This window comes from Amblyomma americanum, chromosome 8 (genome assembly GCF_052857255.1).
Source record: "Amblyomma americanum isolate KBUSLIRL-KWMA chromosome 8, ASM5285725v1, whole genome shotgun sequence".
Lineage (NCBI taxonomy): Eukaryota > Metazoa > Arthropoda > Arachnida > Ixodida > Ixodidae > Amblyomma > Amblyomma americanum.
Window position 1 is genome coordinate 93892450 of NC_135504.1, and position 144179 is coordinate 94036628.

General features: G+C 45.1%; 2 protein-coding genes across 2 annotated transcripts; both read left to right on the top strand.

Annotated features, from left to right (window-relative positions):
* The first annotated feature begins 14068 nt into the window (after window positions 1-14068).
* LOC144100551 (uncharacterized) lies at window positions 14069-43537 on the top strand. The gene is made up of 6 exons (XM_077633465.1): window positions 14069-14118; window positions 16667-16822; window positions 22507-22538; window positions 25887-25963; window positions 27962-28066; window positions 43275-43537. The coding sequence occupies exons 2-6, from the start codon at window positions 16700-16702 to the stop codon at window positions 43451-43453; spliced, it is 516 nt and encodes a 171-aa protein (XP_077489591.1). The 5' UTR covers window positions 14069-14118; window positions 16667-16699; the 3' UTR covers window positions 43454-43537.
* Window positions 43538-57422: 13885 nt separating this feature from the next.
* Window positions 57423-101800, top strand: LOC144100552 (uncharacterized). Its single transcript, XM_077633466.1, has 7 exons — window positions 57423-57523; window positions 60520-60614; window positions 66474-66529; window positions 69390-69536; window positions 83386-83453; window positions 89858-89947; window positions 101615-101800. Coding segments are annotated over exons 2-6 (327 nt in total). The 5' UTR covers window positions 57423-57523; window positions 60520-60559; the 3' UTR covers window positions 89859-89947; window positions 101615-101800.
* The last annotated feature ends 42379 nt before the right edge of the window (window positions 101801-144179 follow it).

Below are 144179 nucleotides of genomic sequence, written 5' to 3' on the forward strand. Positions count from 1 at the left end.
GGCTGCATGTGACATCCAATATCAGCCAATCGTAAGGTCCGCTATCCAAACACATAACGGCAGTGTCGCTTGCCACAGGCGCCTGAAAGCAGCGGGTACATATGAGTTACCATTGGAAGATCCCGACTGGATACGGAATATGCAACGGAAAATACACAGCTTATAGAATAGGGCCGTAGACTTCTAGGCTCCTTTCAGAGTACATATCTAGCAAAATACAATCAAATTGCACCCTCCTTCTACATCCCTTACGCAAGGTCTTCCCCGCTCTGACGAGTCGAGAGTTGCAATGCGAGACAGTATTTGCATTGAAGGTCAGTTGTATAATCTCGAGCCCTGAATAACTTGAAATGCAATGTTAACCTTCCGCATTCCTTTCAACAACACCAAGTAGTGAAGGAAGAGGACTAGACCAGAAGCTCCTAGAATTTTAAATCGGCTAATGCAATCCAGTCTAAGACAATACCAGGGCTCTAATTGCAGATCTTAGTATCATTTGAGTACGCAAATTCCTCTTTCCATAGATGAACCGAGCGCAGTCTCTGGCTCACCACTGCCTGCTTTTTTTATATACAATTCTTTAACACCTTTTAGCTTGTGATTTCAGAGTGGTTCTGCCTGAGATCGATATGCTTGTTTCCTTCATTAAATTCGTTTTTTGTACAAGCTGCGCTCACACGGCGTTCATTAAATGAAAATGCACTGTTCACAGCAGCTGTAGCGCATTTCGATTGAATTATTAAAAGGTCTCTTTAAAGTTCTTAAAGGACTCAGGACTGAGTGAAAGGTCGTGAACTATCAGTGTGTGCCCTGCGTACCCTGCAAGTAATGGCCAACTAAAATGGGGAAAAGTGATCATCTCCCTTTGTTCTCTGCCCCTTCTATCTCTCCCTCCGTTCCCCTTCCCACGTGTAGGGTAGCATACTGGGCGCTGCCTAGTTAACCTCCCTGCCTTTCTGTTTGTCTTTCTCTCTCTTTCTTAAAGTGCCTCCGGTTGGATAGTACAGAACAGAACAAGGACCAGATAGTATGCGGAGAAGCAGAAAGAACACATTCATCAGAGGCGCATTCATTTTCAGATAAGTGCAGAAAAAGGGATAGCATACATCGACTAATTTTTGCTTCCAATATTTGGGCCCCTTCTTAAGTGGCTGCTTTATAGAGTTCTCTAGAAATGTATAAACGATTCCGATACAGATGTCCTTTCTTTTTCCGAAGATCTAGGCTAGCTTCTTCACGCGAACCTATGATTGCTTTTACTAAAAGAATTATTGCTAGTTGTTTAGAGTTTTAAACCCCTGGGATTCCCTTTCTATGGTGCTTTCAGACCGAAGTGGAAGCGCTAGTGCATGCTTTGCAGGCTGCCAGGGAAGGCGCGATCGTTCTCGGTGCTCCCTTTAATATTTTCAGCCGGCTTTGACGTAGAAGGCTCTCAATTTGCCCGGGATCTAGTATTCCGTGGCAATATGCGCTGGAAGCAGCGATGACACTAAAACATAAAAGAATTTCACATAGTTTTCTGCAGTTCCGAATCTTCGAATGCTTGCACAGCTGTTATACTTGTCATTTTTGTAACACTAAAATTGTGCCTCCGATTTTCCAGTGATCTCTTGGTAATCGCTGTATTTCAGTGTGCCCTTTTAAATGTATATGGGGCGCTAAGGTAGATTTGATTCAAAATTTTGCCAGTATGACTTTGTCAAGTAATGTTTCCCTGTCGATTAGAATACTTGTTAAAGTGCGTTCTAATTGTGCGCATAAATGTGCAACTTAATTTTCAGACTAATTCATGCAATCCGAATATAATCATTGTATTATAAAGCGCCTGAATCTGTATAGCAGTCACTGTCAGAGCAAGTAATCTGAAAAAACAGCATCAAATGTTCAGCTCTTTGTGGGTATCATTAACAATAAAATAGACATCATAAGCGTCCTTCCCATGTCCCAACTTTGAAGTCATCGAGTGGCGATTTTCAATCAATAACCTAATTCCCAGATAAGAATTTCGTACCGCACACATTGCCCACTGTAACTTCTAGTCATTGGGTTTGCTCTTATTTCATTTTGCCGAAAATGGTTATTGGAAGCAGATTAATTTCTATTTGATGCATACCGTAGCTCCTTAATGGGGCTGTTGCAGGAGTTAAACAAATCGATAGGAAGCTTGATACCAGGCAATAAATAAAGAAAACAAAAATTAACATGAAATAGGCCAGAGCACTAGAACAGTAACAAAGAATAACATAATGGCAACACAATGATGCCGTGTTAAAAATAAATGCAGGAATACACTAGCAACAACACGGAAAACATATATATAGATACAAATAATTTATAACAGAAAAGCTTTTCATGGCAGTGATCTATTTGTTCCAGGAATTAAGTTCGTATGAAAATTCAACTAATTGTGGTAAGGTGCTGACAACTTTTCTAAAACCATGCTGAAAGTTAGAAAGCCTGTTATTAGACACCAGAAATTCCATTATATTTTTGGGAATTATGTCATCCAGCATCTTACAAGAAATGCATGAAATAGGTCAGTAATTAGAAAAAAGTCGTTTTTTACCGGACTTGAATCATAGAAGTACTTTGGCCAGCTGCCATCAGGATTGCACCATGCCAGCGTTGAGCGAGGTCTGAAAGATGACTTTTGAATATGAGAAGTCCACAGTAAACAAAAAAAAACAAGAAAAAAATTAGTATGCCATCAGGGGGCTTGTCGATTGTTTTGTGTGTCCAACTGTAGTATTAGGTTAAGTACACCGTGCTCATTATTTTAATATCGAAAATTGAAGCTTCCACTTTAGCAATGCCAGAAGTTGGAACTTCGAGGGCGTCAGGTGAGAAAACTCATTTAAATTAGTCATTCAAAGCGTTAACTATTTTTAGTGCATCGTTAGTTGTTTCATAACTGACGATTATAGACGAAGATGCAGACTCTGTTAGCAAGACAGAGTGCCAGAATTTACGAGGATTCGTTTTGAGATTTCCTAGTTGTTCGTCGAAAAACGATCTTTTGTTTAATTTGTTAACACTCGAAGTTCTGGCTTTTCTCTGTTAAACTTGATAACAGTTCCTGGATGAGATAAGCGCTTCATGCGTCTGGCGTCGAACACAGCGTGATACACGTAGGATGTCACGAGACATCCGAGGCATTTTGAGATTTTTTTCTTAGTTTTTAGTGGAACAAAGCGTTGCATAGAGTTACAGACAACATAATAAAAGTAGCTGACTAGTTCTTTATGCCACCCCTCTGGCAAAGAATGTGAAATGTTTCAAAAGAAGCAGCAAGACAATCGATGATTGCAACATCGTCAGTACGAGCGAAATCGGGAAACACGGTTAAAGTCGATAGCGGTGTAAAAATGGCAGAACTGAAAGAAACAACTACCGCCTTGTGGTCCAAAATTCCGTCCACAATTTCGCTTTCAAAGCCCTACTGATAAACATTTCTTCCCACAAAAATCAAGTCAAGCAGGGAGTACCTTTTGTGTTGCCGTCAACTATTTGTTTAAGATTGAAGAGCAAGGAAGGTTCCACAATTCCCGACAGATGCAAGCATTCCGACCAGAGAACGAAAATGACAGCTAATGGATGTTCAGAGCGTTGAAGTCACCGATCAATATAAGAATAGACAGCTTGGATAATTGTCTGTCAAAATAACCATTAGCGATGAACTAGGTGGGCAATAAAGAACGTTGACTACAATGGACTGTTCATTAAGAAAAAGTTTACACCAGATAGATTCAGTTTCTGCTTGGGCCTCCAATACAGTAAACTTTATATCAGATCGAAAGAGAACCGCGATGCCTTCACCTTTGCCTTTCTGTCGATTCGCACGTACAGCCACGTAGCCTGGAGGAGTGACTTCTGAAACATGGATGCCATTCTGAAGCCACGTCTACGTGGTGTCCACAACGTGTGGGGAGTGAGAATTTGTAATGGACAGGTATTCTGAAAACTGTCTAGTAATACTGCTAGCATTAAAGTTCAATATGAATAGCTTTTCACGCTTGTGTTTGGGAAGTCAAACCTAAGAAGTTGCGGTAGACTGTCGGGCGGTGCGTTTAGGGGAGCGCCTGCGGTCCTTACAAGGGCATACGTACCAGCGTTCCAAAAGTAACAATATTTATGGATAAAAGCGAAGTTCAAGCCCAACTTCACCTCGGAGCCATTTTCGTGCAATACCAGGGACGCCTTCCAAATTTTCTTTCCAGAGTGCGCGAACTTTTGTAGAGAACTCTTCGGTTCGTGGTAATCAGTTCCTTAAAACTTGTGTACGTTGTTTAGTAACTAATACACACAATTTGGTTGAATAGAGAAGGTTTGAGTTATCTTTTTGGTTTGTAATTGCTTTATTCAGGCAATATTTTGGTTTGTTACATTTCATTATGTTTTTTTCATTCTGTTTTTGTATTTAAATTCTGCAAATTGATTGCCCAATGTTGTTGCGACGTTCATGGAATGTGTTTTTGACGTATGAAGTTTCACTTACGTTGTTTACCTGCTATAACTTACGTGCTCAGAATCTTGGATAAAACTTGTGTTTACTGTTGCAAATGAGAGGTAACTTGTCTGTTTTAAATTTGTTATGATCTTACTGATACTGCGACGAAACGGTATTTTTGGCCTTATTAAAGCTGCATGAGCAGCTTTTAGCCAAGGAGACCCTCCAGGAACTTTCTGGAAAGTAAACATTGAATTGAATTGAATTTTCTCGGAGTAGTCTAAAATTCTGATGATAACGAAACGCGAACCGTCCTCGCGTTCTCTATCAATCCTATGTCAGCGCTCGATTTTCGGACACTTGATACTCAAATTCTCGATAATGATGCCAGACACCTTGTTAAACTAGTCCTCCCCATTCTTATTTGAGTCTTCTGGGATGCCATATAACATGAAGTTATTGCAACGAGATCTATTTTCGAGGTCATCATTTTTGTTATTTAGCTGGGCTACAGCAACAGTGAAAGAATCAACTTTAGTACGCAGCTTCTCGTACATTTCTGGTGGTGAGGACTCTAACGCAGTCACACGAGAATCAAAAGTGTCATATTGCTCGTTGACAGATTACTGGAATGCCTTAATATCGGCTACGTCACGGGCTCAAAGGTTCTGCCCGCCTAGCAATTCAGATAGCATTTGAGCAATGCTACCATCAACAACCCTAGTGCCTGCCTGTGACGTGGAAGCATTCACCGCTTCGGATACCGTAAGACAACTGGAGCCCATTTAAATTTTAGGAAAAGGTTTATGAGAAGGATTTTTTTAAGAGAAGTAAGAAAGGGTGATACGTCAATAAATATGACTATGCTGTACTACGCCTCGCCCCAGAGCAGGTGGCCAGAAAAGAATTATATGCTTGGTCGCCTTTCCCTTCCTGTAACAAAGGGCCTTCTACATGCTGCTCGGCGTCATTGCGCGGTTTGCTGTCGCTTTTGGAGGATCTGCTCAGAGAGACGCTGAGCCCAAGTACTTGCTTCAGCTCTCTCAAGGTCGGTGACGATGCACGATTTGCCCCCAAATCGACGTCGTGACAATACTGTGGGGATGTTGTTGGCGTTCGTTTAAGTCTTGCACCTTAAAGCTGTCACACTCAAGATATGTAGTTGCGCACGCTCTCGTCGCATAATGGTTGATTCATAATTTTAATTTTTTCCTGATAAAATCGCTTCAGGTCACGGCGCTCGCTCCAAGTGTTGTTCTGCCTCAGCCTAGGCTACTCGGATGCCCCTCCTTGCAACACATCTGAGGTGAAACGTCGCCGTTTGCGCCTTCAGTATACTTAAGCGGCCACTACTGTTTGCCGAGAAAAAATCGTGGCGTGGTCACAGCGAACGGTGTTCTCCGCAATGGCAAATGCTCAAAATTGGAAGGGGCACTTGCGCTCTGCCATAAGGGTATGACGCGATAGCGTATTGCATTGATTCTCATATATAAAGAAGTGGCGACAGCCAACAGTCGTCGAACTGAAGCAGTGAAGGGGATGACTTTTTTGTATAATTTTGTAGTTTTATCAACAGGATTTGAACAAAAGCAGAAAAAAAACAACTACATTCAGCCGGTGGGATCCGAGCCCACGACCTCCGATATCGGACGCCGTGGGTTTGGATACACTGACGGCAGGTAGTTGATTCAATTTGCTTTCATTAATCTCCCATTGATAAAAACTGCAAAATTAAAAAAAAATCACCCCTTTGCTTCCTCATATCGATTAATTTTTACATGCGTATACCCCTGCGAGTACTCATAACACTTCTGGCGCCGTGGTGGAGCGGTTAAACGATGCGCCACTGCCCTGTGATAGAAGGAGCTCCCAGTGGTGGGCCTTGTGCGACGCAGGTTGCTTTTCCCGAGAGACCAGTCTATATTATAACTGCGACTTGCCACGGTGCGGCGTTGGTTAACAATCCGGTGGGCCGGTTGTGGTGGCCCCGCCAGGTCATGTGACATAGGTGGCCCAGCTGCCTCCTAGGTTGCCCTCTGGAGACCACCTGCTAAATCTATGTCCGCGAATTTCAGCTTATAAAGTTGACGTCGACAACGGCGACGCCGTAATTGTATATAACTCTGCTTTTAACGCTGTTTCGCTAAAAGGCTCATCCTTGCGGGCACCTGGCTTTCTCGCCACGTCTACCTACCCTGGTCCTTCCGTTCTCTCTGCAGACGCACTCCTACAACCATTAAAAAGAAGTAGAACTTCATTACGCGGCACTAGTACGCGCACAGCGACACCTCCGGCTCTCTTCCTGCTGACGGTCAAACTGCAACATCCGATGACCTTGGCGAAACAAGGCGTAGTGGAGCTCTCGCTCTTAAGTTGACATTTTCAGCGTTCAAAACGTGAACACGACATGACTTCTTCCACGTCTTATTGTAGGAAAAAATATAATTATTCAGCAACATTTTTAAACGACCATTAAACATTTCCTCCGCTTTCATGTTCATGATTTTTGTTTGAAAGGAAGCACCGCATTTCCTCGGCTTTTGCCCTCAAGGAAACGGATGTTTTCCGTCCACAGCCACGCGCCTGGCTGCATTTCTCAGTCAAGAACATCTATGGCATTTAATCGTGCGCACTTAGGTACGGCGCAAAACGTTCCCTCACAGCCTTTTGCATAGCGGGGAGCGTTTTCACCGCAGTGCAACCAGGCGTCCTTGGTTTCATATTGGTGAGCGTTAACAACACACGTGTTTGAGGTAGGTGAGCGAGGCTGGATATCACGAACCATGAGCCCACGGAGCAATTGCTGATAAACAGAATGTAGGCCTAACCCCGCCGCCTCCTTCAAACCAGCCAAAGGAAACGCTGAGGTTCGCCACTGGACATTCATTCTCGCGTTCTAAAGATTGATACGGTACTCTCACTGAAAACAGCTTTTATAACGAAGAAAAAACGCACAATTGAAATACAGGTGTCGCCATCATCGTTTGGTTTCGCAAGTTATCGGCGGTACGTCGGAATAAGCTTTTTGCTCCATAAGTCAATCGGAACAGTTGTAACGGATTCCTTTCTTTTGCGGCCGACAAGATTTTGAGCCGAGTGGCGCAAAGACTTTTTGTCCAATTTTCTAAGCTATACATGCGTCTTTCATTCGCCACTAAACACAAATAGCCAGACAGAGAAAAGAATTGCACGATTACTATATTGCAAAACGCTGGATAGAATTTCTCTCAGTGTCCTTTTAAAGGTTTACCAGCATCTGGACACTGAAAAAGAAAAAATGACGATGACAAGAGTCTAAGAACACCATGGAATTCTAGGGTTAAAATGGCCATTGATTCGTCCTAATTCTCTGGTCATATGATGCGAACTTCGATGAGCCCATTGTTACAGAACAAGTACGTGCTTTCATAATTCTACTGAAAATAACGTGAATGCTCATTCGGGCATACGCCAAAAGTGAACTGAAATTTCAATATGAAGGTAAGAAACGCTATTTGACGAGATAAAATAAATATCCGCTCAGAAAATGGCTTCACATTTCTCATCCCACAGGAGACCCTGCAGTCGACGTCTGATTAAAGATTACTCACCACGGCATTAAGCCATTACAAATATAGGACAATGAAAATTCTATACTTCTCACTTTGGCTGAGTATAATGTGGTGGATGCAGTGCTTTGGCCAAACTAGTAAGTGTTTATATTTTATTGAAAGTCCGAAGTTGTTTCAGTGAGCGTTTTAGTGTATACATAAGTACAGTGCAGCAAGATTGAATGCTAGTTTTAGTATTTTAAGAAGTACAAGTAGTGAAAAAAGATACACTTCTTGCTATTCACTCCTAGGAACAGCTGTGGAATATAATTTTAAAGTTACCAAAAAATAGTAATACTGTTAAGGTAAGTTGCGAAAAGGCTTACGTTTATACATTGCTAAACCTTTCTGCTTCTGTGCAATGCGAATCTGCGCAGAAAATATTTAATAAAAAACCTTCTTAGTGGACATTTTTGTATATAATGTAATAAACGCTTTGAATTATTTGATTCGCCGACAATAACCGCAAAAAAATCTGATCTTTACCTGAAGGTTTGTCGTGTTTGTGAAGGTGAAGAAGTGAGAGTACACACATTAGTAGGCTGCGTCCGTAAAATGTCGTTTCTTCCTGTTTTATATTTGGGTGAGGCCTGAAAAAGCGCAGGCTAAAAGCTTTCATGCTTTCTTATAAATTTTACTCCAACTTCAAACTTTTTCATCTGTACGCAAAGCATATATTAGTCTGCTGTCGAGAAAGAATCTGTGCTTACTTCACAAGATAGGAGGAGAGACGACATATTCGGTAACTTCAGGTGTAATCAACACAAAATCTGACGCATATCCTCATTAAGCGTGAATGTAATGTATGTATTATGGCATCGAAGTCCACCTTGTACTGACTGCGTCTATTTTTCAGTATTTGGCCTCTAGAGATTCCAAATATAACAGCGCATAGTAGGATGATTGTGAGGAATCTTGCATTGAGTCAGAAGGTGGGAAAGTTGCTAAGATCTCCTGACTGCGCTGCCGCTTCTTCGTATCACGCACTGCACGACTCTCTACTAGCCGTTCATATTAAGAGCACTCCTCATGTAGTTGTATACGTCCGCGTGTCTCTGCTGTGCGCATCATAACCCGTTTCCACACTGTTTTACCTGTTCTTCCCTTTCCCTAAAGCAGAGTGGCTGGCCAGATTACAATCCTTTAGGCACACCTATTTGTTTCTCTTTCAAACGAAAATGAAAGTTGTGTGGCGCAATAGCGAAGATTTGTTGTTTGCAGTTCCGATATGGTACAATTTCGGCCCCCTTCCACTCAGGCATTAGTAATTAGCTTCGAAGAGCGACGACAGGAAATGAATGCAGAAATTCTTGCGCGCCCTTTAGTTAATAGTCTTTGAGGTGTTATTTTCGAGGTGTTATTTTGAGGTGTTTGAGGTATTATTAATATGCACAATGAGGAGTAACAGAAGAATGCGGTTCAATATCATAAATGATACACAAGAAATATTATACTGGCCTTGAAAATAATATTAAGTGCTAGATAACGCATTTATGGCTTTCTGAGTATTCAGTGTAATAATACTGCCATGTTCATAATATACCACGCGTGTAGCGTGTCCCGTACCCGTAATCTGCTTGCTTTATTTACAAGCCTAGAGCAATGTGTTATGACGCAACTGCTAACAGCCTACTTGAATATAGCAGAAGACTGGGAAATCAGAAGAAGTGTCGTTGTAACATAATTGACGGAATCCTACAGCAAAGAGAATAGGGGATGTTTCTTTATATTTGTAGCTTTCATTAATGGGCTATTAACGAAAGCTTCAGAAAAACAACCACATGCCGGCGGTAGGATCCCAACCCACGACTTCGCAATTTCGCCTCTAGTGCTCGACCAACTGAACTACGGCGATAGCTGTTCAACCTTCTGCTTTCAGGGTATTTATGTGTAATGTAAGGAACCTTGAGAGTTTCAAACACCGTCCCCTTCGCTCGGCGTATAAGACATGTCTTTGCACGATGAAGTAGCCGCGTGGTCATGTGGAGGGTTTTTAATGTGAAAGTTACGGTTTAAGGCAGGTAAAAAGCTACTTTACGTACACGATAGCTTGGTGCAAAGATTTCAGCCAGCCTTTTTTCAAAGCGATCTACAACAATTCGATTGCCACAATGTTCCTGAAGTCAATAATTTAAAGGTTAGCTTATCAGGCATAACTAATTAAACAATTATCATTACGGCTAACATTAAAGAGTGCGCTGGTACTGGTACTAGAAAACCATCTCAGGAGAGAAAAATCTGTTTAAAAAACCCCACAGCATGAAAGCGTCCAACTCTATAGAAAAAGTAAAATTCGTTGGAGCTATCGAAGCTAGTAAATAAGCGCAGTAGTATGTAACCCAAGTAAGGAAATTTAATATGGAGAGAACCGAGCATGCTCTAAAGAATGGAGGTTGCTTAAAAGCAGTGAAGAATAAACTAGGCACAAGTAAACACCAGATATATATGTTAAAACACAAAGACGGCATTAGAAATATGGATAAGATAGTTGAACTAGCCGAAGTGTTCTGCACAAACCTATACACTAACCAATATAATCAGAACGTTATTGAGAGAGGAAGAAGAGCACTGCTATGAGACATCCCTTCATTAAAGAAAGAACAAGTAAAGAAAGCCTTAGGAGCAACGCAAAGCGGAAAAGTAGCTGTTGAGCATCATTTAAAATCAGATCTCTTGAAGGACTCAGGCGAGATGGTGCTATAAAAGCAAGCCACACAGCATACGCAATGCCTCATGATCTGGACAGCAGCAGAAGCTTGGAAGAATGCAAGGATTATCTTAATTCATAAATAAGAAGATGTTTAGGATTTGAAAAATACAAACCGCGCAGCTTACTCTCTGTTGCCTCCAAGATAGGCAACTGTTAGCGAAGACCGAGGTAACTGCTAATAATAATTTAGGTAAGAGCTAATAGAATCAGGACAACATTACACTTTATTGAACCAAATGTTCAGGAAGGGTTTTGTAAACGATACCCGACCATACACCATATCCCACTAACAATCAGGTGATACAGAAATGCGCAGAATATAACCAGCCTCTATGAATAGCGTTCACTGATTACGAGAAAGCATTTCACTCAGTGGAAACCTCAGCAGTCATGAAGGCATTGCGGAATCAGGGCTTAGAAGTGCCTCGTGTGAAAATTGTGGAAGATATCTATAACAACTGCACAGCTACTATAGTGCTCCATAAAGTCAGCAATAAAATTCCAATTAGGAGCAGCGTCGCGCGGAGACACGATATCGCCAATGCTATTCACCTGTTGTTTACAGGAAGTATACCGTGGCCTAAATTGCGAACAGTTGTGTGTGAGGATTTGTATAGAATACCTAAGTAATTTTCGATTTGCTGAGATACGTCTTTGCTAAATCACTCAGGTGATTAACTGCAGAGCATGGTCAGTCAGTTACACAGGCTAAGCCAAACGGTGAATCTAAAAATTAACATGAAGAAGACCAAAGTTATGTTCTACAGTCTCGCAAAGGAAAAGCAGTTCAGAATTTGTAGTGATTGCTGGTAGTGGTAAGGAAATACGTCTAGTTCGGGCAGGTAGTTACCTTGGATCACAATGGTGAGTAGGAAATAACTATAAAAATTATAATGGGGTGGAGCATATACGGCGGGCTCTCTCAGATCACGCATGGCAGCTTACCAATACCCCTGAATAGAAAACTGGGAACAGCTGTATCTTAGCGGTACTCACCCATGGAACAGAAACGTGCAGGCTAACAAAAAGTGCCCATATGAAGTTGAGCACGACGCCGATGATTATGAAGCGTAAAATTATAGGTGTAACGTTAAGAGACAGGAACCGGGCAGAGTGGGCAAGGGAAGAAACGCGGCTTATTGACACCCTAGTCAAACGCAAAAGGACAATATAGCCTTGGGCAAGGCATGTAAGGAGAAGGCAAGCTAACCGCTTGTTCTGATGGGTAACTGCATTCCAAGAGAAGGCAAGCATGGCATGGGGTGGCAGTATGTTAAGTGCCTAGATGACATTAAGAAGTTTGCGGGGGCATGGTGGCCGCCGCTGTGCACAATACATTATTACTTAAAGAGACGTTAGAGAGGTCTTTGCCTTGCATTGGGAGTACTAATGCTGATGATGATGATGAATCAATTAACTTTGAAAAACAAAAAATTCTGCAGACTAGTTCCAGCGACGATAAACAACCAGCAGTTGGCTTTGCGCGGCTAGGAGATGGGATATTTTTTTAAAAGGTTGATTACACTTAGTTGGGGCACCTGGTATATGGTGGGTACCGAGCGGTTACCTGATTGGTCTTTAATAATCTTTCAGGACTTTTCCGCTCAATTTTTATGAATTAAGGTTAGGTTAGTGTTCTTCCAAGATTCCGGTTTGCTAGAGGTCAAAATGCACAGGCTGGTTATTTGTCTAGCACAATCTCCCTTCCGCTTTTGAACAGGCATGTCGCCCTACCTAATCCGCTACCTAAATTGGAGCCTGACAGGCTTTGGGGATTTTTAATAAGATATTTTGTTTCCTGAGAGAGTTTAACAGAATTCTGTCTAGACATCCTACCGCCTACCTCTACTCCGCACAACTTATCGAGAGATATGAGATTATCGTTCACTGCTTGGAGAGCAATGTCGTCGTACTTGGTTAAGGCCAAATATCTGCTCTGCAGAGATATACTGCAGTCCTCAACTTTCCTTCTTAACGCTAACGAGAAACTACCTGCCTATGGCAGCTACATCTCAACTTTTTCGGCATCTTCACATCCTGCACGATGCCACAGTGAGCGCACAGTATAAAATCTATTTCATTTGTATTCTCACCAACGGCACTCTTCCATGTCCACTTTCTGTTGACGCGGTTTGCAAGAAGGTATTCCACATCACTGAATTATATCTCGATGCCAACTGCACACCCACTTGTATTCGTTGACCCTATTCGACGTGTTAAGATACGCTTTCGACGATCTGGTGATCATTGCTCGACGCAGGTGTGTAGCACTGAGCCACCTTTAGTTTGTTGCTCTTATGAATATGAATGACAAAATATTCCTTCATATAATAAATACTTTAGCTGTCGTCTTTTTTCCCAACTTTAACCTCCCTAATGAGGAAATTCACACCTAGTTTTCCTCTTTCCGCTCATCTAACCTCCCAACTTCGCTGCACTATTGCAAACCTATTCAATACCTTTTAGGTCTTCGAACACCACTTCTGAATAATCTTCATCGGATAACGTTTTCGGGTTCAATGTTGCGAGGTTTGGTTTGCAATACCTGTCGGTCCGTAGTCAGAGCTTCTTAGCATTCTCCGCTGTGTAACAGGTGTGACTGCTGCTTGGTCAGTTCATCCGCACCCGGTGAGGTCTGAGCGCCGAAGGTTAACTGGTGTATTTATTTAGGGGGTTGTGGCGATGTACCACCCCACAGACGCCATATTTTGTTCTGTTGAGTAAGTGCGTTCTCGGCTCCGGATGCCGATATCAGGCCGCCCACTCAGACCTAGTTAGGATTTATTTATGCGGTGAAGAATTGCGCGTGGTTCAGGATTCGAATCGCAATGCTTTTGAGGGCGAGGCGGATGAGAAGCTACGTTGTCCTGTCACTCATTAGGAATCCACGTGCACATGCGAGCCGTTTATTTCTCTCTATGTTTCTGTTCTCCTCTGGACTAGCGTTAATTCTTCGGAAATTGCATTTATTACCCACTATTTTTTCAAACATCACGCCTATTTTATGCTTACTGGGTAATGTTCTGATTTGAAACGTTGCCAGGCACTGTTTACAGTATCTGAACATCCAATGTTTTTGAAACCATGAGCGGGGTATTTGGTGGAGATTTTGGTTTAAAAAAAGAGCGAAAAATGATATTTTTCACGCGAACCTTGGCGCCATCTAGCATGGTGTAGTTTGAACTACAAACCTTTTATAATACCAGAAATAAAAATCAGATCTGTTGGGTTTAACCGTTACAAGAAATCTGAAAACACAGGAATACATACTGAACATTGTTATGCTATATAAGCATTTGTTTTTTCTTTTTCTAGGTGATTATTCAAATATTTCTGAGGAAGATAAAAATAAACTGCATGTAGTGAAGCAGGTAAGCCCGTCAACAATTCGTTGTACAACCATGGCTCAGCCACTACAGGGCTGGGATCCTGCTCAGGGGACTTGATTTCGATGGCGCACGGCCAAAAATTGGTTGCGATATTTAGATTTTAGCGCTCATTTCAAGTGAATTCCAAAAAAGCACGCTTTCGTATCTCCATGTTTTGCCAAGACATACTCACTAATTGAGCAGAATATTTTGTAGAAAACATTTCTTTGAGACAGCCAAAAACTTCTTTATTAAAAAAAAGAGGAAATAAGTTTGTCTCCTCAGTCTAACTGTCCACAGCAAGGCATGCACTTCATGGCGAAGGAAACTGTCTCTAGTTAATGCGGCAAGAAAAATTTCTGGCGTATTCCTAAAGGCTTCTTGCTCCCTCAAACGGAAGAACATGTTTCAGTGGGCGATTCGGATTAAGTCATTGAGTTATTGATGGACTTCGATCCTATGGCTCCTGGACTCCTCAAACATCTTGGTCCTTAGAGGATGCACAGAGCTCCCCCGGATTACCTATTCCAATATGCGGTAAGAAAATAAGGCCTTAAGAATATGTAGATAACCGAATAATAGACTGCCTATTCACCGTAGTGAAATTCCGCAGGTCCTTGCTTTAAATTAGACTCCATTTCAAAGTTTTCTGGCCATGCCAGGAAAGCAAGAAAGTCCAAACAGGACCTGCTTCCTAAATAGTGCTATACAGTATCTTGCATTTGTTATTTTTCTCCTAACACACAGTAGATTGTCAGGATTCCTTATTTCGGTATCATTTTGATGCATCTGCAAACTGCCACCGTTATAAACTCAAAGATAAAACAGTTTGCTTGATTACTATGGAGTTTGTAGACGCATCTTCTTACAGAAAACCTCTTTAGAATGCGTCACCTTTACCGGCGGTTCACTGTAGCTATCATAGAGAGATAGCGCACTGCGCACGCAGCTAGGCGCAGGGCCCTGACCTCAAACTATTTGGAGGAATGAAACAGTTGCAGACGCTCCGCCCCTCTGTCCTTCCTTTATTAACCTAGAATAATTATTTCCGAGCATCGTAATCAAAGAGAACAAAGCCAGCTCATCATAAGAAATTAGAACCACTAATTAATACCGGGAGCTCTTCGTAGCTAGTGATTTCAATGGTTAAAAGGTAGATTAAAAAAAGAAACAAAAAGCGCAGCTATCTACAAAGAAAGAAGACGCGTCCACAGCATGAACTAAGAAAATGGCTGTTGTCCTTCCTGTACATTTGTTCTCACAGAACTTGGAGAAAGAGAGAGATATAAAGAAAAAGGAGAGGAGAGATGCTTACCAGAAGGGTGTTCTGGTTTTCTACCTGCACTCGGGAAGAGAGAGAATGATTGATAAACGAATAGCTCTTGTTGCGCTTTCAGCATTGCTAAAATTATAGACCCTCCTCAAAAGGTAACCTTCTGTGTGAAACGAGACAAACTATGGTGACAGATTTGCTACAGCAAGAACTTTATACAATATCGTAAGTTTTTTAGCGTTTACCGTTTTCCATGTTGAAAACAACATATCGGATTTACAAGCTCATAGTTAAACAAAGGGCTTAAGGAACAAGTGAACAACAATGAGGCAACTAAGTCACCTCTGCTTACATATCTGCCAACTTTGAGTTTGCTTAGAGGACGTACCTTATCTAAGCATTAGGAGCCACTTTTTAAGTCTCAAGGAATTATCAATCGTCTTGAACATCAAACCGTTAGAGGTATCATGGAGGCGACAAAGATTGTACGCGCAGGGAAGAGTGTGAATAATGGCATCGCTCGCGCTATCAAAACAAAAGCGCGCACTTTTACTTGTATGGTTTTCCTCACCAAAATTAGAGTTATTATGTTGTTCTTGTGGTCCTTAAGAACGTCTGTATAAATGATGCTCTGTCTTCTTCCTTTCTTGCTGTCATTTCATCGCACCACAGAAATCATGCCTCTGCAACAAATAAACAGTTGGACTTCAACACTCCCGAAGCTATGGCCTGTTTTGTCCAGTACACTTTACGGGCTGCTTATGTGGTACGAACAATCAAAGCACCAATCAAGTATCAGTTTGAATGTTTAGTTTTGCTGTCATTCGTATTTTTTTATATTATAAGCTCTCCGTAGCTCTGTATACGAAACGGGTTGACAACACAGAGCTTCTTTTTTGTTTCTTCGATTATGTTCCTTCCTTGAGGCTGTCATCAAACAGCTTTATCGATTTCTTCATGGCGAGAAAAGGGAGTAAGTAGATTTTTCATGAATTTTAGACGCCCTCACCTGTTTCTACGGTGCTCTAGACTGTCGTAGCTGCTTTGGCCACTTTCTCGCACAACTGGTCGTCAGATCTAAACTAAGCGCTGCCGAGAGTGGTCATTAGCAAAACGTTGGACGACCGCTGGGCACGCTTGTTGCTACAGTCGCCGAATTGTTTTGTGTTTGTTGGCCGCTCAATAGCCCAATAAATATTTCCTTCAGCGTGAGGGCTCATCTCTTCTGCTCGGCGTTGTCGCCACCTTGAGACATAATTTCGTTTATTTCAAATACAGCTGCTGAACAGCACAGACAGACTATTGTTGCTAATGGCAAAGAATGGGTCACAACATCTGCTTTCGACCATGTGTTGGACGTCTCAGAGAACCGGCCTTGTAGAGCGTGGATTCCGTCACGTTATTCGCTACAGGAACCAGAGTAATCTCATCACGGTAAGAAATCTCCTAAAGAGAGATTCAGTTCTGGCTTTGAAAGAGGCCTAAGAGCTACTTTTAATATCGTTAAAATTGTACCGGTGGCTGGACACTTTGGCAGAGACAGACAAACTTTATATTGGAATGTAGAAATGAGCACTACATTTAAGTATTTCAAAGTACCAGTATTGAACGTAGCATAGTTGAAGCTTTGATTCATTTAAGTGAACAGGTACTCGAGTGCGTGATTCTTTACCTAAGAACCCGTGTCCTGAAGCGGTATTAAGTTATTTTTGACCTTCGTTTGTTTTAGCAGTTTCTAATACCACAGAACTTCCAAGCGATCTTACTACACGTTTCGCCTGCTCTCCATTTTGCAATAAACGCTGATATGCAGGGCTATGAACTGCAACATATCGTATAAGGACTAATGGCGGACAGAAGATAAGAAATATCTGGAATCCTAAATAGAAGTGTTATCTGGTTGTCTGCACAGTAATTGAGGAGATGAATAAATTGGGCGCATGAACAGTAAGTTCAAATTTCAAGAATATTGCCACTAGAGCACGTGACAAGGGTACAAGAAAGTGACCAAGCCTAATGGTAAATTTCACGAAGTACACAAGGCGCCTCGCACGATTGAGTATTCCGGCATTATGTCCGACAGTGTCAGAATTAAGTGTGGTTAAAATCAAGCTCTGTTCAAATTTCACATTAGGCTTGCTATTGTCTTTATATAGTGACCACGTATCGTGCGCCAAACAACATTTCACTTTTTGAGGGTGTGAAGTAATAAACCAGGGCCAATGAATAAATCTCTGTATGCTGTTTCAAATCTGTCGGCGTGTTTGTGCTGATACCATGTCCAACATTCATGAAGAAAAGTTTTTAAAATTGCAAAACTGCAACGTACTTTTACAGAAATATTGAAGGTAATGGCCCATTTCTTTGGTATTTAGCACAAGCTTTCTTTAATAGTGTTTCCACCCCTCAGAAAAAAGGTATTAAGAATGCCATAGAAAACCAATAAGGAACGCTTTTGATAACAGCAAAAATGGTTTATGAAGGTTTAACGTCCCAAAGCAACTCAGGCTATGAGGGACGCCGTAGTGAAGGGCTCCGGAAATTAAGACCACCTGGGGATCTTTAACGTGCACTGACATCGCAAAATACACGGGCCTCTAGAATTTCGCCTCCATCAAAATTCGACCGCCGCGGCCGGAATCGAACCCGCCTCTTTCAGGCCAGCAGCCGAGCGCCGTAACCACTCAGCCACCACAGCGGCATTAGCAGAAATGATAATGGCAATGTATTCAAGCCTGCTAAAGGGAAATCGGCTAGTTTATTCACTACTGGAATCAAGAGTTCGACGAAAACTCGACTGGTCGGGGTGAATCATAAAATGGGACATTGCAGAGGCCGACCAAAAACACAGAAAAATAATACAGCATTTTATCGAGTGGGACAAGGCACAAGTTCTTGCGACAGAAAAGAAGAAATTCCCTAAGCTTCACCTGTAATCTTTAACGATACAAACTACCTGTCACACCTTGAACCGAAACTGCGGAAATCTGGCACCTGCTTACGCACGCTCCCTGCGCCCCCTTTTCAAGCTTTCATAAGCTCGCGCACACGCTTCTCGTTTTTTACTGTGAACAAGGCTCCCGTATGGGAACCGAAACGTCTTTTGTGTATTATTTTTCTGTGTTGAGGTCGGCGTCTGCAATGTCACATTTTAAATACTATTGTAGTGAAATACTTAAAATGTATAAAAAAATAGCGCTCATCAAATATTTCTCATTCAGAAATGCCGTTATCCACAATTTTTGGGTAAGCACAGTCTCCACGTGCGTTTTGCGCAGAAGTTCTAATGAATGACGTTGATTATGAGGATTATTATTATAATGTGTAAACGATAAAAAAAATAGACGTGCGATGTTTTACGTTTACCACTACAGGCAGCGAAACCGCGCTGCTCTCAGAGCTTTGCTAAGAGAACGATTAAAGCAAGGATGTTTCACAGTCTGGTTTTTAGTTAGCAAGGCCCTTTTCAGATTATTTGCCGTTATCAGTTTAGTAAAGCATGCTTTGCTTCAAATCAGTTGGAAGATTTCCGAACTCTCTTGTTTCGGAGCAACCGCGCATTGTGCGCTCAATTTTTACAGCACTCCGTTCTGAATAGCGGCTCTTTTGAGCGTGACATGAGCACTCAGTGCTAGGGGCGCGTAGCTCGTGCTTTGCGCCAGGCGATACCTCCGTCCTCATCAGGTGGGGCACAGGGTGCAAAAAAGTGATGGAATTTAAACGTAGTCAACGTAGTAAAACCGCAGTACACTGTCATCATCGTCCTCCTCCTCCTTCTCCTCGTCATCATCATCGGCCTGACAACGCCCACTGTAGGGCAAAGGCCACTCTCATGTCTGTTCTATTAACGCTGTTATTTGCCAGCAGCGCCCAGCGTATGCCCAGAAACATATTAATCTCATCCGCTCACCTAACTTTCTGTCGCCTCCAGCTACGCTTTCCTTGAATGCGAAATTGAGTGCCAAGGTAGGCAAGAAGCAGGGTGGCGACCTGGTGGTAGGGGACTATGAGATGGGTTCTAAGAAAGCAGAAGAGAATTAATGAGCAGAGTTTGCAGGTAGAAATAATTTACGGATCATTAGTGCCTTCTTCCGCAAACGAGAGAACAGGAAGTGTAGGTGAAAGCGCCCAAATGGTGATGTTAAAAATGAAACAGGCTTCATATTATGCGCTCACCCTGGCGTTGTCCAGGATGTGGAGGTAGTCGGAAAGGGGTGCTGTAGCGACCACAGAAAGGTAAGGCCTCAAGTCAGTCTCGATTTGAGGAGGGAACGGAAGAAACTAGTGAAGCAGAAGCCCATTAACGAGTCAGCGGTAAGAGGGAAAGCAGAGAAATTTAAGGATTCGGATGCAGAACAGACATTGTGCTTTAAATGAAGATTGCGATCTTAATGTTCAAGCGATGAACGATAGTCTGACAGCTATCAATAAGGAGTGCACCGCAGAAGTACACTGAAGTATGTTTCGACAGGATACCGGAAAGCTATCTCAGGAGACGAAAGATCTGATTAAGAAACGCCGAAGCATGAGGGCGAAACACCCGACAAACAGAATATAACTGGGAGAGCTATCCAAGTTAATAAATAAGCGGAAGGAAACAGACATAAGGAACTTTTATATGGTTAGAATTGAGCATGCCCTGAAGAGTGGAGGCAGCCTAAAAGTGGTCAAGAGGGAACTAGACATGAGTAAAAATTAGATGTATGCATTAAAGGCAATGCCATATGCAATATGAATAAGATAGCTAAATTAGCCGAAGAGACATACTCAAATCTATACAGTAGCCAATGTAGTCGGAACGTTACTGAGAGAGGCAGTAGCGCACAGCAATGCGTCATCCCACCAGTAACGAAAGAGGAAGTAACGAAAGCCTTAGGAGCAATACGAAGGGGAAAAGCAGCTGGTGAATATCAGGCAACAGCAGATCTGTTGAAGGACGGAGGAAAAATTGTGCTAGAAAAACTAGCCACCCTGCACACGCAATGCCTTATAACCTCGAGCGTATCAGAAGCTTGGAAGAACTCAAACATTATATTAATTCATGACAAGGAAGTAGTCAATAACTTCAAAAACTGCAGACCGAACAACTTACTGTCTGTGGCTTACAAGGTAATCGCTAATAGAGTCAGGGCAACCGTAGACTTCAATGAACCAGATCGTCAGGCAGGCTTTCGTAAAGAATATTCCACAATAGAACATATTAACGCTATCAAACAGGTGATAGAGAAATGCGCAGAATATAACCTATGCCGATATATAGCCTTAATCAATTACGAGAAAGCATTCGGCTGAGTGGAAACTTCTGCAGTCATGCAGGCATTGTGAAATGACGGTGTAGAAGATCCTCATGTAGAAATGCTGGAAGATATCTATAATGACTGTACAGAAGCCACAGTCCTCCATAAAGTCAGCAATAAAAATTCCATTAACGAAAGGCGTAAGGCAAGGAGACACGATCTCGCCTATTGTACTCAGCGCTTGGTTACAGAAGGTATTCTGAGGCCTGAATTGGGAGCAGTTGAGGATAAAAGTTAATAGAGAATACCTAAATAATCTGCGGTTTGCTGATGACATTGCCTTGTCGAGTCACTCACGAGATGAATTGCAAAGCATGACCAATGAGTTAGAAAGGCAGAGAAGAACGGTGGGTGTAAAAATTAAGATGCAGAAAACTAAAGTAATATCCAAGAACCTCGGAACAGCACAGCAGTTTAAAATTGCAAGCAAGGTGCCGAAAGTTGTGCCACAAAACATCTACTTAGGGCATGTAGCGACCACACAAATTCATCACGAGTGAAAAATATTTAAAAAAGCAAGAAATGGCTTTTGGCATTTTCTCTCAGTTCATAAAAGACAGCTTGCCAACACCCCTAAAAAAAGTGTACAACAACTGTAACTTACCGGTACTCACATGCGGGGGAGAACCGTGGAGGCTAACGAAAACAGTTCAGCTTAAGGGCAACGCAGCGTTCTATGGAAAGCAAAATGATAGGTGCAACTTTAAGAGGAAGGAAAAGGGTAGAATGGGTGAGCAAACAAACCCGGGTGGTCGGTATCCAAGTCGATGTCAAGAGAAAGGAATGGGCTTGGGCAGGGCATATAATGAGAATTCAAGATAACCGATGGCCCTTAAGCGTAACGGAGTGGATTCCAACTGAAGGCAAGCGTAGCATGGGACGGCAGAAACCTGACTGGGCGGATAAAATTCATAGGTTGGCTGGAATACAGCGGCCGCAGTTGGCACATGACAGGCTTAATTAAACATAGATGAGGCCTTTGCTTTGCAGTCAGTGCAATCAGGCTACTGCTGCTGATGACGATAATGAATACATTCGCTAGAAGCAGTTGGAAAACCAATTTATTCATCCCGCACAGTTGTATCATGTCGGCGAATAGTCTTTCAATCGAAAGACAAAATTACCCTACCCTCGGTCGCCGCTTTCCTCGCCCTGCCTTTTTTATTACAATGTTTGCCATTCTTTACTAAGTTAAAAGCCGTACACATTGCTTTGTTGATTTATGAGATTTAACTTTCTAAAGCAACTGACGCAGCAGTTTCTTCTGTTCAACACACAATGTTAGCCGTTCAGCCCTTATAAAGAGTGTAATGACCATTCATCCGCTGATGCTATTTAGATGAAATTTGTATCAGCTAGCGCCGTCCGGAGAGCTTAAGGGAAGTGACATCTCTGGCTCTGCTATTGCCAGTGCTATAAAAGCACCCTCACGGGATGGCATTCATTCCATCTTCTCTTAAAATAACCACTCTACTCGAAATCCAGATCAAGAGCAAGCTTTTTTTAAATGCCCGTCGCGTACTCTGAGCGCAATGTATCCTCAAAAATGACGCCCAAAGACCAGAAATTGTGCTGCAGGCCACGGGTTGTAAAGGAAATTTTGTCAGATTGTTCTCGACATGACTTCTCTTGGCGAATTCATGCCTTAATATATGAATAAATATGAGACCTAAAAATATTGGCGTAGTGTTCGACGTAAAGCACTCGCTCGGTTTAAAGTCTAGCGTAGCTCACTTTTTGCTGCTTCTACAAATCCTAGTTCTTATGATGAGAAGTCTACTATCCTTTCCGAACTCTTCAGCATTTTTCTGCTGTTTTCAGGGACAAAGTGCTCGGAGCGCTACGCCAGCGCGGTGAGTAAAAAATTCCTGCAACACATAACAACCCTTTTTGCTTAACTCTACAATTAGAGAAAAGTTCCAAAGGCTTGACTTAACCTACTCGCAGTTGCTTCTCTCTACTCCTCCATAGTGCTTGTAAGAATGAAAGTTATTGCTGTAAATGAAAAGCGCATTTCAAGACAGCTTACATATGGTGTCGGCCTCACTCGGTGTTGGCAAGGTTCATTCTGAACGGGCGGCCGTTATGGCCCTCTTGTCTAGACTGAGTTGGGCCCATGTCCTCCCTGGCTACTTCTGCGGGCACAAGAGCGGCAGCCATCAAATACTGCTTTCAAATCTAGAAGAGTGCGGTGAGGGGCAAGTTTGTACGATTTTATAAGAATAATAAATGCCTGCGCAAAAATGACAGGACAAGACACAGAAAAGAGTAGTTAGTCTGCGCTCGTCCTATGCGCCTCTTTTCTCTTGTTAGACAAGGAAAGTTGTTGGGAAAGTTGGTTACGATATTCCATGACTACAGTGCGACGAACGGGACATAGGACGCAATTGAGCGCTACGCGAGTGCGCTGAGTAAAAAACCGTTTTGTTTTTTTTTCCCTGCGCGTGTCCTTCTATGTCCCATTCGTCCGCTATTGTCAATTACTTTTCTTTAGTCCCGTTCTTTTTCGCAGTTATTTATTGTTCTTACACTGCTTCCAAGCTGGACAAAGGGCCCGATTGTCCCCACCGCTAATTTACGAGCCGCCGCGTTCAGTTAAGTAAAGCGTTCGAGGAAGGCGACAAGCTCGGCGTCCCAAATCGGTTGCCTGCTTGATTAACCATAGAGCCCGTCTGCCCTGCTTCAGCGTTCCAGACGCGTTAGGTAAACTGGGATGCACACAGATAGTTCTGTGTCTTTGGTGTCAGACGCCCCTTTTCTTTGTCTAGACCAAACCAGCTACGTCTCTTGACTATGGTGCCAGCACGTCTATAGTGGCCTGTTGGCGCGAACTATGATTGGAATACCTCTGAGCATTATTATATCGGAATGATATTTAAAAATTTCAAAACCATTCGTACGCTAGCTTTCGAAAAAAATCATTGGTCGGTTTTACGTTAGCCATAGGTTTTCATCCATGTGCGGCCTTACGCTCACCGCCGCTTTCCGTCGATGTTCTCCTTAAGCCGCCAATATGGAGACCTAAACGTACATCTAGATTATTTAAGCACATCCTTTTGTATTGAGGGTTCCAGGAAGTGGTTTTACATTTCACGTTACTTACTTGAGGTGAGTGGACAACAAAACATTTTGCCCCAATTAAGGCCTGAGAACAAAGAGGAACAGCTTTCGAACAGGTTGTGTCTGAACAACAGCACCTTCAACCATCTCTATAAAGGGCAGGCGCTTTTCCTAATCACGGACACTAGTAGCTCTTCACAATCCACAGAAGTTGCCAAATTGGTGAAATTTCAAAAAACAGTGTGCGGGAATTCCACAGCACAGTACATTCCGCAGATCAGTGAGGGAATGAATATACCGTGATGAGGTTCATTATTGGACAGTTGATTCATTCGATAGTTATGCCACACAATATTTGATAACCATTCGCCATATATTTCCTAAGGTTGTTAGTCACTCCCGCTAGCTACTTTGGAAAGCTGAGTTACGTAAGCTCACAAGAACATTCGGCGGAGGGCCACATTTCGTGTGGCTAAACCATGCCATTGATGACATTGAATAAAATTGCATTTTGGCTCTTACGAAGAGCAGCATAAACCTCGCGAAGGTAAATGCTTTGTCGGCACGTGTGCTGAATCGAACGGAGCAGTCCGCCAGGCTCAATGTACATGAAGTCTCTTACGGCTTATCTATATCGCCTTAGCCGTATTTCTTACGCAGCAATTTGCCAGACTCGAAAAGAAAAGCCCACAAATTGCGCCTACAAGGTTGACAGAGCGAGATGAATCTTTTTCATCGTCTTCGCTGCCCCGCCAGCGAGGACGAGAAAGACCGCCGAGAGTTTGCGCCAGGGGACACGCGCTGGGACGTTCTGGACTCCATCTCGGTTTATGGTGCGCTCATTAAAGCCCCCTCATAACCATCCAAGAGTTCAGTCTTTGGATGCCTGACCATGGTCTAATCTCAACCGAGGGAATTGTTTATGTAACCAAGCAAAAACAAGAAGAATACCTTTGTTAATACCGCTTTAGGGCGCACCGACATGAAGTTCTCAAGCTCCTCAAACCTTCCCTATATCTTATCTGTGTACTCGAGTGCCTGAAGATAAGTACCTAAAGGGAAAGTTCGTAAAACATTTTTACGTGAAAGCGTTAAAGGCCTCGGTCTCCAGACAATTCCCCGTGCTCGTTGTGAGCCAAAAATCAAGCTTTGGCACTACCTGCTCAAGTAGGTGGCCCCGAGAGAGCAACCTAGAATGCAGATGGACCAACTAGGTCACCTGAAGTTGTAGCGTAATCGCAGCCTGCCGATCAAATAGGGAGAAAACTGCCCACCTTGGCAGGTGGATGTTAAGTTAATGATTTGTCGCTCGTGAACAGAAACCTCTGTCGCACAAGGCCCACCGCTGGAAGCACCTGCCGGATACAAATTCGTGAATGTTTCGTTTCTAGTTTCGTGTTGTTATCCGCCATAAGTTCACAAAGATTTTCTGAACACAGTTGAAGACACTTTGCGCATTAAAGGTGCCATTGTACGAAAGGAAGGCTTACCACTCCGTAATTCAGCGTTCAGCCTCTCACATAACGCCGTCCTTAAAGCATTTCAGTCGAGTGGGGTAGACTTGAGTCAAGTTCTCCTCCACTCCTTCCTCCGTACTAACAAAAGACGCTTAGTTACGTGAAATGCCACCATATTTAGCGTCTCTTACGAGAAATAGTGGTCAATGCTACAATAGATATAAGTTTTATATCAACCGTGAAACTTAAATTGTTACAATTAATTCGGGCTGTATAAAAAATTTAAAGGGTAATCTTGTCCATGCCATTTTTTTAATTGGTGGTAAAACCCCACGTACATCAGCATACTGCACGTGGCTGGTATTTTTGGTTTATAATCTCCATGAGGTACTGAAGCTTGAAAACTCATGAACGTGTTCAAGGCCTATGAGAGCTCAATAAAAATAAACTCATTTAAGTGGACTTCTACATTATGCCTACATTGGGAATGTCTCTGTGGATAAGTACGTTTCGTGCAAAAGGGCTGGTGTTATTTGTTGGTCTGTGTTTATGTAATGTAAGGTGCATCGCAGAGAACTGCCAATCTTCGTCTGCCTTCTGTTGTCTCCCTACATTTTTTGACAGCTCAAGTATTAGCATTTCCCGCCAAAGGCAGTGTGTGATTGGATTTCTGTTACATTTCAGAAAAACGATTACTTTTGCAGTCAACTATTACCCCGGGTTATCAAAAGGACATGCAGCGATTTCTGTTACAGATGCAAGTAAGAAATTTTTTTTCGAAAAGGTGGTAAAATATTGGTGTTTTTATGAGCTCATCCTGTTGTTTCTTTAAGGACTTCCCTTTTCAAAGCTCTCCCGCTCTTCAAGTCAGTGTTTACAGGGTTCTTCCGCTTTCAATTTTTATGCAATGCGACCACGACCATGACAAGTTTCTTCGCATCCATGGCGTATATCGTGAGATTTATTGGTGCAGGTTGTAAATCACACAACACAATGACAATCAATCGACATATATTTATTCAACCATGCATGAAAAGGCGGGGAGAAAATGAATGTTTTCGCCAATGATATCAATAATACAAAACCAGCAATAACACGCCACACAAGACATCGTCATCTTGAATGACAGACACTTTACCGTGTCGAACGATCTCAGAGAAAAATTTTGAACAATGGATACCTTTATGACGATGTTATGGAAATATTGAATGTGATGAACTATTCTTCGGATATACACCAGAATCATTCTCTTAAGATGTTTCCATTGATGGCAGCGAATAGTTAATGCTGGGATAGGAAACCAATGGGGAAGGTTTTGACGATATCTTAAACGTTCTTAGAAAAAAATACAAGACTGCCATCAGGTGGCCCGCGGATAGATTGATTGTTATGTGAAATCTTACATATTATGAAAAAAATGTGTTCATAAACGATTTCTCTATCAAAAACACTTCTGTCCAGAATTCTTGGGCATGTATGCTTTAAAAGATACGCTTAAATTTTCTTTCCACCCTCGAACAATATCTGCCTGGAACGATGCGTTGCTGACGGATATACAGTATGATAAAAAATTGTGTAATTTTTTGCTTGCTTGTTCACGATTTGGTCATTAATGTTTTTTACATACCTAATTGGCCCTCTTCTTTAACCCAAGGGTCCGCACTATGTACTTAATTAATTAAATATATTAATAAATAACTGTGTTTTATACTTGGCTGTACGTAGATTGGCTAGCGGGAAATGCCAGTTAATGGCTGAAATAAACTCAAAAGAAAAATCATGAAGCAAACAGGTACATCGAGACAGAAGGTCTTGCTATCAATATCACTCTCAAATAAAGGAAATACATTTTAATATGAAGCCATAACATTTAAATTGGAAATAAACTTTATTACATTTGCTATTTATATATCGCTAATTGAGTGCAGTTACTCAATTTAAATTCTTGCTTCTTGCAAACGATGCAAAATTTTCTTCCAGCGGAAAATGTTGGACAGAGATCTGCGTGTTCGGGAGGCGAAGTAAAGAAGGAGGACTCCGACTAAAGGCTCATGTGAGAAAGAACGTTGCGGCATTGACTCGGCATCCTTTTAGGGATTTAAACTATGGGAGCAAGAGATGCGCTTTCATGCCTACTATTTGGCTCACTGCTTTTGTTCAGTGAGCTGGCCGCCGCCTGAGTCACAAGAGACAGAATGTACGAAAAATGGGTAATCGCTGGGGTGCCGCCATGTAAGCCACATGAGTAGGGTGCTGACAATGAGACGTGGGGGTTACAGGGGGGGGGGGGACTCTTCGACATCCCGATGGTCGCGTACATACGCTCTGGAGAAGAGAGCCTTCGGAATGGCTCACATTTCCGCTACGAATCCGTAAAAAAATTATAATTGCGGTATGTGTCTCAGCAACGCGTGCCATCCTAGTGCGTTTTAAATCATTGCCATCAGTACAATTCAGTTATTTATTTCTTTGCATCCTGTGCCTGGAGGGCTTCATAGCTTTGGCCACCGTGCAGATATATTGGAATAAGGCCGAAGTGTGAACAGTACAAAAGGGGCACAAATAAAGTATCATGTACAAAAGTATACACGCTGCATTGCACATAAATTATTTTACTTTTACTGGGTACTGTAACCTTTTTTTGACATTGGCGCTGTTAAAGTAAGAGCTGCTGTGCGTATTTCTGTCGGTATGCCAAAACTGACTAACTTTGATTCCTCCAAAACACCATCTAATGGTGGCAATTCTTTGCTTTGCAGGAACGTTCGAGGAAAACGCTATCCGCGGTGTAACAGGAGTTTATAGCATTTCTCACGTCAACAAGACAGAAGAATGCTTCGTTATTGCATCTAATGGCCTCCTAGGTAAGAAGGGGCTGCCGGAAAGTTTGGTGACTGTATTAGTTTCACACACACTGAGTCAATACAGGAGCTCCCAAGGCACTGCCAGTTGCTGACTGGAAGATGCGTATTGAAAGAAGCAGCAAGCGAAGATGAGATGGTATAGACTTTTTCCATCTGACATCGTGTTATGAAACGTTTGCTATTCTTTCGCTGCTCAAGTCATGAACGTTCAATTTGCCGATATAAGCAATATTACTTTTTTTTTCTAAACGAAGAGCAGTCATACGAAGATAAGAACACTGCTTACGAATGCCCACACAGAAAGGAAAAAGCTCCACGCAGAACACAAAACTGTGCCCGCCCGGTAAGTGAGTGGGATGTGGTCATATCTACGCCCTCTCTAAGCGGTAGCGGGTGCAACAGTGACTGATAAGATCTGGGGCAATTTTTTTAAAATATCAGTTGGAAAGTACAACAAAACGCGCTCACAATGTCGTGCATATTAGTTTAAATAGGATATCCCCTGCTCTCCAACCCGCAGAGTAAACTGCGATCTAATATAAATTGTTTAAGGCAATAAGATTCAGCACGCTTGTAATAGCACTATTTTGTATTATCTTAACACCGAGAAGGTAGTTTTGTTTTTTAAGAAAAAAAATTGTTGAAAGGCAGTTCCAGGGATCTTGTAATGTCGAGAATGTACGCAAGTGGCACGTGCCCTTTTCTAAAATAGAGCGTACAAAGCTCGGTATTAAACGTACGCAGCATACAGGCACAATAGCCATGAACTACGCTGCCATGTTCGAGAGATGCGTGGCTAAGCATTCCAGATGCTCTCATAATATTTCAAACACAGTCATGCCACATACTGCTGCTTCCTAAAATGATGAGCGATATTACCTTCGCTTAATTTAAACTGAATATTTTTTATTTGAAAAGATTTCAAAGTAAATGTGTAACTTCTTTTCAAACATGAAAAACGAAGCCTAAATATTTCTTCACCATTAACATCTCTGCTAGTGCAATGCAGTTATTAGTTCCTAACGTGATCTGAATTGTTTAACGACAAGTGATTGCGCAATCATCACCGCATGTTGACATCAGCTAAGAACAGCGCATCTCTCAATGTACACCAAAGCTGCTCCACCACTGTGTACATAGAAACTTTCTAAAGTATGTCTGTATCTCTCCGTTTCACACCCCCTTATACGCGTTCCCTAACATGAAATCCACACCGACAATATAGGTGACTAAGTTATCTTACCTTGGCATTACCTCTTCGTTTCTTCGTTCTTCGTTGAAGGCCCGCGATGACGTAGAGGTAGAACAAACGCCTTCCGTGCAAGAGGACTTTGGTTCGAATGCTGGAGTTAAGCAGTTCCTCACAGAATAAAAAAATCCGCAAGTTGATGAAATTTCATAACCAGGCCTGATCTGGATGACCCCAATCGACAGCGCACTCCCTCACGAGAAATGAATTGGACACCCTGGTGCAGTAACTGGCCACAGCCTCTTATGAAAAACAAAAAATTACCCCCCCCCCCCGCTCTTATTCACAAGCAGCAGCGGAACAACTGACGAAGGCGGTGGGGAAACATGTGGTGCAGTGGCTGGCGCTAGAAGGCTGTGACTACAAACCACCATTGGAAACTGTACTTCACAATGTTTATCGCTAGTACCTTATGCAGTGAAACAAGTCGAGTGGTGCTTTTGGTGTAAATCATCGTTGTCGACATTATCAACCTGACTACGCCCACTGCTGCGAAAATGCCTATCGCATAACTCCCAGTTAACCCCGTCCTGTGCCCGCCGCGGTCACCTTATCCCCGCAGAACTTCTTGACCTCATCCGCGCGCCTACCTTTCTATTGCCCCTGCTACACCTACCTTCTCCTGAAACCCAGTCCGTCACTTTAACGACCATCGGCTAACTTGACTTTTCAGTATATACCGTTCGGAAGCCCCATTCATCGTGATTTCAACAACAATGAAATGGAAATGAAAATGAAAACAAGGTTTGAAGGGAATGAAATGACGCAGTAACTCTGTGACATATTCGGTGGACATGAAAACCGCGCAGTAAGGGAAGCAATAAAAGTGAAAGTGAAATAAGAAAGATGTTCATAGTTAATTTATTGGCTCCTTCGCCGCAAAAGCGAAAGGGCATCTGCGGCGAAGGAGCGCCATGCCACAAGGTATTTTCGTTTGCTCAAGGTAGTGTAAAAGACATTTTCTAAGCATTTCATCCTATATAAACCGAGAACAAGGCCAGGGAAAGGTTGTACCCATTATATCACCGGTGGGCTCACGGCAGCGCTGAGGATCGAACCCCGTATCTCCATGCATGCGAGGAAAGTGCTCAACCACTAGGCCACCACTGCGGAGAAAGAATAAAGGAAGAGGTGCCGTAGTGGTGGTCGAAATTAATACCGGAGACCTTTTTTTCCTCTGGTATTAATTTCGACCACCTACAACTTGGGAACCTTTAACGCGCACTGACATCGCACAGCACACGGGCGCCTTTTGCGTTTCATTTTCATCGAAAATCGGCCGCCGTGGTCGGGTTTGAACTCGGGTACTCCGTGTTCGAATCCTACCGCGGCGGCCGTGTTGGCAGTATTCGTCGTTTGTTTCCTCGACCCAATCTGCTCCCTTTCTGTTCAAAAATTTATTTCTATTATTTTCATTTCCAAAGCTTGCTAAGTGGTCCTCAATTTAAGTTGAATCCCTTTACCTAGCCTTTGCGTTTCTGCTCCATACATGAGTACCGATAAGATACAGTTGATTTATACGTTTCCTTTACAGATATGTTTAAACAGCAACAAATGACCTGAGAGAACGTATCAAATACTCTCGGCCTCATTCTTATTTTACTAGTTATTTCACTGCCGTGGACCATATTTTCGGTCACTGCCTGCTCTAAGTAGACGTATTCCCTTACGACTTTCAGCGCCTCGCTGCCAGTTCTAGACTGCTCTTACCATCCAAGACTTTTGAACATTAACGCATTTTTCGGCATATGCTCCGAACCTTTTCTACATTCGCACGGGCAAATTTTGCTTTAAACTGAAATCTTTACATACAGCCCGCAGGGTGGGCTTTCGCGGAAAACAAGTTTTTTAGATTGCCCGCAAATGTTTAAGGGAAGCACCTCAGAACCACGCACGTCACCAAACTATAGCTTTTAGACATACTAAGTCCGTTCTCTATAGTCTGGAAAAAAGGGTACATTACTGATCCGGAGTTCCCGGGTTCGAACCTGACCGCGGCGGCTGCGTTTTTATGGAGGAAAAACGGTAAGGCGCCCGTCTGCTGTGCGATGTCAGTGCACGTTAAAGACTCCAGGTGGTCGAAATTATTCCGGAGCCCTCCACTACGGCACCTCTCTCTTCCTTTCTTCTTTCACTCCCTCCTTTATCTCTTCCCTTACGGCCCGGTTCAGGTGTCCAACGATATACGAGAGAGATACTGCGCCATTTCCTTTCCCCGAAAAACCAATTATTATTATTATTAACCTCCCGCGTCCACCTTTCAGGTTTGACTGTCTAAGATACTTTGCAATTATTACCGTTAGTTACTTAGAATGGTGTGTTATCGTAAATCCTACAATGTATTATCCATTACCACTTCTCCCTAGATTTTCCAGTCATGGTCTCTGAATGCCTCCTGTAAACAAGCGTCGAATGGCATTGGAGAGACCTTGTCTCCATGCATGACACCGTGCCTTATTGGAAGTTTATTGTTGTGTTTAGAGAAGACTATGGTGGCTGTTCCGACGTCATAGATATCTGCCAGTAATTTTTACAAAGCTAACCTACACACTTTTTCGGCAACTGGCCGCGGTGATCATCGGCAGTGAAGGCCTCCAAGGCACTCCTCCATTTCTTGCGAACTTCTGGCCTGCACAATAGGCTGTTACTTTTACGAACGCTGAATTTTCATAGTGACTCCCCTTTCTCTTTCATTTTTTTCCCCTGGCCCCTTTCTCCCCGTGTAGGGTAGCAAACCGATTATTCTAAGGGTCAACCTCCCTGCCTTTCCTCTTCTTCCTCCTCCACCTCCTACACCCTTAATTCGTAACACCGGAATGACCGATGACGTTTCGACTGAAACAAATGTTTTCTGGTAATCTGTGAAGGCTATTAGCGTGGTCGGTTAGATTCTGCGCTTTTTTATGACTGATTCATAGTGTGAATATGATTATTGTCGAGTAGTGTGATGTCGAGTAGCCCTAAGCCTTTTGCCGCCAAATTTACCTCCGCAAAATTGGCCAGAACTACCAACATTTTTAGTTAGCAAATTTTTCCACGCAATCCTAGTTCTGAAAATATATTACTTCAAAAGTTTCCGGTAACAATTTCCACAAGAACTGATCAAAAAAAGCTGCTCTTCAGCGTGGGTTTCCCCTCCCTTCGTGCCATAGTAATGGGGTAGAACGTACTAAAATTCGCTGCATTTATTTGATCCGAGCGCTGTAACAATCTGCACAATTCATAGATGTCGCTTCTCTTTAACGCAATGTTTCATGATTAATATTTAACGTGCACTACCGCTCATGCCTTCGTTGTCATCGTCGGCGTCACGCCTGTTCTCATCTTAAGCCGTGTCACACTCGCACACAGAGTCACTTCCAGAAAAAAATTCTAGGGTGTCAGCAGCGGTGCTGTCAGAACTGCACCAAGCAACTCTCTTTCTCGGGACGCCATCGCCACCAGCATTCTTCATGTGTGAAGCCATTATGAAATGAATGTTCAGGTTTAAAACGCGCGCTAAAGGAAAGAAGCGCGTTTTTCCACCGAACGCTATTGCCATTTAGTGTTGAAAATGAAAAAATGGAAAAATTAATTTTTGGGGAAAAGAAACGGCGCAGTATCTGTCTCACATATCAGCGGACACCTGAACCACGCTGTAAGAGAAGGGATAAAGGAGAGAGTGAAAGAAGAAAGGAAGGAAGAAGTGTCGTAGTGGAGGGCTCCGGAATACTTTTGACTACCTAGGGATCTTTAACGTGCACTGACATCGCACAGCACACGGGCACCTTAGCGTATCGCCTCCATCGAAATGCAGCCGCCGGGGATGGATTCGAACCGATGAACTCCGGATCAATAGCCGAGCACCCTAACAAGTTGAAAAATGCAATCAACGCAACTGCCGTCCGTAACTCGTATCTAGCAGTGGAGGCAGTGCAAAATAGAGGAAGACGAATGTGACTCACCATTGACGATATTAGTACAATCTCCGATGACGAGTACAGCTGTAGGATGGCGGTTAAATGGTTAACGCAACCCTTCCTGGTAATTTGCTTGATTTAAGTCTATGGTTTGTCCAGATTCTGTTAGGGATTAGCTTACTAAAAACATTGTTGGCAAGGGACAGTCATACGAACGGTATTCAAATTTTTAAGTCCTTGACGCCAAATTTCCTAAGGAGACCGAAAATAAAGCATTCTTTCCACATTCCGGTACGCTCGAGGTCATGAAGCATTTAGTATTTAGGCAGGACTATTTTTCTATCATAATCTCCCCCTCCCCCCACCGTCTTTTAACACATATGCTGCAACCTTATCCTCACCAGGTGTTTTCCTCCTTTTCATTTCCCCTAACGCTTCCTCACATCTTCCCGTGTCTGTGGGATGTCCAATTGCAGGGCAATACGTTCTCTCTCATTAGCATCCTGAGCATCATTAGCGTTCTGGCTACCACAAATATAAATGCCAAACACTTCGGCTACTTTAATGGTCTTATCCATCTCCCTAGTCTCATACCCCCAAACACCTTACCTTTGTCTGTGCATAGTTTACTCTTGTCCGCTTTTTGGTTGGCTCTATTCTTAGAAGCATGCTTGACTCTACCCGTTATCTAATTTATAATGTCGGTGACCTTGACCTTTAGATCGGAGCTCTCAGGTGCCTGTTCCTGGCTTCCGCGTCGTAGTCGTAGTCGGCGTAACCGGTTGTCCATGTATCAAAGCGAAACGCCATCTCCAAGGTGGCTGCCAAGAGAAGATCAGGGAGGGTGGCTAGCAGCGTGACATGCCAGCAGCCAGGCGTGAAGAGCTTTCCTGAAATTTTGCATTCCCGGCTAACGCAATTTTCTTTCAATTATTTAATAGCTTTGATTCTCTGCCAATTCTATTCGTTGTAAACGGAGTTAGGATTCGTGCTTTGGCCTTCTTTGAGGTAGTCAATGCAGCGCCCGCGCAGGAGCAGCGCAGTGACGAGGAGCGGTGAGGACTGCAGCGCAGGCTTCGCAGACACTCTTGCGGGGCATGTGTGCAACGCAGGGGCGATATTTTTTGGAAATCTCTCAGTGCATTACTTGCGATATTTGTTGAACCACAGCGGCGAGGTTAATCGGGTTTTCAAAATTCAAAGAGACTGTTTGACTCTTCCCAGCAGCCGGCTGCAGATGTTTAATAGCGATCAGGTGCCTACCTGTAATGCGTACAAAATTAACTTTTGTAAGGAAGACGACGAGCATACGCGCGAGCCGCATGGCCATCGCCTAGTGCATGCTCCTGCCTGGACTAGCTGACTTCGGACTGCTGTTGGCCCTGCTCCCGTTAAGAAGGTTCTCCGAATAAACCCAACGTTACATTTGGTGGAGGTGGCGGGTAACATCCTCTCGCCCCGGAACTCCGCAGCCGAACGCTACCCCCTACCGCGATGCCTTCGGATGCCACAACCAAGCCATACAAGTGAGCCGTGCCGCCATCATCTGTGCTGGGCCTCTCCGCCAGCGAGACCCCGCTAATTTCAGCGGCACGGACGACCATGATGTTGAGGACTGGCTCACATCGTATGAGCGGGTGAGCGCATTCAACAAGTGGGAAGCTGAAACCAAATTGAACAATGTGATTGCCTATCTGACGGCCGTGGCAAATCTGTGGTATCGGAACCACAAGACGGATATTACATCATGGTCCGTTTTCAAGCCAAGGTATTCGGCCGTCCGGCTGTCAGAAAACTGCGGGCCGACCAGCGCTTGCGTGCGCGGTCGCGGCAGGTGGGAAAGAACTTCAAGACTTACATCAAAGATCTCGTCAATCTATGCAAGAGGGTGAACGCAGAGATGTCCGCTGCCAACAAGATCAGGCATATTCACAAGGGCGTTGATGACGCCGCCTTTCAGATGTTGGCGCGACACCTGCGGACAGTCGCGGAAGTCGTCATCTTATGTCCGAGCTTCGACGAACTACGCAAGCAGAGGGCTCTGAAACGCGAACACACCACGAACGTCGACTCGCTTGATGGCCTGAACGATGCAAGAGACCAGACATCGCTCCTGCCGCACATCAAGAGCTTCAACCGTGAAAAAGTTGCTCGGCAGCTTTCGCTTATTTTGCGCCATCAAAAGCCATCACCACACACAAGTCCGAACGTGCGGCACATCATTCAAGAACAGGTCGGCTGAGGTTCTCCCGCAAGCCCCTCAGCCCACACCTCTCGCGGCCCCGCTGACATATGCGGACGTTGTTGCCCGACCTTATCCACCTGCCTATGCTCCGCCTCCTCGTCCCGTTCGAGAGCCCGCTGCTTTTGTTCCGCCGCCTGCTCATCTGCGAACGTCCTCTGGCACGCCTGATAATAATCGACCGCCTGCTCAACTGGGAAACTCTTGGCGCACGCCTTACAATCGCCCAATTTGCTACTTCTGCGGCTAGCCAGGTTATGTGGCGCGCCTTTGCCATCGACGCTTGAGCGTATTACAAACATCTCCTGAAGTTTCCGGTTACTGGTCCCAGCGTCAGTACTGACCTCCTTCTGAGCTGCCCCTAAGCCGTTCTCTGTCTCCTGGGCGCACCGCCTTTTCTGAACGTCGTTCGCCTTCTCCACGTCGGTGCTCCATCTCTCCGATGCGACTGCGTCCCTCGACCACTCCAGAAGAAAACAAGGGGCTGCAGTTCCTGACGCAAGATATGCGCAGTCGTTGAAATTTGAAAGGCCTCGTTTGTCTGCCTCTAATTTAAATTTTTCTAGAGGGCGTATTTGTGATAGCGCTTGTCGACGCCGGTGCTGTGGTTTCCGTCATGGATGCAGCGCTTTGCCGCTGTTTGAGGAAAGTGAAGGCGTCCCTTTGTGGCCTGTCGTTACCAAATGCAAGTGCGCACCTCGTCCAGCTGTTAGCAGCGTGTACGGCTCGAGTAGTCATAGAAGACATTTTCTATTTCGTTGAGTTCATCGTTCTGCCGTCATGTTCGCATTCGATCATCTTCGGCTGGGACTTCCTATCGCTCCACGACGCGGTCATCAACTTGCTCGGGCTCAAGTAGCGCTCTTTTGCCGAATGCCGTGCCAGAGACTGAAATTTGTGGTGCGTCTGGTTCTGCCTAAGCTTTTGCTGCCGACAGTACCGATATTCCTGCGGGCTCTTCCGTGATTGTGTATCTTTCCTCTGCTTGTGTTCGCAATGCCAGTGTCGTACTTTTTTACGCCGCCATTGTCAACCGCTGCCTTATGCCCTGCTCACTTTCTCCCCCGGCCTCACCGCACTAAGGGTCTTCAACCCGTTTCCAAGCCCCTTCGCTTTGCGCCGCGGGGAATGCGTCGGCACCGTGCAGCGCTTTGATTCTGTTTTCAACCATCCCGACGCTGCCGCAGAATCACCGCCGGGTGCCATGGACGCCCTCAGCTTACCTACTCCAGCACCCGCCCCGTTGTTGACCGACCTATTCCTTCAATCTATTGACCCCATTATTCCTCCAACTCAGCGAACCCAGCTTCTTAAGCTTCTTGAGGACTTTCGCTCCTCCTTCGATTGCCACCAACGCGCCCATGCCCCTCTGCGACAGCGCCCATATCGTGTTTCCGCCACTGAACGACGAGTTATTGAATAACAGGTAGACACCATGCTTCGAGCGGCATTATTCAGCCTTCCACCAGCCCCTGGGCCTCCCCGGTTGTCCTCGTCAAGGAGAAGGATGGGTCCGTTCAATTTTGCGTCGATTACCGGCGCATTTATAAGATCGCACGCGAAGCCGTATACCCGCTGCCCCGTATTGATGACGCTCTGGACTGCCTAAAATGCGCGGAACTCTTATCTTCTCTTGATTTGCGCTCTGGTTATTGGCAGGCCCCAGTGGCAGCTGCAGATCGTGCCAAAACCGCGTGTGTGAGCCCTAACGGCCTCTACGAGTTTATCGTCATGCCATTCGGCCTCTGTATCGTTCCTGCTACTTTCAAGCGTTCCCTCAAGTGGAAGACGTGCCTGTGCTACTTGAACGATATCGTTATATTTTCACCCGACTTTCAAACACATCTGTGTCGCCTCGAGCACGTCTTCACATGCCTCACAAATGCAGGCCTGCAGCTGAACTTTAAAAAATTTGCACCTTTGCTGCCATAACTAACAATTTTAGGTCACGTTGTGTCGAAAGGCGGTGTACACTCCGACCCCGCGAAACTTCGTGCCGTGACTGAATATTTCAAACCTTCCACCACTATGGAACTTCGCAGCTTCCTAGGGCTCTTCTATTATTTCAGGTGTTTCATTCGCAACTTTGCCTCAATTACTGCCCCTTTGGCTGAGCTGCTCGGCACCAATGTCGATTTTTCAACTTGGTCACCCGCCTGCCACGGCGCCTACAACACCTTGCGTCATCTCCTCACAGACCCACCCATCTTGCGCCATTTCGACCCGGCGGCCCCGACTGAAGTTCACACGGAGTCCAGTGCTATTGGTCTCGGTGCAGTGCTCGCCTTGCGCAAATATGGATTCGATGAATATTTCATTGTCTATGCGAGCCGCACATTCACCAAGGCTGTGTCAATACTCTGTTACTGAAAAAAATGCCTTGCCATTGTGTGGGCCTTAGGTAAGTTTCGCCCTTACATGTGCGGCCATCCTCTCGAAGTCGTTACGGATCATCACGCCCTTTGTCGGCTGTTTTCACTGAAAGTTCCTTCCGGCCGCCTGGCGCGATAGGTGCTGCGTCTTCAAGAATATAACATTGCGTCATCTGCCGGTCGGGCCGCAAGCATCAGGACGCCGACGCCTTTTCTCGCTCCCCGCCGAACTTACCAGCCTCTGCGAAATCGGAGCCCCTACGCTGTCTCCCACCGTCAGTGACCTGCCTTCTGAACAGCCCAAGGATCCCTGGATTCTGCTCTTCTCGACTTCCTCTCCGACCCATCGGCGGTTACACCATCCCGCGCGCTGCGCCGCCAAGCTTCCCATTTTGACATCAGGGGTAACTTGCTTTATCGCCGTAGTTATCATTCCGATGGAAGACAATGGCTCCTCGTCATTCCTCGCCACCTCCGGTCCTATATCTGCTCATGTTTTCACACTGACTTACAATGCGGTCACGCGGGCCTTTTCAAGACTTACACGGGCCTCCGCCTCCGCTACTACTGGCGTGCCATATACAATTTTATTCTGAACAACGTACGCTCGTGCCTCGACTGCCAACGCCGCAAGACATCCACTACCCGAATTTCTGGCGAGTTGCAGCCGCTATCTTGTCCGCCTCGCCTTCAGATCACGTTGGCATTGATTTATATGGGCCCCTCCCGTACCCTGCTTCTGGCAAACGAAGCTTCATTCTTGCCGTCGATCACCTCACGAGGTATGCTGAAATCGCCGCGCTCTCTGCTGCCACGGCACTGGATGTGGCATCCTTTCTTCTGCGTCGGTTCATCCTTCGTCAATGTGCCCCTCGAGAACTCTTCAGCGACAGAAGCCGTGTCTTATCTGATGTCATCAAAGCTATGCTGCGTGAGTGCAACGTCATCTATTGGACTTTCACCGCTTACCACCTGCAGACCAACGGCCTCACTGAACGCTTTAACCGCACTCTGGGGTACATGCTGGCTATGTACGTCGGTTCAAACCACACGACCTGGGACCTCATTCTCCCGTATATTACGTTCGCGTATAATACTGCTACGCAGTCTACGACAGGATTTCCTCCTTTTTTGCTTCTTTATGGCCGCCATCTCTCCGTTCCTATTGATACTGTGCTCCCCTACCACCCTGACACATCTGAGTGCACCACCGTTTCCGAAGCCGCCAGGCGCGTCGAAAACCGCCGCCAGATCGCCCGGTCGCTCACGGCAGCTACCCAAACCCTTCAAAAAACCCGCCAGGATGATCACCCTCCCCTGCATTTCTCGCCCGGCTCTCTTGTCGGGCTGTGGATACATTCCCTTGCTCCGGGCCTCTCCCGGAAACTGCTCGGTAAATATCAAAAGCCCTATCGCTTTTTGAAGCAAACATCTCCAAAAAAATACATCTTTGAGCCCCGCACATCGTCACCCGACCTCAGACACCGCGGCCGCAAGACTGTCCATATACGGCACCTCAAGCGATACTAAGACCCCGCTATCTTGTCCGCCCCTTAAGTCGCCAGGATGGCTCCTCTTCTGTTCGAGGGCCATTGTAAAGAAGATGACGAGCATATGCGCGAGCCGCATGGCCATCGCCTGGTGCACGCTCCTGGCTGGACTAGCTGACCTCAGACTGCTGTTGGCCCTGCTCCCTTTAAGAATCGTCTCCGAATAAACCACACCTTACATTTTCAAAATTTAGTTGACATGACACGCAACTTTTTTAACAGTCCCCAACTTTGGTGTTAGTACGTAGCAAAAAGCCTTTCTTTACTTCGCAACACCTTTGCTTAAACATCAGTGGCAGGATTTTCTGAAACATCTCGAATACAGCTTTCTTAGAATACGAGATAGGATTCGACTGAGTGGAAACCTACGCATTTAGGCAAATATTGCAAAACGCGGGTGTAAAAGAGCCACATGCAAAAATGATAGATGTCTAGACCGGCTGCGCACCCAGCATTCTGTTCCATGGAGACAGTAATAAAATCACAATTAAGAAGTATATTAGTAGGAAGACGTAGTTTCTCTATAGTTATTCCTGTTTATTTACAGGGGGTATTCAGAGACCTGGACCGGGAACAGTTGGACATAAGAGTCTCTAGTAAATACTTTATTTTAATCTATAGCTCGCCATGAAATTACCTTGATCAGTAACTCAGGGGACGAAGTTCAAAGCATGATCAATTACCTAGAGAATCAAAGACGAACAGTGGGTCCCCATAAATTTGAGCGCTGCTCTGTTTGCTTCGGCTGATCGAATAATGGGGTCCTCTCGGCGGCGGTGACCAGCTTGTGCTACAACGGCGCGACCGGCACGGCCCTTTTAAAGCCACCACCTAGCCACTTCTTCGGCACCGCGAACTCATGGGTCCTCTCTGCGGCAGCAATGAACAGAGTTGTATGTAATTGATTACTTGTAATTAATTACACGGTTGCGTAATTTTTTAATCAATTGATTGATTATTTTCGTAATATGTAAAGTTTCTGGTATTTCAGATAATGTTTTTCTGTCATCTGTTACCTGAAATCAATTACTGTGCAAAAAAGGCTATCTGGGCAAAGCATCCGTGACAATGTGATTGCAACAATTAGTTGAGCCGTACAGGAAAATGCGCATGGTCACCTTGCGCGGCTAGCGCAATCTTTGGATGCTTCTTTGAATACGTCCTGCCTAGCTAATCCGCTGTAATATACAAAGCTGCTTTTTCCTTGAACAGTTAGAAAGAGCGAAAAATGGCGTGACCGATGAGAAGGAATACTAAAAACATGCGCTGACTCCCAGCTGATTCATTTAGCTTCAAAGGGACACTTTTTATTGCTACAACCATCGCCCATGAATAACATTTATCACACGACCAAGCGATAAACCAGTACTTCTCTGCGCAGTCATTTTTAATAACAGCACACGTTACAGTTCCACACAGCAAAACACAAGAAATTCAATAAAGAATGGCTTACAGCCTTGAATAAACTACAAATAGCCTGTGTTTATCAACGCAGTCTATAACAGCTGAAGATTACCTACACGCACATATGAGCCAAAAATTTTGCAGCTAACGAAATATGGTGCAGCTTATACTGAGGACAGCTTAGCGAGCTGTGGAATGGAAAAGGATAGATATACAGTTATGAACAGGAAGGGAACGAATTGGATCAAGGAAAAAGAGTTTTTCACATAGTAATCTAAATCAAAAAGGAATGGGCGTGCGCAGGGCACGTAATGCAAGGAAATATTATCAATTTTCTAAACGTGTAATAGACTGGGTTAAAATCAAAAGGCAAACACTCCAGAGGCTGAGAAAAGTTAGTGTGCCGGACGAGATTAGGTAGTTTACAAGGATAAAATGCCCTCAGATGACACAAAAGAGGGCTGAGTTGAGAGAATTATGAGAGTCGCTTGCGGAGTAGCGGTGCTGGTCAGGCTAATGATGATGCTGAAGCCAGACATTGTCCATGTTCATTTTTTCTTCATGATTTCAACAGACATACACCATCTCGCATTTGTTCTCTTATCCACTTTGCTCTCTCAACGTACCTCCTATTATTGCCTTTTGAACAGCTCATTCTACACTCCAAAATGTTTTCTGAATTTTTTTTCTGTCCTCATAACTTTTGAATTGTGCTAACACTTGGACGTTTGCATGCATATATCTGCAATGACGGCCATAATATAAAACACCGTTCGATGTTCAAGCTATTATGTAGCCATAGTGAGCTAAAATTGCGAGAAACTTAATGTAGATGTTCGCGGATGCTACTAATGAACTCGCGTAAGAATGCGAGAAACCAGTTGTATTCATCACGCAGTGCGTTAGAAAAGTTAGAAAGCAAATTTCTACTTTTTGTTGAACTGCCAAAGCAATAGAAGTACGTACATGTATGCGCGTAAAATCAATAAAGATTTTAAAATGGGGTTCACCGAAGCAGAATACAACCAGCAGCATGTTTGCCGTCGTGTAGCACTCCTCACAGTATCGGTCGTCCATCAGACGCCAAAACAGGCCTGTGAGACGGCCCACTGGGCAGTATTCTTTGCTGCACCCAAACGGGCCGATGAGACGAGTAACGCCGCAGGAAGTCTTCTGTCCTCTTAATGGCCAGCTGCGGCGGGGCTTGCAGCTGTCTGATTTTTGAGCCGCGGTGCACGGACCAGCCCCGCGGTTGCGACATGCTCTCCTAATAAGTTCTTCCTTGCATCAGTGCCCATAGATTTTCGCTTAGATTTAAATTTCACTGTGCAAGAGGGTTGCGTACATGAGTAGGAGGGAAGCTGCTCAATGGAACTGCGATAAAGTAGACGTAAAAATAATATAAAGCTCATAAAAACATTACAAGGAAATATACGCACTAGGCACTCTAATTTTGCCAGATATAAAATAAATGCCAAGAATTTTACTTTGCGGAAGAAGAAAGAGTTTATAAAGTGTGGCATATCTGCGGTAGGAATAAGATTTTGATTTTCGAGTGAATAAAGTAAGGCATGTTGTCTCGCATCTCAAGCACAGCTACTCAAAGGACAGTGACTCTGGATCGCATGCGCTAGACCAGAACTCAGGGTGAACACCGACGCGAGTGCTCCCTCTGGGGGACATATGACTGAACGCCTCCTCTACTTCTCCTCTCCACCTGTGTTCTCCTTCTCGTACTTATTCACGCCAGTGCTGCTCGCCTTCTGCTTTTCCTTCTTTCTCTCCGCTTTCTCTCTTTCGCTCATGTCGCAACGGCCCCAAAATCCGCTTCCAGGATTATAATACCAAGCGCGGCTGGTGATTCATGAAAACGTTGACAGCACTGATTACTCCATTAAGGATGCTAAAAAAGATATATGTTCCAAGATGTTGACGTACGATACCAACAAATCAAGCCCAGCTTCCGCTGCGGCAACTTGCATGGAAAGTCTAAATGAGCACTTAAAAGGGCTTGGAATCGCAAGTCGCCAAGGAACTTTGGAATGGCCAGGGAAGGCGAAATACATTCTGCTCTTTGCCGCTTAGGGCAAACATTGCTTTCAGACCATGCACATGTGGAAATACAAAGAACGAAACTGACGCGAGATGTCGGCAGGGGAAAGGCCCCTATAGTGTACTTACAATTTGTCGAGAGTTTTGCGCTGGATTAATACACCACAAACGCCCAGGCACATAAAAAAATAAACACTATGCGGTGTATTGATACCGCACAGAACAGAACCGCGTATGCTTGATACACCGAATGCAAAGAATGCGAAACACCCATGAACGCAGGGCCTGGCTTTTGGACAACCATCACCACTAAGCCATTTTGTTCATATATTGTGTGCATGCAGTAATTTGTGCAACTGTTGAGACCAAACTTCGGGGGAGAAGTAATGGAAAAACAACATCTGCGCTTTGTGCGAATTCGACATTTTGTTTGTTTTCAGGTAGCCAAGGATGTGCCCTTTGGATAAAAAAAAAGAACCGCAGCAACGAACACTCGGATTGCATTAATGCATTCAACGAAACATGCAAAGGGTATGAAACCTCTGTGTACCGTTACAATCCAACAATCTGCCACCCACCAAAAAAAAAGATCATGAATAAAGCCGATGGTTGTTTTTAAAACATTTTGCTCATTGGTTCAAAGCACATGCCTAACATTAACAAAGTTCTGGCCGAAATAAAATGATGCCTTGCTTTGAAACAATTCTATTTTATTGTGTCTGAAAAGCCGTAGTACTACAGCCCACGGACACAACACGATACTATCCCGCTTATAGCGCTTTCATTTGTCTTTCGTACGATTTAAATTAACTTATCTAAAATATCAGCGAAAAATTTGATTTAATTACTCTTAGCTTTTTTTTCCGACAAACTTCCGCGTTAAAAAAATATAACTCAATAAACCACCTCTAACCATTCCGGCATATGGCGCCAGTTTTATGTCAGCTTGACACGAATACGAGGAGAAAGCGATTTATTAAATAAAAAAAATCGCGGCCGCAGCATTTTGTGGTTACTCGGATGCACGCTGAAGTCTCTCTGAGAGCAGAAATGATAGCACAAAACTGTCCACCATCATGAATTTGTAAAAACTGTGTAGCGGGCTGCAGAGCAAAACGATGCGTGTGCTTGACGTTCACGGAGTGCGCTGCCGTTATTGTAGAAAATGTACGTGCTAAGTGAGGTCGAGTCCCGTTCACAGCGACCACATTTGCATTGCGGCAAAACTATAACACGGCGGTTCGTGTGGTGTCAGTGCACGTTAAAGAACATCAGGTGGACAGAATTATTTAAGCGCACTCCCCTGCGGCGTCTCTCGCGACCATGCGCCGCTTCGGGGCCTGAAACCTTACTGATATTCCTCGTATACGCTTTAGCCTTCTCCACGCTGTCGGGCACATATAGAAACATCATCCACCAAAGAATTCTCTGAAAGCAGGTTTCAGTTAAGTATAAATTTCATACTCTCTGGTTGGAGTATTATCCAATAGACAAGAAATTACGCGACTATCACCTGCTGGCACAACAAAGTCAAGACGACGAGATTCATGACCGCCTGCACAAGGATGATTCTAAATGCCATTGAAAGGCCAAAATATGGCTCTTTTTTGGACAAAGCAGCCAGGGTGCTTTTTATTGCGCAGTTACATATCTTGAGCTTTCTGGCTACTACTAACACGAAGGATGTGCGAGATCTTGGAATTGCCATGAATTCTTATGTTTTAGCAACGCGGTAGATTCTACAAGGGGAGCATGTTACATTGCTGGATGTCTCTATCCTTAATTTTGATTTTATACGTACCTCAAAACAGCTCTTCTTTGATAACGAAAGGCCTTTTTAGAAGTGCTGTTTTCTCACACCGGCTAAGCATTTTAAATCGAAGTTTTTTTTTTCAGCAAAAGACATCCGAAGCAAACATTATTGAGAACACTTTCTGCAACTTAAACTTGCCTTTAACATTATAAACGCCGCTTGAGCAATGAACGTTGACCAGTCGGGACGACAACTCCAAAGATCCGTGGTGTGCTGAGCGTAAAATCCACACCTCCACCAAAGATGTTACGTGGCCCAAGGCGACGACGGTGCAAGGACGACCCGGCCCCAGTGCACAGACCGCGAGCACAGAGTCCGCACAGAGCATAGGGTACCCAAGCACTGAACACGCGCACCTCCAAAAAACCTAGTTCACTTCGTCTTAGTTCGCAATGTCTCTGAAATATTTCCAGATATGAAAATCTTTGTACGTTGAACTTCCTTTGCTGACAAAAGAGGAGAAGCTGCCCGTCTCGCTGACTTTTTTAAAGCGAAATTTATTGCCCCAGGGCATGAATGATGGGTGAAGGTGTGACGAATAATGTAACAGAAATTAAATGAATGGAAAAAGGTTAGCTGATTTGATGAAGTCCAGTAGAGAACGATGGTAAGGCCTCTGCGTCCAGGCAATGTATGAAGCAGGGTTGCTTGGTTAAAGACCTGCTACCATCAGGTGCCGGACCCTTGTAGGCTTGATGCTGGGCAGTTCCACATTAAGTGATGGATGTCAGCCTCACTGTCCTCGTGTTTACATATCGGACACCCTGGCCGGGGAAACAATTCTCGGTACTGAGGCCACTTCCGAGTGATGGCTGGTGTGAGGGCAACCCCGACCCGGATCCTCCTAAGCGCAACCTCCTATGCACGGGTAAGACCACGGGGGAGGGTTAACGCACACAGAGGGATGAGAGCACGTGTGCGGCGCCGGAGGAGTTCCTTTCTTGATGAAAGGAGGGTAAAATTGTCCAAATGAAGGAGCTGAGGCGATGAGGAGTTTGTATTGGCAAGGCGGGTCACTAAATCTGCCTGGCTTTGATAGGTCAGCAGATCCCGTGGGACCCACTCAAGACGTACTGGCTGCGGGATGCGTGCCGCGAGCCGGTGGTTGTCCTGACATATCGTTGGACAGCGGCGAACACGTCGTAGCAACCGGACGACTTGAAGGGCGTCAGTGCGGATGACAACACGGGTCGCAGGGAGCATAGTTATGTTGGCCACAGAGAAGAGTGCTTCTTGAACTGCAACGAGCTCAGTACAAAAGGACGAAGGGGGTTCCGTAAGCTGAAACCAAGAGGTTTTATTCAGGGCAGGTCTGCACGGTCAGTAGATATCTGTTGTTGCTTTGCAGTCTTGTATGCTTGCGTCTACGTAGACAACAATGAATCCTTCAGGCAGGCAAGCATCTTGTTCCTCAAATTTCTGGCGAAGCAACGAGGCCGAATAAGCAGATGTTGGCCGGCGATCATCGGTTGGCGCTGAGCTGTACAAACTTCCATGGGGGAAGAACTGGCGTTGGCGGTTGAAGAATGGAGTGTGACGTTCCATAAGTCCTAAATGCATGCGTGGAGTGCGATACACTGGCCTTAAGGTTGCGCGCTTCACGGCGCTGCTGAACCAGCTCATCAATGGTATTGACCTGCGAATTCTCTTGCAAAGCTATGACCGGTGTGATGCGTGCAAGGCACGTAATGGTATTCATAGCCTCTCGGTTCACGGCTTCAAGGCGATCCCATTGGGCTCTCGTAAGATGTTGAAACTGGGCTTGATAAACAATACGTGGCTGCAGAACTGCCCTCACCAATTGCCGTGCAACGAAAGAGCCTGCGCCACCAGTTTTAGGTTCAATTCTTCTAATCAAACCCAAAGACTGAATAGCTTGACTTTTTGCCTGAGAAAGCCATGCAGTCGCTGATCCTGATTTGTGAAGCATTAAGCCAAGGATTTTTACACTCGGACTTTCCTGTAGTGGGGTGCCTGATAGAAAAAAGACGGATTGGACTTGCAGTGAGTTTACGGTATCCCCATCGGTTGGCGATTGACGTGTATGTTGTTTTATGCACGGATAGCTGAAGTCCGACGGATGATGCGTAATTACAGGTAACATTCAAGGCAGATTGAAGGGCAGCCTCCTGAGTACGGAGATCTTGGTGAGTACTCCACACCATGATGTTGTCAGCGTACTGAAAAATTTTATGTCACGGATTTTATGTAAGCGCCAGGCCAGCGTGATGAAAGCAATATTAAATAACGTCGGCGACAATACTGGTCCCTCGGGCACGCCGCATAGAGGAACAAATGATCCGACCGCTTCGCCGCTGAGGCGTATTGCAAATTTTCTGCCTTCCAAAAATTATTGGACAAAACTACGCAAAACTACGCATGTCAATGGAGTTCAGAATTGCTGCATGACTGATGTTGTCATATGCCTTTTCAACGTCCATTGCTAAAACAGTACGCACATTACGGCTGCGGGTAGATGACAAAACTGCAGATGCTAAGACAGCCAACCCGTCCCCTGTACCGATATATGGACGAAAGCCAATTTCTGCGGGGTGATAAAAACCGTGCTGCTCTAGCCACCATGACAATCGTGGGGCTAGCATTTTCTCCGCCAGCTTGCGCAGCATAGGAGTTATGGAGATAGGTCGCAAGTTGGCAAGGTCCGTCGGAGGCTTTCCTGGTTTCGGGATAGGAATCACGACAGTGGATTTACAGGTCTCAGGCACTACGCCATTGAACCATACTTTGATTATGGGGTCAAGTAGTTAAGGGAGTGCAGCGCTACTCAGGTTCTTGTACTCCTCGTACTGAATATTATCCGGGCCAGGCGCTGTTTTCTGTTTCGTATCATCTATTGCAGCCAGCAACTCAGGCATAGAGAATCGGCACGCAATTTCATCTACGTCGGCATCAGACGGCATTTGATATACATGCGCCGGGATGCCTGCCATATTTAAACTAGCGGATGAAGAAATCACAGAATCGTATTTGGGGAAAAACTTTCGCGCTGCTCCTTTGGCGAAATCATCTGGCGACAAGTTAGCCGCGAAGAATGCGGTTGCCGCTGCGTCAGTGGAACGGCGACCACGTTCCATAGTACGGAATGTTCGCCAGAGAGAGTCACTGAAGGATTTTGCAGAAAATTGTTCGCACCACGTATGCCACTGCCGCCGAGAGAGGTCGCGTTCATATTTTGCGTGCCTTAGCTGTAAGATAGTGCAATCGCGTACGTGCCTGCGACAAATGAGTGTCTCGCGTAGCAGCCACCTCGGCTTGACGGAGCGCCGCCCACCAGTTAAGAAAGCCGAGGTCTGGTGCCGGTCGACCAACATCAGTCCAAGTGGTAGTTGTACCACGGTTGACCGTTGTTTGTATGCGCTCAACAAGGATTGGTAAAGAATCTGAGGAGAGATTGTCCATACAGGAGCGAAAACGGTCCCAGTTGACCACAGAACAGTTTTAGCGTAAATATCGGAAATGTGGGGTATGAAGACCGATGATGATAGGGTGATGATCACTACCCCAGCAGTCTGGCTCCATGTGCCAGGAGGGAGTACCCGGACCCGACCACCACGTCAAGTCTGGAGCATAGGAAGCACTGCGAGTTTGGCGCACTGGCCGTGTTGCTTTCCCAGGATGGTTGAGCAGCACAAATTGGGCATTCGTGTAGGCGTCCCGCATACGCCTGCCACGAGGGGTTTGAAGTGGGGTACCCCCAATCCGGGTGAGGGGCGTTAAAGTCACCCCCGAATAAAATCGGACACCCGGGATACTGCCGACAGACACTTGTTAACCAGCCAAGATTAATACGGGAGGAAACACCACCGGCTGGTCTAACGTAAAATAAAACGACCACAACGGTTACCTTCTTAAGTTTCGCAGCACTGCCACTACCTCTTGATACGACTTGTACCAGTTTTCGAGAGCGAGGCGTACATGCGCAAAACGTGAGTCCACATAAACCGCCACCTTTCCCGGTGGAGCAGCAGTTTTTACACGACGGTCTACCATTGAAGGAGACATGTAGGCACTGGAGCCTGAAATTGATGGCAAGGCGTTTGTTTCCTGTAGCAGCATGGCCCATACCTGGAGCTTGTGAATTTGTAGTCGAGTCTCGAGCTCTCCCACCTTCTTGAAAATGCCTCTGCAGTTCCACTGCAGTACACCAGCACGACTGGAACTTGCCATTTCTAGTTACAGGCCCAAGCGCTGTAGAATCACGGATGTCAAGTTGGACAACGGGTAGACCATAAACTGGAGCAAAGAAGTCGCAGAGTTTTCCAGTGGCATTGCGGTAATCTGGGAGGGAGCGGCAGGAAATGACACTGGTGGGCGGCAGGAAGGTGATGTTGCTGCGCCACTGATAGATGCGGCGGTTGATTCCGCTGCCCGTCTACGTCGAGCGAGCAGTTCACGGTGTTGCCGGAGCTTGGTGACCTCCGCTAAAAGACGTGCGATTTGTTTGTCGACTTCGGCCATATCGACCTGCGGTAGTTCAGGCAAACTGTGCTGCTTTGCTGGCTGTTTTCAGAGGCGTTCTTTTGCACAGTACCGTTAGAAGACTGCTGAGCTGAAGGATCATGCGAGGTGTGCTCAGATAGCTCCGGCCATTCGTCGTCATCCCACTGGAGAGCTGCGAACGGATTGGATGTCTGCAATGAAGTTATACTGTCTTGTATTGGCCAATGCTTTCGACGACGAGCCTGTTGTGTTGCCTTTTGTTTTGTCGGACAGCTTGGAGATGTTATCTCGTGGTCGTCGTAATTACAAAGGCCGCCTCAGTAAGTCACTTTCCCTTCAGATGTACTTTCACCGGCAGCAGTGAAGGGGCAGGAGTCGCGCATATGTCCAGTACGGAAGCAGTTATAGAATATACCGCACTCGGGTTATATGGCCGAAGCCGTAAAATACAGCCATAATAGTACAGACGGGCTGGTCGTGTCAGAGGGCCTTGCAAGGTGACTATGCAAGTGCGCCCCTTTCCCATGCGTCGGGCCTGAATGACACGGTGTGTGGGAAAGTACAGCTCACGCTGGAGTGCAGTTTGATCCGCAGTGATATCGACGTTGTAGACGACGCAGCGCTGCAAGTCGGAGCGTTCACCTAAATACACTTGTACTGGCACTGAGATTTCACTTGTCAGTGAAATACTGGTGAACGTTTGCAGCTGCTCTACGGCTCGCTGACTTGATTGCAGTGTTTTACGGCGGTCTCCTCCTCTTAAATAGAAGAAATAGATTTGTTAATATTTATTGCACTTGAATACATAGCTCGATCGCAAAACGGTGACGAGCTGTTTTACACTGCACGTCCGTGTGAAATATACGCGGCATGTACGTATGTTACGGATGTTCCTGCCGGGAAGTGACGGCTATGATGTCACAGTCCATGTGCGCCTGCTTTAGACTAATGATTCAAACTGGGTTTTCGGGCATTGGGATGAATAAGAAAGTATACTTAAGAGTGAGCTTCAGTATCTCTCACTGACCATCGTAGGGAAGCCACCAGCACGTGGGGAGCCGTTGTGCCTCGTTAAGATTTCGTGAAGCGCTGAACGCAAAGGTTGACGCAGGTGTTAAGAGACTAATCTCTTTGAACTACTGATGCAGAAGCGGTCATTGAGGAAACTATAACACTGGCGTTGTCGGGTACGTCAGCAGTGGTAAGGCGGCGAGGGCTGGAGAAATTCTGCTGGAATATGAAGTGTGATGCCAAATGTAACCGCTGCGCTAGAGAGGGAATCATTTCGAAGAGTGGTGTGCATACTAAGAATAAAGCCAGATGTTAGTCGATTTAAATAAGCGGGTCAAATGCCGATATGTCTGCTATCATGACGTCAATGGTCGGATAGAGCTACGACCTGCTGGGTGGTACCAGGTTACAGCTTAATTACCATCGAACTTCTTCCGTTCAGCTACTGTGCAGGCTTCATTCGAATCAAGTTCTCATCCTAACCCCTGCTGCTCATTCCGCTTAGTTTGGTGTGCTTAGGGGCAGCACCACGTAATTACCGCCCCAGGTTTTCACCTGGTTACCACCGGCTACGCCTTTGCAAGTAAACCGCCCGGTGGGCAGGTGAGCAGTGCTTTCCTTTGAGACCTTGATCACCGCCTTCGCAGAGAACTTCAACTCCTAGATGGCTAGTTTTCTTCAACTTGTTGCAACTAAAAACCCTAGAAAAGTGCCGTTTATCATGCAATGGAATTGTGCTGGGATTATAAGTCGATTAGCAGTACTAAAATTGTTCTTGAAAGAGACCTGTGTTCCAGTACTGGCCCTCTCGGAGGCTGGCTTGCCAAGCGGGAGGTCTTTGCCGGGATACGTCGCCCACAAGAATTGCAGCATAAAGTCTTTTCCCGCAGGAAGTGCCGCCCTTTACATACGAAGGGAGATTCTTCATGTGGCTTTGAACGTCACCGATCTTTGCACCGACAGTATTGAGGTAGTGGCTGTGAGGATTCGGCTCGCCTTCCGAACTCTGTCTATTGCATCAGTATACGTCTCCCCGCGGAAGAAGGTCGATATGGCTTTGTTACTTAAGCAACTTTGTGACCGCTGCCCAGCACCCAGAATCATCTGCGGTGACTTCAACGCCCACCACCCTGCCTGGGGTGACAGGAACAAAGATCCTCGCGGACGCCAACTTGTAGAAGTCATCGACAGTTTGGACCTGTGCGTGGCCAATGACGTAAGTCCCACTTTCTTTCGGCCTCCAACCTCACCCACATCTATAGACCTAACCTTACATTCACCTGACGTCCGTGTGCAGTGGTCAACTAGAGCTGACCGAATGCGAAGTGATCACTACCCTATATTTGTGTTTACTGCCGACTTCCATCTGCGTGGTCCTAAAATTTGCCATGTTGTTAATTGGGACAAATACAGGGAGCACTTAGCCTGTGTTTCCGGTGATGTGAGAGACAAAATGATTTATGCTAAGATGGCTGCTACCACGGCGCTCAAGCTACCTGATCATTTTCCGACTCCGGATTTAAAACTCAGGAACCTCTGCGCAGCGCGCAGAAGGGCGGAACGGCAACTGTTGCGGAAGAAGGACGACAGAGCCTTGAAGACAACTTTCAACAGGCTCAACTCTGCCATTAGACGTCATGCGAACAAGCTCTGTAGGTCCCAGTGGGCATCCTTTTGCGCTAGTTTGACGGTTTTCTCACCGATAACGAGAATTTGGCGTGTCGTTGGCAGTCATGCTGGTGGCTCTCGTCCGAGTAAACCTTTCGAGGCGCTTGCATTGCGCACTCACAAACATCTCGTGTGCTTGGCAGAGGAATTTGCGGATGCATTTGTAAATTCCAGACCAGGCATTCATCCCTGCGCTCTGCCTGCTACGTCTCCGTCTGTTATGGACGCCCCGTTCACACTTCGAGAACTACAGACAGCGCTCCGCAGCCTGCGGCGTCGCTGTGCACCAGGTCCTGACGGCATTACCAATCAAATGTTAGAGAACATGCCTCTGGAACACCGGAAGATGCTTCTAACCTATCTCAATCGAGTGTGGGAGTCTGGTGACGTTCCCCCTCCATGGAAAGTGGCTTGTGAAGTCCCACTGCTAAAGGCCAGCAAAGAGATGACAGACGCGTCCTCGTATCGTCCTGTATCGCTGACGTCGTGTGTGGGGAGAAGATAGCAAGTAAGCGTTTGTCTTGGTGGCTTGAGGATAGAAGGGCACTACCAGCATGCATGACTGGATTCCGCACAGGTTTAAGCGCGCAAGATAACGTCCTGGACTTGATAAGCCACATTGAACATCAGAGTGCTTTTGGACTTTCAACACTAGCTATTTTCCTAGACGTATCAAAGGCTTATGATAGCGTCCTCCAGAGCTCAATACTGAATAGTCTGCAGGTCATAGGCGTACAGGGCTATCTTCTGCGATTCATTCACTCATTTCTCAGTGATCGTAAATTTAGAGTGCGGTTAGGCAGTACAATGAGCTCCGAAAGGGCGGTATCGCGAGGGGTACCTCAGGGTAGTGTCCTGTCCCCAACGCTCTTTAATGTTGTCATGGCTGGTCTTCCCGCAAAAGTGCAAAAACATTGTAGGCATGTCCATATGTCGATATATGCAGACGACATTTGTCTTTGGTTAACCGGATATCAACACAAACGCTTAGCTCTATTAGCGCGACAGGCCGTGCTTTCAGTTAAAAGTTACCTTCAAGGTGTTGGGTTGACTCTCTCGGTGGAAAAATCTGGCTTCGTCCTGTTTCCAGGTAGGGGACGACGGTATGCGCGGCTGAGCATAGACCTTGATCAGTCTTGCCTTCGTCAGGTTAACCACATACGTTATTTGGGCGTCACTTTTGACTCACGTCTACAGTGGCGACGAGCTGTGGACTCGATTGTGGCTTCACTATCTTCGCGTCTCAATGTGCTTCGTAGAGTTGCTAGTGAGCAATGGGGAAACCATCCTGCTTCAATGATCAGGCTTCACGATGCCCTGGTGACAAGTCGCATAATGTACCAGCTCCCTTTAATTTCCCCCTCAGTATCGCAGCTGGAATGCCTTGAGGTTTTGCACAGAATGGGACTAAGGAGGGCTCTCGGCGTTCCGCAGGCTGCTCCAAACAATGCAGTACTGTATGAGTCTCAATCGAAACCTCTTCGGCTAGCCGCTTCACAAAGACTTTTGCTGAAAATTGGCCGCCTCAGAGAGACTATTGCCGGGAGAGCGCTTATACAGCGCCTTCGAAAGTGATCTGAGTCCCGGGCGTACTTGGCTTTAAATACTCTTCGTTCTCTGGGTCTCGACCTTCGAGATCGACCTAAGACGTTGAAGTCACCTTGGTCCTTTCCGAGCCTCGATTGTTCCTTGACAATTCCCCACGTTCGCGCTAAGCGGAATTCTTCTTTAGCGGCAATGCGTTCGCTCGTATTGGAACATCTTGAGACCGAATATGCCAGTCATCTTCAAATTTTTACAGACGGCTCTGTGGACAAGGTCAGAGGATCTAGTGCAGCTGCTTTTCATATTCCGTCTTTGAAGTATGATTGGTCTGCTCGTTTTACTAAAGTCGTGTCCTCCACAATGGCCGAAAGCGTTGCCATTGAGGCAGCTCTAAAGAAGCTACGGTGTTGTACGCCTCAACCTACTGTCATTATTACGGATCCAAAATCTGCCCTTCAATGGTTAGAGTACGGGTTCCCCACTGATGCCTTGAGTCTTAGATCCCTACGTTTGGTGCAGAATCTACATAGCAAATGCTTCTCTATACGCTTTCAATGGGTGCCCTCGCACATAGGTGTCTTAGGCAACGAGATAGCAGACAACCTCGCCCACACAGCTCTCTCCGGGATTCCAGTACATGGAGTCCCTCATGAAGTCAAGCAAATGTTCAGAGATGTGGTGTTGTACCGCTTCAGTTCTTTGTGGAGCTCTCCTCATCAGCCATGTATGACCAAGGGTCTAAAAAGGTACCAAGCCACTTTGCTGCACCGCGTTCGCACGGATTCTGCTCGTATGCCGGCGTGGATGTCTAAGACTGGCCTAGCGTTGTCACCATTGTGTTCAACGTGTGGTGTGTGTGGTGACATAGAACATTACGTCTTGTGCTGTGCTCTGTACAACGCGGAACGGGCTGTGTTATTCGGATCCCTCAAGAAGGCAGGAGGTCCTCACAGTTCTCTTCAGAACATAGTTTTCCCGCGCGGGAGCCAGTCGAGTAGAAGGGATGCTTCTCGCCTTCCACTTTACCTGAAGGACACGGATTTGGCCTCCACATGGTGACCTCAGGAGTGTCTATTTGGGGTTTTGCGGACAGTGTTTCTGTGATTTCTATTTAAGTGTCAATACGGTGGAGCAATTGCCGGCAGCAACTGCAAGCCTAATCCCACCGGTAGTTTACAACCACTCAACTCAACTCAACTCAGTGGCGCAATGGCACAAGGCAGGTGGTAAGGTGGGCGTTGCCATCTATTTGACTTCGGTTGCTTGGACTAAGGTGAGAAGCAGGTTGCTCTTCCCGAGTAGGCTCCCTCGAATAAAAGGGCTGCTCTCTGACACGGTTGCCACCACCCGGTGGGCAAGTGATGAGCATGCCATAAAAGCGGCTCCAGACAGATACGCACACAAAGAGAAAAATTGGCAGTGGCTTAGCTCGGCTCTGCGAGGAAATACGTAGCGAGAGATAAGTCAGAGCTTGGTTAGCCTTGGTTTATCTTGATTGCAAGTCCCGGATAGTCTAGTTGTTATTACGTGGTTCGTCACGCGGTTCGTCGCGTGACCAGTCACGTGGTTTGTCACGTGGTGCAGTGCAACCAGGTTGGAAATGTGAGCGCGGCGAAAGTGCGAGTTCGGGCCAATGTAGCTTTCGCTACAAAACACACAACGTCAAATGGTCGGAATGGCCACTATAAGTGCACGCGGACTAAAAGCAATATTTTCAGTGCATGCGCTAGGAAATATCTACGTCATTGGTGAATTATTTAGCTACCCATGGAAGCGCTGTATGAAACCAATGAATGATGGAAGGAAAACATTTCTATATTGATACGGCTGGCACGGCGGGTTCGCGACAAGAAATGAAAGTGGTTTTTTTTATAGAGCAGCAGCATCGGCTCTGAGCTTCTTAACTCGCTGGGTTAGCACAACGCTAGCAGGAAAGAGACAAGTGTAGCGACATCAGCATTCGGCGGGCATCAAGCGCGCTTGAGGCGCGCTCGCAGTGGTAGCCGGAGAAGGGAAACCTATGTCTGCAATCCTCTCACTCTGGTGCATTCTCCCTATGTGGTGATCCTCATACCACACTGTTTCACAACTTTTTCTGCTTCCCTGGTGACCTCGCAGGGACAGCACGCCATCTCGAGCCGGTTGGACAGGGAGGTCCTGCTTACGTCTCCAGACACGACAACGCCGGTTGCTGCGGTGACTGGGGTTACCGACTCCATGTCCTGACATGACCAACCTGATGCAGTGCGGGACCGCGCAGTGGCCCAGGTACCCAGCATGCTCTAAAACTCGCTTGCAAAAATAAAGTTTGGTAGCGAAAGCTACATTGACGACGAACTCGCAGTTTAGCCGTGCTCGCATTCCTACCGTGGTCGCACCGCACCACATGACTAACCGCTTGACAAACCACGTGACAACAACTAGCCAGACAACCAGACTAATCCGGACTTGCAATCGAGATTAACCAAGGCTAACCAAGCTACGCCTTAGGTTTCGCTACATATATCCTGGCATAGCCGAGCAAAGCCACTGCCAATTTTTCTGTCTGTCTAACAGTGGGCTGGAAGTTGTCATTGTCACCGTTCATTCGTCCGTCGTGTGCCACACATGCTTCCTAAACCTTGCGAAGAGTAGGCAATGAAATGGCAAAGCAGCGCGAGTGTCGTAGCGCATGCCTATCAATAATAAGCATAAGCTGAAAGTGGCGGCATGCAACGAGCCAAAAGCGGCAAAAGAAATCCAGTTTAATGTCACCTTCCTAAAATCGGCTGATGGTGTAATCTTCCTTAGCCGCGAAAGCGGGCATGGTGGCCATGCCCGCGGTCACCATGCCACCATTTCAGCAGCCAAAATATTTGATGAATAATCGAGTATGTCCTAGAAAGCGCTACGCCTTTCCGGCGAGGCTTGTTTTCTTCCACTGCCGTGAAGGAGACAAGCTTATTTTTATAACCACGTTTCAATTTTTTTCTCTTTCTTCATTGTTTAGCTTAATGGGATCCCCGAAACTTATACGAATAACCTTCAAAGAAAAACATTTTCAATTTCCTGTTTTAACCTTCGGAATTCTCACTGACAATCAGGCAACAACAACACTGGGTGATATTTTTATTTCTCGCAAAGAACCTTTGACTCAAGAAATGCTATTTCGGTCAAAAAATAAAATTTACGTTTTCAATCTTACGTTGCCGAATAATCTAACCCTCAGAAAGAGTAATCATAGCAATGGACATCACTGATATTTTCTTCCGCTCAACCTAGGAAGGAATAATCTCCACCTACTACTTCAAGGCATTATCCTAATGTAGCAATTGTAAGTAAAGGGGTTATCTGCGGTGCACCCTGTTCATCTGCATCTCATTCATCCAATGCCCTTGTCAACATTTTTGGGAACTTAGGCTACAAAAACCATAAATTTACAATTATGCAGAATATATTAAAAATCACAATAATAACTCCATTTTCATGGGGAAACAAACACCTGATGGCGCAACCACTTTTTGGATCTCATCTAATGTAAGCACTGCGGAACATAGCTAAACGAGAATTCAGAAGTTTTAACAAATTTTGTTGCACACTTATAAGCTCTACCTATACAAGAAAAGCAAAGCATTTCAATAACGGATGACTACATTTTTGAAGATAATTTTCCGGAAATATATCTTTCATTGATGCTTCTAATGTGTGTGTGGCTGTGTTTTTTAAACTCTTTCAGGAAAGAAGCTAAGATGACTAAACGGAGACCCGTTTTCGTAGATAAAATTGCGCTTGCTTGAGCAAATGTCAATTCTCTTTTTACGTGCATCATGAAAGTATTTTTTTTTATTTTTCGTAAGGACCGTTACTTTGTGGAGTAAAGAGCTATGGAGAAACATTAAAGCTCCCAATGAGGGACCACTCAACGCTTTAATTATAGAAATGCCCTTATCCTTTCCGTGCACACTGCACACGCACGGCTACAAGCCACATGAAATCACAATGGTGGATTCCACAATCAATACGACCATATTCCATTTGTACTATTCTGAAAACAGGTGTTCACATGACACTTCTGGGAACGCTCGCCTTTCCCTCTCTGTAACAAAGGGCTTGCAGCCCGCTGTCCGGCTTCGCTGCTGGGTTTCTTCTAACCTTCCAACAATCGAGCTCAGAGCGACGCTTAGTCCACGTTCCTTCTTTAGCAGCTGCAAGGTGAGTGACGATTCCCTGATTTCTGCTGCCCTCTATGTGAAGTATTGCTTTGAAGTTGTTTCGGGCGGTTCTCCAAGTCACGGACAATCACTCACGCTGCCTCGCTACCTGCCAGCCATGCAGTGTAGCTTGCTGCTGTCGACCTCTGCATCTTTTGCCATTTAGCTCCATCTGGCGGTCTGCCCAACAAAAATATTGAGCGTTGTCGCATTTTACAAGGGCGACATTGTGCCTTCTCTGCTATCTGATTTCAAAAATTCCTCTACTTGTACAAAAGTAAGCGCTTCAATAATTTCACTAAGTCGACAGCAGTTAAGAGCAAATGGGTTAATTTCACGTAATATCAAGTCGTTTTGTAATTAAACAGTCTTGTTCAACCTTGTCTCTTTTAGTTTGGTGTAGGTGTGCATGAATAAAATTGATCAAAAGCTGCCTGAAAGAAAAGCAGAATTCCTTCTTAGTGCACAGTGAACTGTGTGTGCAGATCCTCCTATTCCTTGTCGAGACCTTCTTGCAAGACAGCAGCTGTGCAAAATATGGCGCCAGAAGGCCTCCGTATATCGGTCGATCAGCCTGGAACACTCACGCCACATCTGGCACGCTCGTCTCTGGTTACCATCGCTTAAGATTCTTGCATTGCATACAAACAGTCCCGGTAGAACTGAGCCTGTCTCCGCATCTAGGCGCGCAACGTTTTGCTGAATCTTGTACGATGGGTGATTGTCAGAAGGAAGCCACCAAGCATGGCCTAATCGGCCGCAGGGAGGATCTCATCAGCGAATGCAGAAGGACACGGCACATGCTTGAACTTTAGTATTGGCGGCGAGTTTTCACGACACAGCAAGGGTTCAAAGAAGAGAGCATAGGAAGGCCTAGTATACTAGACATGCACTTCCAGAACTAAGAAAAAGGCTGAGGCATGTTGGAAGTCCATCGTTACATATAAAACATCGGGCGGACTCGTTATGCTGCGCATGTGACAAATATGACATGCTTGTTATGAAACAATTATGAAGGAAGCCGGCAGTCGCCGAATCCAGGCAAAGGATAGCGGAGTGTGGAACCTTTTTGATGCGTGTGAATGCGGAGGCACACGTGTGTTTGGTTCTCCGCACACGCAACAGTTGACATCAAGGACCTAACTTTCTTAGTTTAAAGGTGTTCGTTTCAGTTCCATTGTCAGTAAAAGAGAAAGAATAAGCAATTGAAAACGTGGCGACCGCTCCTCTGGCACTGATCGAAAATAAAAGTGCCAGGAGCTTGCGAAACTGAACGACATATAACGGGTGTTTTTCCACATGCTTTCCCACTTTCTTAGCAGGACACATATATAAAACGACAATGCACGAAACACAAACGCGTCCATGCCTTATTGTGAACACTGAGAACTGCTGACCTCACGCACAATGATCGCAACGTGTCGCAATTCACTCGGTGAGTTTGTGCTCCCATAACTGAAACTCGCGGTTTTCTTGAAGGGCAGTCACTAATATTTGAGGCAGTGACGTGAGGAGAAGCTTTATTTTCTGATGGTGTCTTATACGGTGTTATGATGTCCTTCAGTTTCAGTTAAAAAAAATTACAGAAGCACGTCGACAAAATCGATTGAACTTCTTCATCGTTTGCTGTTTTCCGACTGCTTTTGCATTCATGAAAGCGCTTAGTTACCAATGTGGGCGATGATATTATCACTTGGAGTGTGCAATATCGTTCTATTTACTTGTAGCTTTCCTTGTACGCTCCTTTGTGTTGGTAACAGAAGCGGTAAACATTTTTGGAACCAATTGGTAGGTAACGCTTATTACCCTACCTTTTAAGTGATTTTCAGATTGTTCAGATAAGGCCCGTAATATACCATATTTCTCAAAACATCTTTACAACAATAGCACTCCCCATCTACTTAGGCAAGATACGCGCAAGGTATGTAATGCAGAGATTTAAATACTTCAATATTTCAATTCCGTTTCAACAACTCAAAATTTTAACACTTTACTGAGACAGCTGTAGGCGGCAAAGTCCACAGAAACGCAGAATAAACCTTTTTTTCTACGCCTTGACCTCTGTAGTCAAGTAGCCGAAATTTAAAAATCTAACTTAATTCCCCACCATTAGCTGTCCGCCGAACAAGAGCGTGCAGAAAAGCATTCCACCACCATATACACCGTGCACTGAACTTCGACAATAAACGCCGCAAAAGTGAAGTCTGGAGATGGCCGACTGAAGCTTAATATGTGAGCCATAACGAACGGCGACGAAAATATCCAAATGCAATGTTTAAATGATACTCACATTTCCTCAATAGAAGGCAGTGTCTTTCTGCATGGCAGTTTGAAGATACAGTGAACCTCACTCAGAACAAGTGCCTTGCACCTTACCTGCGCAACTGATATTGAGCCCTCTACAATACAATGCTATGTACAACAAAAGCACACACAGAACAATAGGGCACAAAATGGGTAGAGATGGGAAAATTTGAAGTAGCACTGTTCCTCCTTGTCTGACTCTCTCAGGGTCGGCTTTGATTGCAGTGTTTCCGAAAATGAGGTCTCGATAACATTTTGTAAGGAATATCCACATTCGCCAGACTATAATTTCGTTCCTCTATTTTCTAATCATTTTGCGGCGGCTTTCTTCGTCCCACTCATGGTAGAGCAGATTGTCGCTATCTGCAAAGGTCGTTCTAAAGTTTGCACGTAGTTCTCTGAATGCTGTACCAAATAATCACTGGCGCTTTCTTGTTAGCAAATTACGTTATATGAAGGTTCAGGGCTTGTTTGTTGAACCGCCGAGAAGCAATCAAAGCTATCTTGAATGCAAGCGGTATTGTTCTGTAAAAAAAGGATAAAGCTAAGTCAATGTCATTTTTTTGCCAAAGTCGACACCAGAAACTAAAACAATCTTTAATATCGTTCCTACTAGATGTTAATGTGACGTGAAATTTTTGTGTTTTTTATTTTATGTTTAGAGCAAAAGAATATAGTATACTTTTGCAACAGTTACTGCAGCGGTAACATTGGAAGCCTGGTGGAGCACAGGATGCGGGCAGCGCAGCTCCTCACAATGCTCTGGTTGGTTTCGTGCCATGGCCAAGGTGAGTAACATTTTAGATGCTATAGCGACCTTGCCGAAGTCAGTTTTACTCTTGCTGGTCGATAGGTGTCTTTTAAACAGAAACCACGCTGTATCGTACAAGACATCTGAGTAAAAGGTGTCTTTCCTCAATGTATCCGACCTTTCTCTATTACAGAGCCATCAGCGATTAGGTGAAAGTGAGGTCTGATTTTCTTATATTCACTGAATGAATGAAATGTTTCTTACCGCTGTTTTTTCAGGCTCTGAGTGTAGCTCATTGGACAACGCCTAAAGATTACTCGCTAGCCGTTGTTGCGCATTGCTTTCCGTGGCAATGGCCCTGAAACAACATTAAGCGATAATACCCGACGGAATGTTTCAAAGCGCATTCAACTGATTTAAAAGCAGTAATCAGTGGAGATAGCTCTACTTTTTCATTCAAGCGTCACAAATGCGGATAAAACCTGAAGTCACATGAAGACCCTCTTCCTTACCTTCCATCAAAGACATTTATGATTAACAACAATGCAGTCGCAAACCTAAATGTCTATATAACATGTCGTTCGCGTTACTCTATATTCACGGGTCTTATAGCACAGATAACCAGGTGTTGCGGTAAAATACTCTACAATGCATTCAAAACGGTCTTCTAGAGGTGTAGTGACGTTTTTTTCCGGGATGGTAGTACTATTGTTGGCGAAGACAAAAAGAAAAACAAATTATCATGGTGACTAGCAAGGTGATTAAGAGAATTCCAATTATTTACTTGTCAACTAATATAGTAGTGCTTATAAATGCCATTAGAGATAAATATTTGACAAATATTAAAAGCGTTATCAGTTGAGAGACTTCAGAAACCAAAGTTACTTGCAGCGTTGTTGAACTTAGGTCATATCATGGGGAGCGCAAAGGAAATTCCCGATGCTCACCAGTAGCCGTCAGACCATGGCCCGCGGGGCACAGGACTTCTTTCCTCATAGAAGTTCTGTGGGATTGGAAGCAGGTCGCGGCTCAGGCCCAGATGCAAGGCTTAACCACCACTATCGCAGTAAGGTCATTGTGAGGCAACGTTAGGCGCCTAGTTTGCGTTTAAGTTTGGTAGGTCTTTGACGATCGGCTCAAAATTTTCCGGTACTTCCGGAGTTCTGAGAATGCCCTACAATCAAAAATGCACTTGTTTCAAGTTTCACTTCTTTGTCGATACTATCCGAAGTGAGCAGTGAGTTCAGTGAGAACACTCTGAAGGGGTTGATGTATCCCTTCTGCTAAAGATAGGTAAAATGCTACAGCGAACCTAGTGGCCAGCGGTTCCCATATCGCTCGCGGGTTTTGCAGAGCTCAGTCAACAATAGAACAATCATATAAACCTCTACGGAGCCCAAGATTATCTTCCGGGTGCAACTTCATGGCGTGCAGCATGTTCAAGAAGAATCGCACTTTGCACTAAGCGATAGAGTTGTCTTTGTTTCGAAGGAAGCCAGAGAGTTGGGTCACAGTCTCTTCTCACACTTACGTGGTCTAGTGCATGCCATCTTTGAGTAGTTCTTCTGGTGCGTCTATGCTGAAGAAACAGATATCTTTTTCAAAATTCAATGAAACCAGCGATAAATGTATTCTGAGAAATAAGCAAGCCACAGGTGACCTATGCAGCTCCCTTGCATCAAGCCTGCAATACCAAGGCATTGCCAATACTTCTCGTGAAAGCTATTCATGCCCAACTTTCAAAAAATATATTCTCTTGAAAAAATATTTAAAACACCGACCTATAAATATGATCACTGCAGCACAAGAAGTTGTAAATTTCTATAATTTCGCTATCAGAAGGGTGAAATTTCAAGAAAATACAGGAAAAAACTGAAAATCACTTTTGGAAGAAAAGAAATGATGCAGTAACTGTCTCATTTATCTCGTTTGAGGTGGGGACTCGGCGCTGTGCTCAGGGGTTAGGGCGCTCAGCTAATGATGCGGGGTACCCTTTGTTCTGTTTCCAGGTGTAGGAAGACGTCAAGCACAATTGAAGACAGACCTTAGTGACTCTTGCATCCGGCAATTCAATCACACGCGTTTTTGGGCGTCATTGACTCCCGTCTACAGTGACAAAATGCTGTCCACGCGATTGTCTCATCTCTATCTTCGCGTCCCAATGTAATCCGTAGAAGTGCAAGTGAGCAAAGGGAAAGCAGCCTTTTTCAATGGTCAAACTTCATGTAGTGCTGGTGGTCGGTCGCATAAAGTATCATTTACATTTAATTTCCCCCTCGGCATCAATACTTGAACGTCTCGAAGTTTTCCACAGAAAGGGCCTAAGAAGAACAGTTGGAGTTCCTCAGGCGGCTGCGAACAAGGCGGTACTTTATGAGTCTCTATAAAACCCTCTCAGCCTTGTCGCTTCTCAGAGACTTCTAATGCATCTTGGCCGCCTGGGAGATACGGTAGCTGGGCAATCCTTACTCCAGCGGCTCTGCAAGAGTTAAGAGTCTAAAACCTGCTTGGCGCTTAATACTCTTAGTTCTTTAGCCCTTAATGTTCGAAGGCAAAGGAAACGGTTGAAACCCCCCTGGTCTTTTCCGACCCTCGACTGTAAGGTCACAATTCCCTATGTGAGCGCAAAGCGCACCTCCCCTTGGCAGCAACGCATTCGCTCGTACTTGAACGTTTGGAAAAAGAGGTTGTCCGCCATCTTCAAATTCTCACGGATGGTTCTGTGGACAAGGTCAAACAAGCTAGCCCAGCGGCTTTTTATATTCTTTTTCTGGACTGTAATAGGTCTGTACGCTTTACTGCTGTCGTATCTTCCACAACGGCCAAAAGTGTTGCTATTGAGGCGGCTCAACGAAAGTTAGGGTCTTGTCCGGCACAACCTTTTGTCATTCCAACTGGTTCAAAATCTGCGCTTCAGAGGTGAGAGCGCGGTTTCCGTACTGATACCTTGCTATAAGCTCTCTACGCTTGGTGCAGAATCTGCAAAGCAGAGGCTTTGCTCTATATTTCCAATGGGTGCCCTCTCACATAGGAGTCAGAGGCAATGAGGTGGCAGACAGTCGTCCATAAGGCTCTGTCAAGAAATTCACAAAAATGTACCTCAAGATGAAAAAAGACTTCAGAGAAACCGTGGTCGATCAATTTAGTACCCTGTAGAGTGCGCCCCACAAGCCCCTTTGTGACCAAGGGACTGAGAAGTTCCCAGGCCACTCTAGTACATCGAATTCGCACGGGCTCTGCACGTACTGCTGCCTGGATGCATAAGACGGGCATGGCATCGTCTCCGCTATGTTCTTTATGTGGTGTGTTCGTGCGGATAGAGAACATTATATTATGTACTGCCCAGAGTAGAACGAGTGAAGGTATGCGATGATCGCTTCCTTCAAGAAGACAGGAGCCCGTCACAGTACACTTCAGGACATTGTCTACCAGAGTGGAACATAGATGCAGATGGGAGGCTGCACGCCTTCTTTTCACATTCATGCTGGACAATGATCTTGTCACTTAAACGGTGACAGCAGGAACGGACTATGGTGTCTACTGTAATTGAATGTGTGCGTAGATTGTGTCTTCTGGAGTGGACTATGTGAATGTGTGCATAGATGGTGGCACTTCAGTGGACTATGTTCTACTTTGACTGAATATGTGCATGAATGCGGACTTCTGGAGTGGACTATGTTCTACTATGAGTGAATATGTGCATAGATGGTGACTGCGAGAGTGAACTATGCACTATTATAAATGACTGTGCGCATAGCGGGGCAGATCTGACAGGTTTAAGTCATTATTAACATATAAGTGACGCTACGGTGGAACAATTGACAGCACAATAAGCAAAGCTAACCCTCACCTGTAGCATACAACTCATTTCAACATAACTTCGCGGGTTCGAACCCGACCGCCGCTGCGGCGTTTCGATGGAGGCGAAAGGCAAAGGCGCCCGTGTGCTGTGCGATGTCAGTGCATGTTAGATTCCCAACGATGTCAGTGCATGTTAAAGATCCCCAGGTTGTGTTTAACGTGCACTGACATCGCAAGACACACATGAACCTTTTGCGTTTCGCTTCCTCCGAAACGCGGCCGCCGCGGTCGAGTTCGAACCCGGGTACTCTGGCTCAGTATCATCATCATCAGCCTGAATACGCCCACTGCAGGAGAAAGGCCACTCCCATCATCTCTCCAATTAACCCTGCCCTTTGCCAGCTGCGTCCACCCGTTGCCTGCAAACCTCCTAAAATGCCCATATCGTAAATTAAAGGTAGGTTCAAACATGCTCCACGTCTGCGAACGCAACATTACGACCATAGATATCTTTAGCTTGTTGCCTCTAGGATAAGTTTTTGCACGAAGTTAAAATTCAGCAAGTATATTATACCTCTTGCACGTAACAAGACAAGCTCTCTTAGAGAAGTATGTTGCAAAAGACTGTTTTTCAATTTCTTTTTCCTTCTAACGCTTGCCATAAAGCTTTAATTGGGGGTTCATATACGTACACTGTAAGATGTCCGTGGAGGAACTTCGCATTTTCTTACAAATTGATTGCGCTCCCGTGCATTAAATTAACATTAATCACAATTTTCACCCGCTGTTTGCTGTTTATATATGGGGCATTCCGCTTATGAACAAGCGAGGAAATGAAAACCACGTTCATACTAATTTTACTCCTAGATGGTGTACGCAGGCGTTTATGCTCCCCGCCGAATATGCCTATTCCTTCCTTAGGTGACTTGTGCGGAACGCAGGTCTTTTGTGGAGAGTACAGCACCCAATTTGCACATTTAATGAGACGTATGCGTCAAGCTTACTGAGGAGGCCATGAGCCCTTCCGCATTCTCTACTTTGCCCGCAGTGATCGATCGTTCAATAAATAAATAAATAAATAAATAAATCACTCAATCAGTGAATCCATAAATCAACCAATCAGTCAATACTATCTATACCGATTACTTTAACTGCAGTACATATAAGGAGAATATAAGAGCAGAAGATGCCAAAGTAGATCTGTGGTGGACCTCCTTCCGAATGTAATGAAGAGAATGAATTATATATTCCACAAACTAAGAAGCCTTTTAGAGCAGCAAAGGTCAGTGTTATGGAACGCGAACATGACAACAACCGATATCACGAAGAAGGTAACGAAAGAGTTGGTCCCAGCTAAAGACCAAGAAACGCAATACTCCTTGCAAAATAGCCTTTAATTCCTCGTTTGAGGAAAGAAAGCTGAGTGTGCATAACGCCATTGCAACTGTGGAAGGTATTTGCCGTAAGAAAAATTTTCATAAAAATTCCTAAAGGTTCCAATTGTATGTTCGACATTGCGTCACTGTGCGCATCGTTTGATGGTGACCTAATTACTAGTACTCAAATTTCCGTTTTTGCACTAAAAACGTACATAGCTTGCAGTGAATGCTACAGGTGCAGGAACAGAAACAGCGTTCCTGGCTCCACTTCACGGCCAATTAAGCTAAGCTATATGACTTAGAAGATTTGTGTCGTCGAAGAAAATGAAACGCTTAGATAAATTTGTCCTCACTTTGATTCATCCTTTCGCTTTCGGGTGTGGAACATTCTGTGCTTAAGTGCATTCAAGAGCCTGCAAATTTTTACAATGTATAGGTTGTCGTCAAAAGTTTTTATAGGCCGTTCATTGCACTTTAATAATGAATTAGAACAGAACGATTGCTTGTGCATGCTGTTACACGAGTTGAGACGGTTTAATACACAAGTTTTGTGTAGGCATCAAGAATTGCACAAAAACAGATGAAAAAACACAAGACGATTCATAGCCTTCTCTATCCTTTTGTGTTCTTTTGTCTTTGGTTTGTGTCTTGCATCGCGCTGTAAGATTTTCTTTTATAAGTCCTAGATGTATTATTGCACATTTGTTTCCTTTTAGATGGATTTAGAACAAAAAAAGTGACCGATGAAGAAAAGGAGTACCTCGTGCGTAAGGTAAATATACAACCCATTTATCAGCATGCTTTCAGCATTACACGATATTTACCTCTGGAACACATTTTTACCAACGTGTTTCGAGTCTAATTGTCTTTCTTGTCGACGCGAATCTCAAATGATTATTATTATATTCAAAAGCCAAACTTTCTTCAATATAGTAATGGACACAATACAGAGAGCAATCTTCCCAGTTACCTTCAACAGACCCGCCGGGCGACTCGTCAAGCTGGGCGAACCAGCCAGCAAGGACTCTGCGCGGGTGGCGGCAGACCGGTTGGCGAGGCGCTCGTGCAAACAGGCTGGGTTCGTTTTCAGCGATGAATGTGAGCTATCGCGATAGTTGACAGGATTAAATTATTACGGGATGTAATGTAGGAGGTTTTATTGGTTTGAGCTCAAGGATAGATCATCTGAAGAGATGGCTACAAAGCTGGTATAGGGTTTTATATGTGAGCACAAGATATTTGTCCACGTTTCTGAAAAATCGTGACAATAGCAAAAAAGAGGCATTGCGTTGCTTCATTTATTATATTTTTTCGCATAGACATTCCAATTTCTACCGCACGCTTTTCGGAAGGAAGAAGGCGTACTCTGTAGGCACGTTTTCTATGATAAGTATGCGACGTGTGAGCCAGAATTTACGGCGCGAAACATAGGCAAAACTATTGCTGCAGCAGCCGCACAGGGCAGGTATTCGTCCGATGAGTTTACAGACCAACGAACTAGCAACTCGGCACCGCACCAGGTCTCCGGTTTCCGCGGCTCTGCAGACAATGTAATCGCCCGCGATCAACGCCACGGAGACGGCGGAGACGCGGCGCCAAAATTGTTTTTCCGTTGTGATAAGTTCTTGAGCCGTCGGCGCGGAAGATTTTGACATGTTTTTTCTGCACGAAATGGTGTTTTTTCCTAAGAGCTTATGTCTCGGCGGTGTGAGAGGGCCGCCAACATTGCGCAAAAGTCGTGTTGGCGAACAGAGTTTGCAGACTATTTCCGTTCAGTGACTCCATCGGTGCAGTGTCAGGTCCCACATTAAGATTTTTTGTCACGTCCCATATTATATTAAGCGCGTACCGCAGAAGACGTAAGGATAAAAATGAAAACACAGGCTTTCGTTTGTGAATTTATTACCCCGCGAGTACTATTGCGATGGGTAAATCCCGAGCAAATCATTGCGATGTTTCTCAGTTTGTGCCAAGTAATATAAAAAATAAATATAAATGAACAATAATTTCCGCGAAGTGGGCTGGAACCGGTGGTGGCGCAAATAGTTCAGCTTCGCTGGCCAGTGGTCGACAGCAAAGGCTATCGCCGCAGCCAAGCAGATGTGTGTTCGTGCTGTCGTTGACACAAACCCACGTAGGGTGATTGGCTTGGGTATTGTGTAGATCCAAACACGAGAAAAAGCTAACCAGGCTTACCGCTTGAGATAAACAGAGGTGAGGACGCGATGACACAAACAGAAAATTCTGTACCTTTATCGTTGTTGCTAGCGTTCATGCTTTAGGGCTTTCGCACGTTGATTGCATTTGGGCAAAAATTCTCTCATTTTAGTGCGTAAGTTCTAAGCCGACGAGGAATAACCTCGAGCACAATGGTCCGTTGTCGTGTTGTCGCGTTGTTGCAGCTGGCATAGCACGGGCGCTCCGTCCCGCGGCATGTGCCCCTCATCATCGTCTTCTAAGTAGCAGAAATCTATGCTTTCGTACTCATTGGAATGTATTACACATTCTGCGTAGTTTTTCGTTCTCTTCGTCCTCCTTGACTTCGAATTTTATTTATCGAGCCACCAGAGCTCGCCCTGGCCCCATCCTCATGTTCTGTCAGGTGTCGAGCGTTACGTGCGAAATCGCGCAGCTCAAAACTCACGTTTCCTGCATTCACCTTATGATCAGACACCCCCTGCTGACTCCGGACGAAGTTCCTTACCCACCACCTCAACCGAAATCTGTCGAACTTGCCGTATGTGTGTCCGCTTCCGATAATCATTGTGACTGGGACATCATTTGAACTTTCGGAACGTTCGCCAATATCTTTTTCCTTCTGGATACCAGCTATTATTTTCCTTCTTCCTCATCTTTCGTCAATACCCTTTGCTGCTCTTTGACTGCTTTTTAATTCCCAATTACTACAGCAGTTCTTGCTGTTTTGTTGGGGTCACCGGTTTGACACAGTTAGCCGTATTTCTCGAGGCCACCTGCGCGCCTCCAAGACGTGCAAAAAGGACACGTTACCGCCTCTGCCACTGTGACGGCCTCAATTCTCTTGCATACCGCGCCCTCATGTGGCTCCCAACCTATCGTCTCGGCGTATGTAAAATCTGATCCCGCCTCACTCGGGCCGTTATCATGTTCTGACAGAGCTGAGGGCAATGACCTGAGGAATCAGGTAGCTGTTCACCACACAGCCGGCCCCTGTGGGACCTACTGATATCGTGAACGTCGTACGTTTTTAAGGCCCCTCCACAACACCAACTCAGCCTCCGCTGACAACTTTTTTGCGCAACTAAGTTGTGCTTCTGCCTAGGAGAGGGTAGTGCAAATGTACGCAGTCGCTAGATGAAGAGGACGAGGTTGCTCTAACTTTGGTGGGGACCAGGCCTGAATGCTGTGGTGTGTCTAGTTGTCTTTGGTGTGCGTGGCTCCTGGCTGTAGAACCTTCTTTGTGATATCCAGACGAGAAATTCATTCATGAATTCTGTGTCTCTGATTTCCACTTTGCGCGCAGCAAATTTGAGACACCGTGGCGCTTCCTGCGCACGAAGAAAAGTTGAGTTCTTCAGCATTTTAATAATGTATTTCCGGCATTACTTGGTGCGTCTTAGTTAAAAACAGGCTGCTCATGTTTTTTTACGCAGTTGCTAAATTCCAGTCAAAGACTGGTCCTACTCTCAGGTGTGATTCGGCGCCCACATATACTTCGTACGCAATGCTGGACGACTAAAAAGACCCGCGAATCGGTTCTCGGATATTCCCACCAAATCACGTATCGGGTGAGGATCAACGTAAGTATTGCATTACATCGCGCAAAAAAAAACTTCATAAGTTCCAATTGCAATCGAATACTTCTATAAGTTCTGTCGAATTTAGCTTTATGTTTTAAATTCGTACAAACCGCACTGCTACTTTTGCTTTTAAGTGCTGATTTATAGCATATGGTATGGGCATGCCAGAAAAACCCAGCTATGCTAAGAATCAATAATCCAACAACTGAGGACTGTGAGGCGGCGCTGTTCAGCTCGCATTCGGAGGACCAGCTTTCGCTGGTGAACCGGACAAGAGAAGCGGCTAAAACCAATGGGCTCCTGGAATGAGGCCCAACCCAAGCATACTATGCAGCAGCTTGTCTCGCTGCTGCAGCTAGCGTTCGGCTGGTAAGGACAGCAGGGACGTTTGAGTAATTTAGGTCAATGATGGGCGCATTACTTCTGACATAGTTACTTTTGAGCCTACTGCTCCAGTTCTCCGTTTTTTCATTCTGTGGGAGTCTTGTGGTCCGTAACAACTATGTATTTTCATGAATTACCGTGACGGCCGGCCATATGGAGTTATAAAATTTCTTATGCACGCTCACATGGGCTAAACTTGAAGATGGAGCGTACGCTCCATGTTTCCTCAGCACTTCTGAAATAGAGTTCTCTTAAGTTATAAACTGCACATTTAACATAAATTACTGCTCGTTTACTAGTTATACTCCGCAAGCTCTGCGCTTAGTTCAATAATACACTCTTGTTTGCATCGGCTGCAGATTTGCTTCTTTATGCAGTGTTGTTGCCCGAAGGACCAGCTCTTGTAAACCTTTGAATAGGTTTTTCAATCAAATTATGCAAAACGTAGGATGAGAGACCGTTTGCGTGAGTTAAAAAGGCGCAATTCGGTGCCTACAAGCGACGGGCATTTTGCTCCTGCCGAACACCTTCAGCATTCCTCAACGGACCGGGTCACACCGCCCAGCATCGCCACTTCCCGCTTAAACTTAGTCGTCCTGGGCTTTAAACACTAGTGGTTTTCAGGTCATTGTTGACAGAACTAAACTCAATCGCCACTTGACTTCGCAAAAAAAAAGTGAATTTTCTCTTCACAATACCCAGCATAACCCTCACGTACCCTGTGGACAAGCTAAGTATACTCGTCTGTGAAGGATGACAGCGCTGAGTAAAACTCTGCCTAGTCTTTTCCGCATGTTGGTGTGAAAGTGCAGCCTATGAAATTTACTTGCGCGTTTCTCTGATTTTAATAAGCGCAAAGAAGAGAATCTCTCAGACCATGAATGTCATTTTACTAATATCACTGGAGACTGATGCCTATAAGAGATGTATCTTACCGGTACTCACCTGCGGGGCAGAAACGTGGAGGCTAACGAGAAGGGTGCAACTTTAGTTAAGGAGGGCGCCCCGAGCTATGGAAAGAAAAATGACAGGTAAAAAGTTAAGAGACAGGAAGAGGGCACAGTGGGTCAGGAATAAACACGGGTTAATATTATAGTAGTCTAGATAAAGATGAAGAGATTGGCATTGGCAGGCCATGTAATGCGAAGGTAAATTAACCCATTGTCCTTAAGGGTAACAGAGTGGATTCCAACAGAAGGCAAGTGTAGCAGGGTGCCGCAGAAATTTCGGTGGGCAGACGACATCAAGAAGTTTACGGGGATAGAGTAGCCGCAGCTGGAGCTGGCACAGGGCATGGTTGATTCGATAGGTGTGGTATAGACTTTTTTCCTGCACTGGGTGTAGTTAGGCTATAACGATGATGATGATGATGATGAGAGAACACAACGGCCATTCAGGCAGTGGTCTTATCAGCATGAAGGTTTCGCTCGACAGCCGAAAAGACTAGGGCATCCAAGCGTCTGTCCAATTACTGGCGGTGCCGGCGTCGCTCGCTTGCAACGCTGCCACCCGACGTCAACGTCATGCCAGTGTTACAGTTTTTGCCGCGTCTGCCTAGTGAGAACGAGCCATTATAGTTGTAAATGCGCAAAATAACCACAAGCAAAAATATACCTGCGCAGATAACAGATAGCACGGCCTGCCCAAAATAGTCTGGAAGCTGAACCGAGCGCTGAAGGTATCAGCGCCTAAAACATTTCGACAGGAGGTGGTTAATGTATTCAGCACCAGCAAATGATCCTAGGTCAATATTCACTAACTGCTAGCGGTAACAAACACACGCCTTAAACGCCTGATTTAAGAATATATACCTAAACAAGCAGGGGGTTATCTTTTTCCGTTCCTTTACATCATATAACAACACGACTGATTAAATTAGCAGTTTGCTCCTGCACTCCTCGTTTGCCTTTAAAATATCCACAGACGTTATATTTGTTTAACATGGCTTCTCATGAAAAATATTCGTATACTTATAGTAACTGTCCTTTCTATAGTGTGCTGGAAAACATTGAACATTGCTTCATTAACTGCAAAAAAAACAAGTTTTGTTCCGCGATGTGCTTCGAAGGTCCCAAAGTAATCCTTCTTTTTAAGTTAAGAAAACGTGAATCGTGGTTTGGCTACCAAAGGTGCCGCTGAGTTCTATGGCACCGATTTCCTATTTGGACTTCATTCTTTGAAAACGCCTGTTTTTTCTGGTTGCTGAACCTAACGCTTGAGTTTAAAGTCATTTTAGCCTAATGATACTCCAGATGAGTCAAGAAAGTAACAGAGAAAATAACTCTTCACATGATTCGGAACTTCCCGATATATACTGTACAGCACTAGACATTTCACCTTCAATCTTTGATGCTTAAGTTTCCCCGGAGCGACGTAGCTGAAGTAGGCGCTGTAGCCCTTCAAAGCCTCGCCGCAAACTTGTTGACTCCTGAGGAGTACGATACGCCGACAGTAAATTCAGCGTAGACAATTTGGGCCTTCTCGTACGCATACTACTTGAATAAATACACCAAGAAATGTTGTTTTGCTTTAGATAGCAATTCAGGGCTGTTATTTTGTAGCGACATTCAGAATGCTTCCTCCAACCAAAGGTTTTATTTTTAAACATCTTCACAAACAAGAATAATTACCTTGAAACAATGCAACTCTAGTCTTGAACATTCAAAACACTCCGAATGATGGAAGTGCTCGCAAGCCACCTTATTTTTATGCTCAGGAGCTTTGCTACGCAGCTCGTGGAAACTAGAAAAAAAATATTAGGCGCGCCCAGCAGCTTTCTCCACATAGCCCTCGGTAACCGGCACCTTGCCTGAGAGCCGTAGAATATTCATAACAGGGAACTCCGTTCCCAATTTTGCCCTCCACCACCATTTCTTTAAAGCTGCGATCCAAATTGTCCCATCTCGCTCCTGAAGAAGAAGTTGAGCCATCACTGAAACATCGAAACTTTTTAAAATTTAAAAAAATATCTCAAAACTTACAAGAAGATTCACCTAACTAGACACGCAATTTCGCCAATGTGTTTAATGCTATTACTTCAAAGCTAGTGAGATGTATTCTTGATATGGACGTGTTCAGTGCCTAATCGAGACATGAGCCTGATATGGTTGACGAAATCAGTGATTACAATAATTGATTAGTGGTTAATTTTGCAAATAAATAAGAAGATGCACATGCCAAGGTATTCGGTGCATATTTTTTTTAGTCTTCTAGTCGCCTCTTTTCTCCAAAATACAGTTGAATTTCAAAATAACGTCAATCCTTTCAATAAGGCAGCGTAATTCAAATAGAGGAAATTGACACGATACAGGCATTTTTTCCCCAATAGTCAGTTGAGGGAACCGCCGACGGTTTGCAGCCTTCTGACGACCTCCAGTCCGCTGACATTGTGCAGCACTGGCGCTTACATAAAAAGCTCCGCAGGGGTAAGAGGCCCTCTTAGTGACACTTTTGCACATGCGCTTCCCTTCTCCTCATATCTGAAGGAATTAAGCGGTTAACTAAGTAATGTGAAAGCAGTTATTTACATCATCCTGCTGTCATAGCGCAAGATGCAGAAAATAAGAGAACATCCTTGCTCATGGTTTATTGTTTATTTGTTCCTCGAAGGTCCACGAGGGACATTACATGAGGGGTGGGCTGAGAAGGCAATTAGCATGAATACAGATGGCCTTCTAGGGCGGTTTTTAATCTACTGAAGTTAATGATGGTTGCTGCTTCAAATGGAAGGTCATTCCAGTCTTGGGTTGTTTTCGGGAAAAAGGACGGTGATACGTTTCCGTGCGTGCTTTCGCAAGGTACACGGTGTTAGGGTGTCAATTACGGAAAATAAGATGAGTGCGTGCGATAGGAATTACTTCGTTATTAAAGGTATGGAAAAAGTTATGATATAAGAGAAGACGGGTGATCTTGCGACGAAAGGTTAATGTGGGAAGATTAAGCTGAAACTTTGGTGCGGAAACTCTAGTGCGGTATGAAAAATTAAAACAAATGAATCTTGCAGCACAATTCTGGGCGGATTCTTGCGTGGCAATAAGGTCAGCACAAGTTAGGATTATAGGTAGCGCATGCAAACTCCAATGTCGACCGCACAAATGTTAAGTAAATAAGCAATTTTATGAAACGCGGTATATATTTCAAAGGGTCAACAGCGCTAGCAAGCGTGCTATCATCTCCTGCTCCTCAAGAGCCAACGAGGCAATGGCGGTGCTTTCAGAGACTACAGCACCCATATCAACCACGTCACCTCGAGGAAGCTTAAACAGCAAATTTCAGGTATGAAAGATGCCGCTGTCTGCCTTAAATGTGAAGGAGTTAATTTGCAATATGTAATATTCGGAATGCAAAGGTCGACATATTTTTCGATCAGGAAATCCTGCCTGATGGATGAACTAACATCGGAAAGAATCGCCATGAGTACTACACTGGACAATGCCAAAGCTCGAGCAGTGCCAGGAAACTAATCAACACTCCGATCATTGCAAAAATCAATCATTACAACCGGCAACTGCGAGTCGTCACGCCTTCTCCTGCAAACATCATACGACAAACGTCGAGTTTTCTTGTCCGGGATTTTTAATTAGACGCTGCACAACTTTCTCAATGATTACACACATTTATTTGGCCATATACTTCCTACGTTTGCCACTCGGTTTGCTTTTAAATTCACGTATACGAAGTTGTAAAAACTGTTTATTTTACATTTAGATTCGTGTATGATGTCCACATTTAGTAACGGTAGCTAGCGAGTGAGGGGGCGCTGGATAAGGTTCATGTCGCGAGGAGAGGCGCCTGACAGAGATGTCTAGAATGCAAGGGCTGAGTGGCATGTCATGCCGTCGCAGTGATTCAGAGTTTTATACTTTGTAGTAAAGAGAGCACAGCGAACAAGAAAATCGCAATGGTGCTATTCTTGACTGATACATTTGCGTCTTATTTTGCTAGAATTCAGGTTTAACAAGGATATGGGAAGTTAAATACAGGGTTTCCCCTCTAGACGCGTCAGAATATTTCTGCTAGTGGAATAAATTGCAAAGAGCGTGTTGCATACCGAGTGTTTGAGAGAAAGCAGAGCGGACATAGAAAAGAGTCCCGAAAGCAATTCACTTTTATAACATAGCTGCTTTCTGTTACAGATCGCAAAAAGGAAATGGAAAAGACGGTATGTACCCTTCCCCGTATTTTATAACAGAGTCTATTATTCAATTCAGCATACTGTCAACCCTAAAGGACATTTTTAGAGGAGAGAAAGTTGAGGCGAGATAGAACGCCTATTAGGGAGAATACCAAGTACCAGTTATAGAGCCGAAAGCCTCAAATAATACCCCCGGCGCACGAACGCAGCATTAAGATTTCATTTATTGCAACAAAGACTGCTCAGGATGCTCTGTACATTTGATGGCAGTCTTATTACAGAATAAAAATTTCTTCACTGCGCCCTGGCTCGAGAATGAAAGAATTAAAGATGATGTTCCTGAAAAGCAAATCTTTAGCTTGAGCAAGTGTTTTTTCCGGTTAATCTTCAAAATAAGAAGGTATATAGGATGAAGAAATTGTCCAGCAAGTCAGTGAGCCTATATTAGTGGTAGATTTATTTTGCAGCCTTCTGCTGAACCGAATAGAGCATGGCCATGCTGGCAGCTTTATACGCAAACCAGGATTATGCAATATCGTATTATTAGGTGTATATAAGAAACGTAAGAGAATAGAAGAGAATAGACAGAATCGAACTAGCAGAGCTACCAAAGCTAATAAATAGGCGCCAGGTAGCCGACATAAGGAAGTTTAATATGAAGAGTATCGAGCATACTCTTAAAAACGGAGGCACCATTAAGCGCTGAAGAGGAAACTTGGCATAGGCAAACACCAGACGTGTGCTTTAAGAGATAAATAGGGCGATCTGATTAGCAATGCGGATAAGATAATTAATGCAACTGAGGTGTTCAGCACAAACTTAGAACGTAGTCAATGTAACCACAACCTTAATGAGAAAGAAAATAGCGCACAGTAGCGCACAAAGGACGAAAATAAAGGTTTAGGAGCAAGAGAAAGAGGGAAAGCAGCTTGTGAGGATCAGGCAACAGAAGATCTGTTGAAGGACGGAAGGTAGATTGTGCTAGAAGAACTAGGCGCCCTGTACACGCAATGCCTTATGACTTCAAGCGTTCCAGAAGCTTCGAAGAACGCTATTATCTTTATTCTTAAGAAAAGAGATGTCAATGACCTGAAAATTTACTGGCCGATCAGCTTACTGTCCGTTGCCTACAGGGTATTTACTAAAGTAATCGCTAATAGAGGCAGGAAAACCTTAGACTTCAATCCATCAAATGATCAGGCAGGCTGTCATAACGTATACACGACAACGAACCACATTCACACTATCAGACAGATGACAGAGAAATGCGCAGTATATTAAAAACCCCTCAGTCGAAGCATCAGCAGTCATGCAGGCGTTGCAGAGTGAGAGTGCAGAACAGTCTTATGGAAAATTCTCAAAGATATCTGTAACGACTGCACAGCTATCATAAAACTCTGCGAAGTGATCAATAAAATTCCAATGTGGAAAAGGGTCAGGCAGGGAGACACGATCTCCCCAATGCCAGTCACCACCAGATTACAGCAGGTGCTCTGGGGCCTGCATTAGGAACAGGCGGGGATAAAGAGTTAATGGAGAATACCTAAGCAATTTGCTATTGGGCAACAAAATCGCTGTGCTAAATCACTCAGGAGATAAACTGAAAAACATGAACAATGAGTCAGACAGGCAGAGAAGAAGGGTATGTCTTAAATTTAGCATGCAGAAAACCAAAGAATTGTTAAAGATTCTCGCAAGAGAACAACAGTTCACAATTGGTAGCGAGCTGCTTGAAATGGTAAATGAATATGTGTACCATGGGCAGGTAGTGAACGCTGATCGCGATCTTGAGAGGGAAATAACAGAAGAATAAGAATCTAGTAGAGCATATCCGGCAGGTTCTTTCAGATCATGAATGGCAGTTTGCCAATATTCCTCAATAGAAAAGTATGCAGAGCTGAATCTTACCGGTACTCACCTACGGAGTAGAAACATGGAGGTAACGAAAAGGTTCAACTTAAGGCCAACGCGAACGAGCTATTGAAAGAAAAAGATGGGTGTAATGTTAAGAGACGGTATGCGGGCAGAGAGAGTGAGAGAGTAAACTCGAGTTAATGACATGCGCAGACGAAGTCAACAGGAAGAAATGGGCTTGAGCAGGGAGTGTAATGTGAAGGCAGGATAACCAATGGTCCTTGAGGGTAACGGAGTGGGTTCCAATAGAAGGCAAGTGTAGCAGGGGGCGGCAGAATGCTAGGTGGGTAAATGAGATTAAGAAGTTTGCCAGGATATGGTGGCCACACCAGGTAAAGGACAGGTTATATTGAAGAGAGATGGGAGAGGCCTTTGTCCTGCAGTGGGGGTGGTCATATTGATATTGAAGTGAAACGTGGGGTACAAGCTGTATCTCAGGAGCCAAGCTATGCTGTGCCTATTTAAGAAAAAAAAGACCCTTGAATGTTATCTTTTGTAAAGACTGAAGGAGCGTTGTTCAGCTAGATCTTTAACGTTCTATCTATGCAGATGAGTAATAGAGGAACTCGAAATTTTTACTTGGCTGTGCTACGCCAAGCCGCGATTTTCTTCTGCCAGGTAGAGTTACCTTTATAATGGTTTTCCGACGGGCTAGTTGGTGCTTCTCGTTCATGATTAAACTGCGCGAAAGAAACAGGGACAACGGCAAGAAAGCACGTACACACACACTGCGCTCTGTGTGTGTACGTGTTTTCTTGCCGTTGTCCCTGTTTCTTTCGCGCAGTTTAATCATGAATCAAGAAGAGTTAGCTTCACTTATGTTCTTTGAAAAGACGTATTTTATGCCCTTTATTGGACTCAGGAATAAATAACCCAAAAAGGAGCATATGAGTAGATCATCCTCTATTTTTGAGCAGAAAAGTGTTGCCGCCAACAGGAACTACATATTTCGTTCCTCAATTTTGAGCCTCATTATCACTTTTGAGTCTCATTATCAATTAAACGTTATTCTACAAACCTTCGGGATATTTATTTGACACATCCAGGCATTTAGTTCCTAATTATCAGCCCTTGATGCAATTTCTCGCAAGTTTCTAAGATGAGTTTAAGCTTTGCCTGTAAATGTGTTTTATTAAACAAGTGACAGCTTTCTGTTGTCTGAAAATGTGTATGAACACGACTAACGAGCGACATTGCAAAAGCTAAGTCGGTCGCTTCGAGGACACCGCGATGACGGTAATATTTGATAGTTCTTCCTACAATGTCCTCTAAACAGTAGGTAAACTTGAGTAACAATTGCCTTCTACGTAAAAAGCATCGAAACGCGGCGTATGTGTCGCTTGAAATGTCCAGCTCGTAACATGATACCATAGCATTATTTAAGGCGCTGTTTAGATTTGTCTGGTCAGCAGCATTTTTAGCTGTGTGGTGGAGCAGGAGTGCTCCGCAGATAGTTGCATTCAAATTTTAGTTCAGTTCTTTGGAAGTACTATATATGAAAATTGAAGATGTGCCACAAGAGGTAAATGGCAACCGCCTTATATTGTTTGAACTGCCTGAGCTATGTTCATAGAGTGGAGCCAGTTCGTGACTTTAAGGTATAGCATTCCTCTTCTCTTAGTACACCGGGCAACAAATGAATAATTGTCTGGTTTAATTATCAATTTCATGTGCAGTATACAGTAAAGCTGTTCTCCAAAGCCAGCATATTTTTTTTTAATTGCGAAAGGGAAATAATAGCCAGTTCAAGATTATAAAGGAACTCAGCTGGCAGGGTTATAGTTGAGAGTACACTCCTAAAGTTATTAATGCCGCCAGGAGTGGATTACGTTGTTAACTTATGTATATTTTGCAAACAATTTGCACTTATTGTGTACTACCATTTACCTAACGTCTGTACTGTCTTTGACAAAAATATGCGGCCAAAGCTGCTTGCTTACAAGCCGTGTGCCGGGCCTATTGGTGCATCTGACATTGCTCAGATTGACAGGGTTGAGGACACAGGTTCCTCCCGCCTTCTTGAGCTCAGTGCCCTTGAATATTGTAACGACCTGAGGAGCCGTGCAGGTAGACGTCGGGGGAAACAGAAGGCTAGGCGCTTTAATCAGACAGCCAGGGTCCAAAGCACAGAGCCAGAGTGCCTCGGGAGCCAACCAACACTTCGTCGTCGTCTTTAACTAAGCGTGGAGGCCGCGCGGCGCGTTCGGCACGTGGCATTATTCCCCCACCCGCGAAAGCAAACACCGTCTCGGTGTGGAATGGGTTATGTACAGGGAGAGAAGAAGTGGAAAAACAAACGAAAAATAGGTGTGAGGTGAATTATACATCCGGCGCTAGTTGAGAGGTGAGGAGAGTCAAGTTCACACGGGGGGTAAGGAGGTAAAGGGGCGACACACAGCGTGCACACGGCGCTCAGTCACGCGAATAGTACGGTTTTAGGCGCACTACATGGACGACTTCAGGCCGTTGACGCTGACGGCCGGCGACCACAGTTCCATCGGGGACAACTTCGTAGTTGAGGCTGTTCAGGCGGCGAAGGACTTTGTACGGGCCAAAATACCGATTGATAAGCTTTTCGCACAACCCCTTGCGGCTCAAGGGTGTCCACACCCATACCTTGTCACCCGGCTCGTAGTGCACGTCCCTGTGCCGAAGGATATAGTGTCGAGCATCGACGGATTGCTGGTCTTTGATGTTCAAGCGGGCCAGCTGATGGGCTTGCTCTGCGTTTTCCACGAAGTTGCCTGCTTCAGGGGTTACCTCTTCATCACCGTACGGGAGCATCGCATCCAACATCATGCGGACCTCCCTGCCATAGACGAGACGGAACGGGGTAAACTGGGTGGTTTCCTGCGTCGCTGTATTATATGCGAAAGTGACGTACGGCAAGATCTCATCCCACGTTTTATGTTCAACGTCAACGTACATCGAGATCATGTCCGCTAATAATTTGTTGAGCCGTTCCGTTAGACCATTGGTTTGGGGATGGTACGCTGTTGTGGGTCGATGATCTGTGTGGCTAAGCGTTAAGACGTCACGTAAGAGCCGGGCTTGAAACACCTTGCCTCGGTCAGTAATGATGATCGATGGGGCGCCGTGTCTAAGCACGATTTCGTACATAAAGAAGAGGGCAACTTCGGCGGCAGTACCTCGCGCAAGGGCTTTCGTTTCAGCGTAACGGGTCAAGTAGTCGGTGGCGACTACGATCCACTTGTGGCCGGACGACGAAAGAGGAAATGGCCCCAAAAGGTCCATGCCGACTTTGTCGAATGGTTTTTCTGGCGGCTCGATGCACTGAAGCAGCCCGGGAGGCTTGAGCGTCGGTTTCTTCCGTCGCTGACATTGCCGGCATGTCCGGACATAACGCTTGACGCTTGACGTGAGCTGGGGCCAGTAATAGTTCTGCCGGATTCGGGACAAGGTGCGGGTAACACCAAGGTGGCCGGAAGTTGGTTCATCATGGCAGGCCAGGAGAACTTCATCCCGTAAATCAGACGGTATGACGAGCAGGTAAGTTGTCGGACTGGAAGTAGAGTTCTTTTTATAAAGCACCCACGAGCTAGGTACCGTTGTATCTCAGGGTGCCCACCTTCGAGATGTTCTATGAGCAGACGCAGCTCGGCGTCGGCACGCTGTCTGGAGACAAGCTCAGACGTGCTGACGGCTCCAAGGAAGCTGTCGTCGTCGATGGTGTCTTGTGGAGGAGGTTCGACGGGAGCGCGTGACAGGCTATCAGCGTTGGTGTGTTTGCGGCCGGACTTATAGGTGACGGTGAAATCGAATTCCTGCAGGCGTAATGCCCAACGAGCGAGGCGGCCGCAAGGGTCCTTTAAATGTTTTAGCCAGCACAGCGAATGGTGGTCGGTGACGACACAAAACGGTCTGCCATACAGATATGGGCGGAACTTAGCTGCTGCCCAGACTACGGCTAAGCATTCTTTTTCGGTGGTAGAGTAGTTCAACTCAGCGCGCGACAGTGCCCGGCTGGCGTAGGCAACTACTTTGTCGACACCGTCTTGCCGCTGGACGAGAACGGCGCCAAGACCGACGTTGCTCGCATCCGTATGTACAGCCGTGTCGGCATCTTCGTCGAAATGTGCTAGGATTGGTGGCGATTGGAGTCGGTGTCGTAATTCGTTGAAGGCAGTCTGCTGTTCGTTGTCCCAGGAAAATGATGTATCATCCCGGGTTAGGAGCGTCAGGGGGCTGGCAAGCTGGGCGAAGTTTCTAATGAAGCGACGATAATAGGAGCACAGGCCCAAGAAACGTCGGACTGCTTTTTTGTGAACGGGGACCGGAAAGGCAGCAACGGCAGCCAGCTTCTCTTGGTCAGCTCGGATTCCATCAGCACTAATGACGTGCCCGAGAAACTTCAATTCGGTGAATCCAAAGTGACATTTTTGTGGTTTGAGGGAGAGGTTGGCGGAACGAACGGCTTCGAGGACAGTTCTGAGACGGTGCAGATGTTCCGTGAACGTTGCGGAAAAAATAATGACATCGTCAAGATAAACAAGACATGTCTGCCACTTCAGACTTGTGAGGACGATGTCCATCATTCTTTGGAAAGTGGCAGGAGCGCAGCAGAGCCCGAAGGGGAGGACGCGAAATTCGTACAGCCCGTCCGGTGTGATGAAGGCGGTTTTCTCACGGTCCCTCTCATCGACTTCTATCTGCCAATAACCGCTCCTGAGGTCTACCGAAGAGAAGTACTTTGCTTGGCGAAGACGGTCGAGGGAGTCATCGATACGGGGCAGCGGATACACGTCTTTCTTTGTCACACTGTTATGTTTCCTATAGTCGACGCAGAAGCGCAGTGTTCCGTCTTTCTTCTTCACCAGGACAACAGGAGACGACCACGGGCTGCTTGACGGTTGGATGACGCCGTCCGTGAGTATCTCTTTGACCTGTGTTTGTATATCATCTCGCTCCCGAGGGGACACACGATAGGGCTGCTGATGGATGGGTCGAGCTCCTTCAGGCGTGATGATGCGGTGTTTAACTATCTACGTTTGTCGCACGTTAGACGACGACGTGAAACACGCACGAAACTCCTGCAAGAGGTCCTGGAGCTGCCCCTTTTCAGCGGATGAAAGGCCCGGATTTATGTTGACGTCGTCGAGCGCTTCTGCGTCACCTCCAGTGGTGTCCTCCTCTCAAGCAAAACATTCGGCCACTTCCTGGACATGGTCGACGTAAGCGATGGCTGTGCCACGGAATAGATGTCGATGCTCATTGCAAAAGTTGGTAATAAAGACCTCTGTTCAACCGTCATGCAGGCAGCTAAGGCCTCGTGCCACCGCAATCCCATTAGTGAGTACGAGAGAGACATTAGGCTCGACAACCCGGAGTCCCCGATGTGGTTCATCACAGGTAACTCTAGCGAGAACGCTGGCACGTGGAGGCACCGTAACGTTATCCTCGACGACTCGCAGGGTGGCCTGAGAACCCTGGTGCGCCGGCTCTGCTGTGGCAAATTCGGTGGAAAACGTCACCAAGTGATTCGGAATTTCTATTATAGCACCGTGCTCACGAAGAAAGTCGATGCCAAGGATGATATCGCGAGAACATTCGCGCAGAACAAGAAAAGTGGCGACGAAGGAGCAGCCGCGAACCATAACACGGAGCCGTGCACGTAGACGTCGGGGGGAACAGAAGGCTAGGCGCTTTAATCAGACAGCCAGGGTCCAAAGCACAAAGCCAGAGCGCCTCGGGAGCCAACCAACACTTCGTCGTCGTCTTTAACTAAGCGTGGAGGCCGCGCGGCGCGTTCAGCACGTGGCATTATGTAAGAGGAGCCGTGCAGAAGGACTCAGAAGCAGACCACTTTAACAATATGCTTCTTCCAGAGGGTGTAAATGCAAGAGAGATACGTAAGTTATGAGTTGGGCAATATTCTTGAGTTCATTTGTGAACAGGAATGACCTGGGCAATTCGGTAATTGAGGTTTGATTTCTGAAATGAAAGATAAATGTATTTCCTAACGGGCTAAGCGCAGAGTTTCTAGTCGTTGTTAGGAATGCCCTTTGGACAATCTCTTACCATCTATTTTTAGAGGAAAGGATAGTAGTTGAACCTAATATTTTTTCAGAGTAGCGACCAGTTTCTCATATTCTTCAAGCTCTGAAGAGGTATGGCTGGCAGGACTCAGGTTTAAAGGTTTTTTGCTATTACACTAACAATGCTTCGCTATAATTTGGCAATCCGGAGTCAGCGAGGCCATATAAACGGCGGATCAGCAACGTCAGTGGGATTCCAGATACCCCAAATCCAAGCTAGTTCATGCCGAATCGCAGGATGTTTGCATGTTTGTATTTGCAATACAGTGGTCATTAAAATACACCGAACCCCCAGAATGTTCATAGAGAGCTTTGGCAGGAGAAAAACGTGCCTGAAAAACTACGCTCTTGTGCATTTCAGGGCTCTCGACGCCTACTATTACGTTGGGCAAAGGAAAGGATCCCCTACTGTTGGAGCATATATTTATGGTAAGCAAAGTTTTCGAAAAATGACAGGTATTTCATTTTTCCGCTACCAAACACCTTCCGCAGCATGTATTCTGGATAGAAAGCACAGGGCGCTCAGTTCATTGCTCAATAGCTCAACACAAAGTTGGACACAAGAATAAACTCACTTTGCATTTGCGCTGAATAGCTACTAAACCCAAACTTTTACATCATATTGCACAGTTTATCTATCTCTTGTCTCCGAAGTCTTCTGAGCCTTTTGCTTTAGAGTCTCTTCTGCTTGAACGAATATATTGGCTAGCAGCGTGAATAAATAAATAAATACTCTATTAATCTGCAAACAAGCGAGAAGGGGACAACACACATAAAACACTTGTTATAAAATAGCTAATCTCCAAGACTCACGTCCCGGGCTAATTGTCTCTGATCACCTGGCTTTTGTTTCTGATTTCATCATGATCAACATCAGCCTGACTACCCCCACTGCAGGGAAAAGAACTCTCCCTTGTAAATCCAATTAACCCGGTCTTTTGCCAGCGGCGCCCACCCTATGCCTGCGAACTTCTTAATCTCATCCGCCCACCTAACCTTCCGCCGACCCCTGCTACGCTTGCCTTCTCTTGGAATCCACTCCGTTACCCTTAAGGACCAGCGGTTGTCTTGCCTTTGCATCACAGGCCCTGCCCATGCTCCTTTATTCCTCTTGATTTCGACAAGGATGTCATTAAAAGAACGTCTTGCTGGGCAAGTTGGTACATCTTTGGATTACAGGCGCGAAAACAGACAGACCACAAGGTAGATAAACGGGACGGAGCGCCACTCACAACTGATTTATTCAAAGGCACGACAAACATATATATACCAGCTGACACGCAAGGAATACCATCATGTTCCAATCTGATATGACAGCGAACGCGTGAAAAAATCGTTCTCTGCCCTATACAACGATATGGACGTGTCGCTGACACACATGCTTCTTTTCTTAGCAATAAAGAATGCTTCGATTAATTCCCTGGCTTTTGTGTCTTTACTTCTTGATAAAATTCGCACACCAGAAAAACATGGCTCACAAGAGCGTGACGGGCAAGACCTTATATGCTTAGGCAAATTTGGCCCTTCCTTATTTTGCTCCACATTTCTTTCATGTTCCCTGATTCGCTCATTAACGCAGCGTCCAGTTTGCCCTATATAGGAGCGGCCGCACGAGAGGGGGATTTCATAGACCACACCTTCGGTGCACTTCATGAACGATCGCCCATGTTTGGTGCCACACCCTCTCTCATCATTTCGTTCTCTTTCAATGCGAGAACAAAGGCTTCCGAGCTTTTTTGGGGCTGAAAAGACAAGCGGCACACCATGCCTGCTCGCAACCTTTTTCAAATTGTGGGATAACTTGTGCACATAGGGCACCACCACAGGTCGCACCACCTCTTCTCGAGGGACATCTTGGCCAGCTCTCACAGCCTTTCTTTTTATTTTCTGTAGTAGGCTTTCTGCGACCGCCGTTACGAGCGAACCAGGGAACCCGGCTGAAGACAGCCTAGCCAATTGGTTTTGGAAACTTAGTTGCATCTTGTGAGAGCATGATTTTCTAATAGCGGATTCGAGGCAGAGTGTAGCAATCCCCCTTTTTATTAGCTTGGAGTGAGCAGAATCATATGGCAGAAGCCCCTTTTTTGCGCGCGGATCATACGCCCAACAAACCTGTTCCTCACAAAAATCAAAACTAACATCTAAAAACTGTAAAACATTACGTTCAGGAACTTCACAAGTAAAACTTAAGCCATTTCCATTTTGTCTAAATAAGGATAACACATCACGCACACTTTCTTCGAAGTTTAAACTTCCGTCCTTGGTAAGAATGATTAAAAAGTCGTCCACATATCTGAACACTTTAAAAACTTTGCTGGCTGGTAAAACCTGGTTCAAAACTTGATCCATTTGGGAAAGAAAAATATTACACAAAACCGGTGCAACACAGGAGCCTATACATATGCCAGCTTTTTGCAGAAAACACTGCTCGTCAAAAGTTACGAAGGTAGACTGTAAATGTCTGTCTGTTTTCGCGCCTGTAATCCAAAGGATGTCATTAACCCGCGGTTGTTCCCTCACCCACTCTGCCCACTTCCGCATTCTTAACGTTACACCTATCATTTTTCTTTCCATGGCTCGCTGCGTTGTCCTTAACTTAGGCTGAACTCCTTTTGTTAGCCTCCACGTTTCTGCACCATAGGTGAGTAACCGCAAGTTAAAGCTGTTGTACACTTTTCTCTTCTGGGATATTGGTGAACTGTTATTCATGATCTGAGAGCCTCCATTACGCGCTCCACCCCATTTATATCCTTATACTTGTTTCCCTCTCATGGTCAGATCCGCTGTCACTACCTGCCCTAAGTATGTGTACTACGCGTACTTTACTAGTTCCAGCACCTCGCTTCCAATTGTGAACTCCTGTTCTCTTGCGAGGCTGTTGAACATTACATTGGCTTTCTGCATGTTAATTTTTAGTCCCATCGTTTTGCTCTGCCTGTCTAAATCATTGAACATGCTTTGCAATTCATCTCGTTAGTGACTCAGCAAGGAAGTGTCATCAGCGAATCTCAGATTATTTACGTGTTCTTCATTAACTCTTCTCGCGAACTGTTCCGAATTCAAGCCTCGGAATACCTCATGTAAACACGCGGTGAATAGCATTGGCAAGATCGTATCTCCCTGTCTGACGCACTTCCTTATTGGAATTTTATTGCTGACATTAACAAAACTATGGTAGCTGCGCAGTTGCTATTTATATCTTCTAGTATTTTTATATAAGGCTCTTCTAAACCCTGATTCCGCAATACCTCTGACTGCTGAGGTTTCCACTGAGCCCAATGCGTTCTAGTAATCAATGAAGGTAATATATAGAGGTTGATTATATTCTGCGCATTTTTCTATCACTTGATTGATAGCCTGAATATGATCTATTGTTGACTATTCTTTACAAAAGCATCCTTGATCATTTATTTGGTTGATTAAAGTCTAATGTTGCCCTGACTGTATTAGCGATTACCTTAGTAAATACCTTGTAAACAACGGACAGTAAGCTGATCAGTCTGTAATTTTTGAAGTCTTTGGCGTCTCCTTTCTTAAGAATTAAGATAATAGTTGCATTCTTGCAAGCTTCTGGTACGGCCGAGGTCATAATTAAGGCATTGCGTATATAGGGCGGCTAGTTTTTCTAGCACAATTTGCCCTCCGTCTTTCAACAGATCTGTTGTTCCCTGATCTTCACCAGCCACTTTTCTCTTCGCGTTGCACCTAAAGCTTTCTGTACTTTTTGTTTGTTTACTGGCGGGATGAGGCATTGTTGTGCACTACTGTCTCTCTCAGTAAGCCTTTGATTACATTCACTACTGTATAGATTTGTATAGAACGCATTCTTCTACTTTAACTATCTTATCCATATTAAAGCGAAAGCTTTACTGGTCGCGAACTTGCGATTTCGCCGCGACGGTGCTCTGAGGACGGTGCTCCAAAACACCAGCAGCCTGGGAGACACACACATGCATCCAGATAGGGAAGCCAGCTAGGCGGCTGTTGCAGGGCAGCATATACTCCCCACACCAAAGCGATTTGTTCGCGAAACAAAGATTTCGACGACTGTGGTGATTCGGTGTGGCTGTCAAACATGCAGTTCTTCGAGATACTAAATAATCCCAGCAACATAAATAGATCACATGACACAACACTGTTTTCCTCCACAGGCAAAAAACGGATACTGTAGGCTGTGGTATCAATGTCCTTTTTAATTGTTTGTTGTAAATGTCCCAGAAGAATATAGCATCAATGCACAGAATAAAACAATGGTCAATGTCTCTAGTGTATTGCACAGACGGCAACTCACCGTTCATGGGGCAAGCGTTTCCTTAGCATTAAGCCATGCTTTCACAGGCAGCGTTGATGTGTCCAGCTCAATGACGGCTCAAGCTTTAACCATAAATAGAGGCGCATCTAGTGAATGCACTGTTGCGATGCAAAAGTCGCCGCGCTTTCGCTGCGTATATTCTGGCCTAATAGAGCCAAGCCATGAGCAATGTTTTGCTAATGACGTTTCCGTCCTTGTCTCCAAAGGCATACATATGATTTTACCAATGCCTAGTTTCCTCTTCACCGCTTTCAAGCTACCTCCGTTCTTTAGAGCATGCTCGATCCTCTCTATTTGGAACTTCCGTATGTCGGCTACCTTGCGCTTATTTATTAACTTCTATAACTCTGCTAGTTCTATGTTGTCTGTATGGTTAGACGCCCTCATGCTTTGGCGTTTCTTAAACAGATCTTTCGTCTCCAAGATAGCATACCGGTATCCTATCGAGCCGTCTACCGCCTACATTTGTTGCGCACTCCGTACTAATAGGTGTCAGATTATCGTTCAGTGTATGGACATTAAGATCGTCTTTCTTAGTTAAGGCTGAATATCTGTTCTGCAGGGATATCCTGAATTCCTGTATTTTCCCTTTTATCGCTAACCCGTTCATGGACTTTTTAACTAGCTTCTTCTGTTGTCTCCTCAAGTCTAAGCTAAGTCGAGGCCTTACCATTCTGTGGCCTCTACAGCGCACCTTTCCGAAGACGTCCACTTCCTGAATGATGCCAGGTTGAGCGCATAGTATGAAGTCGATTTCATTTTTAGTCGCACCACTGGGGCTCTTCCGGTCAACTCCCTGTTCTCTCATTTGCAGAAGAAGATATTTATGATGTGTAAGTTATTTTTATCGGCGAATTCTACTAATAATTTTCTTCTAGTATTCCTAGAACCTATTACATAGTGACCTACCACCTAGTTGCCAGCCTGCTTCTTGCCCACTTTTGCATTGAAGTCGCCCATCAGTATAGTGTACTGTAATTTTATTTTGTTAATGGCCGATTCCACGTCTTCATAGAAACGTGCAACGTTCTGGTCATCATGGCTGGATATGGGTGCATAGGCCTGCACCACCTTCAGCTTGTAGCTCCTATTGAGCCTAATTGTGATAGCTGCCACTCTTTCGTTAATACTACAGAGCTCCTCTAGGTTGCCAGCTATATCCTGATTAATCAGAAATCCCACATCTAGTTCTCATCTATCTTCTAACCCGCGATAGCACAATATGTGCCCATCCTTTAGTACTGTACACGCCTCACCTGTCCTAACTTGACTAAGCCCTTTGACAACCCATTTAATGCCGGTTAGTTCCTCGAACAGCACTGCTAGGCTAGCCTCACTAGATAAAGTTCTAGCGTTAAACGTTGCCAGGTTCAGATTCCAATGGCGGCCTGTCCGGAGCCAGAGATTCTTAGCACCCTCCGCTGCGTCACAGATCTGGCCGCCGCCGTGGTCAGTTGCGCCGCAGCCGCTGGGGACTCAGTGCCGAGGGTTAATTGGTTTGATCATAGAAGGTTGTGGCCAAGTACTACACCAGGCGCCAAATCCTGCTCTAGTGAGGGAGTGCGTTGTCGGTTCTGGTCCCCGAGCTCAGGCCGCATAACAGGCCTGGTTGTGCAATTCCATCGATACGCGGAGTTCTTTTTTCCGAGTAGAGAATTGCACTGCACCGGGATTTGAGCCATGTTTCTCTTTAACGCGAGACGGATGCTCGACCTCTACGCCATCGCTACGTCATCTCATTTAGGCTATGATATTAGCTCTGGACATTTTTTTGCGCTGGCAGATACATTAATTTACGACCAAATCGCAAACGGATTTTCTGCTCATTGTGAAAATTATCGCTAATACAGTCACTTGCAGTGGGAGCTGCTGCTTACGCACTTCATTTTTCGTTCCCTATTTTGCTAGTTATCGGGAATTTTATTATCAGCCGCATTTCATGCAATATTTGCTGCATGCTTCCTCTTGTGAATAGATGTGAAAGGGCTGCCCACAGCAGGTCTGCTTTTGACTACCTAATCGACTCCTTCGACGTTTTTATTTACTGTTGATGTTTTCGGACATTTTTATTAACCACTAACTGATAAGGCAAGTGGAGCTGTCAACGGCTGACGTGGCGACGACGGGGTTTCTTAAAGCAACGACAGTTAACTTGTGCGTTTGCGCGCTAATAACAACAACCATATTGTCCTTGAATATTCGGCCCAAAAATTCACCAGAAAACTATGACTTGCCAACATTTTCTGTCCCACCCTTCTCTTCTTGCTAGCTTTCGAATTTCTTGGCATAAAAATTGTGAGAAACTGCAACATATGCATATACATTTTTTATTCATACAAAAGTTTAGACACGCAAATGTTCAGGTAACTGCTTGTTGCTTGAGTAGTTCACGTACTGCACTACAGCCTGTTGCTATTTTGCGCAAAAAGCGAAAATTTCAATATTAGAAATGGAATTGCTTTTTACTTGTGGTCTTCATTCAATCGTACTGGATGCTCTGCTCACAAATGTATACTTTCAGAAAATCGGGTTCTAATGAAGAATGTAAGCGGAAGCTACATTATTCACTATGCTGATGAAAAATGCTTTGTTGCGGGAACAAAGAATGAAGGTAAGAATTAACACTCTCTGAGTTTCTTTGGTTGAAGCGTGCAGCAAGAAGAAATTTATGTTTTTATTTTACGCTTTACGCCCTGAAATCAGCAACATATTTTTTATTGCGCAATAATTCGTTTCACACATTCCATGGAGCTCAGAGTTAGGGGCGCTTCAGCCCGAGCGGTATATTTCCGATCTGTGTCCAGCGGCCGATCCTAAGACATGTTCGTTTGCCGCTTAAACGAGGAAACAAAAAGATTTAGTTCAAATGCACACGGAATTTGTAATCAACAACTTTATTGACAATATGTGAACAGTAATTCATTATAATATCAACCACAACGAATAGAACTGTTGCTTTAACACCAGCTTCCAATAAGAGAATAATAAGTTTGTTCTTCAATACAGATCCGTCTTATCAATAATGTTCTCATATATGTGTATATTGCAGGGTGTTTTCACATTTCTAAATTCATTCCTGGCTTTTCAGATCACTTCATAGGATAGCATACTTTAAGTTGAATATGACTATACTGGAAACAGATTCTAAATCATGTGGCACCGCATGTGGCATTTTTACACGAAACGCATTTTTGCGGACAACCAGTGTTCAGTGTCCAAAGCCAACCGGTTTGCAATGACAGCACGATCATAAAATTACTGCTAAAAGTGTTTTGGCCCTTTTAGTTTTTCTATAAGAATAATCTTTTATGAGCGAGAAAAATGACAAATTACAGTGTTAGGAATATACCAATGCTGAGATCACAGAGGCTGCCGTAATTTTTGAGGACTGGTTTCTTTCTTGGCTACCTCCGGGCTCGTAGGAAATAACCTACATTGTTGGAAAAGTACTATTTTGTCTCTTTTTTTGGTAGTTTGAGGTTTTTTATCTCCTTCCTTTGTGCATTAGTATGTTCAATTGCAATTTTTTTCTTGTTTTGTTACCTGGTTGTACAGTGAGCTGCTCAGCCACCTGAGGGCTAAAATATTGTTATGTGGCGCCACTGCCAACTTTGCCGTCTTCTTGTCCGTAACAATATTCTCTCAACCTAAAGGCAATATCGCGAAATGTTGAGGAAGTAACATATGCTGAAAACAGAAATATTGTGCACAACTATATCAAGCCAAGCATGCCAAATGAACGGATAAAGTTGTATCTGAGGGCGGATGTGTTCATGTTTTAATATGAATTCATCCATGTGAGAATGAAATATACCTATTCAGTTTCCATAGAAACTCCGTAGTATAAGGAAAATTCCTCCTCATGGTACCTTGCAGCATGTTTTACGTTACCGTTAGCATAACTCATGTGACTATATGCTTCTGTTTGCTTGCCATGCTATTAATAGCGTTTTCAGCTGCCTAAAAAACTCTGATGTGTTCGCCTAAAGGCATCTTGTGACATAAATGAGACACAAAAACCTATTATGTACATTAGAAGTATTCATTCATGTAAATGTTGATTTATATTCCGAGACATACACAAAAGTTCAGAATAGCCCGCAGGCTAAAGTACAATAAAAATAGCTTGATAATGCGTGTGACCTATCAAACACCACGTCATAAAGTAGATGTATGCAGCGGAACCAAATCGCCCAGAGTGGGCATCAGGGGACCTAATAGAGATTACGTATTAATCTTGTGGACACGTGCGAATTTTTGTAAAACTCTGGCATGTTTCTTTGAAAGTCAGAAATTTTGATAGTTTCCCATCATTGGATATTTATTTACGGGCAACACAAATAAAGCCAAAGGAAGTTCTGGATGTGTACTTCAGCGCCTTGTTAACCATCGTGCCACTGTTTTAGCAAATATGAGCTTTAAAAGAGGTGTTTTCCCGCGTGCGCTTTAAATTGTAATTTTATTCCTCCCAGCAGAATTATTACAGCTCCGTGCCTAAATAAACTATTTGAAACGTATTCTTAAGGGTGAAGTAAAAGTGTCAGTTGCCATAAATACATGAGGCCTGTTAAGAGATTAATATAATCAAAAGCTTGTCTGAATGGCTAAACAGCCAAATATTTTGTTGTCGTAATGACGCACCACAAAGGTGATGGATCTATTAGGATTTTCTTGAAGCCTTTAGTGTGTGCCGGTGGACCTGTGCAGTTTTTTAAGCTTCTATGTTTATTAGTTCCAACAATTTTACAAAGGCCATAAGTATGAACACGAAGGTCTCATAGCCAGATGGCTGTACCAAGACTCTCGACAGATCATTAAAATGAAATAAAAACAACATAAGTAGCTCATGGCTATAAAACACAAAATTTACATATCAGTACTTCGACACAAAATGAAAGCCTAGCATCACAATAACGCAGGTAATATACTTGTAAAAAAATAAAACATCACCGTTTAAAGAAAAATACCTTTTGCTTATTCTTGAATAAAGGCAAGCACATTGAGGTCATTATTGAGAACCACATTGTGTTCCAAAATGAAGTGGCTGCAAAAGACAACGCAAATTTTTCATAAGTGGTATGTACTTTGGGCACTTCAATATTGTTACTTGCTGAAAATTTGGTAGAGTTGTGGTTGGTCAACAGGACTGGACTGATAAAGAAAATGCAGGGAGAAAGTTAATAGCGCTAAAAATGATTCCTAGGTAGACTGATAGCATGCTACGCTCATGTAATAAGGCACTAGCGTAAGTAGAAAAAGGGCTGCGGGTGATAATGCGGGTGCCCTATTTTTGTGAATTTTGTGCATTCAAAAATAGCAATCGGATTTACCCATGCAAAATTACACATGTGAGGCCGTATTAGATCTAAATCATGCAGAATTTATTAAAATTCTTTATTTTATTAAATGGTCCTCCATATTTAGGTTTCATGAACGAACAACCAATAGTCATAAAATCCTGGAAGATAATTTTTCTGGCGTTTTGAGTTCCTGAGTACTATAGTGTTGTTGATACAGTTGCATCAAGCGGCTAACCGTTACAAGCATGATATATTTGAACCCGTAAATAATGAGGCCCGCTCTATGATTCTAAAGTGGAGCGCTCCTTTTAGTGGAGGAAACAAGTACAGACTGGGCAGAAAAAAAACAGTCCAAAGCTAAAATCTAGTCATACTCTACACCGAGTGTATCTCAAAAGAGATACACACTTCCTAAGAAACGCAGTGAAGAAGACTATTTAAAGGCTATGCTGACTACATAGCGCTTCGTGAAAAACGAAAAACCTCCGCCTTTGCAGCGAGAATGATATAGAACGCAGGTAGGTGAACGCGACGCCCGGGCACATTAGTCTCAGCTTCCTCACCTTAGTTTAAACAGCGTTATCGACGAATAATGACCAGTCATTTTTGTACATAAAGAAACCGCGACCTTGGATTGGGTGATAATTTTGCTGATGCTGCAGCCATGCGCCACGCTCGCGCTCATGAGTACTGATTGCGCGGTCTGTGCGAACAGCGTCTTTTTGAGTCTGACGCGCTGGTAGCAGAGGAATGGCTAAGGTGTTGTTGGTATTTCGGCATAATACAAATTTTTGCTCTCTACGCTGAGGAGACAAGTAATATTGTTGAGATACTTTATTGTGTGGGGGGTAGAATAGGAAAACTTTTATTGTCCAACAGAAAGAGGGTAGCAAGAGGGCTGCCCGCCTAGACGACGGCTGGAAGGTATTGACTCTGGGCGGCGGCTTCAGCCAGTAGGACGAGTTGTAGCTGAGTCGCCGGGTCGGAGCTCAGTAGTAAGGCCTCCCATTGGTCTTTCGTCTTTATGCCTCGTTCCTTCCTGGGGGCATGAGGACATTCCCATTGTGTGTGGTCCAGAGCTTCTCCTAATTTAGCAGTGTGCACAATTTTCTGGAAATTGGCTTGGCTACAGAAGTCTCCAGAGGGCCGGGCTAGGAAAGGTATGAGATTGTAACCGGCGCCAGCTGATGACGTGGTATCTGGTTAAGGATCTTTTCGCTAGAGAAAGTCTAGCTCATTGCAAACGATAGTGCTGTGGAATTTCTTTGTATCTCACTACGCGATTCCTCTCTATGAAGACCCACCTCACTCAGGTCCGCCCAGAAGGAAAAGCCTCAGGCGAACGCGTGGATCGTCTCATTACCAGGCAGGGATGTATGTGCTGGTGTCCAGACTAGCTTAATTTTCCGGTCGATAGCATGATGGCTGAGAATTGCATTTGTAAAGTAGGAAACTCAGCCCCTGCTGAATTTTAGTTTACAACTTTGGAGTCATGATGATATACTTGGCTTCTGCGCCTACACAAGCTAGTGCAATGGCAGCATCCTCGGCAGTCGCTGGGTTACCCGAGAGTATGGAGGCACTTATTTCGAGGAATTGCTTATTACTGAGGACCGGGAGGGTCATCGTGTTCTTACCAAACTCAGCGGCGTCCACGCAGACAGGGCCAGAATAAGAAAAATGGGGGCCCTGGGCTAATGCGCATGCATGCCCTCTTTCCCTATACTGAACCCCCCCCCCCCCCTGTCACCTGCTACGCTACTGGAAATATGTTATGTTTCATTTTCATTCCACCAAATTAAAAAGAACGATGTGCGATGAACGGGATTAATATTATTGTTATTACTTTAGGAAAACAACAAAACTTGCTTGAAACGTGTGCTGTTGTAAACACCAATAGATTTGTTAACTTTGTGTTTAATATGCACTCTGTTTACAGCAAAAGCTAGGCTTTAAGGAAAAGTTTAGTGCACTCAAGACGAACAAGAACGTAGGAAAGACAACACCGTTTAGATGCCGGTTCTTCTGAAGCTAGGCTTTGTTTGCATCACTAAGTTTAATCCCGTGAGGAGACGCATGGTTGTATCCAAAACATTCTTTATTAAAATTCAAGCATCAGACTGCAGTATTCGTTATACATGTTACTCAATAAATATGCAATAGATATATACTATACTTAAGGTAATACACACACCATTAAAGGCACTAGAATACCGATGAAAATTACCAACTGTAATTACAAAAGATTATTTGAAAATATTTTCGTTAAAGTTAAGACAAGCAAAGACGATACCAAATAAATGTAGCCCTTTCAAAAACAACAAAAATACAGTCCTTTATAAGCACGCTAAATATCACAAGAACAAACAAGAGACGAACAACGAAGATTTGCATATCTTCAATTACGCTGCTCAGTGTTTCAATGGCAACGTGGAGGCTGGGAGGGGACACAACGAACTTATTGAAACTATTCATGTATAGCGCGAACAGTCCTTTTTTAAAATGGTATCTTTCGAGCCTTCGCTTTGGCGAAATCAGATATAGTCTTTTCGAAGGATAGATCGCGGAGGAGGTCACTTTCAATGGACATGATAGCAAGCGAGTTCACCTTGTCGTCAAGAAGGCTCAGCGAAAACTTGGAAAACGATCGTTCGGCCTCACAGTTTGCCACGGGTATGCTTAAGTAGATTGGCAAAGCAATAAAAAGGTTCGGAAGCACGTCAATAAGCTTTCTTTAGTGCAGCAACTTCATTATTCCCTGCGGACTCGTTTCCTGGCACACAGAGTTGTGCAGAAAGTTCGTAAACTGAACAATTTCTGTGGAAAATGCTGGCTCCAAATCATTTTTTAGGTTTTCACTGACGTCTCAGCCTGCTGTGCCAGAGAGGCCTCGCTCCCAACTTCTGTCAGCAATTTTAAGAATCCGAACCTTTCGCAGAGTTTAGTGTAGGCAGCATTTCGCACTCGCAAAGCAGAGCCTATACTGTCAAGTACAACATCATACGTCTCTACGATAAACTTTTTTCTGCCTTGTAGCCCACTATCGCTTTTTCCGTCCGGGTGCTTACTCAAAACGATGCGTCTGCCTTCATCCTTATAACATTGATTGGCACTTAGCGTGCGTGCTCTCTGCGAAGGTACCAACGAGAGGTCGCAAAGAATTAATAAAACCTTCTAGAGAGCTCAGCAGGCATACAGCAGTTGAAACGTCTAGGCTTGGTTTCTGAAGTGCTACTATCATTTTGTCAAAGCGCTCCAAGATTTCGCTCCAGAAAATCGCCCTGAATGCAGTCTCTAGTTTTGTCATATTCTTGAAGAGAGTGTGCTTCGTTCCTAGTGTCACCGTTTTCTTCCCCGTTCTTTGATATAGCTTCAAAGCAACACAAGACTGCATTGAAATTTTTCAGAGTGACCTTACATGATTCAGCGCGTCTTGACCACCTGGTCTCAGAGACTTTTAAAAACAAGCTGCTGGCCAGTTCCGCCCATGCTGTCCAAAAGATACCTCCAGCGCATAGGGGAGGCAGCAAAGAACACATACTGTCTCTGAATTACAGTGAAAAATTTGACTGCCTCAAGGCAACTGTCAACGCTACACGCGCAAACTAAGTTCAGTGAATGACCAGCACACGGGACGTAGACTGCCAATTCGTTGAGGTGTTTGATTTGAGCTTGCAGTCCTTTGTATTTTCCTGACTTATTACTCGCATTGCCATAGGCTTGGCCCCTACAATCATCAATTGAGATGCCATTGGTCGTCAAGAGGGACATCACGGTATTGAAAAGATACAAGCCAGTATGCGATTCGATTGGAACAAATCCAAAACAGTGTTCGTACACTTTACCAGTTAAATAGTATCGTAAAACAACTGACAGCTGATCAACGTGAGTAAGGTCTGCAGTCGAATCAACAATTAAAGAGAAATATTTTGCGCGTATCACTTCGTCAACAAAACGTTCCTTGACAGCCTTTGCCATATGCTCGGTAAATTCATCACAAATGGTTTTTGACAGATACGATGGGTGACCTTTTACTTTGTTCCCGTAGCGTTTGATGTGCTCGTCTAGAAAGGGATCAAACTTGGCAATGGTCTCAAGCACTTCGATATAATTGCCATTTATCGGTGAACCAAAAATCTACTCACTGCCCCTAAACGCTAGGTTGCGCTGAGTTAGAAGCTGAACTACAACGACTACGCGCTTCAACACCTCTGTCCAGTAAGCGGTATCAGTGACAAGATACTTAACCAGCTCCTTGTCAATTGTGCTGCTCGAGTTAGAGCGGGCGAGCAGTGCTATCACGCAGTTCCGGTGCTTGACGCTGTTTTCAAATGCGCAAACTTTTTCTTCAGCTCTTTTCTATTCAGAAAAGCCGTCCGTGGTGAAAACACTGGGGTTGCTTGAAATTGAAAATAATGTGCACATGAAATAGTAAACGGAACCTTTGGACTCCGAGTACATTAGCCAGTGTCGCTCGTACGCCTCCCCATTTACAGCCTTTCGCAAGAAAAGATGGTGTGATATATCGCCTTTCTGAGTTTCGATGTGCCTTTCGGAATACGGAAAATTTTCTTCCCAATTTTGAAAATACAATCGCCCTTTTTCATGGCATGCACTCCTAAAGCTCTCAGTAATAATGTCCTGCCACTTACGAGGGTCAGTTCATAGATTCTCCTAACGTACCTCTTGCGTCTGTACTTCTCTGTTGCCGCAACGAGTAGCCGTCTCATTCGTCCTTTCTAGGCACACTTTGGGGGCCGGAACATGATTATTTTAAGCCAAACTAACAGGAAACAAATGAGTCGGTTCTTGGAGTGTTGTTTCTTCTCGCTCCTCAGTAGAAGGAAGCTCATCGGTTAGGTTTGGCACCTGATGATCAGCAGTAGTAGAAATCAGGCGTAGCGGACCGGACACCTGGAGCTCTGTGGCAGGGGCCCGGCCGGGTAGCATAGGCGTTGCTGACTGAGTAACAGGACAGGGCTCGGTTAGCGTCGGTTGCTCAGAAATATGGACGACTGAGTTTGGCACCGTTTTCACAGGATCGAGACAACCAAGCTGAGTCAAACCTTGCTTCTTGCTAGGTGTCCAACTGTGGCCGTCCCGTTACTGGAGCACGATGCCTGGATGGTCCGTGGTTGGCCGAGAGTGGTGCGTCCCCAGGGAGCTCCTCAGCGGGCGACCTTATGCAAGCTTAACCGGCGGCTCGGGGCTGAATCGCAGCCCGCCATCCACTTCCTTTCATAGGCACGCGCCGCATCTGTCTGTTACTAGAGCCAAAGCAGGCGTTCACATACGCATAGAGTTCCTAGTACAAATTCCCTCTTTCTCCGTGCAAACTCTCTCCTTCTCCCGTTCCGGTCTCGTCTTTCTATTGGTTAGGAGCAATCGTCTGTTCTGGGAGGTTCTCGATCTTTCTTTCGCCCCGTCGACGCCGAGCGCGAGAACGAAGAGGAAAGGGCGACTCCTAGCGCAGGCGAAGTTACGCGCCCTCCGTCGCCTCTGAGTGATATTTTTCTACTTCTTTCTGGAAAGTTCGGCGGCCAGTCTGACCTACTTTTTCGCTCGAGCGCGCGCGAGGGTGCACAGCCACTAGGCAGGAATGGGCCCTGGAGACAGGCGATTGTGTCCAGCTCTCCAACTTCTCCATTCACTCTTCCACAACCCTAGCCCGAACAGGGAACATTACTTGCCCCCCGGTACGCCGCCAAAAGCACGTGTGACGTGGTTTTTCTTTTTCTGCCTAGACTCTGCTATTAGACTCATCATCATCTGCTATAGGCTGATCCTCCCACGCCCAAATCACCATCACGGTAAAGAAAAGTCGAATGGGAGGCACTGTTGGCTACTGCAGAACATCTTTTCTATGAGGACAGCGGCGGAACTATTTGAGAGGTTGAGGATGGTATGATGGATGCCAGGGGCAAGAGAGATTTAGGTCCTCATCCCATTTTACATGTTTTAGGTGTTTCCCCCTTGCCCCTCCTCTTCCGACAGCACTGCACAAACGTACTGAAATGAAACCACGAAAACTCTTCCAAGGAAACGCACCTCGCTTCGTAAGAAAGAGGGCCCCGCCGTGGTGGCGGGGGATTCCCGTTTTTGCAGCTCGACAAACTCTCCCCAAATGATCAGGCTAACCGCATGCTGTTACATAAGGCGGGGGACCCCGTCTGCTCGTTCTGGTTTTCTCGCTTCATACATGTCGCTCGACGTTGCGTTGCCCATGGTTCCATATACTAACCAGGATAGAATAAATGGATCCCCTTCTCCTACTGTCCTAGTTGAGGCCCTGGGCTGCAGGCCCCTTAGCCCCCCTTCCCCCCAATTGAGAGCTGCCCGCAGACCACGTCTTCGTCTTTGTAGGAGCAGAAGCATTTCTCGAGCGCTTCTGCCCGTTTGGCCCGATGCACTTATTGATGAATAGGATGCATATTCCTGGGTAGTGATGCTAGGACTTTATTGTTCAGTATTTATCCCAGCATGTCGACTTTTGCTATTGTTCTGTTGTCTGGACTCAGATCAAGTTTTTCTAGAGTTCCCCAGCCGGCTGTGGTCCCTGTTAGCATTGGATTTAGGATGTTCCTACTGCTGCTGTGATTTCTTCCCGGGTATTGTGCATGCCTAGGTAGAGGAGGCGGTGAGTGGATGTACGGATGGGCAATCGTAGAGCTTTCTTCGTGCCCCACCCGATAATTCATCTATATTTTCCTTTTCTACCACTTTAAGATCGAGTAAGGGGGCAGCATACGAGATACGGCTAACTACGAAGGCCTGTACCAGCCTCAGGAGATTATGCTCTTTCATGCCATGTCTCCTGCTAGCAATGCGCTGTATGAGGCGCATCGTTTGTTGTGGGAAGTTCTCCATCTTAGTTATTGTATACCGTTATACCCGTTGCTTTGTATAATCATGCCTAGCTATGACTCCGGCAAGCTGCTAACCCTCAGGTGTCGGGAACTGGACCGTGGTCCACTTTAAAAATATCCGAAGCGTCTGCCGACTTGCAACAGAATATGATAGTCCGTTTAAAGCAAAGCTGATGGGCGCGCGGATTGCGCTCATCGTACGCGTGGTTTATACGAAATGTACTGTCCGTTTTACAGCCACAGATACGAAGTCCGACGAAACTGGCATTTGCTTTAGAAAGCTTCGTTGTGCAACAACGGACACCTTATAAATGGCTTTCCAAGTAATCCAGAAGGGTAATAGTTGTGCTTTTGCTGAGGTCCTCAGTGTCCTCAATTTTCTTGAAGAACATAATTTAGTTAAACCCGGTTAAAGCATTCCCGACATCTGAAGCTGTATTCTAAAAGCTGTCCATTTCCTGGTCTCTATGTCGCGTTCATTCAGGAATCTGTCAGTGCTCACTCAGAATTACCCGCGGCTTTCAAGCGTCTTTGGCATGCGACCCGGCCATTCCTTGGTAGGCGACTGACCGCACCACTGGCTGCACATCGCAGCTAATGGCACCCAGTGGGCAACTCCAGTCGCCTGCTATTGACAGAGCGCTGCGGTGAACATTATTGGCTGCATATTGCATTAAGTTTCACCCAATGGTGAGGTCCGGTTGCCAACGACCCAAATGACGGATCGTTTCCCACAGGCACTTGAAAGCCGTTGGAGTACCTGACTGAATGACGAGAAACTGAGAACGGATGATAGACAGCGTATAGGATAGTCTCTGGTGGGCACGTCGGCTACTGCGTGATCGTCCTCAAATTTTCGTAGTCGGGAAGTGGTCGAATTTCGCATGCAAAGCCCTGGTCTGTGTGTAGTGTGTGATGCCGTCGTCATCCCAGGCAAAATCATACATGCCTACCTCTGCATGAACAACACGTTGCTACAAATCCAAAAGTGTGCATTTGCGCCGAAGATCAACAGCGTGCCCATTCGTTCTATTCTTTGTAAACCATGATTTGCGGCAAAAAATTCTAATTGTACTCTGTATATACCGGTTTATACTTTGTTTCGGGTGGTGGCATATTATTAAATTTAAGCGTAAACAGGACAGAGAGGATCGTTTTCTTTAAAGTGGTTTAATTTTCCTACTAACGTTCGGAAGCATCCGTGATTTCTCCAGAAAATATCTTGTTTTCACCAATTTTGATATGCAATAGCAACGCAGAATTCTGTAGAGGGTTTTTCATTCATGTGCAAAATTCTGCGTTGCTATTGCATATCAGTATTGATGCAATTTGATATGATGCAAAATAGATTGCAAAATTGATGTAGTTCTGTGCTGGGCTTTTAATTCCACCCACCGCGGTGGCTCAAAGGATAGGACTCTCGGCTACTCATCTGGAGTGCCCGGGTTCAAACCCGACCACGGCGGCAGCGTTTCGATGGAGGCGAAACGCAAAGGCTCCCGTGTGCTGTGCGATGTCAGTGCACGTTAAAGATCCCCAGGTGGTCGAACTTACTCCGGAGCCCTCCACTATGACACTTCTTTCTTCCTTTTTTTTCTTTCACTCCCTCCTTTATTCATTCCCTTACGACACGGTTTAGGTGTCCGCCGATATGTGACAGATACTGCGCCTTTTCCTATCCCCAAAAACAAATATTCATTTTTTTAATTCCGCCGCGGCTGTATATCGGCTTTTAAATCGCCACCGCTACGGAGCCATCGCGGTGCATCAGTGGATGTGTCATTGTGCTACTGAACTAAAATAGGCAAAATTCAATGCCGGCCATAGAAGGCGCATTTCAGTGGAGGCGAAGGCAACACGGCGCCTGTGGCCTGTACGAGGTCTACGCATGTTTAAGAACCTCACATGGGTGCAGGAAATCTTGAACACAGCAGTACAGCGGCTTACATAGCCTAGTTCCGCATTGGGACGGTGTGCTTCGCCTATCACTGCCTATATGGGCTTTTGCGTCATTGCTATCAAGAGCGTGGCGTAGAACACGCTGACACAGTTAGAGGTTCTTCCATGCAGCCTATTTATAAATTTATACATTGCTTCTATTTTATTCCGCAGGTAACGCAAGATGTGGCGTCTGGGTACCCAGAAAGACTCTTCTTTCCAATCATGCGGCATGTCTAAAGGCATTCAACTCACACTGTGTTCAGTATGGCGATTCTGTGTATCGCGTTAATGAAGCTATGTGCCGATTCACTACGCCTGGTAAATAAAATTATGCCCTGTTTCGCCGTTCTCAGCATGCATACCATTGCTGCTCCCTCAATTAGATACCGCATTATGAACTTCAGGCCCCTTCCACCTGCAATTGCGCCAAGCGTGAAATTGGAGAAAATTTCGCTTCTTACAATTCTCTGAGTGTCCTTAAAATAACGTTTCCTAAATTTTTCTTTTATTTTACGAGTACATGCTTAAGCTCCGCAATGAAACATTACTGTTACTCGTTTAGTTCATTCTCATAGTTTTCGTGTCATTTCATCTCTGATATATTTTGATATTTGTAGCCCTCCAAATAAATCCGAAGATTAAAAGTATCATTTCAAAATAAGCCCTCTAGTAACCGACTGCACGCTTTCGAATGCGTAAAGAATTACTTATTGCCTTAAGTAAGCGCTTCGTGAACAATAAACTAAATTAGCGCAATTGCGAGTTGCAGCTCAATGGATCTGAAATTTGCGAGAGAAATAAGAACTAGAGCTTTATTGATTTAGAAGATCACAGATCATGAGAAACAGCCGTGGCAGAACAACAGGCGGCATAAAAAACTTGAAAGAGGTCTCCGGACGTATCTAGGACTGCCAAATTGCGCGTCTTCAGCGGCAACAGTACTCATTGCCCACGAGACTCCTGTGAGGACTTTTATAACAATCGGCGCCTTGAGAGCGCATATTCGTCACCTCTCTCAGATTCCCGCACACCATCTTGCCAGTATTCCTGCTGACCGGCCACGTACATCCTCTGCAAAAAATATTGATATCCATCGGGACTTTCTACCATCCCAATTTCCACCAGCCTCCAGACCGTTCTCACCATTATACAACATGCACCTTCCTCGTTTTTTTCCACACTAGGCATCAAAAACAAGGCTGATTTATCGCCAACAACATAAAACTGAGCGCTCTTGACTATTTTCATGAGAAGCATGCACATCCACTACGCGCATACACCGAGGTATTCCCCTTAAGGACCATAGTTAAGAAAATGAATGCATCAATCCAGACTTCAACGACTGGTGCACTACTTACCGGTGTTCGTGTTGTCATTAGGCATGTCAGTGAAGGAACGCCCCAGCAATGGTATGTTTTCATTTATTCAAAAGCAGCCCTCCAAGCCTTACAATCTGCACATAGTCATGGGTCCCGTGAACAACTCCTCGCGGAAATCCCGAGAGCTCCACCACTCCGCCATCAGTAAAGGGACGATATTGCCTACCGATGGCTGTCAGGACACAGCTGCATACAGGCACCCACCGCGCTAAAGAGGCCGCGTGAAATGCTCATCATGAGGACGATTTTGGTTCCATCCTCATCTCAAGATCTGGCGCAGTGCTAGGTTTCGAACACTGGCGCGGGAGACCACGCTTGCCTTGTGAATTCCGGCCAGTTTTCGAACTGGTGTCTGTTATCCCTGGATCCTGACCTGAAGGTACGGCTTCCATCTGGCCTACCATGACATGAAGCAACTTTTGCTGTTTCGCCTGTGGTTTGGTGTCGTATTCACAAATAACTGCTCTACTGGGATCGGCATGGCTGATAACCCTGAATGTGACATCTGCGGTAACGATGAGACCATATCTCATATTTTCTATGAATGCCCAGCGTACGGTTGTGAAAGATTCTTTACGCCGTGCATTGGAACACAGTCCTTCCTATCAAGGGCAGCCAAGCAACCGTTACATACCTACGTGTGCTGAGGTTGCTGTGACTCCACCTCCTCGTATGCAACCTTCCAGCTCCAGTCCTCCGCAGACTAACATAGCCGCCGTATCGCATCACCCACCCGCTCCTGTCTCCTGCCCGTCTCCTTTTACTCCTTGGCGTTCCCGTGCACCTAGGCCGGTCTGCTTCTACTGCGGTATTCGGTCCCACGTCGCTCGAGTTTGTCGTCGTCGCATGTGGAACGAGCGACACCACTACCGTGACATTCGAAGGGAAGCCACGTATGCTCAGTTTCCATACCGTCAGACCTACGCTGCTAGCGACCCTGATTACCCTCCTTCCCCGCCACCGCCGTCGGAGAGGGCGTCCACAAGCCGGTCCTCATGGCGTAATTCCCCATCTACTTACCGTCGCTCACCGTCACCTCTTCGACCAGCATCGTATGCCTCTGACAGCCATCCGGAAAACTGACCTGTGCAGTTTCCAGAGGTGAAGCTGCACCGACCGCTAATCATACAATTCCCACCGCACCCCCGTCTGACATGCTGTTTGTAGAAGTTGAAGGGATATCCACTGAAGCTTTAATTGGCACCGGCGCATCTATTTCCGTCATGAGTTCCGATTTATGTTCTCGGCTCAAGAAACTTCGTACCCCCTATTCTGGTTCTCCTTTACACGCTGCCAGTGAAGCACCCATATCCACTTCTGGGCAGTGCCCCGCTCGGATCACCATAGACGGCTGTCGCCATCATGTCGAACTTGCTGTGCTTTCCTCATGTGCTCTTCTATTGATTCTTGGTTGGAACTTTCTGTCTTCCACGTCTGCAGTCATCAAGTGCCATGTTCGCACCATAGAGGTTACTGAAACCACCATATTTCCCCTTGATCATCAGCCACAGACGCAAGTGGTCACAAATACAACAATGTACTCAGCCCTGGGAGAGGTCACGTTATTGAAGTCAAGTGCGAACATGTTACTGCTGGTGACGTTTTAGTTATACCGTGCGCGGGAACCTTCTTCAGCGGGATAATGGTTGATACATCGCTTCTTCGCTTCTCATCTAGTTCATCCCGTCTGACCGTCCGGAACGCTACTCGCGATCCTATTCTTGTTCGGAAAGGTTCTGCAGTGGCATCTGTCTCAACCCGCACTCAATCTGTTGGTTTTCTACCCCTCAGCATTCCTCTTACTGCACCTGATTCTGCTGCTTCTGGTGAGACGCTTTCTAATTCTATCAGCCATGACGTTTCGCAAGACGAGAAGCAGGCATTACTTACCCTCTTAAAGAAATAATCCCCCTCATTCGACACGCACTCCGATATTCTGGGGCACACCTCTGCAGCCACACATAGAATTACAGCAGACGGTTCTACCATAGTTCGCCGCCGTCCCTAGCGAGTGTCTTCTTCAGAACGTAAGATAATACAGGATAACGTTGTGGATATGCTGAATCGCAACATCATTCACCCTTCTTCTAAACCTTCGTCATCGCCTGTTGTGCTGGTGAAGAAAAAAGACGGCTCTGTTAGATTCTGCGTTGATTACCGTGCTCTGAATGAGATTGCACGAAAAGATGTATATCCCTTGCCACGCATTGGCGACGCCCTTGACTGTCTTCAAGGTGCCGGATTTTTGTCCAGTTTAGACCTCCTATCCGGTTAATGGAAAATATCCATACATGAGGAAGAGAAAGGAAAGACAGCTTTCGCCACTCGCGATGGGTTATAGGAAATTAATGTGATGACCTTTGGCCACTGCAACGCTCCCGTAACATTTGAGCGTATGATCGACTCCATTCTGCGAGGCCTCAAATAGAAAACTTGCCTATGCTACCTCGACGACATAATATTATTTTCCCGAACGTTCTCAGAACACCTACAGCGTCTGGAAGAAGTTCTTTTTGCAATCTCTAGCGCTGGCCTCCAGCTCAAAACGAAGAAATGTTGGTTTGCATAAAAATCCATCTAAGTCCTTAGACATATTGTCAACAGGCCTGATCCTGACAAAATTGCTTCTGTTGTGCATTTTTCTCGGCCGGCCTGCCTCAAAGATCTGCGTTGTTTCCTCGGACTAGCGTCTTATTTTCGCTGGTTCATTCGTAATTTCGCTTCTGTTTCATTTCCCCTACATCGTCTCCTTTCTACAGGCGTCCCTTTCGACCGGACTCCTGACTGCGAGAGTCGACTTCTGACATGAGATCCAGTTCTGTGCCATTTTGATGAGTCTTTGTCAACCATTTTGTACACTAATGCTAGTGGTCACGACATTGGCGCCGTGCTTCTGCAACAAGATTCAGCCAGGGAAAGGGTTGTGGCTTATTCCAGCCGCTCGCTCACTCTGGCTGAGCAGAACTACAATTTAACAGAACAATAGTGTCTTGCAGTTGTTTGGGGTGTTCAAAAATTTTGTCCTTACCTTTACGGCCGGCATTTCATGGTAGTCACTGAACACCACGCTTTGTGCTGGCTCTCATCCCTGAAAAATTTAACCGGCCGGCTCGAATGCTGGATTCTACGACTTCAAGAATTCCAATTCACAATAACTTACAAATCTGGCAAGACGCACCTCGACCCCGATGCCCTTTCTCGTTGCGCCCTTGTCACATCGTCACCTAGTAATTCTTTGAGTACCTCCTTGCCCACTCGTGCGCCAATGATTTGTCCATCCAGGATGTGAATACCGCGTCGATTGCTGCCTTTTTCGACATCCAGCATGATTTGACTTCCGCCCAGCAATCGGACTCGTACTGTCGCACGCTGATAGATCGACTCAAGTACTTCGCTACCCCAGAATTCCCGATTGCGCCGTCAACTTAACAGCCTTAAAATGCACGGTGAACTGCTTTATTGGCATAACAAGACCCCTTTCGGCTAACCGTGGGTGCCAGTTGTTCCCCGTTCTCTTCGTCGCCACATCTTGCATGCCTTCCACGACGATCCCACCGCTGGTCACCTTGGCTACCATAGGACTTACGACAGAATCAAGAGCCGCTTTTTCTGGCCTGGTCTCTTCACGAGTGTTGCCAAGTACGTTGCCTCTTCTGTGCCATACCAACGCCGTAAACGGTCCACATCACCTCCAGTGAGCCTACTTCAACCTCTTTCCTGCGCTGTTCTTCCTTTTGATGTTGTAGGCATTGACCTATACGGCCCTTTACCGTTGACCGCGGCGGGAAATCGCTGGATCGTCACAGCTGTAGACCATCTAACCCGGTATGCTGAAACCACAGCTATACCGTCAGGTTCCGCTGCGGAGATTGCAACCTTTTTTCTGCGAGACATCATTCTGCGCCACGGAGCTACTCGTGTTCTCCTGTCCGATCGCGCAAGTCTTTCCTCAGCACAATCATGGCCCAAGTTCTTCACGATGCCAACAGTGTTCACAAGACAACCTCCACCTACCATCCGCAAACAAATGGTCTCACCGAACGCTTTCATTGAACCCTTTCCAATATGCTGTCCACATATATTGACCCCTAACACACTAACTGGGATTCCTTGCATCCTTTTGTAACCTTCGCCTACAACACTGCAGTTCAACGCACGACCCGCTACTCTCCGTTTTTCCTGGGATATGGTCGGTCCCCACATTCATCCTGAAAGCATCCTTCTCTGCACCTGTACTCTCTGACCCACTCTCCAATGAACAACTCACTGCACGTATTGCCCACTGTCGCGAACTTGCCAGTCTCAACACAGAGGCCGCCCGTACTGCGTGGAAAAGTAGTTACGACTCCTCTCGCTTTGTGGTGTCATTCAATCTCGATCATGAAGCCTTGCTCTGGACGCCTACCCGCACATCAGGCTTGTCCGACAAACTTCTCAGTCGCCCATACATCGGCAAATACACGGTGCTGAAACAAACTTCACCAGTGAACTATCGCGTAGCCCCAGCGTCTCCTGTCAACGACCGTCGCTGTCGGGGAACTGAGATTGTGCACGTGCCTCGGCTCAAGCCCTTTACCCGCTGTCTTTATTCCCATTAATTCCTGAGACCAGGATGGCCGCTTTCGTCGCGGGAGGAAAAGTGTGAGCACTTTTCTTGAACTTCATCCACATCTGTGATTATCAATCATCACACTTCGCTTCTCGTGAACTTCATACTCATTTGTCAATCGTCAACATCGACACTCGTTCGTGGATTCGTTCTTCGACGCCATAATTGGCAGTGCCAGTAAAGCTCGGACGCCCGGCTTAGAGTATATCAATTCCAATACCCTGCATTGGGTTGCCGAGCTATACACTGAAATTGCCGTTCACTTGCGTTTAGTGCTGAGTCCATTTAGAAAGCTTAGAAGCGTTTTTGTACCATTAATTGAAGCTGTATTACCTGAATGTGTGCGCATCTGCGAGCTGGACTTCCATACGAACTCTAAAATGCCGAGAGGCTATGCCAAATTCCTGTAGCAAAAACTGCTTACTTTCTATTAATATGACAGCTTGATGTGAAGAATAACCATCTGGGACTCTTTGCGACATCAAGGTTATTGCTCGCTGCTCTCACAGTGGCTTAATTCAGGCTCAAGTCACGCTGTAAGTAATGTGTCTGCAGCGAAATTGTAAATTTTTACGCCGTTCACTAGAACCATGCTCGCGTTTTTCAGGCAAAACATTTCCCTTTCAATCGAAATTTACTGGTCGCTTTGTGTTAAGCGAGAAATAAAATATTTGGCTGTCACCAATTTTTGGCGCCCACCCCCTTACTTTTAAACGACTAAATCGAGATTATGCAGGCTGCTTCTATTATGCCCTCCTGTGCTCTACGGCTTGTTTTACTTACCGCTAACGGTGCTTAATATTCACACACCGTTTCGCCCTAATTGGCACTGATTGCGGCGTCGCTCAAAGAAAATTCCAGAAACATTTTCTCGGCCAAACCGCTGCCTTTTTCGATTTCAAGTTTCGCAAAAGCGTGACATTTGACGGTAAGATTTGTTTTATATTATGTTTGGGCCGCGAACTTGCACAAATAGGTAAAAACTGGTGGAAAGGCCTGCATTGTTTGCGGCAATGCGCGAAGAAAATGACGGTTTTTAAATAGCTTTACAGCCAGCGCCAGCACCTGTCAACGGCACAATAGGGAGATGGCTCTGGTGCTACATATCAAATGAAATCAAGTTTATTTTCGGCAGTAGTACAATGTTGATGGCTTCAGTGGCAAAAAGCTGTGAACACAGCTTGACTAGGCCGGGGAGCCAATTTGCAACTGTTGCAGAATCGTTTTTCTGCTCGAGCATCGCCTCACACGATGGGGCCTTTCGGTTAATTCTCGAAGATATATTCACGTATTTGATTTAAACATAGAGCGTGAAAAAACTGCAGCCAAGTGCACAATCTGTGCGAAGTTATAGCATCTTCGAAAACATCTGTGCCTATGTGCGCCGAAAGCAAATGTCACTAACATAGTACAAAACTCCACGCACCGGCTAACAGAGCGCTCAATGCAACTGGGATATCGAGATGGTAATCTTCAGAGATGTAATATATTCTCACATTATAGTACCAACGTCTGATACAGAAGACAAGCACGCTGCAATTCCATGGAAGTGAACGCTTCATTTGTCTCAGCGGCTACCACAATTAGCTCAACAACTCGGCCTCGGGTGCCGCAACAAAAGTGGCGGGCTGTCGTAGGTGAACATATTCACAGCAGCTCTCGACGACGCTCATTTTAGAAGCAATAAAAAATGTGTAATTCCAGCTCTGAAGTCATCTATAGAAATTTAGAGTAGAGTAGAAGCAGATGTGCGCTCCTGTAATTATTCAGAATAAACCTCCTTTTATTTCTCATCACACCAAAACTAATGAAGCCACGTGCCTTCGGCTTTCAGCGTGTACACTCCTTGTAAAGCCAACCCTCCATTTCCCCCTCCTAAGTCAGCATTGACCGGGAGCTCTATAGCAACGCGACAGACATCCAAAATAAACACGGAAAATGGAAACACTAGCGTAGATGAGCGACCGTAAAATGAGAACCAAAAGACACCGTGAAAAACGTGAATAGTCACCAGAACAACGCGAAAAGTGTTTTAGGCGCCAGACAGAAACCAAGATGCCGCTTCATTGGGAAAGCCTTCGTGCACAACAGCACACCTATTCGTCGAATTACTTTCGACGGTCCATAATAATAGAGGAGTTGTTTCTCATAATGTCCTAGATGTCGGTTTCGTGTCGATACCTTGTCTCAACAACCTGGCTTGTCCTTGTAATCGCGGATAGTGACAGGTAATTTGGGTCACAGTACTTGCGTCCCGACTTACAAGTAGTGCAGTCAAAACTCTTCGAGTTGTAGACACCATCAAGGGAGCCAGTCAGAATGGTGATGGTGCCGTGTGTTGAATATTCGACCCTTCCTCCAACAGCCGCAGCAGAATGCACCACCCAAAAGCCACCCAGACCGCCAGCAGCAGATACGAGGCTCGAAACAGGTACTATATTCAAACCTGCAACCTTAGCCACGAGCACTACAAGACTGCATGCGACGGCGAAAACAAGCTTTGAGATCAGCCATGTGCCTTCCATAGGCGTTGAGACCTGCCACACTGTAGCAGCCTAGGGCACCTTCAACTTTACCAAAACAGCGCATAGATGAGAATGTCAAAAGAGGACACAGAGCTGCAATTGTCCCGATTTTACGTCGCGTCTATGCACAGATCGCATATTTTTGAACCAATTCGTCCAAGCACACCCTTTATCTACCTTCAGCTTTTCAGGGCACCTCTGGTGATGACCCATAGAAAGCCTCGACCACTTCAAGCACGTAGCAACTTTCGGAAGGCGAGGGGCGGGGGTTACGTGAGGCTGAGACATGTTTTTTTTATCATTATGACCCTGCTTGAATGTTATACGAAAACCACAATACCGTTTTTACAGCCTGTGATACAATAGGACTGAGGTGTCTGAGATTTTTACCAGCATTCTGCGTGAAGAAAAGGGTGAGATTGCACTGCAGGCATGAATTCCATGACTAAATGAGATCCGAAAATCGCAAATATATAAAATTAAACGATTTTTTCGACGCGCAGATCCTAACATGAAAAGGAAAAATCGGGTTCTTAATGCGAGGCGTACAAGGGTGATTTTTTAGGGTCCTAGATCTTTTTGCAGTCGTAGCCCATGGTCGAAATCGCACGAAAAGCGTGTGCCGTGGAAAGTACCCTTGACTTCCTCAGCAGTATAACCACCCGGTACAAACCTGCGTAAATAAACTAGAACTCCTAGCAGATATCTCGTGTGGGTGACAACGCCCGGGACAGCAGGCAAGCTGATTCTGCTGTTGCTTGGAAAAATGTTTGGGATGGCTTGCGCCCATAATTAATTGAACATCTGAACAGCAATCACCCACAAAGAAGTGCACAAAAATTAACGATTGCAACACGTTTTTAAATTCCTTTCAAAATTGGTTCCAACGTGCAGATGGTATTTGAAAAATTTGAATCCCCAGTATTATTTCCGTTCAAAAATAGTGCCCCTGTGAAGCCTCTGGTATAAGTTACGCGTCCTCGCATGGGTGGCGCTACAGTCGGATCGACGGCAGAACTGCTGTGGCAGTAAAAAAACACCTCTGCAGCAAATAGTGCAAAAAAAAGGACGATGTTTAAGCTTCGCCGTCAAGAGTGGAATGCGACAGCATGTCAAAGAGCGCAAAGCATTCACTAGGCCTACTTTTATTCTATTCGAACCAAAGAGACGTCGTAGCGTGTTCTGCGCGTGCTTGCCTCACAATCTGAAATACGTAAGTTAGATTCGCGCTATCTCTGCAAGATTTCTTTATTTGGAGGTTCTCCTCTTACAACGCCGAGAACGCCAACTGCGACGACACCGGCTTTATTGCGAGTAGAGCTCCTTAAAGCTATCGCGTTAGTAGGCTGTCCTTAATTTTCCTGGGCGCACTGCGTAAAACAAAATTGCTCAGACCTTAATTTGAAAAGCCATCGATGCCGAATTGCAATGCAAAAATAGAGTAACAGTATTGCCGCCATTGTATTTTTGCATTGCTTTTCGGCAGCTAAGGATAATATTTCCGCAACCCTCCACGATGGCTCTGTGGTTAAGGCGCTAGTCTACTGAGCCAGAGTACCCGAGTTGGAACCCTACCGCAGGGGCCGCGTATCGATAGAGGCGAAACGCAAAAGGCATCCGTGTACTGTCCGATGTCCGTACACGTTAAAGATCCCCCAGGTGGTCGAAATTTTTCGGGAGACCTCCACTACGGGCCCTCTTTTTTTCCTCTCTTCTCTTAGTCCTTCCTTTATCCCTTCCCTTAGGGTGCAGTTCGGGTGTCCACCGAGATATGTGAGATGATTACTGCTTCATTTCTGTTCTTCAAAACCAATTTGAAAAAATTTTTTGGAAATTGGTTTTCCAGGAAATGAAATGACTCAGTGTTTGTCTAACATATCTCGGTGGACACCGGAACCGCGTAGTAAAGGACGGGATAAAGGAAGGACTAAGCGAAGACAGAATTAATGAGGTGCCGTAGTGGAGGGCTCCGGAATATTTTCTACCACCTGGGGACCTTGAACGAGCACTGACATCGCACAGCACACGGGCGTCTTTTGCGCTTCGCCTCCATCGAAACGCGGCCGCCTCGGTCAGATTCTAATCCGGGAACACCGGATCAGTAGCCTAGCGCTTTAACCACTGAGCCACCGTGGCACGTCCAAAACAAAGTTTCATTTTTAATTTCCACTGTTTGCTAGATGAGTTACCGCGGGGAAAAATGAATGCATACCGGTTGCTTGTAAGCCGTAAAGAACCCTTACGCTGGCAGCCCTGGAGACCAAAGGTCTCGAAGGGTCCGGAAAAGGGTTCTTCTTGCGTTACTAAGATCTAATGCTTAAGGATGCAATAGGTTCTCCGCTCCACGCCTAAGAAGCCAGCCCCACTGCCTTGTGATTTATAGCGGAGAGTCTACCTGATGTGAGTTGTCAACAAAATAAGAGGGAGCACTGCATTAGAGCAGCACGCCCTCAGTTGTTATCAAATAAGAGATAGCTGAGCCGGTATTGGACAACGCGAGAGGAATCGATAAGCTGGACACGCGCAGAATATTGATTGCTCCAAGAGTTATGAGCACATACTCCAATGAACATGACACCGCCATCACGGCATTTTCCATTGTTAGTAAATTTTTGTCCTTCATTGTCATTTTGTTGTACTGATGTTCCCTCCTTATTGCAAAGTACAATATATAGTTCGTTAGAAGTGTTCAAATATTAGTGCCAATTGCGGCTAATTTTCCTGAGTTTAATTCTGAAACTCGGGGCGCCGCGGCTGTCGGCAGCCTTTTTTTGAGCCCTATTTGTTCTAAGGGAACGTCACAAGCCGGCTCAAATCTACAAACGATGCGTATGGCATGGTGCACTACGGCGCCGCAGAGAAATCATAGTGGAATATTCCGGATGAAAATGTACTCTATGGTCGATCTTAACGTGCCACGACATCGCATGGCACTCAGTGGTTTTCGCATTTTGCCTCCACAAAATGCGGCTACCTCGGCCAGGATTCGATGCGGCGATATGTGTCAGGCCGGCCGAATTCCATACCACTGAGCAACAACGGTAAATCTATCACTCAACGATTTAAATGGATCGAGAAGGTAGTAAATAGAGACACCAACGTTATTTTCATTGCAATGTGAATAAGTCAATGGTGTTAAAAATAAACGTAAGAATACTTAACTAATTTTTCCAGTTAATTTTCGATTAGGTACTCACCCGATGTAGTAGTTACTCTCATCAGTAATGCAGGATGCACACTTTTTAGGAAATACAGGCAGCGAGAACAGAAGGTTCTTTCCGCAGGCATCACTTCACAGTGTTGTATCTGCTTCAGTGCGTTAGGAAAGTATTCAGGAGGCACTTCTAGACCAGCGGGCACTTGAGGTGCGGCGACAAAACGTTCGTTTACCTGTTGCATTCCCGCGCATAACCTTCAGCCACGGAGTGATTTAAAATGACAGTTACGTCTGCGTGAAATAATTTTAAATGAGATGAAAATAGAATGCTTATTTCCGTGCTCATTAACGATACGGTAGGATGAAAAAGGAAATTTTCCAAAGGAGCTTGGTGAGTCCCTATCCTGCATTGAGTAGAAGGCAGGACTGGTGTACACAAGAAAAAAATGCTTAATAGACAAAAATTTTTGAAATCATACATTAGATTTTTTTCTTCGGAAACCATAGAACGCTTGTAACCAATTTAAACAATGAAATAATGCCACTTACCAAAGCACGAACAAGAGGTGAGCTGCGAAAAGAGAAAACATGAAATGCACGTATTACGGAATTTGTATAAGCCATATTCCTGGCAAAAAATAAACTTCATGAAACTTTCTAGCAGGGAGTTGATACGCTTTTCGGGTAAAACAATTTTTTCATTGTTCTGGATGTTGTTATGTAGGTCTGCGTGTTGAGGCGATATAAAAAATTAGGTCGGTCGTGTTTGCGCTCGGGCCATATGTCTGGAAGGTTACGTCAAGCATTCGACTGCAGTTGTTAAGAAGCACTCCTGAAATAACGCAAAACATGCAACACGTTTAGATTAGTAACCTTAGCGTAGTTCAAAGTCACCGAACAAGAAAAAAGAAATGTTTACATAGCCTAATGATTGAATCGATATAGTGTTTTGAAGTATTACTTGCACGAGAGCAACAAAAACTTAATGTTTTTAAATACATCACTGTGTGGAAGTCATTACTAGAGTGAGGGTAGGAAGATGAGTTTATTTGACAACACTAAGTGAACTAGGTAAGGGGACCCTCAAGATGCTTCGCCAACGTTTTGACAAGAGGACATTTTCTACAACAAAAGTTTTCTTTTGTGCCCAAAAATTATTGTAGAAACGTTGGTCAAGCACACTGTGGGTCCCACCCGCTTCCTTGTTTCTTTTGTGTCGTCATTCTGCAGAGGCATTGACCCAGAGCATATGATGGATTTCAGGACACCCTGTATGGCATTTCAAGCACCCCTGACTGACGAGACTCTTTTATTGCAGCCCGCGCTTCCAGAAAATTTAGCGGGTTCCTATCAGCAGTTGCTGACAAAAAGGAAAATAGGTTGCTCTTCTAGACGACTTCGTTCTCTGTGTGAGGTTAAGGTACACACTGAGGCATCTTTTGGTGGGTCAGCGCTCTATGGAGGAATTTTTTATTCGTAGTTCATGCCACATGTACACGTTGTTTCCTGGAAAAAGGGAAATGCAGACGAAGAAATCAAGTTTGAGAAAAATAATAAAACCCATTGTAGTAATGACCAAAATCCTCGCTCGGGTGTTCACGAAGCAATTTTTTATAAAATTAAATGCTGTCCTTTGTAGATTGTTATAAACGTCCCGCTAATCACAGTTGTATTCTGTAATGTGAGTAAGGTTGACAAAATGCCAAATATGGTATGCTGACTGGCAATGTTATTTGGAAGCGATAGGAGAAAAATCCTCACAGGAGAGGAAAAAAATATCCCTAGCCAGTATTAGACATATTTACCGTGAATCCCCGCACCTCACTAAAAAAGAAAGAGCACTCCATGCGTTATGTTGCGGATTTTTAAACGTTGATTAGGCTGCAGTGACTCGAGGTTATTTGCAATCGATTAGCATATTTCTCCAATAAGCTTGAAATTTTTGAACGCCAACGCTAAATTGTAAGGCCTATACGACGTCTCTGAAACGGCTAGGATTGAATCAGAGGCTTTTAACTCGTCACAGATGACATCCCCATATTGTTAGTCTTTACGTGCTTCTGCCCCTATGTCATTTATGCTTTAAAAAACAAAGACATCATTCGCTCCAAATCTCAATCAACAAAAGCAACAACATCTCTGGCTGCTGTTTGACCGATGTAATTGTTTTCCTCAAAGGAGCAACGCATCAAAATGCACATTAAGTATTTATATATAAGAATATGCGTAGAAAGTTCACAAAAACTGGACATTACATGTGATGTGCACAATTGTGACCTTACGGTGATTGGCAATTATAGGACCGTTTCCCGATTAGGTGGAATATGTATGCTAATTTATTCGCAACCAACGTCTGTTATCGCACTGCTTCCCTTGAGGGCTAGCTCTTCCACGTGAATAATAATACTCGACAAAGTTGTAGCCGCGAAACTTTTTGACTATAAGTGTAATAAGTGCATTTTAGTAGTCAGGCCATTCTTACGTGTTCGGTGGTTCGTAAAATTATTTCCTTAAACTTCTCGTTTGTTATGGCTGAAATCATTAGCACAAATGAAGTATTTGCAACGTTGCATAAGGCAATTTTCAATAATGTGATAATAAAGAGATAACCAAATAGAAATAATTCAAAGATGTGTTCTCCCTATTGCAAACATAACCTTCGAATGAACTAGAGAGCTGAATGTGCTTACGCCACGCGCTCGCCTAACTCATATCCACTGCCTCGCCCATCATGTAATTCATTCTTCAGGTGTACGCGTGCCACACATTTTACCATTTTTCTTTTGCACCACAGCAGAGCTATATTTTATCGCTTTTTGTGCATTGAAATGCCCCTCGTCAGAGAAATGTGATCTCAAAGATCACATGAGGTATCAAAAGAAGAACTCTGAACAAGAAAGGCTGTTGAGATATGAGAATGAGAAGCTGCGCTCGACAAGTATGCCACCCGTTGGGCCCGCTCAAAGCGCATCTGCTTGGCTAGTGATTCTCGAGTTGTGATGCCAGTTGACAATCACAATCCAATCACCATCCGTAGATACCACTCCTCTTTGAGCAGCATCTACGTCATGACCACAAAATTGTGATCGCTTTATGCACATATGCACGGTAGAGCGACCTAATAATTATGAAATTTACAAAGCGAATGGTGATCGTTTGCAACCTTTGTGTTCGTTTTTTTATTGACTGATTTACAATACGTTGCTTTTCTGATTTTTCTACAGGGATAATATCGTACTAATGAAATCAGAACAGCGTAGTTTTATTGAACATTAAATAACGGAAAGAAAAAGCGGGGTTAGTTTTTGCGATTTCCTCAAAGACGCAGTTTCCTCCTTGCCGGAAAGAAAAAGCCTCGTAAATTTTCAAAGGCTTGGCCGTTAGTCTAGTATAACATCTAGCTTTCTTTAATTTGTTTATTTGTGTATCCATTCAAGCCAGGTTGTAAATTACGAGAATTGTGCGTTTTTGCATAGTACTGAGGGAAAAACGCTTGCCTAGAACATGTTCTGGGCGTGTTTAGGGCAGAACACGGGATATCTAGCGATATCATTTGGTTGATAATGGTCCCGATGTAAGCATGTCAATCGTTCTAGACAAGTGTTTTGTCCACTGTACTCTGTGTACATGTGAGATTCCTTTATTGCCCGGTAATGGGTGTCAATAGCTCGGAATCGAGTTCGCCACATTGTCTTCGGGTAACCGGCTGTCAACCAGGGATTATTTTGGCGTGATTCCAACCCGAGAAACAAAGCTATTAATGCATAGAAAATTCTAGTGGTTTAAATGTATATGACTCTCTGACAACTGATGTTGGAAATAACGAAGAAAGCCTAGCTCATTATGTTGGCCGGCGTCTCCAGTGCGTTTCATATCAGCGGTTACTCTTATATTGCTTCTGATTGTTTTGCGTTCCAATCAAAAAGACAAATAAGCACAGGCTTTTTCAAACTCATCCAAAAAGGCGAACAATCACCGTTTCCTTGGCTCGTGGCCCAAAATACGCCGCATGTGGTCTTTGTTAAGAAACTTTAAGACAACTTGTCCCCATGGCTGACCAACTGTAACAAAAAAAACAAAGCATTTAAGCAGAAATTACAATATTAATTTTGCTATATAATTCCTTTGTCTCTACGTTTTCCCGATAGATTCCTTATATTGTTGCTTCAATAGTCTCACTTTTATCCATGCTTCAATTCTCTTTTATATATCATATATATTCTTATTCTTTGATACCTATACACTGTATGCACTACGAGACAGTCGGCGCCCCATCGGCTACCATCGGTACCGAAGAACATCAGGTGCTCGAAATTATCCGGAGCCCTCCAAAACAGCGTCCCTCATAGCCTCAGGTCCTTTGAGACGTAAGACCCCAATATACAAGCCAAACCATATTCTATACACTCGGCCTATCTGTAATCAAATAACCTGTGTAAAAGACAGTGGCGGCATTATAAAATAAATAAAAGCTATAATAGTCTTTAACGCGAATCTTTTAGTGTTTCAATGTCAATTTTCATATTGATTTCAACTACATGCCCAGCGGTCCGGGACATAAACTACTTGCCCCATCTGCCGGCAGTGGCGGTGACAGGGCGCGTAACTGAATGGGATGGGGTACAAAAAAAAATTGTAAAACCTGAACAAAAGCACCTACAAAAATGCTTCCGGGATTTGTATATTATGCACTTAGCTGAGGAATGTGCCGAAGTTTCAGTTCTGTGCTATTAATACGCGAGCTTCCAAGCGCGTTTGAATATTATACGATGCTGTCTACGGGAGGAGGCTGAATTTTGCCATTTTTCAAGACTGAAACTGTATAGCCTCTCGCTCTACTAAGCCTTTCCTAAATTACGAATCAGGCCATAGGAAATTGGTACAAAAATGGCATTGTTTTTTCTAGCCTGAAATCTGCCATGAACAAGGCATGTCTTGAAAAAATCAACGAAAACATTTTGCGTGAAGTTGGCTGATTAAAACTAGAGGTTACCCCTCTCATATGATTTCCAGGGAATGCGATAAACTTCTAAGATGGATCAAGAGAGCGGATAATCAAAAACAAGAAAAAAAGATGTTTGGGGTGGTACCTTACACACATGGTGTAGGGCACGGTTTAAAGAATGTCGTGGGTTGATACGATGTTGAAGTAGCTTTTTCAGCGCCAAGAAAACTTAGAGGTGTGTGCAGTCAGGTGGAAGCGAAGGCAAAAGCAACAACCGCTAAGAAAAATAGTGGAAGCTGTCAGACGAACCATAACAGCTCGTTTGTGCCCTGTGATGTCGGTGTTGTGTAGAGGATACCGTGCACTTGTGGGGTGACTAACATTGGCCAGACTGGACGTTGTGTTAACGCTCGTCTAACTGAGCACCAGAGGTCCCGAAATAATGAATCATCTTGTAACCTTGCCCGTCCCTAGAGAGAAGGTACTTGCACCCCTCTGTTTTCTAACACCGTCATCTGAGGTAAACATAATGGCAGCCTAACGCGTTAAATATTAGAGGCTTTTCACAACCGCTTGGAACAGATAGTTGTATTAGTGACCCTTCTGTCACACTAACTGAAAAGGGGATGAAGTACTTATCCGGCCAAGGTGTGTGGCTTTGCGCCCGAGCCGGTTGTCACCGTTGTGGGCATGATAATTAGCTTTTGTTTTCTTTTGTTCGCTTTTGTTTTCCCTCTCGTTTGTGTTGGTTGTTCCTAGTATATAAGAGACCTAGGCCGTGAATAAAAATCTACTTGCGAGTCAGCGCTTGTGGCGTCCGTTCTTCGTTGTGTCCCGTTGTTTTATTGCGCTGTTGAAATAAGATATCAAATTTGATATACACGCTTTGGTTCAATGACCGACTGAGAAAAGAAGCATTTTCCGTGAGCGAAATTATTTTTTTTCACACTAGCTTTCTACAGTAAACTACGTTGATAGCGACCTCGTTAACACTGACTTGATGCACGGTCCCAGCGCGACTGCGTGTGGTTCTATGGTGTCAAATGGTGGTTAGCTCTGAGCACTTGGCCTTGCGCTGGTTAATGCAGGAAACCTTGGAAAAGGCAATCAGAGCTTCGAACTTTGAGCCGTAGGTACTCAGAAGCTTGGTGGCCCTGTGCGAGAACTTTTGTATGGGTGACACAGAACAAACGCTGCTACAGTTACTTTCACTTCATTGCAAAAAGCTCGCACAGCAGAAACCCGTCCTCCATTTATCAGTGCAGCACGCATAAGTGCGCACCGACCTTCTAACACAACTTCATAATTATTATTATAAATATTGCAATGAAATACCATTTCGTACATCCAGTTGTCAATTTATTGTAAAATTATAAGCAACTCGATGAACAATAAGAAACAAAAGAGAAATAGAATAACCAGAATTGTTTAAAAATATATGTCAGAGTAACTATGCGACATCCACTACACTCCAGCAGTTCTCCAGCCTTTTGCAACATTAAACCACACTTTATTACAGGCACATTTGCACAGAAATTGTGTTGAACCTGATCGTTAAGAATTTTGTGGGGTGCAGCAGTAGGGAGAAACCAGGTTTTATCCAACAACGAAGGGCCCTACAAATTGCCTCGCAAGCCCAGATGGTGCACTTGAGTCTACGGTCTCTTCCAATAAGTCTCCAACTTTCCGGTCCTCGACAACCTGCACAATCCCTGTCCTCTGCTAGTCAAATTCCGCTATTCCACCTGGCTGAGGGCTTCCCACTGCCTTTCTCACTTTTGTAATCCTGCCGCCATAGCAGATCATCAGCTCTTTATTTATTTAATTCTTTATTCACATTTCTGCAGCGCCATGAAGGCATAACTGTAGGGGAGGATACAGCCATACACAATCAATCGCACAGCATGCGCCAACCTTTTGTACAGGATGGGAAATAATATTTGACAAAAAATAAAAAAGAGCATAAACAGCGCATTTATATCAGTCAATCGTTCAGGAAAGGACAAGAAGAGGAAAAGCATAAAAACAGCTGCTGAGCATGCGTGCACATCACATTTCCGACAACAGTGCTCGGAACATTGGCTCGGAGTGGCATTTAACAATACATTGAGGCAGCTTAATTACAACATTAATTGATAGCATGCGGAAAGAAAAACAGTTTGAACACATTAGTACGGCATTTTATCCCACGTATTGTCCAGTTGTGGTTGCGCCTTCTGGATACAAAATGAGGTGGAAGCAAATTAGCTTCGGGGTTAGTAATAGTTTTCCTGAAATAAATGTGGTAATCAAAATTGCCGATCGGGCGAGTCGGTAGGACATGATTCGAAATGACGAGCGCAAAAACAGACGAGGACGCGAGAAGAAAAAACACTGACGTCAGAACGGACGCTGTTTTCCAGAAAGCTTTTACAGTGCGGAAAAGACGACCTTGACGTTGTACCACCCTGCTATCTGTGTTACGTTGTGGGACATCTTGTGAAGGTAAGGTATGATTGCAACGCGTTTCTTCTCTCGCTCGTTCCTAGCCTTGCTTTTTAAGCATGGCCTCACATATATTAGCTAATAATGAATGCGGGCACCCGGCAGAGTGAAGGCGCTGTACATGGTTCTCAAAGCTTTATTTTGCCATATGCACACACCTCTTGGCTAACGCCGCCTGAGGTGCGCTTGTTACTATCATTGCTTTGAGTGCGCGCTGTCAAAAGGTAACAGACTCTTTCTAGACTTTACGTTGTAAGACCAGCAAACATGGTCGCCCCTTAATAGAAGCAAGACGTCTAAAAACTGGATGTTGTTATTCACAGGCAATTCAATGGCGAAATTCACACCACCAGACAAGGCTTTGAAAAGTTCGGAGGTGCCATTAGCGGCTTCCGGCAAATGGTCAGTGGCAGCTCTGTCCATGACTACAAGGTAGTCATCTACATACCTGTAAACTTACCCGATATCTTTATCCTTCAGTTTTTCCTGAATATTTCTATCCATTGCAGCCAGATAAATATAACACAAAATCGGGGCAACTGACGAGCCAGCAAGAATGCCGGATTTCTGGGTCAAAAATCGACCACTGAAAGAACAACAGTGGACGAAAGGTAAAAGCTCAGGAGCTCGCCAAAACCTTTCACGCTTATGCCGGCTGTATTCTGAAATACTACGACTCCAGTGTCGTCTATCCTCTGGCGAATTGCGTTGTACAGACCACCATGAGCAACAGAATAAAACGAGTCCTCAACGTTTAGCGAGGAAGCAGCCGCGGCTCCCATCATGCCGCATCTAATATCATTCACAAGTTCAAATGAGCTGTGAATCTGTAACGGGTCTTCTCCCGTCAAGCTCCTCAAATTATCCCTTAAGTAATGTCCCACGTGCTCCTGCTATGCACCTTTTTCTGAGAGTATTTGTCTAAGCGGGCATTCCGGTTTGTGCGTCTTTCCTGTGAAAAATATTTCCAGGCACCCGGTTTTTGCACCGTCCGCTTTCTTTGCTAAACCATTTAGCTGGCACTGCTTCAAAAGGGCGAGTGCAGCCGATTGCTTCCTAGAAGCACGAAACTGTACAGGCTTAAAATTCTTGTTGATGGTAGCCATTGCCTTTTCATTGAAAGTATCGCAGGGCATTACAGCAAAGCCCTCTTCTTTGTCCGACTGCACAACGGTCAAATTATTCCCAAGCAGCACATCAATAATGGACCGCCGATGTCATAAGAGTGGCGAGAATTGGCGCTAAAATTGGTCCTTCATTGGAATTAGGGCAAATTACAACATTTTCCATGCATGGCCCATTTTTCCCGCCAGAAATGCGCCGATGTTCAGCCAATCTGTCTGCCAAGAATGGGCCTGTGCACGGCGCAGTATGTACGAATCGTGGATTTTCAGTTATTAACATCGCGTGGCTGCCTACAGGCATTTCCAACATTGCAAATCATTGGGTTTCCCAACAACAGCTGTGAGGAATTATCGCATGCAATTTGAGGCCCCGTTTGTGTTTTGTACTACCGTGGGACCTTTTGTATTGTAATGTGGGATTTGTTTTGTCATGAAACTTTCAAGTAATACTAGATTCTGTCTTGATGCAGTGTATTCTTTGAAAATAATTAAGTGATTCAAAGAATTCTACCCGACAAATTTTATTGAAGCACCATTTATTATCAAGTTTGCTGCCGTTCTGAGAATTTCTGTCGGGCTACGCAGATTGGCAAGCTGACGTGGCACGGCTGACACCCAAAAAGTGATTCGTGGCGCTGTTATCTAGTGACTAATGAGTCGTATCGGAACTACTCATGACACTAGTTTTGCAAGAGCACTTTTGCAGAGCCTTGAAACAAATTCCTCGTCCAGCTTTTGCACGATGACCTTGCAATACGTCGAAGTTGTAATAATAATAATAATAATAATAATAATTGGTTTTTGGTGGAAAGGAAATGGCGCAGTATCTGTCTCATATATCGTTGGACACCTGAACCGCGCCGTAAGGGAAGGGATAAAGGAGGGAGTGAAAGAAGAGAGGAACAAATAGGTCCGTAGTGGAGGGCTCCGGAATAATTTCGACCACCTGGGGATCTTTAACGTGCACTGACATCGCACAGCACACGGGCGCCTTAGCGTTTTTCCTCCATAAAAACGCAGCCGCCGCGGTCGGGTTCGAACCCGGGAACTCCGGATCAGTAGTCGAGCGCCCTAACCACTGAGCCACCGCGGCGGGGCGAAGTTATTCTGGTTATTTTCTGGTTATCAGCATAAGTAAGACCATAGCAGGAAAAGGCGAAAATTATTAACTTTGGGGCGCAGAGGGCGCGAGAAGAGTCTCAAAATATTTATGTCGAATAGTTTGTAAATGATGCTTAAGAACTATCGCCACATTTATTGCAAAACGTGTAATCGAATTCATCATGTTTGCCATGCAATGAATGGCAGTTTTCTAATCCTAAAGCGCCGTCTCACACCCCGAAATTAACTGATTAAAATTCACAATGAAGTTCAATATATTACTTATTACAAATAAACGAATGTTTAGCTTTATTTTCATTATTACGTATCTATAAATAATGAGCCGTTTTTTTTCCTTTTTATTCGAGAAGTGTTATCCCACAGGTGGTAGCATCTCCCCTCAATTGACGTCAAAACAATTTTGAACGAAGCTTTTTCTCTATATGGACGAATATATTCCATGCAACGACGGCTTCCGTAGTTTATCGAAATGGGTTGAATGCCGGAGACTGAAGGCAGTTTTGATTAAAAAAAAACAGTTTACGTCGCTTCGCGTGCATGTAACATGGGAGCCAGGTCTTTTACTTCAAACCACACAACACTAGTCTGAAAGTCCATGGCTTTTTAATTCAGAAGCAACTTGGGCAAAATCATCTGGAACCAGGAATTCAGTATTTTCTGGTACACCCGCAAGTGGGCAAGCGAAAGAAAAACGGCGTGGAACTGTTACACATATTCTGACTGGCCTGCTGCAGTTGAAGAAGGAGCATATCTGATTCCCATCTTGAACATACGATACACAACCAACGTCTTCACGAACACAGCATGTGTCGGACCACAAGTACACCCAACGCCGCAGGCTCAAAAGGTGCTCAACGTTCGGTCAATGCATTCTACAAAAGATGAAAAATAGTTCTCTTCATTGGGGTTGCATTCCTTTGCACATCCCATCAAGCTAGAAATTTCGCAGAGTTTACACACAGAAGTCGTCCTAGCACTTTCACGCTTTCTCTTTTCCTGCAGGAAAAAAAAAGGCGCGTACACAAAGCAGCAATTACAAAAAGAAACATTCGTTTTTGAACGCATTTAAAGATAAAAGGAAAGGTGGTACTTACAAATAGGATCTTGAAGGCCAGGCTACTTAATTACGTCGGAGTTGTCGTAACGCGTCAGGTGTGGATATTCGATTGCGCAGAGTACGAATGGCGTCAACTGGAATGTACTGCACATTCTTTCCGGGCACTGGTTGTGTAATTATTCGCACCATACCAGCCACAGGCCTAGCACCTTTAGTCGAAGCTGCGGCATTGTAGTGGATCGCGCTACGCATTACGAGTGCCGGCGAGAGAACGAGACAACGAGGGGATAGGCTCATTCTTTTTATTTGGGAGGGGGGGGGGGATCAGGAGAATTTTGTTGTAGCAAGTGAAATGGCAGCGGCATGTGGCCAGAGGGAAATCCAGGGAGGGTTAACGTGCGGTGCCGAGCGTAGCTTAGCTCGGCGTGAGGGGAAAACAGGTTGTAAGTATGAAACATCACAAAGAAAAAGAACAGCGCTTTGCGCGGGAGGGACCAGCTCTCTTCCAAGAAAACGGCTCGGTCGGGACAAAAGGCGACTGTATGACACTTGAAGGAATGGGGAGGGGGTGAAACGAGCGACAGGATTCCTCAATGCTTGGGGGGTGCGTCATAAGAAGATGACAAGACGATAAGAGGGAAGGAAAGGACGACGCGAAGGTGTCCCATTGTTGCCTCATTGCAAAAGGAAAATCAAGAACCAAGAACGAGCCTCATGTTCGGTGCCGGATACTTTTCAAGCAAAAACTTAGAGCTCGTCATCGATTTCACCAAAAAAGGCTCCAAATACTACCGCATATTTAGCGCTCGTGTGCTGTAGCCTCTTTGGTTCAAGATGGAATAAAAGTACTGCTATCAAAATACAAAAATGTGGAACAATAACTGAAAATACATGCACAATATGTGTTTTTTCGAGTGTTTTATGTATGAAACAAGGGCAAACAAAGTAGGATAAGACACGTCCAAGCAACACAGTTTATCAATACAATGGTTTTCTGAGAGAGCTAAAAATCCTGGACGTTTTCTGCACAGCAATGTAGACAGGTCGGCCTCAGGAATGGTCATGCGGCCTGCCAACGCGTGTTTGAGGTAGCAAGGAAAAAGCAAAGAGAAACAAGTGCAGTTGCGACTGGTAACAACTTCCCAAGCTTTTAATTAATGAAGGCGATGTTTATAAGCAAAACGTACGCAAGAGCCATAGGTGCAAAACACTCTAAAGCACAGTAAATGACAAAAACAATTTACAACCATAGAAAAGCTGGCCACGTTCGCTGCACGGCTTCGGAAGGAAGATGCGTTTTCTGTTTTGGGCTTTTTAAATCTAAGCTATACCTCTTTTCTTTCTCGTCACCTGTCTCTTCACGCAGTTTATGTACAGCAAGTGATCACGTCCGCTGTCGTTCATTTGCGATAAAACCTCAATCCCGCTTTAATCGCACCATCTATTCTATCGAGAAGGATGTTTCACATTACATTAACAGAGGATTGAAAAATGTGTAGTGGCGTAGCTAGGGGAAACCAACGACGTATTTTTTTCCGTTGTGTGGCACTCATCAGAGAGCTTGTCATAATCCACTTAAATAATGAGCTAATAATATTTATGAAAAGCTCTTAATATTCACTTAAGGGACAAGTGCGTTTCATTAAGTTGCAGAGGGGGTCACGAAAGACACGATCCGGGTTTCTGTAGCAAGTTATCTTCGGCGTGTTCTTTTTTCCAGAATTTAAAGAAAGCCCGCGAAATATAAAAAGCACGTGATTGCGCACTCAGCCTAGCCTATTGTAGCACTGCTCAAGCGCGTTCTGAATGAGCGACGCGTGCGTGCTCACCGTCTCGAAGTGGCGGCGCCGCTCTCAGCATAGCGTTGAAAGTGCGTTAGCACATCCTTCACTTATCGCGTGATCTGCGATAAGTGATATACGAGGTTCTTGAACGTGCGCTGACATCGGACAGTACACGTACAGGCCTCTATAGCATTTAGCCTCCGTCGAAAAGCAACTGCCGCGGCCAGGATCGAACCCGGACCTTTTTGGTCAGCAGCCACTGAGCTACCACGATCGCCAAATCTGCTTTAATCTCTCTCGATATAGCACAGGCAATAGAATATGAGACGATCATTGGTGCATCATAACTCGTTTCTTAGAACAGCACGATCCATTTTTTTTGTGCAAAAATTCATTTGGTGGTCCATTGCAGCAGCTTTTAAAATTGCCGAGGCCTACGATGGAAGAAAAGAGATCAACGTGGGCCAGTGCGGCCAGTTTCCAAACTGGGTGAAGCCTACGTTGGATGAGCAAAATACAAAGTGGGACAATGTGGCCAGTTTTTAAAATCAGCGAGGCCTACGTCTGATGAACAGAGGACAGAGCGGGCCAATGTGGCCAGTTTTTAAAATCAGTGAGGCCTACGTCTGATGAACAGAGGACAGAGCGGGCCAATGTAGTAACCCTTTTTATATGGCCTAGCCATTGTTGGGCGAATGTGAGGAATCTTGGGCCTATGTCGAGAAAGCAGTGAACTGGCTTACCCTATGTTGGCATGCCGCGGGAATGTCTGGTCCTATGTAGGGCCACTCTGAGCCAGTGACTACCCAATATTGAACCGCTGTTCTGTGCTGCCTGGGATTTCATTCTGGACACCTCAATAGTTTCGTGGTAAAGGAATTCTAGCTTTATCTGTAAACGGCTCTACTGCAGGGAGTCCCAGTTCAGCTAATGCTTGATACCGTTACTTCGAGAATTAAAAGACCATTTGTTGGTGACAAAACACACCTCACGATTTTGAACGCGTTCCAGCGTATCACAATATCTTCCGACGAGAGGGTCCCACACTGCATAGGCCAACTCAATCATTGGTCTGATGTTAGCGAAGTATCACAGTTAGTTTCTTATCCTTCTGAGGAGCGTCCCAAAATTTCCTTTTTAAAAAATTAGCATTCTTAATGCCTTTGCCAATATATATTCAGTCTGCTTTCGCCATCATTATCTAGTTTTTGCACTGCACTCTTCACAGCAAAACTGCTGGATATTGTACTATCAACACATTTTTGTGGCATGCAAGTAGCTTGTATCATGACGAATAGGTGTGAATATAGCCTAGCGAATTTTCCATGCTAGAACTACAGCTGCAGCCAGATAACATTTTGTGGATCAGTACAAAGGCCTTTATTCTTACGGTGGTGAAGTGTGCAGCATTTTGTTTCAAACATGAGTGTGAATAGAAGACTGTTTATGTTGCATGCAAAGAAAGAAATGACACACATACTGGAGTTTGCAAGAATGCCATGTGGACCTACAAAACACTGCCGCCCTTGCTTTATCTTTGCCATCTAACAAATTCCATAAATCATCTGCAAATACCTTCCTTCATAAAGACAAGCTGTCGTGCACTCATTTGAGCCCAGTGGACATTCCCGCAAGCCAAATTTCAGTAAATCAATGTCTCGCTATATTAAGCAAATCTAATTGCAATGAAGATTTGCAGTGTATTCCAGTGAGTTAGTGCATCATAGGGAAGGTTATGGCAATAAATGCAAGCTTATGAGCTTCGGAAGCGCATGAAGTTGCCTAATCCATTTATACATATGTAACTGAGAAATTTGACTTGAAAAGATATTTACCGCTGCAGGTCACATCAATTCTGTACCAGGTAGCCCATTACAAAGGAAGTCTGCATAGATAGCGTAATAAATAATGTAACTGGTTGAATATAAAACTGACTATTCATGAATATTGAAATTACTATCCAGGCCATAGCTCTTGTATCTAAGCTTCACATATTTCTGCATAATACTTTACTGAAGATAAAACTAACAAAGCACTCGAGCGAGAGATTTTTTCCAATTAAATGAAAAACAATATTTAGCTCTCATTCAATATATCATTGACCTACTACTCAGCGAGGAAGGGAATAAGAGTTGCGAAGATGAAGGAAAACAGGTGTAGAAAATTGTTAAGGTTATGGAAGTAAATATAAATTTATAGAAGTTTTTAGAAATGATGCCGCCACTAATTTTGCTTGGTTTTATGAGGTTAAACGCCACAGAGCGGCGCAGTTTATGTGAGATATTAGAGGAATGGAAAAATATTTAAGTGTGCTAATATCACAGAGTTCCTGCACCTCTAGCTTTTCATCTCCATCAAAATGCGACCGCTGCAGCTGGAATTGAACCTACATCATTCGGGTCAGCAGCTGAGCACCATAACCGTGGCTCCCATTTGGGGTGACATGCTTAGTTTAAATTATTTGGTTTAACATCCCAAAGCGACTCAGGCAATGAGGGGCGTTGTTGTGAAGGGGTCACATGCAACAAATTGGTGACTAACAGGGTTCACAAAGTTCACTACGGAGAGAGTGAGCATTGATTAGGTTTTAGAGTTTGCCTAGTCTACCCATGTCACATAATTGCACCGATCATTCATTACAAGTATATGGCGCCTATGGCAGGCTCTGAGAACTAAAGCACAAAGCAACATGTCCATAAAATAAAGACAAGAGCAGAGTTTCCTGCAGCCAGCAACCACTCCACTACCCAAAAGGACAGTCAGCTTATAAAAATGCACGTCCTGCCTATCTCTATCAAAATTTCAGCTCAAATTTCGATTCCCGTTTATTGCCAACTCACGCAGCTCTCTCCTCCATTTCTTAGCATTGACACCGTGATTTTTCTTTCAGTGGTTCACTGCACAGTTCGCAATTTTAAGCCTTTTTTGTGCCACTTTTTGCCCGACAGATTTGTAGCAGCAACGGAGTTTAAAATTTTTCTTTTTGAGCATACAGCAAGGTGCTGGTCGTAACTTCTGCGTACATGTCGAAGGCCTGAAACCCCAATCTTCTCCCAGCCATTTCTCTAAAACGCTCAGCATTTGTGCACGACCTGGCATAGATGTGCGAATGGCCTTGTCTAGATGTACTCTGTTGCCACTTCCGCTACCTCACTGCCTATCGTATATTGTGCCTTTCTAGATAGTAGAGTATTTTAGGTCTCTTCATTTGAGCACTGACTATTTATGTCCTCAATAATGCACCACAATTCCTCATCACTGTTACTACAGCAATAACATCACGAAACCAGATGCAACTAAGCCGTTCTCCACAAGTATTTGCGTTTCCAAAACCAGTTCATTGCAATACAGAGAGGGTCACTTCATATAGCATTGTCACATCTCATTCACCCTATGTGCGTTCTACAAAGTAAGCAACCATTGATTTTAGGTCACTGCTGATAAAACTACACTTATGACTAGCTTCATACGCTAGGACTTAAGAATTCGCTTTGTACAATCATTATCACAAAAACGCACTCACTAGGCATTCTCACCACAGAAGGAGGCTGGCACTGACTACAATTTAAGGATGTGGTGTTTATCTCTCATCAGTGTTGACACATGAACACATGCAGTGCATTCCGTTACTATTTCCGCTCGGCATACTGAAAAAGACGAGAGAGGATACTCAGTTTGTTGTCTCTTCGGTGACAAGTCTTCGCTCAACAGCTTTCTGCCAAGGCCTGGCTTGGCGACTGTCAGTCTCGTCGGCATCGCTCGTTACAAAGCCTTTCACACCACTGAATACCTGGCCATCGTTAGTGCTGCTGTAGTCATTCTAGAGTGACCAGTGTTTTTATGTGCGTTACCGACCGGTGCTATGCAAACAGGTTCTGCTAGCTAGCCCACAGGACCCCATCACCATCACTAGCAAGCAGCGATTGTTGAGAGGCGATATCAAGGTCGTTACATTATTTGAGGCTGCACCCCTTGTTTTCACTTAATGCGGGTGAAAGGATGAAGTGACTCCCACGTAGGCGAATATTATGTTCCACTCAGTACCTGTGATTGAAACTTGCGAGAATATACCTGCTTACGACCAGTAAAAAAATTGAAATTGTTAGTGTTTAAAATTCTGTACCTCTCCCCTCTAAACAGCAAGAGCACAGCTGCTTATGCAAGAAACAGGAATTGAGATATCTTGAATAGATAGAAAAAAGAGTAAGTGCAATGCATGCGTAATGCAGAGAAGATATAAGCACTACCACGTTTAAACACTGGGATGATTCCGAGAGTAGGTGACTGTATGAATGGGTGGAAATCAGGTGGCCAAATGAGATTAGGAAATTTGAGGAAAAAGGGTGTTAGGAGCTCGCACAGGACACGGTTACCAACAGATCAATTGGAGAACCACTTTTCTGCACTAATTGTAACGGCAAATTCACGCGACAAACAAAATCACGAACTCGAGGAACGGGCTGCGCATCATGCGACTCAATGTCAATCACCATTTCAAATAGCGCCAGCACCGCGGACTGCACCTGACTAAAAAGAGACATATTTTTGCTCTCACTTTGTGCGGCAGTCAGCTGCGCTTTGAAGACCAAAGTTCAGAAATACGGCAACATTGGCACGTTTTGCTTTGATGACATGAGGGACCTCGTCAGTGTGCAAGTCTTGTGTTTGTTTTGCACCAAATGTGTTAATTGCGAGGTATGTTTAACTAACGAGAGGGCATCTAACAACGCCGTCAGCCCTCCGCTACGGCACCTCTTCTTTAACTCCCTCCTATATCCCTTCCTTACCCCACTATTCAAGTGTACACCAGCATATAAGACAGTAACTGTGCGATTTCCTTCGATTTTCCTTAACTAGTTAAATTTTTCAAGGATGCAGTTTTAAAAAGGTAGAGGTACAAACTGTGCAGCATAACCAAATGCCGAGGCAATAAACCGGCAATGAATCTGTGCTCACAGCAGCTTTCCCAGTGCACTGTAAGGATGCTATGCCATACAAGGATTGGTGTCATCGTGCAATGTTACAATACAGACTGACATATTGTATCGAAAATACTGGTAAACCATCGTTATAGAGAACAATACTTTTAAAGGGAGAAATGAAGATATAGGGCCTTTTCCAGTACACACATGCATAAAGGCAACAGGTGTGCAATGTCGAAGAACCTGAAGCAGCCTCCACTCCTTTACCTAAACAACTGCTACGTCAAGAGCTATGTGAGCGACTATATTTTGTACAAATCTACAGTTCCATGAAATTATAAGCTTAGGTACTGCTGTGAAGTGCGTGTAGAGTTGTGCATGCGTTTCTAAATCTAGTCGCAAGCCTATGTTGAAAATATTTTTCTAAATAGGCAGGCAAGATATGCATCACTGAAAAAGAATAACTACCATGAACAGCTAAGGAGGGATGACACAGCCAAAGGCAGGAAGCACGTATGGCCCAATAGATGCTGGCAGCTGACAGCTGCACATAAATCGATCCAGAGCAACAGCTGTCATTGGCTGTAGCAATGTCTTGAATGTCAAGAGTGCAAATTGTCTACTGCTTTAGAAACTAAAATTAGACGTACTATAAGTAAATAAAAAAGCGATGAGCTGTCCCATGACAAAAGACATGAACAGAGTTCATGTAATGCACCCATATACATTCTTTGAGAACAGTCAGGTTGACTGTCATAACCACACTTAAACACGAGCTGGCTGAATTACCGCACACCAATTTGAATATAGGATGCGCAGGTTTTCATCAATTCCCATCATGCTGCGTTGCACCAGCGCCTATGGTATTCTTAAATTGAACGTTGCGGCCAGCCTACCTTGCATAACTGAGAAGAGAGGATGGAAAAAAGCATGCCTTCACTACCAAAAAGCCTGATATCTCACGTCACAGCTTAGCATCATACAAAAATTGGCAGCACATTTAACAAATCTGCGTATAAAAAACTTCACAAATTTGTGGACTGGCAATGGAAGTAAGGGCAAGAGAAACAAAAAATACCAATGAACACTGGTGAGTGCGGTGAAGGTAGGTCTGTGGGTAGGATACCGTGCCTGGGAAGAGTTCCGAGCTCGGAGAATCGCCGGCAGCACAGCTGGTGGCACGCACCCAAGAATAAATAACAAAGTGGAAATAAGTAACAAGCAAACCATTGACAATGGCGAACGACTTGAATGCGGGCCGCGCAAGCGATGGCTATAGCAAAAAGCGAGAAATCCTTAGTAAGTGTGCAGTTGCATCCCCAACAGCTCGCAGTACTAAGAAGGACAGGAAGCATCGACGCTTACAGCTCAGGAGAGACGCAAGATTGATCTTTGACATAATGCTGCTTAAAATCCTGTTCAATTAGGGAAGCACAGATAAGTTTACAAATGACAAGGCGATGAATATGCACGAGCATTTCACATGCGATCACTGTCTCAGAATAATTTAGTATGACGAATATTAAGGCGCAAGCCCTAATCCGATAAGTGCCAACCCTGAGCGAAAAAAACAGTGCGGTGTCTGATCGCAGCTGGCCTAGCGCGAGCGCTCCGTCGCGCGGCACTTTTAGCTCATCGTTTTCTACGCAGTGCAAATCCATGCTTTAGCACTGAGTGTCGCAGCGCTAGAAAGCGACAGCGTAACTGTATTGTGATATCTGGTGGCAGTTTTATTTACCACTGTACACGACAACTAAACGCACATAAACACAATGGGAACAACACAAAGCTGCGGCAACGGCATGCAGACTGCCTCCACTCACATCCCTATTCAGCCCCATACTAATAGCGCGTGTGAATACAGATCAGTAGCAGAGAAATGTAGAGCGGCACTCACCGATCATGCGATTCATCCAGGCTTAGTAAAACCGCGCAGGAGTCTTCGTTCCCTGTCAAGGTGACAAGCCGCCGCAGCACTGCCTTTCTTCATGTCTTACCCATTGAAACTCGCCAATGTTGACAGGGCGTAGTTCATGTCGTTAGCTTCCAGAAAACACTCCTGCTCACCTTGCTATTTAATGAGTTCTTCACACGTGTCCGCCGTACAAGCTCTCAAGCAACGACTCAAAAAGACAAATAATACAAAACGGGTTGCGTCATTTGCGCTGGCATGGCGCCGAGGGCAGCGCTTTCCCGTCGTTGAAAAATTGCAATCCACAAACAATTTTTTGAATCCCGAATATTTATATTATGTTCACAACAAAAACTTCTTAATTTTTGAAATTTATTTTTGGAGTATTTATGTATATCAAAGCGCTTTTAGTTACTCTTTCTGCCATTTCATTTGTAGAAGCTGCGATCCTGTGATTCCCTGAAGTGACCCGAATGTCATAGCCATAGAGTTTCTTACTATTATCTTGAGGGAAAGCTAGCGGCGCTGCACCTGGGCCACCATGGGCGCTCAAAGCATCATGGGGCGATGAGCTAGCTACTCGGTGCGGGACAGTCGGTTTTTTCTCAGGAACACAGAGTGGCGTTACTGAGATGTCCCATTCCGTCCACGGCGCAGACGTCTTTGGCGCGAACCGGGTGGGCAAATTCATAGTAGCGAAAACGCAACAACACATGATGCCAATAAAATGTTTCTGTTTTCCGAAATTTTGTGAAAAACCACCTAAAATGTTCATGCGACCACATTTTTTTGCAAATATATTTCTTTTTAAAAGTGCGTTTGTTAATCACGAAATATTGGTTTTTGTGGTCTGCAATAATTGATCAATAGGAGAGCAAGCCATCGCTTATTTTGGGCAAGCTCGTTTGTTGGGATTTATAAACAAAATATTTAATGTTAGGACATTCTTAATTATCGAACAACGTTTGCTTTTTCATTATTTTTTGGCCAAAAGTTTTGGTTCTGCAGTCGATAGCTCTCCGTCCCACGATGTTAGAGCGCTCATGGTGGCTAAGGTGGTCTCTAGGAAGCTCCATGCAAACTCCCCTAAGGGGGGCGCTAGCTTTCTCTCTAGTTAATAGTAAGAAGCTCTATGGTCCTAGCAGACGACGGAGCAGACGACGCTTTTGACGGAATACAATTTCATTTAATGCAAGATAAAATCACTAAGCTGCGGTGAAGAAAAGGGAAGAAAAGCGCCGTATCTCAAGCTGGCGAATATAATGAATATGTTGGACGCGTGTGGCACGATGGAGAGCAGCTGCGAAGTATTAATTTGCGCGACACTGGCATGCTCACCGTAGATCATGAATTTGAACAGCTTAATCAGTGACCAATACAAGCGGATTGCTTTGATATCAACTGTGTTACGAGATTACGTCGATACTTGCGTCATACTTTCGGTAATATGCAGCAGCGGCTCGCACTCACCGCATCCTTTTCGCGTGTAATTTCATAAGCAAGAGCCCACTAGCGCATCGAAGCACCCGTGTTTGTTTCCAAGTTCATATCGTTCGAAGAAATACGAGCTGTTTTGGCACGTACTGGAATTCAAGTTCTCAGCCTGTGCGTCACGAACGGTGACGATGGCGTCGCGGACGAGCTTAAGACTCGGCGCAATGCAGCCGATACGCCAAGCATATGGGCGTTAAGAGTTGTTCACCAGTACTGCAAACGTGGGCATAAAGTATCGCTCAGTCGCAGGCCAGTCGCTCGCTGCTCGATTTTCCAGCATTGCGAGTGCAAGTCGCAAGCTCCTGAGCTAATCAGTTTGCGAGCCGCAGTGAGCGAGCCGAGCTTTCGGCAACGACGCCGCCCACGGGCGCGCCGGGGCATTGAATTGCGGGCTTCTCCCTGGCTGCCCCAATCGCCGCTAAGCCTAGCCTGTTTCACATCGACGCAGCAGCTGAGTGCACTTCGGAACTGGACAGCGTTGAGGTGCTACTCTCGTCATCATTTTACTATAAACCTCGTCTCATAGTAAAATAAAGATATTTTCAGTTTCCGCGACACCTTCAGGAGAGAAGCCAGCAGAGGCCAGGAGAGCCGCAATTGAGCAGCAGCAATTAAAAGCTCTATGGGAAGACATTTGTTTGTATTCCTGTTATCGCTTATGCCAACAACTCGATATTGGCCAACGATACTCCATCCGATGGCTTAGAATCGACTGGAACAAACGTTACTATCACATTTTTCTGACACTGGCGGCTGGCATCCAGGTTGTCGTAGCGCACAGTCACACTGGGAACCAGAGCACTTTAGAGGACTGAGCGCGAGGGCGCAGGGGCTAGACAGGGCCAAAACAGACGAAACTCTTGAAAGCACCCGATTGACGTCAGTCCCGAGACTTAATCCTCATTTTGCGTGAGAACCTAACGAGAAGGAGGCCCGCAGGTCGCTGCTGCTGCTGCCTGATCGCAAGCGACTGCATGATTGCATCCCCTTTGCGACTTTCAAGTCTGAATTGGCATTAAAGGTGCGTTCACAGTAGCGAGTCTCAGAGTTCGCGCATGTTAATTACGCACAATGGTCACAGGGCGGGTGGGGGGAGGGGAGCCCCGAAGAAGTAGATCCTTTTGGGGAAGTCGCTTGCGACATCATTTCACAGAACAGCTCACCCAACCAGTAGCGTCGTTGGGTATAACGCCACGTCACCTGACCAATATCCTGGTTCTTGCTCCGCCGGGAAATTCAAGCGAAGGCGCGAGGCAGGGCCCCATGCACGCGCCGTTTCTGTGCGTCCATGTTCAAATCCGCACTCAAACACAAACACACAATCCACTCGCGAGAAACAGTTAATGGAAGAGAACAAAGCCCTCAGACAGGAACTAGGCCAACTCAGAAAGCAGCTGAGCGAGGTCCTTAAAGAACTCCGCGAAATCAGGACAGGGCAGACACAGCCCAAAACTCAGACCCCACCACCCACAATGGTGGAAGCAACACAGCCACAAGATGGGAAGCTCGAGGCTCTCATAATGAACATGCAGAAACAGACGCAAGAGCAGATGCAATTTATGCAGCAGAAATTTGCCCTTCTAGAGCAAAACGTTAGAACACACATTAAGAATCAGAACGCGCAGAGAACGACTAACGACGCTAGAAAACGCCTATATAACGAACGCAGGTTCGGCGCAGAAACCCTCAACTCCAACCCTAGTACACCATCATGGCAGAACGCCTCCAACAATTAGATATATGGCAATGGAACTGCAGGGGGTACAGGCAAAAACAAGGCCTCTTGCAGCAGTACATTTATGCCAAAGGAACCCCGCCAGACGTTATTATATTACAGGAAGCCAACTGCACACCTTCGCTGAGGGGCTATACGTGTCAGGAAGCTCGCCGTACGGCGACCCTCGTAAGCAAGAAATTGGTAGCCACAGCACACGACGAAATAACGGACACTCGGATCGACCACACGATCACAGAGATTATACCTAAAAAGAAAGCACAATCCAAGAGCACCTTTATTATCAACCTATACAGCCCGCCTAAGCAGAAGGATGGGGACTTTAGCAGGCTTTTTACAGAGGCTAGAAAACTAGCGGGCAACAACACCCTAATAATAGCAGGCGATTTCAACGCCAAGCACCCAAAATGGGGTTACAGCAAAGACGATAAAAAAGGAAGAACAATCAGCGACGCTGCAGAGCAAACGGATTGCGATCTCCTAACTGACGAAACCCAACCAACCAGACAGGGTAACAGCGTCAGCCCAGACACTTGCCCCGACCTGACTTTTGTGAGGGGCGCCAGACAGGTCGAGTGGGAAAACCTACTCGAAAACCTAGGAAGCGACCACTATATACTGAAAACCAGCATCACAGCCGAAGACACAAAACGAAAAATAGGCAAGACCCGTCTCGTCGACTGGGACGCCTTCAGGGCCCACTGTAGACAGATGCAAGGAGGCGACATTGTATCTGTGGGGGAGTGGAGCCAACAGCTCAAGGAGGTCCAGGAACTCTACACCAAAGAAGTGGACCGAACCGAACACGCCCCGGAGGTGGATAAGCGACTCCTCAAGCTATGGGAGGCGAGACGCGGACTCACCGCACGGTGGAAAAGACAAAAGCTGAACAGGAAGCTCAAGACCAAGATAGCTGAAATCACCAAGCAGGCGGAGGAGTACGCGACGCAGCTGGCCAGACAAGGATGGCAGCAGTTTAGCAACGCGCTGAACGGCACCCTGAGCACGGCCAGAACGTGGCAGATCCTCAAGTCCCTCATGGACCCAAGCAAAAACAAGTCGGAGAGCGGCAAAGCAATACGAAGGCTGGTGCACCAATACACCGGTACAGATAAACAACTACTGGACGAGGTCCGGGTCAAATGCTACGGCAACGACCAGGTCGAGTGTTACAAAGAGGAATATCAAGGCGAAGAGAACCCCGTCATGGACAGGCCCATAACCAGGGAAGAGGTGGTCGATGCGATCAGGTCGGCAACAAGAAACACGGCAGCAGGAGCAGACAGAATCCGCAATTCACTGATCAGAAACTTAAGCGACGGAGCTATTGACCAGCTCACCGCGTACCTCAATAAACTATGGCAGGAAGGAACAGTACCCGCCGAATGGAAACACGCGGTCGTGGTGATGATTCCGAAGCCCGGTAAAAAACTACAAGTGGAAAACCTCAGGCCGATATCCCTCACATCGTGCCTAGGCAAGATGTACGAACGAATAATAACGAAGAGAATTCAGTCACACCTGGAGAGAAACCAACTCTACCCTGATAGCATGTACGGGTTTCGAGCCCACCTGTCCACGCAAGACGTACTCCTCCAGCTAAAGGAGGAAGTACTTGAAAAAATGCCGAGAAGCGGAGAAAACGTTGTCATGGCCCTCGACATCAAAGGAGCCTTTGACAACGTAAGCCACGCCGCCATCATGGAAGGCATAAACGACACGAACTGCGGAAGGAGAGCCCATAACTACATCAGGGCCTTCCTAAGCAACCGAACAGCGACCGTAGGGCTAGCCGAGCTGCGAAGTGACGTCTTCGCCACACCCTGCAAAGGAACACCCCAAGGCTCAGTCATATCGCCGGTGCTCTTCAACATGTCAATGCTAAGACTGGCAAGAAAGCTCAAAGAGATCCCGGGTATCAAACACGCCATGTACGCCGACGACATAACCGTGTGGATCACCCAAGGATCGCTAGGAGAAAAACAAGACCGACTACAGGAAGCCGCCACCTGCGTAGAAGACTACGTGAAGGAGAGGGGCCTGAAATGCTCGACCGAAAAATCGGAGCTCATCAGAATAGGGAGACACCCTACCCAAGCCCCGCTGGACGTCGTCCTCGAGGGACAACCGATCCCGGAGAAAAACATAATCCGCATTCTGGGCATGTGGCTACAGAGTAGCCGCAAATGCAGCCACACCATCACCCTGCTCAGGAAAGCCACGGAACAAGTAGGAAGAATGATCAGCCGAGTATCCCAAAGAAGATACGGAATGAAGGAAGACGACACCCTAAGACTCGTAAACAGCCTAATCGTCAGCAGGGTCACATACTCGCTGCCCTACCACGCAACAACAAAAGCGGAAAGAGAGCAAGCCGACTGTATACTAAGGAAGGCCTATAAGATCGCTCTGCACCTACCCAGGAACACGTCAAATGAAAAATTACTCCAGCTCGGAGTCAGCAACACCTTTGACGAGCTAGCAGAGGCTCAAATGGGTGCGCAATTGACGAGGCTCAGGGGCTCCCCCACAGGAAGGGCGCTCCTAAAAAGGCTAGGTCGGAACGCAAGTGGTCTGGCTGACAGATACACAGAAGTTCCAGACGACCTCAGAAGAACTTTCAACGTGGGACCCTTACCTAAAAATATGGATCCCAACCTACACGAAGAAAGGCGGAGAGCCAGGGCCGAACAGATAAACAGAAGGCTAGGCCAATCTGAAAGCACACTATACACAGACGCTTCTATGTACGCAAGAGCAGAGAAACGCACAGCCGCGGTAGCGGTGGTCAACGGTCCAGGGGAAACTATCACCTGCGCTTCAGTAGGGGTGTCAGGGATAGCAGAGGCCGAAGAAATTGCCGTCGCGCTAGCGATAGCCGAAGGCTACAGAAAAGGTCGCTCCCTAAATATCCTAACGGACTCGAAAGAAACATGCAGAAACTATACGAAGGGCAATATCAGCGGCACTGCCCTCAGAATAATCAGCGAGGCGGCAGCCTCAGCTGAAAGAATACCCATACAACATATAATCTGGGTGCCAGCCCACGCAGGCGTAGCAGGAAACGAAAGGGCGGACAGTCTAGCTCGAGGGCTCACTTACCGAGCAGGCTTATCGATCGTCTCGGAGTCACGGCTACTCATATGCGAGGGGGGCTACACAGAGACCCTACAACTATATAGGGGAATCAGAAAGAGATATCCATCACCACACAAAGCACTAAATAGGGAAGAGGCTGTAGGATGGCGTAGGCTACAGACGAACACCTTCCCTAACCTACACACATACAACAAGATATCACCAACGCAATTCAGACCAGACTGCCCCTGGTGCGGCAGTACGCCCACACTCTATCACATCACCTGGGAATGCAAGAGAAACATAGCATTCCACAATCAACAAACACCGAGTGCGGAGCAATGGGAGAGCTGTCTCTTCAGCAGCGAGCTTGAGGTCCAGAGGGCCTTGGTAAAGCACGCAACTGAAGCGGCACAACTCAGTGGAGCCCTGGACTGAGGGCCCACTCTTGCTTGAAGACTCAAGTCGCCAGCACCCAAGCAAGACGACCAGGAAGTCTTCATCCCCGCGAACCTCTTGGAAAGAAATAAAAGTTTTCTCTCTCTCTCTCTCTCAAATCAGTTAAACACGCCGGCCGCCGCATTTCACCTTCGGCAGCATACGCTGTTCTCTATATTTAGCGATATTTTCGTGTCACCATCATGAAATTTTCAGCCAAGGCAATAAATGATGTCGTAAAGTATTTTTCCTATTTTATGTTAAGCAGCACGTCTCTGCCGCTAAGAAAAATTATCCGCCAAGACTGGATCAGGGATGGACTTAAGAGCGTTAGCTACGGGAGCTTCAAGTACCTGTTTAGATCGGGGTGCTCAGGAAACGTGCCGGACACAAAATACAAACATCCGAGGGTGTTTCGTTTTGGAAACATCCCTTCTAAGATACAAGCAGCGCCAGCTACTTCAAGGATTTTGCACTACTACTGCGATCTAAAGCCACCTTCACTATATCCTGTATGTTTCCTCCTTATACATAAGTTAATAAATTGTATAAACGAGTGCATTACAAGACGAGTCGTTTGACCGTATCCAGAACCCTATGCGACAAACGATTACGAAGTAACGGCCGTCTTGAAGTCCCCGGAATGCATGGTTTAGGGGCGGAAAGGTCATCGGTGCGAATCCGACACATATTTGAGGCTTCATCTTAATATTTATTTCATCCTTAGGAACATGACAAGTCATCTGACACCACTTCGAACATTATGGGTCAAACGGGCGAACCCCAAATTTGATGCAAATGGTGGTCCCCGAGGTCGCACTTGATAGCCGCTATACTGGCATATATTAAAACGGATCGAAGGTATGGGTGTCAAATGAGGTTCTACGCGCCCGCTGTTGCTATTGGATATAGTGTGGTAACTGTCATGGCCAATTTGACCTTCAGTGCAGACAAACGTGTCCTTGACAAACGTAAGAAGTAAGAGCTAACGCTCTTAAAACTTAAACATCGAAAAATGATATCGGGGTTCCTTTGAACTTTTATACAGACAACTGCGTGCATGTACATACATGCTGCCTTTGTGATAGCCGGATGATTATGGCGAGTAATTTTTCGTGATTGACAATTAGCGACATTCTTTTCTGCGACCCGTTTATGTGTCCTTGGCATTTTCTCCGCGTATAGTAGCAGCGGTACATTATGTTACATGGCTTGAACACGTCACAGCAGCCAGGAGGACACTGAATTTCAGCACCGCCATTCGGCTTGCGCAAGCCGATTAGTGTGCAGGCGCTGTCGTGGCTGGCTACATGCCACCACTGCAAGCACTTGCGGATGCGCTGGCACCGCTGGCTTCGTCGCTTGTGCATTACAGCTTTCTGGGCTTTCAAAGCCGCATTACTCTTGAGTATGCGCTACTTTCGTCACACTATCATCCGGGAACAGAAGAGAGTTAAGGGCACCTTTGTCGCGTGAAAAGAGGCGCGCTAGAAGTCTGTCGCGCGACTGAACCCACGACAGGCAATTCTGTTCAGACACGCAGTCTCTGTCGCCAATTCTCCTCGGCGCCAATTCTCCTTCGGAGAGAGAGCCAGGTCGCAGGAAGCCAGTTGAAAACTCGACTCTCGTATGTGAATTAGCACTTCATTTCTCTCGGTACCCGTCACCAACAGACCAGAGCACCTCGCATCCTCTTCGCGACTCGCCACAGTGCACGCGCTTTAACGCAGCTTTGGTCAATTTGATCATATCGCTGTCACACGACGGCGCCATGGCATTTCCAGAATTCTGCAGTAAAGCAGAATTACCCTCGTCAGGAATCTGTCGCACGACACATCCCACGATAGGTAACTGTCGCGCGGCACTTCCCACGACAAGCTGTTGTGTCGCGCGACAGGCCGCACGACAGGCACTCTTGTCGCGTGAACATAGGCATGCTAGAAGTTTGTCGCGCGACTGAACCCACGACAGGCAACTCTGTTGAGGCACGCAGTCTCTGTCGCGCGGCACGACTCCCTCTGTCGCACGACCGTACCTGCGACAGAAACGTTTCGCGCGACAAATGCTGCGACAGGGACCTATCTACTACAAATACCCTTGTCATGCGAAAGAAGCCACATGAACCTCTGTAGCACGACACAAGGCACGACAAGACAGCTTGTCTAGCGACACAAAGTACTGTCGTGCGTTTTGATCGGCCATGCATTATTACTTATCTGTTCCCTTAAAACAAGCAAATTAGGATTGCTTGACAAGGTTCAAGTTTTTAGGCCTGAAAGCCTCCCAGCTAATCTGTCAATGCAGAGTGAGTCTTATGATGTTAGATTTATGATAAGATTTTATAACACCATTCGCGGTATTAACGGATTTATCGCCCAATTAGATTAAAGTGCCTGTGAGGATACCGAACTGCTGCCCGGGATTGTTTGTGAGTTATAAAATAGGATGACCCGGCTGTGTCCGGTAATCAGATCTCGAGTTGTTGAATCGAATTTCGAAAGGTGTAGATGTTTTTTCTACCCGCCGAGCCTTACAGGTGCCACACTACACAAGGCAGACAACGTTAGCGCTGTAGCAACAGAAGTTGCTTCTGAGCCTACATGGAAAAGATGACACTCCGTTTCTAGCACGAACAGTTCTTGCTCTCTGAGAGAGATTTTGCAGTGAAGTTTATTGAATGGCGTGGAACTGCTAACGGTACGGCCGGCAACTGTGCATTGCGTTATCATGTAACTGATGTTCCGTGGTCAAATATACATAGGGGAGAGCAGAGAGGATTTCCTGTGGGTACATATTGCAGAAAGATACATTTTTTATCAAGAGTTGCGTTAACACTTGGAATAGATGCCAAATAGCTCAGGAGAACATTAATGTGGTAGTGGGGCCTGCCTCATTTTTTGTCCTTGAAAAGTTCAAAACAGCAATGTCATGAAGCTTTTCTGACTAATCGTCGTAGACTGACAACGGGTATTTCTGCCTTGCCATGTCCACATGCAGTTTCTTGGAGTTTGATTTGAAAACTCCTTCGTTGGAGCAAGCCCACAGAAACATAGATATGGGATCAAGGTAATCGATCTTTTACAATGCCTGCTGAGATTTTTCTCGAATGGTAAGTATTGGTTTCGGTCTGTGTGTGTTCTGTTAACTGTCGTCGCAAGTTTCTTTTCAAACATTTCATTCAGTCAGTCGTGAGGTCGAACATCAAGAAGAAAGCGACTTGTTGCTATGGGCGGCATTTAATTCGAGATTGAATTTAGTTAATTTTTGTCATCATGTGACCAGGTCGAAACTTTGTCGTCTATGAATCTGCGGCAAAACACTGATTACATCGAACACTACTTAAGAATTCCGTCGTATGTACAGCCAATACTATAGTTGTGTATAGATCTAGTTTTTTCATGGACGTTCCACTTTATTTCAAATTTTTTCCGATTAGATTCATTTTTTTCCATCGAGGTTCATTATCGTTCTGCGTGTTTCAACACAACGCTGCTTAAATAATTTATGATTTCTTTTTATGTTCCACCGTAAGTTATATCAGGTTTTCTTTATAGGCTTTGGCATCCCTAAGCGAGTAGGGCTATGAATAACGCAGCAGTGCAGGGCTCCGGATCATTTCGATATTCTGGGGTTAGCATCCATTGACGTCGGACAGTACACGTTTTTCTGCATTTCGATTTGGAATAAATGCGACCGCCGTGGCTAGAATCGAACCAACGACTTTTGGGCCAGGAGCCCGGCATCACAATCACTCAGCCACCACGGCGGCTGTATAGGTTTTAAGATATGCAGACTCGTTGCCGTTTATAGCCTTCCGGATTTTAGCTCTCGTAAGCGTTGAAGACTCCTTTAATGCGATCAGCTTACTGTATATTAGTGTGGAGCGAAGCGACATCCAGAGTTACCAGAAGAGAATCATTAAAATAGAACACTTCAAAAATATCGCTCACAGTAGTGTCTAATACAAGCTCGAATACCGGAAACGATTGACCTTCCGGTGTTTTGCGCCTTATAAATTTAAAAAGAAGGAAATAATAAAGATCCGGACCGAGCACAACAATTATTAGGGCTTGTGAGATCTTCTCAATTATTCTCTTTTACAAAAAACCGTTAAGCGTCCGTTTAGCAGAGAAACCGCCACAGTTGTTGGCGCTGACTTTGGCCAAGGGGTTGGGAAGTTGAGAAAATCCGGATTGGTCGAAAAGGTCCTGATTTCACACGGTGAGCTGTAGAATGAAAATGTCTAAAAATAGAGTTAAATTGTGAATACAAGGTTGGAGAAGTCCTAAAATACCCTTATGACTTGAAAAACTGAGAAGTGATGTAACTGCGCTAAAATGAAAAGCAAGAGACAATCAATTAGGAATTGAACTCATTATGCTTAAAATACGACGTAGATCGTAACCCCTGGACCATTCAGGCATTATGTACGACTTGATTAAAGGAGGCTTTGCATGAATAGTAATGTAATAACGTGGCCTAGTTTGCCTACTGGTGTATGAAATTGAGTGTGTGCTGATAAATGCGCAGTGCTTAGGAAAGAAAATAGCAAGTAAACATTAGCCTGTCGCGCTGCACATTCAAAACGGAGTTTAAGTGCGCCCTTAATTTATATTTTGCCAACTAACAACTCTTCCCGACCGACAGCTTGCTTTTATACTGTGGCGTGGGATCACTGGGGTGACCCTTGTAAAATGTTAAATCATATATTGTACTAATGCGCACTTACGGAAGTCCTTTTCATCGAAAACTACAGTGGTTCTACCCTAATCCGCTGGCTATATTACAATGTCCGCTTGGCTTCTAACAAGGTACAATGCTTTGAGCTATTGTATTTTCAGGTTCGAATGGTAGGTGTTTGTTTCTCAAATTCTGGAACCAATTTCGCTGCGCCCATAGGTATACATCCTGATATGAGTGGGACTCCACCTCATGAGGCGCTACGTGTAGCGGCCGTTTTTTCTAGAAGAA

What these genes read in the sequence shown, in the direction of transcription:
- LOC144100551 (XM_077633465.1), top strand. Translation starts at nt 16,700, where the DNA reads ATGGCAAAGAATGGGTCACAACATCTGCTTTCGACCATGTGTTGGACG. An exon ending in ACCAGAGTAATCTCATCACG is followed by an intron (nt 16,823 to 22,506) that starts GTAAGAAATCTC and finishes TGCTGTTTTCAG; the next exon opens with GGACAAAGTGCTCGGAGCGC. An exon ending in CGGAGCGCTACGCCAGCGCG is followed by an intron (nt 22,539 to 25,886) that starts GTGAGTAAAAAA and finishes GTTACATTTCAG; the next exon opens with AAAAACGATTACTTTTGCAG.
- LOC144100552 (XM_077633466.1), top strand. Translation starts at nt 60,560, where the DNA reads ATGCGGGCAGCGCAGCTCCTCACAATGCTCTGGTTGGTTTCGTGCCAT. An exon ending in GGTTTCGTGCCATGGCCAAG is followed by an intron (nt 60,615 to 66,473) that starts GTGAGTAACATT and finishes GTTTCCTTTTAG; the next exon opens with ATGGATTTAGAACAAAAAAA. An exon ending in AGGAGTACCTCGTGCGTAAG is followed by an intron (nt 66,530 to 69,389) that starts GTAAATATACAA and finishes TTTTTTACGCAG; the next exon opens with TTGCTAAATTCCAGTCAAAG.